Below are 142,043 nucleotides of genomic sequence, written 5' to 3'. Positions count from 1 at the left end.
TGTGTCCTTTGATACACAACTATTTTAAATTTTGATACAGTCCAATTTGTCTAGTTTTGCTTTTGTTGCCTGTGCTTTTGATGTCATACCCCAAAAAATCATTACCAAATCTAATGTCATGAAGCTTTTCCTCTCTGTTTTCTTCTAAGAGCTTTATTGTTTTAGCTATTAAGTTAAGGTTTTCAATCCATTTGGAGTTAATTCATGTATGTGGCATAAGGTAATGGTCCAACTTTATTCTTTTGCATGTGGATATCCAGTTATCCCAGCACCAATTGTTGAGAAGACTGTCCTTTCCCCATTGAATTGTTTTGGCACCCTTGTTGAAAATCCTTTGACCATATATGTGAGAGTTTATTGCTGAGCTCTCTAGTCTATTTCTTTGTCTGCATGTCTGTCAAATGCCAACACCACACTGTTTTGATTACTATAGCTTTGTAGTACGCTTTGAATCAGGAAGTGTGAGTCCTCCAGCTTTGTATTTCTTTTTCAAGATTATTTTGGCTATTCATGGTCCCTTGAGATTCCATATCAATTTTAGGATGAATCTTTCTGTTTCTTCAAAAACTACTATTGGGATTTTGATAGGGTTGGCATTCAATCTTAGATAGCTTTGGGTAGTGCTGACATCTTAAAAATATTAAGTCTTCCAATCCGTGAATATGGGATATCTCTCCTTTTATTTGCATCTTTTGAAATTTCTTTCAACATTTTCTAGTTTTCAGTGTACAAGTCTTTCACCTCCTTGGTTAAGTTTATTCTTAAGCATTTCATTCTTTTTGATGCTATTGTGAATGGAATTGTCTCCCTAATTTCTTTTTTGGGTTGCTTATTGTTAGTGTATAGAAATGCAATTGACTTGTGTGTGCTGATTTTGTATACTGAAACTTTTCTCAATTAATTTATTAATTTAACAGTTTTGTGTGTGTGTGTGTGTGTGTGTGTGTGCGTGTGTGTGTGTGTTATAAGTAATCTTTAAGGTTTTCTACATATAAGATCACATCATCTGTGAACAGAGATAATTTTACTTCTTCCTTTCCAATTTGGATGCCTTTATTTTTATTTTTCTTGCCTAGTTTCTCTGTCTAGGACTTCCAGTACTGTGTTAAATGGAAGTGGGGAAAGTGGGCGTCATTGTCTTCATCTTAAAGGAAAAGCTTTCAGTCTTTCACTATTGAGTATGAAGTTAGCTGTGGCCTTTTCATATATGACCTTTATTATGTTGAGGTAGTTTCCTTATATTCCCAGTTTGTTGAGTGTTTTTAACACAAGAAGGTGTTGAATTTTGTCAAATGCTTTTTTCTACATCAATTGTGATGATGGTGTGTTCTCCCCCCTTCATTCTGTTAATGTGGTATATTGATTGACTTTTGTATGTTGTACAGTTCTTGCATTCCAGGAATAAATTCCATTTGGTCATGGGGTATAATCCTTTAATGTGTTGTTTAATTCTGTTTGCTAGTGTTTTATTTAAAAACTGCCCCAATTTTTACAGATGAGGAAATTAAACTCTGAAGAGGTGAGACAATTTCTCTACAGTTACTCCTCTAGTAGGTGTTTGGAGCTGGGGTTCAAACCTGAGCCTGTTTGGTTCCAGAATTCATGCCATGTTCACTACACCAGGCTGCTTCTTCTTATTCCACAGCGGGGTCAAGAAAGGAAAATGTGGGCTACCAAACATGAGCTCTGTAACTTCATACACACAGAAAAAGATTTAACCATTTCTGAACCTCAGTTTGTGCATCTGTAGAATAGGGATGATGGTGCCCACATTCTAGAGGTGTTTGTAATGTTTAGATAAGATAAGAGATGTAACACTCCCAGAACATCCTGAGCTTTTCATTAATGGCAGCATGCATGGGCCTCTGTCCCCAACTTGGGCCTCCCATCTCAAACACAGCCTGCTCCCCAACCTTAGACAGAGGCTTCATGCGCAGCCTTTTGGCCAAATTACTGATTTTTTTTCTTTGCTATAAATATTCTAGAAGCATTAAGACCATCAGCGAGTCATCCTGTGACTTTATATTCTGGCCCACAAGGAATTTTCATTCCCCTATGACTTATTGATTCCTTTTTGCAGCTCCCTTCTAAATACCTCCGGCCATTGACATTTCAAATATCCTTGTCTTTTGGCTCCCCTCAGTGGCCTCAACCCGTTTCCTGAATTCTTTCTCTTCCTTTTCTTCTTTTTTGGCAAGTTCAGTGACCAGAGCATTGCTAGTGGAGATACCTAGCATTTTTAGGAGTGTTTTCCCCCATTTTTCACAATAGCTCCAGGCAGATCATTTCTGGACCCAGCATGCAGACAGAGTAACTAGATTCATAGTGGTGATGAAACAGAGGGAAGGGGGCAGGACACAACCTTTAAAAGAATGACATAGCCATAGTACATGACGAAAACTAGTGAGAACCAACTAGGTCCAAGATGGTGGAATATTCGACTTCCAGAAGACCCTGAGCCTCATTATACGCTCATTGTAATATACTAGCACACTAAGTGACACACCCACCAGGGCCATGACAGTTCTGAGGCCAACCATAAAAGGTCAAAAAGTGGGTGGTTGGCCCAATTCCTGGAAATCCTCACCCTTTCCTCAATATAGTTGGAATAATCCTCCCACTCATTAGCCTATGAAATTACCCAGCTCATAAAAACTAAGCACGCCGTATTTTGAGGCCTCTTGCTTCTCGCCTTCTGAGATGGCCCACACTCTGTCTGTGGAGTGTGCTTCCTCTCTAAATAAATCTGATTCTCACCTATCACTTCATGTCCGAATTCTTTCACGACGAAGAAGGAACCTTAAAATCACCAGCAACAGTGATAAAATTTTTCTTAAGGGAAAAAGGAAGAAGACAGTGGTAAATCCACAAATTCCACTCTTGGTTTTGGGCAACACACTCTTCCACTTAACAGGAATTTGTCCCTTTCCTTGGAAATAAGAAACACAAAGCATGAATCCTGAGAATGCCCTCACAGTGTGTCTTGGGGAAGGAGCTGTGTGCTGACCACAGAGAGCAAGTTATAACCTTTTCTGCAAGGGTTGCAGTCAGAACTGCTGTTAAACTGTACTTTTTATTCAGTAACCTCATAGAGAACTGAACTCCGAGAGCTGAAGTTTACTTGTGCTTTCCAACCAAAAGGCCCCAAACCATCACTAAAGCTATAAATACCAGAATCCCTCCATCTTTGAAATACAGCCAGTTCTAGGTCTTGCTGAAATAGCCCGAAGCTGGTACACACAATGCATGTGTATATGGTGAAAGAGGTCTTTATGAGTTTGCCTCTGCTGGAGGCCGGAGAGAAGGGTGAGCGGAATGTACTGGAATGTCTGGCAAACAGCAGAGGCAGATTTGGGGTTTAAGCTGCTTAGTGGGCCCCGCGGGGCTCTGCTCTAATCTCCGCCATGTGTGAGTCTGCAGGCTGCCTGGGTAACTCAGCCTCTGCACCATCTCCACAGCCGGGAAGCCCGACGTGGGGCAGGGGACCCATTTGCGGGTTCGGGAGGACACCGTGCCCCCCTGAAGGTTGGGCGCGTGCACAGCCCTGGTGCTTACCTGTATGAGGCTTTCCTTCCTCCCAGACCATGCCCCAGCCTCCCCCTTGTGTTCAAGAATGTAGATGACACACGTCCTGAGAAAGACCCCAGGGCCAGCACTTCATCCCACCTACTTATCTGTGGTAATGCCAGCCTCCGTCAATAACAAATGTCAAGGGGGAAGGGGGGCTGGGATGAATTGGGAGATGGGGATTGACATATACACACTACTGATACTGTGTGTAAAATAGATAACAAATGAGAACCTACTGTATAGCACAGGAAACTCCACTCAACTCTGCTCAGCTCTGTGGTGACCTAAATGGGAAGGAAATCCAAAAAAGAGAAGATATATGTATACGTATAGCCGATTCACTTTGCTGTACCACAGAAACTAACACAACGTTGTAAAGCAACTCTACCCCAACAAAAATTAATATAAATAAATAAATAAAATAACAAATGTCATTTAGGACCTACTATGTACCACACACTGTGCTAGGCTCTGTAGAGAGAACAGTAAACAAGGCAGGCGTGGTCTCTTCTCTCCAGACCGTACTTTCACCCAGGAAGCAAACCACAGAAAAGTCAATAAACAGAAAGCAAGAGAATTGCAGATTGTGAAAAGTTCTTTAACTAAAAACAAAACAAGGCAAGCCAAAAACCAAAAAAACAAACCCAGGATAAATAAAGTAGGGGCTGGTCAGAGAAGGCTCTCCAGGAGCAGGTGACAGTGGAGGAAATTCCCAGCAGGGGCTCCTCCTTGCAGGGCAGGAGGTAGGAAGGGCTTGCAGGGTCCTGGGAGCTACAAGGAGGCCAGTGGGGCAGGAGCCAGGGAGCGAAGAGGAGAAGGACAGGAGATGAAATGGGAGGCAATGGGGTCTCTGTCTTCACAGGGGTGAGGCCCTACTGGGAAGCTGAAATTTATCACAAGAGCAGGGGAGGCACCAGAAGTATTTCCAGCCGTGGTAAGGGTGCTACAGCGTGAGAGTGTGTGTGCTTTAAGTCACTATGGCTACTGAATAGTGATGGGAGGAAGGAGGCAAGAGTAAACTAAATGAGATCAGCTACGAAGGTACTGGAATAGTCCAGGGGAAAGACGATGGTGGCCTGAACTAGAGAAGGGAGGATGGAGCTGGGTGAGGCTGGGCTGACTGCGGATCAGTTTTACAAGTAGAACCAACAGGACTTGGTGGTGAACCGGGATGTGAGATAAATGTGAGGAATCCAAGGTGAGCGCTGGGTTTTTCCTTAGGCAACTGGGTGGCTGACGGTGCAACTTTCCTTTCCTTTTTTTTTTTTCTTTTTAATATTTATTTATTTATTTAGGCTGCCCCGGGTCTTAGCTGCGGCACACGGGATCTTTAGTTGCGGCATGGGAACTCTTAGTTGTGGCATGTGGACTTCTTAGTTGTGGCAGGCATGCGGGATCTAGTTCCCCGGCCAGGGATGGAACCCGGGCCCCCTGTACTGGGAGCACAGAGTCTTACCCACTGGACCACCAGGGAAGTCGCAGTGCAACTTTCTGATACAGAAAAGCTTGGGGGTAGGAATATATCTTAGCAAAGCAGTAACGGGGGACAGGACAGTTTGGGGGAGGAAAGATGAGATACAAGTCAGCAGTGGCTCTCTGGGGTGGGTGTCTCTACCCACCCCACCCCAAAGCTTCCCGTCCTCCTGGGCACCTGGCCTGAGCGGCTCCACCCCTGGGAAGCCTCTTCCCTCCCTCTTCACCACGCAATGCTCCTTCCCAGCAAGCCCTCTCTCCAGGGTGAGGAGGGGACCCGTGCATGTTCGTGTCACCTTTACTTGCTTCTTGACCCTCAGCTGTCAGCACACAGACAGACTAAACCATTCAGAGATCTGGCAGTGCGGGATGGAAAAGGAGGGAAACAAACAGGGCCAGGGGAGCTAATCCTGTAGAGGAAAGGCCTCCAAATGCACAGCGTCCAGCAGACTCCAACAAGCCTCAAGATGTATGGAAAAGCCCAGCCTTGGAACTGAGGGATCTAAACCAGAGATGGAGGAAGGTCAGGGTGCAGCTTCCTTGTGGTCCTGAGCAATGGTCTTACTGGAAGAAGAACATTGATATGCAGCCACAAGGACAAGGGACGGGGTCCAACCCCCAACGGGAGAGGAAAGGAGAAAAGCAAGAGTTGGGCAGGGAAGAAAGTGCCGATATGCAGACTGGGTCAACCCAGCAGAGGACAGGTATGTGGTCTCTCCCATCTCCAAAAGGCACCGCACCCCCAGGCCACCATAACACCAGGCCTCTCCATCAGGTGGATCCAAGCTCCCGTTCACGGAATGCCCACCACTTGCCAGGTGTTGAGGCAGACAGCAACTTCGTGTCATGCTCACCACCCCCTGAGCCCCATTCTGTAGATGTGGACACAGCCTCAGAGCAGTGGTGGCCTCTGCTGGGAGCTCAAAGCTGGGAAGCAGTGGAATCAGGAGGGGACCTCAGGTGAGTCTCCCTCCAGAATCCTTGGCCCTTCCACCGCAGTGCCTCACCTGGGCTGGCTCAGCTCAGGAATGGGCTGGGCTCGTTGTATGTGCCAAGGCCTTGGTGCTGGGGGGCCCTTGGGGGACAGTGGGCAGGCAGCAGCCGTAGCAGGCAGCTCACCATTCAACCTGCTCCCCAGTCTGCTCACAGGGCCTGTCCTGTTCCTTCCTCTGTGGTCTGCAGTCAGGAGCATATCGATAACCCTTGGTCCTCCAACGCCTAAATCCCAGATCTTTCTGCTGCCTTATAGCTTAGAAAAGATGTGCCAGCACTTCCGTGGGACTGAAGGACAGATCCCCACCCCAGAACCCTTCCTTATGCAACATGATTCTGTTCTGCCTAGGTCCTCTGTGTTCTTTCTCGCTTCTGCAGGAAGCTTGTCTTCTACCCCAGACCAGCTCTTCTCAAGCTTTTTTACCTGATAGCACATATTTTTTTTTAAATAAATTTATTTATTTATTTATTTTTGGCTGTGTTGGGTCTCCGTTTCTCTGCGAGGGCTTTCTCTAGTTGCGGCGAGCGGAGGCCGCTCTTCATCGCGGTGCGCAGGCCTCTCACTGTCACAGCCTCTCTTGTTGCGGAGCCCAGGCTCCAGGCACGCAGGCTCAGTAGCTGTGGCTCACGGGCCTAGTTGCTCCGCGGCATGTGGGATCTTCCCAGACCAGGGCTCGAACCCGTGTCCCCTGCATCGGCAGGCAGATTCTCAACCACTGCACCACCAGGGAAGCCCCTGATAGCACATTTTAAAAATGATGACATTGGTACAGCTTGCAGGGTAAACAGAGGAGACTACCCTGGCTTCCCCAACCCCTAAAATCCGTAATCCATTCAAGACCCTCCACTGGGAAGCTCTGTGCCCCAAGGCACCTAGATGGGGGCTACTTGTGGCTCTACCTCTATCAGCCCTTCATTCTGGTTCCCTTCTTCTCAGCCTTGTTGGGGACAGAATCCCAGAATGACCCAGCTTTGCATTCTGACATTTCCACTCTCTCAACTCTGATTGGAAATCGTGTCCATCTCCCCCTCCTCCTACCATTCCCTTTGAATCAGCAGCCCTTTGATGCTTTATTTATGTAAAATGTCTAGCATGTGTCTGGCATATGGTAGGCATTCAAAATATGTTAGCTTAGTCCCCCTCTGTCCTATCCTAACGTATGCAGCAGGAAAGTAACTACATCATATGGCAGCAATATGTACCAGATTTTCTGGGACAGTCCCAAATGTAAATCGTTTTATCATTTTCAAGAAGGTAACATTTTAAATGTATAATTACATGAAATTTAATTTTTAAAGAAAGAGTTATTCAGGTATTGTGGCAGGCAGAATTCTATGTTGGCCCCCAGGAATTCCTTAAACCAGGGATCTTATCCAGGTGCGCCTGCCCTTTTCACAAAGCCTTTTTTTTTTTTTTTAATATTTATTGATTTATCTATTTATTCTTGGCTGTGTCAGCTCGCGGGCTCACTAGTTGCAGCACGCGGGCTTCATTGCTCCGCAGCTTGTAGGATCTTAGTTCCCCGACCAGGGGTGGAACCTGCGTCCCCTGCATTGGAAGGCGGATTCTTAACCCCTGGACCAGCAGGGAAGTGCCCTCACATAAGCCTCTTAAAGTGGAGAGTTTTCTCTGGCTGGCGGCAGAGGAGGAAGTCAGAGGTCTGACCTGCCTCTGCTGGCTTTAAGATGGAGAGGCCACTGGCAAGGAGAACAGGTGGCCTCTAGGACCCGAGAGGTGACCTGCCTGACAGCCAGCAAGGAAATAGGGACCTTATTCCTACAGCTGCAAGGAATTAAATTCTGTCAATGACGAGAATGAGCTTGGAAACAGATTTTTCTCCAGAGTATCCAGACAAGAACTCGGCTGGCTGACTCCTTGGTTTCAGTCTTGTGTTATCCCGAACTTGGAACCCAGCCACAGCACGCCCGACTTCAACACACGGAGCTGTGAGCTCAGTGGGTGAGTTTATGGTGATTTGTTAGCAATAGAAAACTAACAGATATAACTCGCATAAAATAAATTCACTTTTAAGTGGTCAGCTCAGTGAGTTTTCATAAAGTTTTTGATGCACTTACCATCATAATCAACATACAGAACATTTCCATCACTCCAAAAGCTCCCTCTGCATTCAGTTCTCTGCCTCAGTCCCCAGTCCCTGAACTGTGTTTCTGTTCCTATCTTTTTTTTTTTTTTTCCTTTTCTGGAATGTCATATAAATGGAACATAAAGTAGATAGCATTTTGTGTTTGATTTATTTCACTTAATGCAATGTTTTTGAGATTCTTCTATGATGTTGCATGTATCAGGTCAGTCGTTTATTGCTGAGTAATATTCCCTTGTATGTATCATAATTTATCTCTTCACCTGTGATGTAGGTTTGGATTGTTTTCAGTTGTCGGCTATTATGAATAAAGCTTCTCTGAATATTTGCATGAAATATGTCTTTGTGCAGACAATGTATTTTTATTTCTCTTGGTAAATATCTGTGTGGACTCTGTGATATATTTGTGTTTTCCAAAGTGGCTGTTCCATTTCACATTGTTACCAGAGATGGATGCGGGTTTCAGCTATTCCACATCTTCATCAACGCTTCCCATTGTCAGACTTTTAAATGTTAACCATTCATGTGAGTATGCAGTAGTATCTCATGAGATTTTTTTTTTTAATTTATTTATTGGCTGCATTGGGTCTTCGTTGCTGCACACGGGCTTTCTCTAGTTGTGGCGAGCGGGGGCTACTCCTCATTGCAGTGCGAGGTCTTCTCATCACGATGGCTTCTCTTGTTGTGAAGCACGGGGCTCTAGGCGCACGGGCTTCAGTAGTTGTGGCACGCGGGCTCAGTAGCTGTGGCTCGCAGGCTCTAGAGCACAGGCTCAGTAGTTGTGGCACATGGGCTTAGTTGCTCTGCGACATGTGGGATCTTCCCAGACCAGGTATGGAACCCGTGTCCCCTGCATTGGCAGGTGGATTCTTAACCACTGCACCATCAGGGAAGGCCCATGAGATTTTAATTTGTATTTCCCTAATGACTAATGTTGTGAAGCTTCTTTTCATGTGCTTATTTGCCATCTGTGTATGTTCCTGGGTAAAGAGTCTGTGCAAATCATTCACCCATATATATATTTTTTTTATGTTCTGGATATAAGTCCTCTATCAGCTATGCATTTTGCAAATATTTTCTTCCAGTCTGTGGCTTGTTTTTTCATTTCCTTAACAGTGCCATTTGAAGGGCAGAAAATTTTAATTTCAAAGAAGCCCAATTTATCAACTTTTTAAATGGTTTGTGACTTTTCTGTCATATCTAAAAAGCTTTGCCTAAATAAAGGTCACAAAGCTTTTCTTCTAATAGTTTTATCACAGTAGCTCTTATATTTAAGTTTATGATCAATTTGAAATTAATGTATTGTATATGATGCATGGTAATGGTAAGGGCTTAGTTTTTGCTTATGAATATCCAGTTGTTCCAGAATCACTTAGTAAGAGTGTCCTTTCTCCATTGAACCGCCTTTGCATCTTTGTAAAAAAAATCAATTGACCATGTATGTGTGAATCTATTCTGTTCTATTTGCCCATATATATATATATATGTATATATATATATATATATATCTTTTTTTTTTTAAGCCATACTTATTGTCTTGGTTACCGTAGTATTATAGTAAGTCTTGAAATCACGTAGTGTGAGTCTTTCAACTGTTTTTTTGTTTGTTTGTTTTCTAAAATCCTTTTGGCTATGCTAGATCCTTTGCATTTCTATGTAAATTTCAGAGTCAGCTTGTCAATTTCTATGAAAAAATCCTTCACGGATTTTGATTGGAATTGCACTGAACCTATGGACTAATTTGGGAAGAAATGAAACCTTAACAATATTGAGTTTTCCAATCCATGAACACAGCATATCTCTCCATTTATTTAGGTCTTCCTTAATTCCTGATAACAACGTTTTATATGTTTCAGTGCCTAGGCCTTACACATATTTTGCTAATATTTTCCCTAAATATTTAATTTGTTGATGCTTATACAATGGTATTTAAATTTTTATGTCCAATTATTCATTGTTAGCATATATAAATACAACTAATTTTTGTAATCTTGACCTTTTCAACATTGTTAAACCCACTTATTAGTTCTAGTACCTTTTTGGTAAATTCTCTGGGATTTTCTATGCCGAAAATTATGTCGTATGCAAATATGGTTTTACTTTTTCCTTTCTAATATGTAGGACTTTAATTTCTTTTTCCTGACTTATTGCACTGACTGGGACCACAAGAAAAATATTTACTAGTAGTAGTAGAAGGCATTCCTTGCAGTGTTCTTGAGCTTAAGGGGAAAGCATTCAGTTTTTCACCATTAAGTATGCTGTTAGCTATAGGTTTTCAGTAAATGCTCTTTATCAGGTTAAGGAAGTTCCTGCTATTCTTAGTCTGTGCAGAGTTTTTAACAAAGAATCGATCTTAAATTTTGTCTCATGCTATTTCTTCATCTATTGACATGATCATATCATAGGTATTTTTTTTCTTTTTTAGTGTATCAATAGCCTGAATTATATTAATTAATTTTCTAATGCTAAAACAGACTTGCATTTTTGGGAAAAACCCCACTTGGTCATGAAGTACTATCCTTTTTATGTATTGAAGGATTTGAGTTGCTAAAATTTTGTTAAGGATTTTGGCTGCTGTGTTCATAAGGGACATCGGTCTGTAGCTTTCTTTTCTTGTAAGATCTTTGCCTTGTTTTGGCATCAGGGTAATGCTGGTAATACAAGTTGAAAAGTGTTGCCTTCTCATATTTTCTGGAAAAGCTTATGTAAAATAGCTATTTTTTTTAAAGGTCCATATCCCTATTTGAACTCTTTTTATTTTATTTTATTTTATTTTTGGCTGCACCACGCAGCTTGCAGGATCTTAGTTCCCTGACCAGGGATCGAACTCAGACCCGCAGCAGTGAAAGCGTGGAGTCCTCACCACTGGACCACCAGGGAATTCCCCAAAATTGCTATTATTTTTTAAATTTTTGGTAAAATTTCTTAAATTTTTGGTGGAATTTACCAGTGAAGCCACCTGGGCCTGGAGTAGTCTTTGTGAGAAGGTTTTTAACTATGAGTTCATTTTATTTAACAGATAAGGACTAATCAGCTTATCTATTTCTTCTTGAGTAGCTTCTGTCTTTTAAAGAATTAATCCATTTCATCTAAGTTATAAAATTTACTGGCATAAAATTGCTCATAATAATCTCTTATTATTTTTTATTTTTTAGTGACTAGGGCTCTATAGTAATGTCCCCTCTCTAATTCCGGATATTGGTAATTTGTTTCTTCTCTTTTTTTGCTGATTAGTTTTGCTAGGAGTTTATCAACTGTATTGATCTTTAAAGAACCAACTTTTCCATTTATTAACTTCCTCTGTCATTTTTCTGTTTTCTATTTCACTGATTTCTGCCCTGATCTTCATTATTTCCTTTCTTATGCTTACTTTGGTTATGCTTTGCTCTTTCATTGTGGTCAGAAGACATAGTTTTAATGATGAGAATCTTTTTAAATTTATTGAGGGTTTTTTGTTTTTGTTTGTTTGTAGCCCACAGTGTAGACTACTTTAGTAAATGTTTTATGTGCAATTGAAAAGACTGTGTATTCTGCTGATGTTGGATGGAATGTTCTATAACTGTCAATTAGATCAAGTTGGTTAGTGATGTTGTTCAAGTCTTATATAGCATCTCTGATTTTTTTGTCTATTTGCCTTAACCATTGGAGGGAAGTGTTGAAGCTTCCAACTATAATTATAGACTTGACTTTTTCTTTTTCAATGCTTTCCATTTTTTTCTTTATGTATTTCAAAGCTCTGTTAATACACTCTGCATACACATTTAGGATTGTTATGTTTTCTTAAATTTACCCCTTTCTGGGACTTCCCTGGTGGTCCAGTGGTTAAGACTCCATGCTCCCAATGCAGGGGGCACAGGTTCGATCCCTGGTCAAGGAACTAAGATCCCCCATGCCACAAGGTATGGCCAAAAAAAAAAAAAGTACCCCTTTCTAATTATATAATATTCCTCTTTATTTCTGCCAACATTTCTCATTTTGAATGTACTTTGAATGTATAGTCCCTCTAGCTTTCTTTTGATAAGTATTAACACAGAATATCTTTTTACATAATTTTACATTTTCACCTATTTGTGTGTCTTTAAATTTAAAGTAGATTTCTTGCTTTTTAAAATACAATCTGGGACTTTCCTGGTGGTGCAGTGGTTAAGAATCCACCTGCCAATACAGGGAACACGGGCTCGAGCCCTGGTCCAGGAAGATCCCACTTGCCGCGGAGCAACTAAGCCCGTGAGCCACAACTACTGAAGCCCACGTGCCTAGAGCTCACCGCAACTAGAGAAAGCCCAGGCACAGCAGTGAAGACCCAATGCAGCCAAAAATAAATAAATAAATTTTTAAAATAAATAAATAAAATCCAATCTGACAATCTTTGCTTTTTAACTGAAGTGATTAGAACATTGACATTTAATGTAATTGTTAATATGACTGGGGTTAAATCTACCATCCTTCTACTTGTTTTTTATTTATCACATCTGCTCTTTAATCCTTTTTCCTCTTTCAGTCTTCTTTTGAATTGAGAATTTTTAAATAATTCCATTGACCTCCACTATTGACTTAGTTATTCCACTTTATTTTATTTTTAATGATTGCCCTAGGTTTTACAATATATACCTTTAAGTTATCACACTCTGTCCTGTTCTCTCTCTCTCTTCCTCCCATAACTCAATTACCTGTATGTTAGATCATTTGAATTTATCCCACAGCTCTTAGGGCCACATCACCTGCTTCTAGACTCTCTGGCAAGCTCGTTCACATGAAGATGGAGTGGACGAGGATGAAAAGAGTAGTCCATCCATAGTAGCACCAGGATTTGACCCCTTTGGGCAGGTCAGAAGTTCAGAGTAGATGTTCAGCCAGACTGCAAAGCACATGTCCAAAGGACTCAAGTCTTTGATCAAACTCTTACCTCGAGTTGGAGAGAGAGAAGGGTGAGCATTTAGAAAACTCCAGAAGTTTTAGAGTCTCTCTGAGTGAATTCAGTTTTTATTTCAGCCACGGTTCTGCTGGCGATGGAAATTTGTTGTCTGTCTATTAGGTGTTCTCGCAGTCATTTCCAGGCAAACACCTTCCCCTGCCTCCTCTCCTCCCTGGGGTGAACTTGAGTCCTGGAGGGCTTTCCATCATGAGAGTGTGTGTCTGCACCGGGGCACTAAGCAACTAGTCTCACGTAACTGTCATCCTCACACACATTGACATCTGCTGAGACAGCAGATTTCCAGCTTGGCTTCTGGTCATACGGTTCTTGTTGATTCTGCCTACTAGGTCGCTTTAGCTTTGCCAGTGTTCTGGGGTGGACGTGAGTCGCAATAAGCCACACACGAATAAAACATTCTAGTGCCTCTGGAGCACTTGCGGGGAGTGCAGGACCCAGCTGGGCTGCCTTGGCCTGTCTGTCTAGACACATTTCAGCTCCACTGCCTTTTCACCCACCAGGCCCTCTGCGAAGCTTGCAGCGTTCTGTCTTCTCCCAGGAATCAACACGCTGACTCGCCCTGCTTTCAGGTCCCCTGACATGTATGAAGTGCCTGTGATCCCTTATCCCTTCCTGCAGGGCCAGTATGAGGGCAGGGATCTGTGGCGCCCTCCTGGTGACAAGCCAGTATCTCAGTTCTCCTTCTAACACTGTCCCCTCGTCCCCTAAGGGGTGCTTTCTTTGATTGGTTTTTGTTTTATCCTGAGGCGGGAAAAACTAACCGATCTTATAGTCTTCTAAAACTATTATTTATGACATAAAGTATGTGTCCCGCATTATTTAGAACTCAGAATTGTTTTTTATATTCAAAATCTGAAATTTAATTTGTTTCTCTTAAAATATCGTCTTTGCCCTGAGTTCAGAAACCTTATTTGGGAGTCACAGGCCAAGACCTGACTCTTCCTACTCTCTGGTTCTACTATGAGAATCATCCCTTGGCAGTGGGTACAGAGTTTCAAAAAGAGGACCTGGAGATAAAGAGAAATGACTGAAGAAAAAATTATTGAGACTATTTTGATGAGTGTCTTGAAATACTATCCAGTTACATGTATATGAAAGATGGACAAGTATAAAAGCTGGTCACAATTTCTTTATTTAGCATTGTTTCACTAAAAGTTTTAAAATCAACGTTCAACCCTTAACCTATGAATAGTGTAAGTACTTAAAAGTCTCTCCTTGTTTCTTTTGTATTTTAAAAAACCCTTGTTGTCTATTTTTAGCAAGCTTACTACTTCTGTGTTTTCTTTGCCCTGACTGTGACATCTGCCTCAGGTATTAGGCTCCTCTGGAGCAGAGGCTGTATTTTTCCCAGGAACTACACTCATTTCCTGATAGATTGGTTCTGACAGCTCTCCCGTCTCCTCCTCTAACTCCTGCAAGATATGCGGCTCCCTTTTCCCACTAACCCCAAATACAACCCTAGACTCCAGGCAAAATCGTCTACTTGCAGTTCATTTATTCATGAATATCTATTGGGAATCAACCATATGACATTTGTTGGGAGGCAGAAAAGTAGTAGAGTAGTAATATGTCATGTTTGTTGAGCACTAAGCATTGCCCACTTTTCTTAGTGTTTTATATGCATTTCATTAAGTTGTCCCAACTCTTTAAGGCATATACTGTTATTATTTCCATTCTACAGCTGAGGAGTACAAGTCTCTGAGAGGTTAGGCATCTTGCCAAAGTTACCCCGGCTACAGCCAAGATTCCAGCCCATCCAGTCAAGCTCCAAAACCCACACTCCTAATGTCCACACTGCCTCAGACCCCAGGAGGTTTGTCAAATTTCTACCGAAACTCGAGGGATTCTTAGGTAGAACTAAGTCAAATATGACTGATGTTAGGAAGCTACTGTCTGCTTAAGTGTGTAGTGACTTCCCTGACAAAAGTAATGCTTTGGGCGAGTGAGATGGACAGCAATATTGTTTTGGCTGGTCTTCAGCACTCCGCCATAGGGAAGCAGCCCTTCCTGGAGGCTTATGAGTTCCTTCTCCTTGGTGGTGTGTCCTTGCAGGGACGTTGGGTGAATAAAGCTATCAGAGTTTGAAATCACTTCCCCACAATATTCCACAACTTTTTCTGATCTCTCTTATTCCCACCAAGTAACCAACTTATTATTCCACGCACAGCACTTTACCATTTACCAACCTAAGGGTCTGCCCTGTGTCTCACTATGGGAGGCTATTGGACTTACAGGTACCACCAAGTACATTCTAACATCCCATTGATTTTCAGTCTGAGAATATCAAGTGGAGAGAGTAATAACATCACGGAGCCATGGCTCCTGTCATGGTCAGGGAGAGGAAGCTGGGGGACCCCCAAAGGGAAAGCAATGGCCCAGTACAGTGGTAATCAGGGTGAGGGCAAAGGGGGAGCGGAAGCTTAGCAGACTGGAAAGGTCAAGCTGTGGGAAGAAAACAGCATGCAGGAATGAAAAGAGCAAAACCAATGAAGAGTCGAGGCCAGAATCCAATAGAATGAGAGAGCAGAACAATTTCAACACCCAAAAAGAGGTGACTGAAGTATCCAATTAAACAAGGACATTACCTCAGTCCTTTGAATAGGCACATGGGTCAACCCAATCTTTTGTTTCTGAACTCCTTTCTGAACCCCTATCTTTTCTGAAAGTAAAATATAGTATCATAATATCATTAGGGTAGAGGGGTGTTTTATGGAACCCAGTAGCATGAGTATAGCTGGGTCTCAGAAGCATGCAAGGATGTGGGACCCTCAGAGGCCCTCTCTCTTTGCTGTCTCTGCATTTCTGCTTTATTCTTCACTCTCTGTTTCTATTGCTTTTTCTAGGACCACAACGCTCCTTAACTTGGGTGTTAGAGGCCCATCCAGACTCTCTCTCTGGAATTCAGTTTTACATTTCAGAAAGAAAAGATTCTCTGATTGGCCTAGTCTGGTCAGGTACTACCCTTGGACAAACAATTGTGCCTAGGTTTGGGGTCAAGTTGTAGTAGCATGGCTGGTGAGAACCTACTATGGGGGTTGGGCCCCTCCTTCAGTTTTACCATCTCCCAGGCCAGTCTGTGTTGCTGTAAGGATCAGATTAGAGAATATATATGAAAAGGTGCCATGAAAATGGAAAGTACTGTTACAATTTTCATGGCTGAAATGTGTAACCATAAGGAAATATTTGAAGCCCAAATTGCTTTTGTGGTAATAATATTAGTTTCCATGCATTATAAAGATTCCCTAGATATATAGAGTCCTGTAAATTGTAATCAATTTGCTTCTTCAGAGATTTTATTCTAAACCTTTTGCTTACAAAGGATGCAGTGAGAGAAGGGCAGGCTTTCCAAGAACAGGTCTCCTGATTTATAGAGAAGAAAAGTCTAGAATTGGAGGGGGCAGGGAGAGACACAGAGACAGTCATTATTTGGCATCCAAAAAGTTAACAGAGGAAACTGTTAAGCACCAGTCAAGGATGTCGGAAGGGGAAAGTGGCTGGATTTTAAGTTTCCTCTGTAGATCTACCTTCCAGAAAAGAAGCCAGTTGTACACCCTGGAGAGGATGCTTTGTGTTGCTAGTGATAATTGTTCCTCATTAACTTGGCCATAAAGAAGCGGTGTGCTATGCATAGAGGTAGATGTGGCTGCTTTCTTCTAGTTAAATGCTAATTATTTTAGACCATATGGTTCTTGGGCTGTAGATTTTTATTATTAAATTTCCTGACTCCTCTTCCATTGTAAAAAACAAACAAATAAACAAACAAAAGGTAACTCAAAAGAAAAATATCATAAGCTTTCATTTAAAAATGTGTTTCAGGGATTCTTACGCTTGAGATCACAGCATCTATTTTTAGCTGATAAAGCCTTAAATCCCACTCTATTTTACACTTAAAATTCAAAGGGCAAAGTAGATTGATTGTTTTACTTGTAACTTGCTGTGTTGCCCAGAGTAAATTGTTTAACTTCTTTGTGCTTTTTGAGGAGGAGAGGTAACATCTTATGTCTTGAGTGTTTCTGGGACTTTAAGCATAAAAACCATGCTAGAGCATAAAGTAACTCATGACACAGTGTTTTTCTCTGCCTTGATGACAGTGCATCACAAAATTTTAATTATTAATGTGTTGTTCAGATGTGTCCAAATGCTTCCCTTTTAAAAGAAAAATGGCCATGGAAAATGGAGTAACTGGGATGACACTAGAAATTAAATATAGGGCCACTTTTCTGAGATCTGTAAGTAGTTCAGAATAGAGATGGAGGTGATCAAGGAGCAAAGAACCAAGTAGGAATAATCAGGTTAAACAGTAAGAAGATCAAGAATAAATAAAAGGGACTTCCCTGGTGGCGCAGTGGATCAGAATCCGCCGGCCAATGCAGGGGACGTGGGTTCGATCCTTAGTCCGGGAAGATGTCACATGCCACGGAACAACTAAGCCCACAAGCCACAACTACTGAGCCCGTGTGCCACAACTACTGAAGCCCGCACAGCTAGAGCCCGTGCTCTGCAACAAGAGAAGCCACCATGATGAGAAGCCCACGCACCGCAATGAAGAGTAGCCCCAACTCACCGCAACTAGAGAAAGCCTGCGTGCAGCAAAAAAGACCCAACACAGCCAAAAATAAATAAAATTAAATCTGAAAAAAAAAAGAATAAATAAAGGATGTTAAGAGAAGACATGCAAGGGTGTGTGCGTGTGTGCACACACGCACACACCCCAAAGAACAAAAACTAAATAACGTATTTGAACCTCAGAATTAAACAGAGAAAACTTCCTTGTGGATCTGTTGACATCTTCTACAGGAAAAAAAAAAATTACTTCCACCAGAATTTTTCAAGGAAGTTTATGGGGATGGATATTCTTGAACTGACAACCAGTCAGTTGGTCCACAAAAATGGATAACTTAGTCAGAGCCAGACAATGGCAGAGGAAATACACCCAGGAAACAAGATAGACATGATCCCAATCCTTGAGGAGCTTCTTGTCTAAAGGAGAGAGATATATAAACAAAACTAGCAGTCAATGATTGATAGGGCTACAGAGGAATAACACAGGGTACTTCCAGGAGCTTATTAGAGGTGCACCTAACCTGGAGGGTGGGGGAGCCTGGGAAGGCAGAGAATTGCATGGTCAATGGCCCTGGGTGAGGAAATGTTACCGAATCCAAGCTCACTCTGCTCCCCGCATGACAGGCCAATAATCGGAGATGAGGTGTTGAGGCAAGGAATACGACTTTATTCGGAAAGCCAACAGACTGAGAAGATGGCAGACTAGTGTCTCCAAAGAACCATCTCATTGGGGTCTGGATGCCAGTTTCTTTTATAGAACAGAGAGGGGGAGGAAGTGAGGAAGTAAAGTAAAAAGGCCATTAGTCTTGCAAAATATCTCCTGGAATGGCCACCCTCGGGGAGGGGATATGTTAATTTCTTCTTTTCTGCAGGCATCCACAGGTGGACAGGGTCTGATTGTCTCCCTGTGAGCTGAACAGAGCCACTTTAGTAACATTCAGGTGAAGGGGTAGGGTTCCCTGAGGCAGGCCATTATGTATGCCAATAGCTATAGACAATATCCTTTTCATGATTATAGTAACAAAAAGCAATGAAGAGCAAAGGTTAAAGTAAAAGAAACAGATCCAAAATGGAGTCAGATTTTGTTCTTCCCTGTTACAGAAAGGGAGCATGGACTTCTGCATTCCTGAGCTCCCCTAGACTGTCCACCAGTAACTGTGAGGGAAGTCCTCATTAGCAACTGTGGTTTAGAGGAAAATGTTTTGAATTTGAAGTCAGACCAGTTCTAGATCCACCATTAAAAGTTGTAAGATCTTGAGCTTCCTCATCTCAGTTTCCTTGTCTGTAAATTGGAAATAATAAAATATTTCCATGATTCTAAGTGATTGGAAGCTGCATTATCAATTTAATAAGAAATTTTCAAGGTAAGCATGGGGAGAGAAGTATGTGTCAATTGTAGTACACGTCCTGATTTCAGCAACATTAAAATGCAAAAATACGTACATCATAAAATTAAGAAAATGTGGTGATCTTCCAGAGTTGTTGTGAGGATTAAATGAGATTATATACAAGAATATAATTTCACACTGTGCTGTGGACTGAATGTCTGCATCCCCCAAAATTCATATGTAGAAATCCTAACCACCACTGTAATATATTAGGAAGGGGGGCCTTTGGGAGGTCCTTAGGTCATGAGGGTGGCTCCCTTGTGAATGGGATTAGTGCCCTTGTAATGAGAGACAGGAGAGCTTGCTCTGCCCTCCCTCTCTCCATGTGAGGATACATAAAGAAGGCAGCTGTCTGGCATCGAGGAAGTGTGTTCTCACCAGACACCAGACCTGCCAGTGCCTTGATCATAGACTTCTCAGCCTCTAGAACTGTGAGAAGTAAATTCAGTTGTTTAAGCCACCCGGTCTATGACATTTTTGTTATAGCAGCCTGAACAGACAAGGACACACTGTCAAGTCCTACAATGGAAGTATTATTACTTGCCTCACCATCTGCATGAGGCCCAGACATTAATAAAATACTAATGACTTGGAAAAATGGATATGCCGTTCAATCTTGGGATCAAATTTCTTTGTGAGAGTCATTTTTATTAAGGAGGTTATATCATTCTTTTATTTATTTTTTTTATTTATTTATTTTTGGCTGTGTTCGGTCTTCGTATCTGTGTGAGGGCTTCCTCTAGTTGCGGCGAGTGGGGGCCACTCTTCATCGCGGTGCGCAGGCTTCTCACTATCGTGGCCTCTCTTGTTGTGGAGCACAGGCTCCAGACACGCAGGCTCAGTAGTTGTGGCTCACGGGCCTAGTTGCTCCGCGGCATGTGGGATCTTCCCAGACCAGGACTCGAACCCGTGTCCGCTGCACTGGCAGGCAGATTCTCAACCACTGCACCACCAGGGAAGCCCTATCATTCTTAACAACTACTAATATGCAGAGACTTTTAGAACTAAAAGGAAATTTAAAGTTCAATGAATTCTATCCTTAAATTTTATAATAGAAAAAAACTGAGGATCAGAGAAGTAAGATTGCTTTTCTGTATACATATGGTACATGACTCAGTTGGGACAGAAGGAGGACTTTTTATGGACGATGTTGACAACCATTTGTGATTAGGCTATGGTGAACTATTGGAATTGCTGTGTAACCTCAGCTCCTACACAGCAGCTGAAGGATGCCAATCCCCCCAGTGAGCAATGCCTTAGCAACAGTGCGGTACAAGGTTAAGCTGATTTAGGGGGATTGGGGATGATTTAGGGGGATGAGATTGGGGGGGATGGGATGGGGGCAGGTGGGAAAGGCATAGGTGGAGAATTCTGAAGTATTAGATTAGCTTCCTCCCCATGGGAAACAAAATCATGCTCAGCCTGAGCGACAGAGTTGCTGGAATTGTCAGTCCTTCTGTACAGGGGTATTTCCATCCCCCTCCAGGAGCCCTTCCCCACCCTCACCTCACCACCCCCCCCAAGCAGTCTGAAAATGACAAAGCAGAGGAAGTCTCTCAAGACACATGACCACTGGTTGGGGTGGGGAGTGAGGCATGTCTGTTCACAGTAGAACCATAAGAGGTTATTATTTTCTTTGGAGTCACCAGGAAGGCTGAGTTGGGCTGGGGTGAGTGACGACACTGCTAGCATCACAAGAAGTGCATTTGTGAATGATTCAATCACATACCTACCTACACCCATGTGTCCCCCCACACCCCCCCCCCAACCCCGGCCCTCCTCAGCAGTGTAGCAACGCTATAGCAGCTTTCTTGAAGGCTTATCAAAGCTCTGCAGGCAGGATGCAGCATATTGTGGCTTTATCTATAGAAAGCAGATTAGGACGGGGTTGTCACCATCCGCCATCTGGGGATACGCCTGGTTACAGCATTGTTCTAAGCTCCCTGCAGATGACGAGAAGTCCGGTCAGGTCTTTTAACTCTGTGTTGCTCTATCTGGCACGCGGTTGGCCTGCTCTTCAACTTCAAGACAAACTGGAAACAGGCTGCCCAACAGTGGGCAAAGCTGAACTGAACAGTCACAGGATTTTAGAGCAGGAAGCCGGGTCTGCAATCTGTGTTTACGACGGCTTCGTTGAGTTCTCAACCCAGAAGTATCATTGCAACCCTCGCTGACAGATGTAGGATCAGAGACTAGGAAAGCGCAGTCAGACCGCTCAGGGTGGGGGGACTGGTTCGTAAAGGAGCTGAGATTCCCACCCGGGATCCTGACTCGCAGAGTTCTGTCAGGGCCGCGTCAGCACGCCTCTCCCCCAGGGGTCCCCCTGCGCGCGGCCCCGTCCCCAGGGGCCCTGGGGCCTCCCCACGGCTGCGGCTCCGCGCCCGGCGCGGCGGCGCCTCCCCGGCCTTTGTTTGAGTGCCGGAGAGCCCGAGAACAGAGGGAGGCGTGACTTCAATATTCCTGTGGTTTTTAAGCAAGCGATTGCCTCACCTGTGTCTGTCTGACGCCGGCGTGAAGCGTCCGTAGGCAGAGCCGGCTGCGCTGCGAGCGCTTCCCTGGGCGCGCGCGGCCTCCCCACCCATCCTTCCCCGCACACCAAGCAGCCAGGGCCGCGGGTGGGAGGCTCTCCTCGTGGCTGGCGTGGCGGAATGTGGAGATCTTTTTCATTCATAAAACGAACATCCCCGCTCGGTGCCTTCCCGCCGGCCTCACGCCGCCCCATCCGCGGCCGGGCAGGCCTGGGTCCCGGGAATCCGCTCCGAGGGCCAACGGGCCTAAAGTGGCCCGTTTTCGCGTTCCGCCGGGAAGCCCCATTTTATAAACCCCGTGGCGTGTCCTCCCTCTGCAGAGACGACTGACATGGATCGCGGGGGGGCACCCTCGACTGAAGAGACGAGGTGGCTTGTGGTTCAACCCACAAATAAAACCTCACCCTTTGACTTCAGGCTGTCCGACATTTTGTGGCTTGCACTTTTTGGAGCGACGGCCAATTGTGCTACCTCTCCATTTGTAAACAACCGGCTTTCTAGGTCCCTGTTGTTCCCCTTTTATGGTGGTAGGTGGAAGCAGGGGAGTGGGCGGGAGAGATGCTGGCAGGGGCGGGGCGGGACAGGTCGCTGTGCTAATTCAGGATGCAGTCTCCATCCAAATAACAGCTTGCTTTTAACAGTGATCCTCTCTGCGAACCCTTAACATCGCCCCAGGACTCCCCTAGCAGCGAGAGGCGAGCCCTCATTCGCCGAGCGGGCCCCTCCTCGCTCCGCCTTCCCTCCGCCCCGCCACTACTCTCGGCCCTGGAAATTACAACTCCTCGGCGCGCGGCGCCGGGAGGAGGCGGCGGCGGCGGCACGGGGACCGGAGGGCATTCCCGAGCCAGCCGGGCGCTCGCCCTCCGCCCGCGGGCTGCCGCGTCGCGCGGCCAAGGTCAGAGGCGCCGCGGGAGCCGCAGCGGCGAACCGGAGCAGCGGGGCCGTCCTGGCCGCGGAAAGAAGGCCCCAGGGCGCGTTCGGCCCGCGTCGGCAGCGGCCGGAGAGGGAGGCGAGAGAAGGTCTCCGGGCCGGCGGGGCCCCCCGAGGTAGTCGCGGGCGCAGAGGCCCGGGCAGGTGAAGGCCCCCGGGCCCGCGAGAGCGGAGCTCGGGCTCCCGCTTCGGCTGCCAGGCGCTGTCCGCCGCCTCGTGGTGCTGAACGCAGCCCCACGGCCGAGAGGCCTGCTCGCCCGCCTTCTCACCTACAGATCGCCCGGACTGGGGGTGGCCACCGGCCAGGGCAAAAGGGGGCCCTGGGCAGCTGCCCACTGCAACCGAGGGGCTGAAAGAGAAGAGCCAGCGAACCTCAGCCCGGCAGCCGGTCCTGATGTGGAGGGGAGACGCGCGCAGCAGCCGGCGGCGGCGCTGGTGCTGATTCATCCCCTAAAGCATCTCGCAGGCCACCGCGAGGGCAGCCGACCAGCTCCGGACTCTGGCCGCCGGTTGAAGCCGCTGGTGCAGGAGCCTCGCGGGCAGGAGGTGAGGACCCGCCCTCCTTCCTCTTGCCCCCAGTCGTCTGTGGGCGGTGGCCCCGGGACAGAGAGAGGGGCGTGCCCCCGGCTTGGGAAGCAGTCATGCCCGTGTGATGCGCCCGCCTCCCCTCTCACTGGCGCTAAGCACGCTTGTTCGCCTCTGCCAGTCTCCGGAGCTTGGACCGTTCCACCCTCCGCCCCGAGCCGCTCTCTCCGCCGGCGCAGCGATGGAGGAGGAGCTGAAGTGCCCCGTGTGCGGCTCGCTGTTTCGGGAGCCCATCATCTTGCCGTGCTCCCACAACGTCTGCCTGCCTTGCGCCCGTACCATCGCGGTGCAGACCCCGGACGGTGAGCAGCACCTGCCCCCGCCGCTCCTGCACTCCCGGGGCTCAGGGCTGCCCGCAGGCGCCGCCGCCGCCGCCGCGCCCCCTCCGGACCACGAGACGCCGGCTGGCCCGGCCTGCGGCGGCGGCGGCGGCGGCGGCGGGAGCGCAGCCGGCGGCGACCACGCGGACAAGCTGAGCTTGTACAGTGAGACAGACAGCGGTTACGGCTCGTACACCCCGAGCCTCAAGTCCCCCAACGGGGTTCGCGTGCTGCCCATGGTGCCCGCGCCGCCCGGCTCCTCGGCCGCCGCAGCCCGGGGCGCCGCCTGCTCCTCGCTGTCCTCGGCCTCCTCGAGCTCCATCACGTGCCCGCAGTGCCACCGCAGCGCCTCCCTGGACCACCGCGGCCTGCGCGGCTTCCGGCGCAACCGACTGCTCGAGGCTATCGTGCAGCGGTATCAGCAGGGCCGCGGGGCCGTGCAGGGGGCGTCCGCAGCCGCTGCCGTGGCCGTGTGCCAGTTGTGCGACCGCACCCCGCCCGAGCCGGCCGTCACGCTCTGCGAGCAGTGCGACGTGCTCTACTGCGCTGCCTGCCAGCTCAAGTGCCATCCATCCCGGGGACCCTTCGCCAAGCACCGCCTGGTGCCGCCGCCGCAGCCGCCGCAGCCGCCGCGCGCGCCCGCCGAGGCCGCCTCTGCGTCTCCAGGCGCCGCCCAGGGCGCCCCCAGCGCCGGCGGAAGCTGCAAGAGCCCGGGTGCCAGCGGCGCCGGAGCGGCGGGGGGCGGCGCGGCCCGCAAGTACCCTACGTGCCCTGACCACGAAATGGAGACCTACAGCATGTACTGCGTGAGCTGCCGAGCCCCGGTGTGCTATCTGTGCCTGGAGGAGGGCCGGCACGGCAAGCACGAGGTGAAGCCGCTGGGGGCCATGTGGAAACAGCACAAGGTGAGCGCCCGCTGGGCAGGGCGTGGGGCGCGGACGCAAAGAAAAGGGCGCTCCCCTTCGTTAAATAAGCTCCAAGTACTCTGAGCTGAGCGTTGGAGATGGGAAGGGCATGGAAGGATGACACCCTAGGTCCCCTCCCGCCTGAGGCTTTATGATTCCACGCAAAAGTGGTCTAGAATGCAGAAGCAGGACTCTTGCACTCCCAAAATTGACTAATAAATTACCTTGAGGGCCCCTCTGGATTTATGACACCCAGGGCCCCCTTCCTCCCTCTAAAAAGTTCATATATTTTTTTTTCTTTTCTTTTTTCTTTTTTTATAAGTGCAAGTGTTACCACCTGCTTGCAGGAAAATGTCTGATGCCACCCATGCTTGGTTAATCTTCTCTGAAGGCAGGAAGGGTTCTATCCCAACCCTCAGTGAAGGGATACACTATCTCCATTAGAGCAGAATTCCCATCAGCTTCTAGAGCAGAAAGTTTCCTACTCTCTCAGCTAGTCTCTGGCACTTTCTAACCCCAGAATGCCTCTCAGCTTAAAGGGAAGATGTAATTCTTCATGCGCCTTATCTGAGACTTAAGGCATGTGCCCTGTTAAGAAGGGAACATCATTCCCCCTGAGAGACCTTCTCTTACTGGCACTCCGGGTGGCAGGAGTGTGGTGGAGTAAGCACTTAGTAAGGCAGCCAGGCGCACTCATCTGCAGGCTGCTGTGGGCCATCTTTCCAGGGACTTGCCTGGAGGTGCCACCTCCCAAGTGGGAAGGAACAGCTGCTACAGGCAACTCACACACACCTGTGGTTGCCAGTGTATCCTCATAGCTGACCCAGAAGGAGAGAAACCTTCAAAATCAGGTCAGGCCCTCTATCAGACCCCAAGGCAAGAGTGGGGTCAGCTTTTCTAACATTCACCTTGATTTCCTAATCAAAGGCCAGGCCGTGCAACTGGACTCACTACCGAGGTCAGTGATCCGGGTCCCTTGTTCAAGAACTCCAACTGCAAATTTGGACGCTTATCATTCAGTATCCTCTTTCCAGTAAACTCTTAACCCCACAAAGAGGCAGGAGATCTCCAAAGAGCCCAACAGGAAGTATGTATTCCGACTGAGGAGGAAAGACACGGGAAAGTAAGGCAACTTGCCATGGTCCTCTCATATCATCCAACTGGAAACGGACAAAAAGGGGAGCATAGATGGGAGGAGAAGAAGGGACCAACCATTCATACTATAGATTTATTACATACAGTTACTGTATAATTTCTGCTACAACATGCCTCTTGTTACTGTAACTCAACATTTTCAAACAAAAAAATTAGGAAAGAACAAATGAGGAAACACTTCAGAAATCCACCGTCGAGAGGGAAATTTGCATAGTAGGTCAGAAAAGGGCGATCTGGAGTCAAATCCCTAATTCTAGAACAGTGGTTCTCGTTTGGGAACAATTTCACTCCCCCTCCAGGACATTGCCAATGTCTGGAGACAACTTTGGTTATCCCACTTAGGAGTTGCTACTGGCATCTAGGGGTAGAGGCCAAGGAGGCTGCTACAGGGCACAGAAAACCTCCAGCAAAACAATAACCCAGAAAAATATCAACAGTGCCTCTGAGAGAAACCCTGTTGTAAGTTACACAGACCTGGATCCAAATCTCAGCATTCGTAATTTACTTGCTGTCAGCGTTGAGGCACAATTTTAAGCCCACTGAATAATATCTAACTCAGATAATTGTTGTTGGGCGTAAGTATAATGCTGTATGTTTAACCTCTAGCACAGTACCCAACTCACAGTAACCAATATATGTTATTTATCATTATTATTATTATAGTCCTAATACTTAACACCACCAAACTTGCAGAAAGCTGTAGGGCAGCAGCAAAGAGTACTTATTTGACCTCAGGGACTTGGTAACCTGGAGAACACAGGAGCTGGTAGTGTTTATGTTGAGTCCTAAAATAGCTTGGAGCTAAATGAGAATGTCTGCTGAGTGAGTTAACATTCATATGACATTTTGTTGCATATTGCTTCAGGGTAATTGTAGCTGCCTTGCTTATTTCATCTTTCAAGTGAAGAGAGTCATTTTACAAATAAAGAACTCTTTTGCAAAGAGGCTGTGATCAATTACCAAGACAAAGTTCACATTCAGATTTTCGGAGCTGGTAAATTTTCACAGTCTGGAAGGCTAGAACTAATTCTGGGTGTTGCCACCCAAACTTTTAGACTTAGTGAAGAGTGGAAACCAAAACGAGCTGAGATGAGTTTGCAGTCTTAAAAGAGATTAAGCCTCTTACCTGGAAAAGTGAGTTGGATAATGACCAAATGGTTTCAGGAACCAAGATCATGCAGGGAAAACATTGGTCATCCTTGATTTGGTGTCCACAGCAGTTTTATAACATTTCTATCTGAGGAAATATGGAAAGAATACGTGACATTTGCTCAGTAGATTGGGACAGTTATCTGTGGGAAACACAGCTATGCAGAATCTAAATGTCTCAATTTAATGCCACATCTTCAGGGAACTAAGACATCCTCCTAGGTCCAGAAGGAATTCTCTGAGATACTTTTGTGAAAAGCTGTTTTCAAGAATGAGAAGAAGTTCTGCTGTTCTCTTTCAGCAGGTGCTGTTTTTCTACAGAAAGGGAAATCATTCAGTGCTTCTTAATGAGCATCTCAACTAGGGGCTCAGATCAAAAGATAACAGAGGGAGCCTTGATGGACCGTTTGGTCTTGCTTTGTGGGCAGCCGTCTAGACCACCATTGTGAGCTGTGAAGGTGACTACTTTTGAAAGATAAACTAGAGCACTCAATTTCACACTCCCACCAGGGCAGTTTAAGTTCTTTAGTAAAACTTAAAAGTCTCTGGATTTTGTTGTTGTTGTTGTCATTGTCGTCGTCTAAAAATCCCAGGAGCCATGACAAAGCTTGGTACACTACCAGAACGAGAATCAGGACAGAAATATTTCCCTAACATCCCTATGACTGGAGAAGCCTTAAACAAAGCTTTAATTCCTCTCTAGCTGTGACTGGAGCTTGCCATCTAATTAGTGATTCTTAGGGAGAGAGACAGGTAAGTGACACTGAAATCTACTTTGAAACAAGATTGATTATCACTTTTCAAAAAAAGTGTAAACGTACTGCTATATTTAGAATGTGTAACCAACAAAGACCTACTGTACAGCACAGGGAACTCTGCTCAATGTTATGTGGCAGCCTGGATGGGAGGGGAGTTTGGGGGAGAATGGATACATGTATATGTATGGCTGAGTTCCTTTGCTGTGCACCTGAAACTATGACAACATTGTTAATTAGCTATACTCCAATATAAAATAAAAAGTTAAAAAAAAAAACCAGTGTTTACACTGTGTTTAGGTCTTGGCCGAACACATTTTTAGATGATTCTCCTGGAAGAGGATTAGTAATTTCAAAGAACTTCTGATGTGAAGAAACTATACGTTGTGAAAGATAGGACAGGGAAGGGAAGCTTTCCATGAGTGCTTTTGTCTTTTTGCCTATTGATTGTGGAATTCCAATTTTCCTGAAACCAGAAGGAGAGGGTCACTGTGGGATGTACCTCTTCCTAGTGTGACGTGTCACAGAATGACAGCAACCACTGTAATTCCTGCTGGGTGCAGGACTCTGAATTAAAAATGGTTAAAAGTTGATTCTTGAACTGAGGAAGGGACAGCTGGATAAGCCTTTCTTCAAAAGTCTTTTGAGAACAATGGACAATAGAATAGAATCAAAACAAAAATCTCATTGTACCCCAGGATTACTGTTCCCAATGAGTCAGCACTTCACAAGAGCAAAGGAGATAGTGAGGTCTGGAAATCACAGGAAATCCAGGACTTCAGGTTACTCCCATGCCCCAAGGATCTGCCAAAGGACACTTGGCTTCTCAGCAGCCTGGTCCTACCTTATTTTATCAAAGAGATAAAGAAAGGCTTTTAGCCTTTAAAGCCTCAGAGGAAAGACTTCCTCCATTAAAAGAGATAACACATAAATGCCCAAAGCAGAACGCGTAATCATAACTGTATACGATCATAAGTATACTTATTCGAATATTTGTAGTACATTATAACACAGGGAATAGATGCTCTTTGTGAAGAATTAGAATTACAGAGGTAGAGATGTAGAAATTAAATATCATCCCCAAATTCCAGTTTGCAGAGAAAAAACATTTCTAACATTTTGGAGTTTTTTCTTCTAGAATTCTATTGTATATTTATTTTGTAACTGTCTTTCTTTTTTTCCTTTAATAATACAGTACAAATATCTTTCATGTCAATTAATGAACATCATTTTGGATGGCTGCATGCCATTCCATTGTAAGGATTTTTTATTTTACTTGATCCACACCCTGATGCTGGACTTCATCTAGGTGTTTTCAGTCTTTTGCTGTTAGGAGCATTTTTCAAGTTAAATCCATGCCTTTATTCTTAATAATCTCCTCAGGTTAAGTTTCTAAATATGGAGTTGCTATATCAAAGGAGAACTGTCTTTCTGACAGTCTGATTAACGTTGCCAAATTGCCTCCCAAAACGTTTATACCTATTTTTTCTCCCAAGAGCAAAATTATATAAAAAATTAAAAATTCATGTAAACAGGGACCATTGGGGAAAACAATAAGGTGGGTTGCCTTGTTTCTAGTAATAACTGTTTGCTACTTTCATTACATTATTGTTAGAACTATTTTTAAAAAGAGGATCACAAGTATCTAGATTTTTATATTTTTAACTACCAGTTAGTGATCTGCCTTCCCTCAAAAATTGGTTTAATAGGCGTAACTAGTGCCTAAATAGCCCCTTTTGGATTTTAAGGCCCCTGAAAAGACCAAGCTTTCAGGGCCCATCTAAGACACTTTTTTAAAAAATTTTTTATTTCTTTATTTTTATTTTTGGCTGCATTGGATCTTCATTGCTGAGCACAGGCTGTCTCTAGTTGCGTCGAGCAGGGGTGGGCGGGCTTCTCATTGCGGTGGCTTCTCTTGTTGCAGAGCACGGGCTCTAGGTGCGCGGGCTCAGTAGTTGTGGCACGCGGGCTTAGTTGCTCCTTGGCATGTGGGATCTTCCCAGACCAGGGCTTGAACCCGTGTCCCCTGCATTGGCGGGGGGATTCGTAATCACTGCGCCACCAGGGAAGGCCCTAAGGCACTTTTGAGCGGGGTTTGGACAGGGAAAAAGAGGGTTGGGTAGAGAGAAATGTTTGGCAAAAATCTTCTGGAAGGTCTGAAGTCTCCATCTCTGCGGCTAATCGCTGCAAGCTGAGAGTTGCTAAACAAATCCATCAGGGCCCTCAGAGCATGCGGCATGGAAATATGCACAATCTGAGTGGAAGCCTGGATTTTTTTGAGATGTTGAATCCTTCACCAACTCTGAAGCTCTGGGCAATGAAGTGCATAGGCTGACTTCTGTTCCGTCTGCCCCAGACTGACTGAGAACCAATGGCAATTCTGCTTAGACCCCTAGAAACATGAGCTGACTCCAATAAGTAGAGGCTGCCACGTCTTCTGAAACCACCCTCTGTGTTAACATCACCACTGTCTTTAAAGCCACCCGGGCTGTAGCCTGCCTTGTGCTTGGATTTAATTCCAAGGAGCTCAGTAATTCAGGAACAACTATTGGAAAGAACCCCTATGTTATAAGCTTTGAAGTACATGCTTTCCTCATCATCCCACACATCTGGAAAACAAAAAGTGGGTTTGACAGAAGGCAAGAACCCATAACTTGAATTGCTTTTCTCTTCTCTTTGAAGATTATTTATGGAGTATCAGGGTTCAGAATTGAGGAGGACCTTAGAGGTTGTGAAAGGACAACCCCATGTTACTACTGAAGAATGTGTTTCCTAGTATACGCTCTGGTGGTCACTCCACGGCTAAGGTGTTCTATTTTTAGCCTGCAGTGGGAGGTCCTTTATTTGGGTCGAGATTCTTGGTGGATGGGACCTTACTTGTGGATGTCAATGAAATGGACTGTTCTAGAGGAGAGGGATCTCTCAATCTCTGAGACCGCGTAGAGGGGTCAGCAAGCTGGCACACCGCCTGTTTCTGTAAATAAAGTTTTACTGGAACACAGCCGTCCTCCTTTGTTTACATTTTGCCCATCGCTGCTTTTGGCTATGGTTGCTTTCGGTAGAGTTGAGTAGTTGTGATCAGAGATCGGCAGCCTGCAAAGCCGAAAATATTTACTCTCTGGTTCTTTACGGGGAAACAAAGAAAAATAAAAGTGCCGACTTCTAGACTAGGACCTCGTGACTCAAAGTGTGGTCCGAAGAACAACAGCGGCAGTGCCGGGAGCTCGCTGCAAATGCGGACTCTTGAGACCCGCCACAGTCCTACCGACTCACGATTTGAATTTAGCAAGATCCCTAGTTGATTCAGATGGACGTTAAAGTTTGAGAAACCTTGATGGGAATGCTTTGGGGGCTCCAGGGCGCTGGGCCCCACACTGTAACTGTGCAAGTCATCTACAGCAGTGTGAAGTGGACTCTAGGGGGTCCCGGAGGTTTGAACCAGAGTCTTAATTACTCTGGGAATCTTCGGGTTCACCAAATTCTGGGTGCTGGGAGGCAATATGGTGCTCAAAGACCGCCTGACCCAGAGATGGGCAGGAACCTCTGAGGGGTGGTGGTGCTGTCTGAGCCCTCCTGGGCCAGAGCGTAGGTGACTCATGAGAAGGGAATTCTGGACAGGTGCTCTTTGCTGCTTCCCTGGGTTTGAACAGAAACGTATAAACTGCTGTTTGTATCTCTGGGTTTCCTTTGGGTTTGTGTCTTCGTCTTTCTATAAAGAAGCAAAGCGGGTGCTCTGTCCACTCTTTAGGCAGTTTTAAAGGTCCTGGCCCGAAGGTGGAGGATATTGGAACTCTCAGAGCCATGAGACCTAAAGGAGCAGGAGAGAATCCAGGCAGATATTGTGGGGCTCTCATGAATTCACCCCTCCCTGCTTGGCACTTCCCCTTCCTAGAGTAGCCTGTTTCCTAACAGAGATCATGAATCCCAGCATCCTCCTTTTGCAGGCGAGGAACGTGAGGCCGAGGGGCTTGCTACGGTTGCACCGCAATTTGTGAAATGATTCCGTAAAAACATGATCGATTCTTCCCTTGTACATTTTTTTTTTTTTAAGAAGCCATCCATGCTTGACTTTTTTTTTTTTTTTTTTAATTTTTATTTATTTATTTATTTATTTATGGCTGTGTTGGGTCTTCGTTTCTGTGCGAGGGCCTTCTCCAGTTGTGGCAAGCGGGGGCCACTCTTCATCGCGGTGCGCGGGCCTCTCACTATCGCGGCCTCTCTTGTTGCGGAGCATAGGCTCCAGACGCACAGGCTCAGTAGTTGCGGCTCACGGGCCCAGCCGCTCCGCGGCATGTGGGATCTTCCCAGACCAGGGCTCGAACCCGTGTGCCCTGCATCGGCAGGCAGATTCTCAACCACTGCACCACCAGGGAAACCCCCCCTTGTACATTTTGATTAACTATAAAAATAACAGAATGCTCTGTGTATCTGAACAAAAACAGGTGTCTACAGCATTCCCGAAAGAGTAATTAGGAATGGAAAAAATATAGGGTTAGCGGACACCTAGTCTAGAAAGTGGGGACAGAGAGTGGGGCAACAACCTCTCCCTTATTCATCTGAGATGGGCAGCAGAAAAGGAGATAAAAGGCTGAGGAGGACACAATTCATCTTGTTTGGAGCAAATAGGATAAAAGAACTTGAGTGCTGGAGGGAATCTAAAAGATCAAATAGCTCTGTCTCTTCATTTTTCATGTGGCTGCAGAGGAAAGAAGTGGTTTGCAGGGAAAAGTAGGCAAGGATCCACAAGGGACAGAAACAGGTGAGGGAGCTGGAAGGGGTCTAAATGACAGATGTAACAGACGGGAATCTGGACCCCTCCAGCAGGAGGGTCTGGGCCTTGGTCACATGTCATCTGAAAAGTCTATCCAGACTGTGCATAGTTTAAAAAAAATAGGTCAAGGTTGTGTTAGGAAATTTCGGCAAATATTTGTACTTATCCAATCTCCCAGTTCTTCCTTATCGTTTGATTCTGGGTGATATCTATAAAACCAAGAAACCAATAAAATATGAATAATCATAAATGACAGTCCTCTTTAAAGCAGAGAACTGTGGCTTACATCACTCCATAAATAACGTGTTACCAAATGTCTGGCTACCTATCAGCTGAGCTGTGTACCCACATGACTAAAAGTCAGCTCTAGCACTCACTGAGGATAACTTAAAAACTGATGATTCCTCTTGACCTGTAAGTCATTTCCCTGAGCTTGTGCCGCTAATGAGTATTTATCCTTCAATCGACCTAATTCCTTATTCAGTCAACACTTAAATCTTCAATGCCGGTATCCTACCAGGCACCATTGTAAGCACGAAGGCCATGGAAGGGCATGTTCTTTTCCCTCAAAGAACAGAGATCTAGTCACAGGAGAGAGAAAACCAACACATGCATAAACAATAAATAAATTGGATAATTTCTGATAGTAATAAGTACTACGATGGAAGTAAAATAATGTGATAAAAAGCAGTTGGGCAGACTTCTTCAGAGGGAAGGTTGGAAAAGCAAGACTTGAAGATTGGCTGAGAAGTAACCAGCCCAGCACAGTTCTGAAGGCAGCTCGCTTCACAGGGAGAGCAAGAACCGAGAACGAGAGTTGGGGGACACCCACTGTGTTTGAAGGACAGAAACGTGCCTTTGGAGGACAATGAAAAAGGTGGATAAGGTGCAGGAGCAGAGACACAGGCAGGGTCCAGAGGACGCAGGGCCTGGCAGGCCACAGGGAACAGATGGGATTTTATGGTAAATGCAAAGAGAGGTGACTAGAGGACTTTAAGCTGGGGAGCGATGTTTATTTTTTTTTTATATATATATATTTTTTAAATTTATTTATTTGGTTGCACTGGGTCTTAGTTGTGGCACGTGGGCTCCTTAGTTGTGGCATGCAAACTCTTCGTTGCAGCACGTACGTGGGATCTAGTTCCCTGACCAGGGATCGAACCTGGGCCCCCAGCATTGGGAGCGTGGAGTCTTAACCACTGTGCAACCAGGGAAGTCCCCTGTTTTTTAAAAGATCTTTTTGACTGCAGTTGGAAAATGTGTGGTAGGGGGACAAGAGTAGGGGAAGGAAGACCACTTTCTAAGGTATGAGAGTCACTTGGGCTATAAATATGGGGACTTGAACTAGGAGGGAAGCAGCAGAAATGGAGAGAAGTGTATGCATTCACATGCTGCTTGGGGTTCTCTGAGCTTCTTGGACTCGTGGTCTGATGTCTTTTATTATTTTTGGAAACTTTTCATCTATTATCTCTTCCGATGATTCTTTTGCTCTGCCCTCTCTCTCATACTTCTGGGATTCCAATTACACGTATGTTACATTGTTTGATATTGTTCCACCGTTCTTGGATGCTCTGTTCTTTTTCCTGTAGTCATTCTTTTTGCCTCTGTTACAGTTTTATTCATTTCTATTGACCTCTCTTTAAGTTCACTGATTCTTTCCTAGGCTGTGTCAAGTCAACAGATTAGTCCCTTTCCATCTTCTCCGTTGTCCTGCCCCTTCCCCAGCAATAGGAAGCCTTGAATGGTCTGGACCCATGAGTGTTTCCTGCATCTTCTCCAGGAAGATTGGGTTTTTTCTTTTCCCTATCTCCAGCCACGTGGGGTCTTCACTTTGCTCGGCAGGGAGTGGGGGAGGGACAGGATTTGCTGCTTGTCCCCAGTGGCTTAAGGTTTTTGTTCTGGAGGGGATAAGGGTCCTGGTAGGGCTTTGTACTTTCCTGTGGTGACTGTCACATCTCTCCTTCAAGCCAGCTCTGGGGTGCAAATGTTTCCCTTTTTTAATCTCATAGACACTTTAGATTGTGCAAATGGTCAGGTTTCACTTTTCTCTTTGGCCGCTAAAATGCTTAGAGCCAAATATTTTGTGTGTGCACGATGGATGTAATTATGTTATAAATTCTGAGCCTCATTTCTGGCTCCATTTTATGCTCCCACCCTTGTTTTTCTTTCTTTTAAGTTATGCAATCTTGAATTCTATAGACCCTTGCAAGCTGCCTTAAATCCCTTTTGAACTAACTAGGTTAATAAATTGAGTCGCCTGCTTGAATAAAACCAGAGGGAACAAGAAACTTCTGGAAAACCTCATTAAAATAGTCCCCTACTGGGACTTCCATGTTGGTCCAGTGGGTAAGACTCTGCACTCCCAATGCAGGGGGCCAATCCCTGGTTGAGGAACTAGATCCCACACGCATGCCGCAACTAAGAGTCCGCATGCTGCAACGAAAATCCTGAGTGCCGCGGCTAAGACCCGGCGCAGCCAAAATAAATAAACAAATAATAATAATAAAAAGAAAGATAGTCCCCTACTTCTGAGCAGTGCCCGATCACTGTTACAAAAGCTAAATACTGTTTGAAATGTTCAGATCAAGAAACAGGGGCTTTCCCAGTCACTGGGACACATGACTGCTTCCTTCTCCCTTTTAGTCCCTTATAATAAAGAAACTCCAAAATGACTGTGTCTGGTCTTGACAGCAGGATCATGTGTCCTGGTTCACATCTTTCATGTGAATATCACCACATACCTCAGTTTGTTTTGAGGGTGTGATTATCACCCCTCAAACCGGCTTCCTGTACACGTATTTGCAGCTTATCACTGATTAATATTTGTCCTTCACACAGCCCGGCAGGGTTCCACCCCTGTAGCTTGTTGGGAATATGAACATGTTCAGAAGGGAAGTCAGGGCACGTTAAGGCCAGAAGACCCTGCTGAGGGGTGTCGGGAACCACAAGAGCTTTGAGATTTTTGCCTGTGTGCAAGCTAACACATGCTCTTGCCACAGTTCATGGATGTGGGCAGGAGACGTGAGACTCCTGGGTCAGAGTTGGAGGACGGTTTTATCACTCACAGCAGCAGCAGCAGTCAGAGAATCAGCACGTCTGTGCCATTTCCCCGAGCCCAGTTCCCCCAGGGTGATGTGAAGAGAGCCAGATGACACCCACACACACAGTAGGTTGCATTACGGAAGAGGAACCTGAGCTCAGGGAAGCTGAATCTTTTGTAAAATGCAGTAAGCACCGAGCTCTTTGCTCCAGAGGGAGACAGCAAGTCCAGTTTCCAAGGTCGTTTATGCAGACATCTTTGGAAAGATAGCCAGAACAAAGAGCAATCAGTGCCTCACTGACAACACTTGTAAAAACCCAAGAGACCAAAGTTATCTTCCAACAGGAAGATTAAATCCAAATGCAGGTAGTTCCTCAAGTGATTTCTGCTTGTATACATTATGGGTAACTTCTCCAAGCTCCTCTGGTTCTGCGAACTCCTTGCTTCGGTTGGGGTACACAGACCTCGGGGTTTTCCTGGATGGTGTGATGGTGATGGTGGTGAGGAAGGTGGTGGAATGTCTGTGGTGTGGGCCACAGGAAGTATGAGGACAGCTAAGGGGGCTTTCATTCCTGAGTCCATTTGTGTCTCCTCTAGCACGTGGAAGACAAACAGCATCTCATGACTCTGTATGATGCAACTGAAACATTCCACTGGACAAGCATGCCTTGGGCACCTACTGTAACCCACAGGCTGTGCCAAGGGCTGTGGATACACTTGAAACAGGCTGCAGGGAGCTCACAGACGACTGGAGGAGAGGATGATTTTACTCCAACCTAATGTTTGTACAAACAATATAAAAAAGTGGAATAAGTGCCATATTTGTCATGTGAATAAACTGATGAGGGACGAGAGAGGAGAAGGCAGTTAATTCCGCCTGGAGATTTGGAAGGGGAAGGGGAAAGGTTAGTGAGCGGGCGATTAAGGAGAAGATAGTGTTTATTAAGGAGAAGATAGTGTTTGAGCTGGGGTCGTGAATGATGGGTAGGAGTTTTATTAGTTGGGAAAGAAAGGAGAGACTTAAAGGTACAGCGTTGTGTGAGATGTTAAAAAAGATATTGAAAATCGAGTTCCTACTTTCAAACAGCTTATTATCTGCTGGTCGAGCACCAGGGATGAACGTATATTCACACAAAGCGGAGGGACCTTGAGAACTATGACACCACTTCTGATAAAAGTGAGGGAACTTGAATTACCCATCCTTTAGCATCTGAGACTCACAGAAAACATTCGGGATCTGGAGAGAGTGGTGAGAGAACGATGGGAGAAATGGATTCCAGAAGCCATCTTTAAAGGGACAGCTAGCTTGAGAGCCTAAGAAAGATTAAACGTTGGCTTCATTTAAATTTCAGTGAAGAACAGGGATAGCCTGGCTATAATCCTTTTGGAGGTTCTTGTAAATTTGCATTCTTTTCCCAGGTTGTTATATTTATCCTGTTTGCCAGTAAAACCTGGCAGCAAAACCCTTCTGAACATCTCGATTTGCTTTGCTAAGTTAAGAGGAGAAGGGGGCCAAAAAAGAAGTGAGGAAACTGTATGGGAAAAGAAGGAGCAAGGCAGCGGCGGAAGGAACTTGGGAAAAGGTTGATAAAGACGGCGGTTTTGCACTGGTCGTTAGCTCTAGCCTTTTAGATAGACAGGAGGGCCTGTCTCTCCATTTCCTCACAAGAAATAAAGAACAGTACCAGAGCGCAGATAACTGGGGCTAAACCCTAAGTGTAAATGGGCGCAGAGCAGAGTCAGATCGATGGCAGACTGCAGGGAAGGCTGCACGGAGGGCATTGGAGCTGAGTTGGGTTTCAAACTGCTGGGAGGATTTGGAGAGGTGAAAGGAAGGAGGTATCCAAACAAAAAGGAGAGTGTCCTTTTTTGTAATTTGACCATGGATAGAAAACTCTGAGACAAGTCCTCATCAGACATGATTGTCACAAAAACCATCCTATTATGGTTGCCAGTGACTGCGGTTGGCCTGATCCCAATGTAGAGGCAGTTTGGGTTACGGGTGATAAAAAACATCACGTGGCTTTGCCCCGTGAATGGCCTTTGTACAAGGACAAAGTCAGGATTCTGGTCTGGCGGGGGCTTTGTGCGCCCACCATCCTATCCCAGGCTGGTTTGCTACCACTGGAACATGATCTGAATGACTCTTTTTTTTTTTTTTTTTTTTTGCAAATACCTCTTTGAGATCCTGCTTTCAGTTTCTTTCTTTTTTTTTTTTTTTTTTTTTAATAAACTTATTTTATTTATTTATTTTTGGCTGCGTTGGGTCTTCGTTGCTGCGCGCAGGCTTTTCTCTAGTTGCGGTGAGCGGAGGATACTCTTCATTGCGGTGCGTGGGCTTTTCATTGTCGTGGCTTCTCTTGTTGCGGAGCACGGGCTCTAGGCGTGCAGGCTTCAGTAGTTGTGGCTCACGGGCTTAGTTGCTCCGCGGCATGTGGGATCCTCCCGGACCAGGGCTCCAACCCATGTCCCCTGCATTGGCAGGCGGATTCTTAACCACTGCGCCACCAGGGAAGCCTTTGTACTCCCAGTACCCAGCAGAGCAGCTGGCACCCAGTAAGCCACAAGAAGCATCTATTTAATAAGTGAATGGTGACAACACCAAAATGTATTCTAATATCAACACCGTAAATGACTATTCCGGTGGGGTCCCTTTTAGCTTCATGGAACAGAGTGATTCATGCAGGAGGGGGCACTCCAGGGAACAGTGTGGAAAATGAGGGCAGGAGGAATTATGCATTTTTCTGGGCCCCTTATTGAAGAGAGCCATTCACACTCATTAGCATGGCGCACCCCTCCCCCATTAGATGAGCTAACGGTTTTGGAAACAATCGGCTGATCTCGTGGGAAGACGGAAGCCAGCTGGAAATATTGGTGGGATTTTTCCCAGATGTTAGCTGTTGCATCTTGTCCAGAGAACAGACTGAGTCTCAGTTTACTAGACTGCCACTCCCGAACTCTTTAGTGCTCCAGAGGTAGCAGAATGCACCAAATAAGAAAGTTCGCTATAGAGACAACTCTCCTAAAACTCTACCACTTGCCAGGGAATGAGATCATACATTTTCAGAACTCATGACAGGGGACTTCCCTGGTGGCACAGTGGTTAAGACTCCGTGCTCCCAACGCAGGGGGCCCGGGTTCGATCCCTGGTCAGGGAACTAGATTCCACACGTATGCCGCAGCTAAGAGTTTGCGCGACTAAGGAGCCCGCGAGCTGCAGCTAAGGAGCCCAACTGCCACAACTAAGACCCAGCGCAACCAAATAAATAAATAAAAAGAACTCATGGCAGCGCACACCACATAGCAAGTGGTCGGTGAAAGAAAGCCAGAATCATAATCAGCCTCATCATCGTGATTATTATGAGTGCCAAGGCCAAGCACGGCGGGGAAGAAGAGGCGACTGTCTCAGGGTCTGAGGTTGTTCCCAAGAGCCCTCTTGTGGGAGGGCTGAGACACAGCCATCACCCTAATGATGCAGGTGTCCCCTTGGTGGGGCCTGTTCACCACACCACGTGAACAGGTGCTAGAGAGATCTATCCTAGGACTGCCCGCACCAATCTTCTGGTCATCACTGACTGATATCATGGGAAGGATTTGGATTGAAATCGAAAGGTCTGGGTTCAGTTTGGAGCTATGTCTTGAGATAGGTCTCTTAATGTCTCTCAGCCTCCGTTTCCACACTTGAAAGGTATGAGGACGAAGAGAGATGAAGTAAGGGTACGCATGGTAGCTGCAGGGCACTCAGTTTATTGTAACCCCCGACTTCTTTCCTGAAGGTACAAGCAGCTTGGCCGTGTCCCCTCTTCTCTAAAGAACCCAAAGCCCATTTTATAGTGTAGAGAAAGACTATGTGTAATATGATTACACTTAGTGAATATATATGAAAGAACATGTGTTAGAGTAGCAATAAAAACTGTGCATAGTGTACTAGTTTCCTGGGGCTGCTGTAACAAATTATCACAAACTGGGGTGGCTTAAAACAACCAAAATTTGTTGCCTCACAGCTCTGGAGGCTGGAAGTCAGAGATCAAGGTGTCACAGGGCCATGCTCCCTCTGAAGGCTCTGGGAAGCATTGATCCAGGCCTCTCCTGGCTTCAGGTGGTGCCTTGGCTTGTGGCTACATAACTCCAGTCTTCCCCCTGTGTGTGTGTCTGTGTCCAAATTTCCCTTTCTCTAAAAACATCAGTCATACTGGATGAGGGACCACTCTACCCCACTATGACCTCATCTTAGCTAACTACACCTGCAGTGACCCTATAAGTCACATTCGGAGGCACTGAGGATCAGGACAGTGAAAGACAATTGCAAGTTACCAACCAGGCAGAGGAAGCTGGTTGTCTCCTTGTACCCTGTGAAAATGTTTGGCTGGATTGAATTTGAATTGTTTTCGAGCAGAGGCTAGGCACACTAAGGCGAGTGGGAGTTCAGATTCCGGTCGTGGGTCGGGGAGAATGAAGGTTTTGAGGTGGGAGAGGGGCTGTGGTGTTGGGTGGGCAGCGAGGGCCCTGGAGACTCTGGGTGGAGAGCAGGAGAGGGGGTGGAGGAGAGAGGGGGCTCTCAAAGGGAGCCTTGTCATCCTTGCGACTTTTCCCTGAGCCCTCATGAAGATGACCACAATCAATTATGTTGAAAATATTAGCCATCCAGGGTTATAATAAGAAACAGTATTTTTGCATCAAGACATTGTTCTGAAGTTCACATGTCCTGAATCAGAGGGCATTTGGGGAAAGAGCATGTGACTGCTTTCAGTTGTAAAATTGCTTAGCTGCCCAGGGTAGAAATTTCAAATGAGATCTTAGTAACGTATGAATTTTTTTAATGAAAGTAACTTTATTGTTTTTTCTAATTATAAAAGAATAATATGCATTATTTTTAAACATTCAGACAATACAGAGGAGATGCAAAGAAAAATGTGAAAAATCACCTATACTCTTACAATTCTTACATGTGTGATACACACACACATTTATATAATTACCTTAATAGTGATCATATATATACCACATATATATATATATATATATATATATATATAATTTTTTAATAAATGAGCTCTTCTTACATGTGCTTTTGGTATAATGTTTTTCTTCCCATTGAACAATCTATTATGGAGATTGTTCTACATCAATAAAGAAACACGTTGCCATTTTAATGGATGCTGGGTATTCATTTATGTGGATAAAGCATCACTGATTTAATCATTATTCCTGAACATTTAAGATCATGTACAAATTTTTACTATTTTTAATAATGCGATGACCGCTCTTGTACATACATCTTTGGATGCTTATCCTATTATTCCCTTTAGGATAAAGTCCTACACAAACATCAAAACATTTTAGGGATTTATTTCTTACCTCTCCCTGAAATATGAAGCCAGGATCTTGTCTTTAAGAAGCAATTCTTGGGACTTCCCTGGTGGTCCAGTGGCTAGGACTCCACGCTCCCAATGCAGGGGCCTGGGTTCGATCCCTGGTCAGGGAACTAGATCCCACATGCTGCAACTAAGAGTTCACAAGTCGCAACTAAGAGTTCACATGCTGCAACTGAAGATCCCAAGTGCTGCAACTAAAGACCCAGCACAGCCAAATAAATACATAAATAAGAAGCAATTCTCAACTGCTCCATGTCTCCCCAAGTGCCATCTTCCTCTCCTGCCCCTCTCGCAAACACTCTCCTGCCAAACCTATCGCACTGGCGTCGGCAGCAGGACGGAGAGAGAAGGCAATGGTAGAAGGAGGGGTTGGGTGACCCAGGGGAAGGAAGAAAAAAGTCACGTGTTTTAATGTGTTATTTGATTTGAATTGTCACTACTAAGTAGGTCGTATAATCCCCAGCATGTAGATTCTAATAAGAGAGTAAGAACTCGCCCAAGAGCACATGACTAGTAAAGGAAAGCCAAAGTCTGCCTGACTCCAGAGACCGTTTTGCTAGATTTAATTATTTGTTCAAAATATTTTCTGCTCTCCTTGTGGGAGAGCTGTACTTCTTTCTCCATTGATATAAGGCTGGGCTGTGTAACTTGCTCGGGCAAATGAATGATAGAGGAAGTGATGTGTGCTACCTCCCAGGAGAAGCTTTAACAGCCAAGGTGTGTTTCTGCCATAGCTCCTTTTCCTCTGCTATGAGGCCAGGATGTCTCAAATATGGGATATGCTCCTTTAGCTTGGATCCTGAAGCAAAGAGGGCATGTGACCTGCAGTGGGCATCCAGTGTGAGCAAGAAGTAAACCTTCGTTGTTGGAAGCGTCTGAGTTGGTGGGGGATGTTTGTTACTGCAGCTTACCAAGCTGAGGCTGTCTAATACAACCACACTCTTTCCATTTCACTGTCTTGTGTCTCTTGCCCGAGCCATGCCCTGGTTATTGGTCAAAATATTTCTATCTTTTCCTTTGGTTGCAGAAGAATGAGGAAACAGGTTTTTTTTTTTAATTTATTTATCTTTGGCTGATTTAGGTCTTCGTTGCTACACGCGGGCTTTTGCTAGTTGCAGTGAGAGGGAGCTACTCTTTGTTGTGGTGCATGGGCTTCTCACTGTGGTGGCTTCTCTTGTTGCGGAGCCACAAGAGAAGGAGAGGAGGCTGCAAAGGCTTCTGGGGATGCCAACGTAGGGAGATTTCTGCAGACAGAGACAAGCAGAGGGAGCTGTGGGTCCCATGGCGCAGCCTTCTCCTTGTAAATATCCAGGAGAAAGCAACACCTAGAGAACAGCGATTTATAAGAAATAAAAGACCAGTGTGTCTTCTCTTTTTACAACCAGACCAACACTGCCGGCCTTGCTTTTATACAACTTCCAGGAACCAAATAAATAGCTTTTGCATTTTTGGCCTCTTCATGGAGATGAAGGCAGATTGTCCCAGCCCTGATAGAAGATGGAGGCCAGGGCTGTGAGCTGAAGGAAGTAGCCCATCTGTAGGCAGGGAGAGGAGTGTCTTCCTGGGGACTGGGTAGGGGATGGGCATGGGGTGCGGTGCTTGTGGGCTGTGTTGTGGAGCCAAAGAATACTGGTTGGGAAGGACACCAAGTTCGTTTAGGGGATGCTGAGGGTCTCTGGGTCTCTTGGTCCATGGAGCAGACTTTTGGGAGGAATGATTCAGAAGGTGCCTGGAGCAGCCATGCCTGACAGACAGAGGAGGACTAGCCCTCACCATAAGCGCACGGGCTTCAGTAGTTGCAGCATGCGGGCTCAGTAGTTGTGGCTCACTGGCTTAGTTGCTCCGCGGCATGTGGGATCTTCCCAGACCAGGGATCGAACCCGTGTCCCCTGCATTGGCAGGCGATTCTTAACCACTGCGCCACCAGGGAAGTCCCGAAACACTTTTTGAAATTTAGCAGTGTTCTCTACTAGACCCATACCTAGATTTCTTTCATACTTGATTTTTTTTTTTTAATTTGGGCTTTTTTCCATGATCCCTCAACCATAGAGAGACAGGCATTCCCTGTGACACATACAGCTCCTGGAATCGGGCATGCTGTCTGGAGGTGACTAAAGGATGCCTTTTTGATTACTTGGGTCTTCTCTGAACTCCTTGTCTTTACTCTGAACCTTTTTCTGGATAGTTTCATTTTGCTTGAAATCCATGTGTTCTCTTTTGAGAGAAACATAAATCTAGCACTTGCTGAGCAAGTTTGAAAGTGACAGTGTGAGACACGTAGTGTACCTCGCAAGCTTGTTTTCCTCCTAATATCTCTACATGGTTAGTGACAAATGAGGGCTATATAATCCTTTTTGATAGTAAGTTACCCCCAAAGTGTAAGAAGTGAAATTCCATGACCAGTCTAACATTACATTGCATGTCAGATACAAAGCAGAAATGGAGCTCTGGTCCTTGCTTCTGTTCCTTGGTTCATTTTATAAACTTCTCCGCCATATTGTCCAATAAAAAAATAACTAATTAATGCATCTGTTCAGCAAACACTTATTGACTATACACCGATAGCTCATACGGAGATGAAGCAGACCAGGGTACCCGTCCTGTAAGACCACACAACTGAGCAGAAGAAAGGGTAAATGCATGATGACGGTACACTATAATGAGGTGTGGGGTGGCACGGGAGCCCAGAAAAGGAACATCTCCATCAGCCTTGAGGGGGTGGCAGGGAGGGGAAGCAGCATGAGGGAGGGACGTCTGAGCTGAGTTTCGAATGATGACTTGTGGGTGCTGGCAAAGCAAGGGGGAGACCACATCAGGCAGGTGAACAGAGATGCAAGGGTGTCGAGGGATGGAGCCGCCTGGCAGGTCGTGCTGAGGTGGCTTGTGTCTTGAAGGTGGTACAGGCTGCTGCCCTTGCCTGTTCATTCCAACAGGAACTGACAAGCCCACGCCCTGGGGGGGACATGGAATTTCCAATTATTCTGGGTCTGGTTCCTGCACATGTGCGCTCTTGAGGGTCACTTGTAAATTAATTAATTAATTTGTTTGTTTGTTTGTTTGTTTGTGGCTGCGTTGGGTCTTCATTGCTGCACGCGGGCTTCTCGTTGACAGGCTCTAGGAGCGCAGGCTCAGTAGTTGTGGCACACAGGCTTAGTTGCTCCACGGCACGTGGGATCTTCCCAGACCAGGGCTCGAACCCGTGTCCCCTGCATTGGCAGGTGGATTCTTAACCACTGTGCCACCAGGGAAGTCCCTCTTGAGGGTCATTTGGCACTAACTGACCCTCTTATCAGAATGGGATGCAACCGTGTGCCCATGGGTACATGCAGTGATGTAGCCAGTTCCCTTCAGGCCTGCCTCTTCTTATTTTTGACCTCAGCGTTAAGTCCTAACCAAGGAAGTTTGGTTGGTGGCTCTGACAGATCAATACTGGCAGCTTAAAAGTCCCTGTTGACAAGCTGAACTGCTCCCCCTGCACACCTGGGGCAGGAGCTCACCGAGAACTCCTAAGCTGTCAGCATTTTGGGGAATCGGAGTCTGAAGCTGAGCTGTGGCCGGGGAGGAGGAGAGGCCTCTCGCCATCAACCGTCTCCAGAGGGACTGAGCTTATGCAGCTGCAGCATGAATCACTAATTACAACATAGATATCTTTGTGTTTGCTTAGCCTCCTAGCCAGTTAGAGCAAAAGAAACCAACTCTGGTTCACTTGAATTGAAGAAAATTTACTGGAAAAATAATACTTGTTTCTAAGCATTTACCGAATCCGAGGGAGCTTTGAGAGCCATGTTCAAAATTACAACAGGGATCACATACAGCCCTGCATGTTTGCTAGCCTCTGTTCTCAGCACCTCACATGTAGCAACTCACTTAATCCCACGATAACACCACAAGGTACCTCCTGCAGGAAGAGATTAAACAATTCACCCAAGGACACAGAGGATGTGAGTCGGGATCCAAACCTGGCATTCTGGTTCCAAAGGCTTTCTCGAGCCCTAAGAAGCAGGAGCTACAAGAATGGTCTACTCCCAGGAGTCTGGTCAGGGACCTATAGAACAACTGCCTGTATTTCTGCGTTTCTTTGCCCCTTTCTCAGTTTTGAGTTCCAGGGAGCTGGCATACTCCCAGCTAGAGCAGGGCATGTGCCTGCCCCTTGCTGGGTGACGACAGTGGTATTGGGGCCATGATCTCAGTCCTACCAGATGGTACCTAGAGGGAAAGAGGCAATTTCTCAAAGCAAAACAAAAGTACCGTTAGGAAGGATGATGGACGGCCAACAGCAGGGAAGCAGCAGTGGCTGCGATGGTCTGGAGAAGCCCCCTCTGGGATCTCGTTGTGCTCAGAACCCCCGTCACTAGAGTGCCAGCCCCTGAACCCAGGGCTCTCCACGCAGGCTCTCTCTTAAACCTTGCAATAGCCCTTGGGGTGCATAGCATTGCCCCCATCTCACAGCGAGGACACAAAGGCTCACAAAGAAACTTGGTCACATAGAATCAGGGTTTGAGTTCAGCCCTTGACTCCACAGTCCAGTCCGCACACGGCAAGGCTTCCGGGCACGTGGCTGGCAGGTCCAGGAGCTTAGTCCACTCTCCGGCCTGCTTAGTGCGAGGCTGAGCTGAGCTTCTGGGGAGCTTTGCCCCCGTCACCGCCTCCCATCCACCAAAGCCTGAGTGGCTGGCTCGGGGGTGGGAACGGGGGATGTCAAACCAGCCACCGTGTAGTCGCACCTCGTCCACTCCTGGCCCTCTTCCCCCGTTGTCAGGATTCACAACTCTGTGATCTCAAACCTCCATCCCCTGGACCACCCTGCATCCCTGGACCACCCTGCATCCCACCCACCACTTTGGAGGGACCGAGGGAGGAAAGTCAGAGGGTATCCAGCTCTATTTTTACTCAAGTGAAGTGAGGAAGGAGTGGTGCTCAGGAGATCCCACCAGGGCGGGGCCCCCAGGGAGAAGCCCCGGGAAGAGGCCCCAGGCCCAGCAGGATGGGCCGGACGGGCCAGGCGGTGAGGCGGGGTCGCCACAGGCGCCAGGTGTCGGACCCCCCAGAAGTCAAGCTAGATGCCTCCAGCTGCACCCCGGGACCCCGCCCGAGGGAGCCAAGACTCACCCCTGCTTCTCTGCTGCCCCAGAGCACACGGCACTAAACTCAGTCAATTCACAAGCCACTCGAGCCAGCGCCTGTTGTGTGCAGGCCCCGCGCTGGGCATGCGGATGAATTCACGTCTCACTGGGGGAGCCTCGCTCCAGCGAGGGCCAGTGGACAGGTAACTAGATGCCAGACGGACGGTGACAAGGACTAAAACTGGGGGTAAGCAAGAGGCCAAGGGGGAGCAGAGGAGAGGAGGGTCCCACAGTCTCATGGAGTCCGGGAAGACTTCACGGAAAAGGAGAAGTGCACCTGGCCTTGGGCAGGCTGATCCAGGTCTCCAGGTGGGCGTTGTGAGGGCAAGTGACAGCTGGGAGAAGGCTCACAATGCAGGGGGGGAAGCGAGGGGAGCGGATCTGCTGGAAGGCGGGGTCTGGGTTCAAAAGCCCCAGGGAGGGCGGAGGTGCTGACCCCCCCCCCCCCGGCACATCACTGGGCCTCTTCATCTGTAGGTGGCCAACAGGTGCCTGTTGACGAATCACCTAGTGACTGGGTGAAGGTCTTGACGGCCAGGCTGAAGGGTTCCCACCTTGTTCAGCAAGAGCCACAGGAGAGGAGACCTTGAGCCCCAAGGGCCAGGAGGAGGGAGATTCCAGCAAAGACAGAATTTCTTACTGAAGGAAGAGTGCATTTCCAGGCAGGACAGAACAGATCAGGGTCTATCCTGGTTTATGATTTAAGCAGGACAGCTGTGAACCTCCCACTTTAAACCCTTTTGTATTAGTGTGTGATATGAGTGTATCAAGGTACAGTTGCCCCGCTGTATCCGAGGATTCAACCAACTGTGGATCAAAATTAGTGAGGAAAAAAATTCCAGAAAGTTCCAAAAAGCAAAATTTGAATTAGCCACATGTTGGCAACTCTTTTCATAGCATTTACATGGTATTAGGTATTTTAAGTAATCTAGACATGATTTAAAGTATGTGAGAGGACGTGTGCGGGTTACATGCAAATACTACACCATTTTATGAGGGACAGTTCTGGAGGCCAAGTCTGAGATCAAGGTGTCACAGGGCCCTGAAGTCTCTAGGGAAGGATCTATTCCAGGCCTCTCTCCCAGCCTCTGGCAGTTCCTTGGTTTGTGGTAGCGTAACTCCAATGTCCACATGTCATTTTCCCTCTGTGGACATCTGTCTCTGTGTCCACATTTCCCCTTTTTATAAGGACACCAGCCACATTGGATTAGGACCCACCCTAATGACCAAATTTTAACTTGCGTACCTCTGTAAAGACACTGTCTCCAAATAAGGTCACATTCTGAGGTTCTAAGAGTTGGGACTCTGACACGTCTTTTTAGGTGGCCATAATTCAACCCATGACACCTCCCCTTGAGGCTGCCCAGGGTGCAGCCTTGAGTTGGGAAGGGCTGGATGATAGAGAGGTAGCGCTCTGGGCGCTTTGCTTCTCTCCTCCTGCCAGATGCCTGTACCTACACACGCCCATGACGTCCACGTCTGCTGAATCAGCAAGGCCAGTTGGGCTGCTTATCTTAACGGGCATATGAGTCTTAAACAGAAGATAAACCTAAGAGAGGAAAGCTCAGAAGCTCCCCGGGCACGTGACAAGGCCAGGAGGTCACCACTGGGTTAGCTGTTGGTGTCCCAGGGGCTGGGTCCTTGGGACCCCTTGGCAGGAGGGAGCATTTGAGAAGATGCAGGGAGAATATCTGCCTCCATCGATTCAGACTTCCCCAGCGGGGAGGGGGACTTATCATGGGAGGGTGCGGTGGCCACCTGCTTGGGTGGAAAGTGAGTGGTCATAGCGCTCAGGCCTCTCAGGAGGGTGCTTCAAAGGTAGCTTCTCTGCTTATCCAGGAGCCCCTGACTTTTTATTTTCTTAAACGAGTTCTCCACATCACTCTTTTATTCCTGCTGTTCTGTCAAAGGATTAGGACATTTTGAACTCATTTTAGGGATTATCATCAGCCACGAATTTAAAAAACCAACACCTATTAGTGAGTGGAGGAGGAAAAGGGGAGAGGAAATGACCCGTGGCCCCATTTCACAGCCTCTTCCTCTGTGCTGAGTGAGCGTGCCAGACACTCGGTGAAAATTCGGCTGTCCTTCACCGTGTGCCCCAGAAGCGCGGGAGCTGGGCGGCTAGCTCTCCCGGTGAGCGGATGCACAGAGGCTCCCAATCGCTCCCCCCGGAGCCCTGGGAAGGCAGTTAGGCTGAGGGACAGGGTATCTAGCTTTAGGGGCAGCAGAGAGAGTGAATCGCTGGGCGTACCCTCCGCAGATAAAAACAAACCCTCCTTTTATTCTCCCCCAGAGTGTAGCTGCTTACATGTTCCCCCGACCTCTCCATTCTTGCATTACACAGCCTCCCAGTGTAATAGTGTCATACTGTGATTTATAATAAAATATATATTTGGTCTTCATCTCGGTTCCTGGCACAGAGCTCCTAAACCTCTAGGAATTTCCTAAATGATGAGAGCGATATAATATCTTTTATAATGAGGTGATTGTTGGAAAGCCTCAGGTAACCTAAGGATGGACTCGTTGCCAGGGGAACGGCCATGTGAGTAGGGGCTGGAGCTTTCAGTCCCCCACTCACCCCTCCTCCCAACCTCTGGGGAGGAGAGAAGGGCTGGCAGCTCAATCAATCACCGATGACCAACGACTTAATCAATCATGCCTATGGAATGAAGCCTCCATAAAACCCCGAGAGGATGGGGTCCTGAGAGGTTCCGGGCTGGGAACACGCAGAGGTGTGGGGAGAGGGCAGGGAAGCTCTGTGCCCTTCCCCAGACCTTGCCCCCTGCATCTCCTCTGTCTGGTTGTTCCTAGTTGCATCCTTTTGTAACAAACTGGTGATCTAGTAAGTAAAGTGTTTCTGAGTTCTGGCAAAGTCATCAAACCCAAGGAGGAGATGTGGGAACATCCTATCTCTGGGCACTCGGTGGGAAGCACAGGTGACAACCTGGAGTTGCGATTGGCTGAAGGGGAGACAGACCTGTGGGCTGAGCCCTTAACCTGCGGGATCTGACGCTCTTTCCAGATAGAAAGTGTCCGAACTGAGTTGAATTGTAGGACGGCCAGCTGGCACTGGAGAATCGCCTGGTGTGGGGAAAAGAACCCACACGTTGAAACTGGCGTCAGACTCACAAAGAGAAACGTCTTTTTGAGCTCTGTGTCCTGTGGCTGTCCGCATAAACCCCTCCCACCCCTCAGCTGCATCAGGACTCGCCCTCTGGGTCCTGCCTGCCCCAGCTGGCTGCTTCCGCGCAGGGCTGCAGTGGGAGTCCTGACGGCACCCCCTCCTTGCGGGCAGGGGGCGGGAGGCTACGCCTCACTGCTGTACCACCACCTCACCCAGGCTGAAGGCGGCCTTGCTTTGACACTTCCGGAAGTTGCTCTGGTTCCCTAGGCTGCTGCACATTTGAAACTTTAATGGAGGGGAGATGCGGAAAGTCACTCGACAGACAGGCAGCCCCACCTGAACGGGAAGCATGTGAGGGACAGTAAAGATGCCGCCAGGAGAGGATGGACTGTCCCTCCCCATCAGCCCACCTGCGGAGGGTTTGGCTGGAAATCAGGGTTTCTCCTTCCTCTGTCTTCGTTGAGTATCTGAAAGGCAGCCCAGTGCTAGGAGCAATGGCTTTGGGTTCAGAGAAACCTTGGTCGGAGCCTTGGCTCCATCCACCAGCTTCTAGCTGTGTGACCTTGAGCCTCGTTCCCCTCTTCTGTAAAATGAGGAAAATACTAGCCCCCCCTCTGACAGGCTGTGAGAAACCAACAAAATTAGACACGTAATTTAGTGTCAGCATTTAGTGAATGCCGTCTGCCATCGTCACCGTAGCTATCGACCGGGGTCATCAGCATCAGAGAGCTGTACCGGGGCAAGAGAGGGGAGGCCACAGTGCCAGGTTGCAGCCGGGTCCAGGCAGCCTGCGTTTTACCTTGTGGCACAAGAAGCACCCTATTCTGGCCTTAGGGGAGGGTCTTTGTGGGGTAGATGTTAGTTCTATGGGTGGGTCCTATCCTGATACCTGTCCTGCATCCTCAGTGAGGAGTTGAGGATCCAGGTGGAGACAGACCTTCAATGGGGCATGGTTTCTGGTCCCTACCGTGTGCCTGGCACCTGGCCCGAGCTGGGAATACGGCACTGCGTACGTGCAATACGACTTCATCCAGCGCACAGGCCTCTGAAGTAGCAGACATTGAACAGTTCATCCGTCACCTGTGAAATGAGACTAGAAAAGATCAGTTCAGTTGCCAGGTATGGCAGGCTGAATAAAGGCCCCCAAGGATGTGCATGTCCCAACCTCCAGAATTTGTGACCATGTCACCTTACATGGCAAAATGGACTTTGCAGGTGTGATTATATTAAGGATCTTGAGGTGAGGAGCTTATCCTGAATTGCTCAGCTGGTTTAAGGTCGCAAGGGCCCTTGTAAGAGGGAGGCAGGAAGGCCATAGTCGTAGGAGATACGAGGACAGAAGTGAGAGGCTGAGTGATGCAAGGAAGGGGCCACGAGCCAAGGGATGTAGGTAACCTCTAGAAGATGGAAAAGACAAGAAAAGGGGTCTCTCGGGGCTTCCCTGGTGGTCCAGTGTGTAAGACTCCACACTTCCAATGCAGGGGGCCTGGGTTCAATCCCTGTTCGGGGAACTAGGATCCCCGCATGCAAGCCACAACTGGGAAGCCCACCTGCCGCAACAAAGATCCCACGTGCCGCACCTAAGACCCGGTGGAGCCGAAATAAATAAATATTTTAAAAATAAATAAAGCCAAGAGCGTGTTTTTTAAAAAAAAGGAAAAGAAAAGGGGTCCATCCTTAGAGGCTCCAGAAGGAAGCAGGCCTGCTGACAGCTTGATTTTGGCCTGTAAGACTCACTTTGGACTTCTGGCCTCCAGGACTATAAAAGAATAAACCAGTGTTGCTTTAGGTTACTGAGTTTATGGTAATTCTTGATAGCAGCAACAAGAAGCTAATATACCATGAGAACCCACAATGCGGGGGGCTGAATGAGTCTGGGGAGTCAAGGGAAGGTAGACCCTCTCGGAGTATCAGTCCTGGGGGGGGGACTCAGGGGCCATGGAGTCTTCATAGACAACACGTCTCAGTGCTGGCAGTCATGGTAGCGGCCTCCATATGGAGGTTCTGGGGGTTGGAGGTGGCTTCAGTGCACAGAACAGAGCACTGGATTAGCGTCTGGAGACCCCCATTCAAACCCCCCGTCTCCTTACTGGCTCAGTGGCCAGAGACACAGGGAGCCAGTGGGACAGGAGCTGATCCTCTGAGCTGTTTTGCCTCAGGGCACCCCCCACCCCCCGCCAAATCCGGGTCACATCCACTGAAGAGAGACGCTGCTTGCATCGCCCCTGGATCCTAGTTCTCCTGCCAACAACCCTTTCTGCTTCTGGGGGGCCCTCAGCCTGGGACCCACAGTCTGCCATGGAAGGGGCCTGCCACCCGGCAAATACTCATCTGATCGCTCTCTAGGTAGACTTCTTTTTTTTTTTTTTTTTTTTAATAATTTATTTATTTATTTATGGCTGTGTTGGGTCTTTGTTTCTGTGCGAGGGCTTTCTCTAGTTGCGGCGAGCGGGGGCCACTCTTCATCGCGGTGCGCGGGCCTCTCACTATCGCGGCCTCTCTTGTTGCGGAGCACAGGCTCCAGACGCGCAGGCTCAGTAGTTGTGGCTCACGGGCCCAGCTGCTCCGCGGCACGTGGGATCTTCCCAGACCAGGGCTCGAACCCGTGTCCCCTGCATTGGCAGGCGGATTCTCAACCACTGCGCCACCAGGGAAGCCCATCTAGGTAGACTTCTACCCAAGGCCCACCCTGCTCCGCTGGAGCCCTAGCATCAGTGCTTCACACCCTGTGTGACACGTCCTTTACAACCTGGACCCTTGGATGGGGGCGGACTGGGCAGGGGGATCCTGTAGGGCTGGGGTCTCGTGCACCCGGTATGGGTCCTCCCCTTACCCCCTCCATGCGCCCGTCTCACCCACCTTCTCCTGTCCCCAGGTGTGGTCCCTGTGGGTGGGACAGTACTCTCTCACGCAGTCTCCAGCTTTGTCACTGCATCTGCTTCAGTAGTAAGGGCACCCAAGGCCCCCTGCCGTGTCGCTGAACCTCACTTTAGGCTGACCACCAGGGCAGTCATATTTATCTTGGTGGCTGGCCTCTCGGCGAAGGGCTTTTCCAGCGCTTCAGCGGGGCTTTTGCAGCCGTTGGCAGGTGGATCGGGAAAGGGGAAGCAGGCCTAGGTGGAGGAACCCTCTGGTCTTCCAGCAGAGGCAGGGGGAGGGAGGGCGTCGGAGGTTCTGTCGAGTAGGACTAAACTGGGGCAGAATCCGTGCCAGCGGTTAACTAGAAACAGTTAATACCCAGAAGTCGTGAAAAGAGTTTTGATCCGCAGGGTAGGGTTGGACTGCCAGTGCCCCGGACCAGATGGGGCTTCATGCCCTAGAAATGGCGGGTCCAGAGTGGCCACATGGCCGTTTTAATTAAGCCCAGCGTGTAAGAGGATTGAGACGTGACTAGCTCGGGGCAGCTAGTCAGCCAAAATCTAGAACAGAATCCATCCACTGACTGGATCTCTGCGGAGCACATTCTAGGTGTGAGGCCCGCGCTGCCTGCACAGAGGTGCACAGGACAGGCTTGCAGGGCGGCCGACGGGACAGGGGAGCGGACGCATTTCCCCCGGGCTGCCCGTCTCAAGGAGAGTGAGACACGCCCTGGAAGGAGTGCCAAGGGCACGTTCCATCTGGGGAAGGGAGCAAAGCATCAAGAGGAGGTGGCATTTGGCAGCCATGTCTAGATCCTTGGTGCCTAACTTCTGCACTTCTACTGGGTAATCCTGATGTCAGAGAACAAAGACCAAGTTTAAAAGGAGGCAACTTGGGACTTCCCTGGTGACGCAGTGGTTAAGAATCCGCCTGCCAATGCAGGGGACGTGGGTTCGATCCCTGGTCTGGGAAGATCCCACATGCCGCGGAGCAACTAAGCCCGCGAGCCGCAACTACTGAGCCCACATGCCACACCTACTGAAGCCCACGCGCCTAGAGCCCCTGCTCCGCAACAAGATAAGCCACCGCAGTGAAAAGCCCACACACCGCAACGAAGAGTAGCCCCCGCTCGCCGCAACTAGAGAAAGCCTGCGCGCAGCAATGAAGACCCAACGCAGCCACAAATTAATTAATTAATTAATTTTTAAAGATAAATAAGAGGAGACAACTTAGGGGCTTCTCCACAGAGTCTGTGGCAAACATGAGAATTATCTCTGAAAGGTCCTAGCTGGGTAATTTAGATAATTCATGTCTTAGTCTGTTTGGGCTGCTATAAGCAAATCCCATAAAACAACAGAGATTTCTTTCTCACAGTTCTGAAAGCTGGACATCCCAGATCCGGCTGCCGGCCAGCTTAGCTCCTGGTGAGGCTCTCTTCGGGCCTTGCGGACAGTCACCTTGTCACCGTGTCCTCACACGGCCTTTCCTCAGTGCAGTGGGAGGAGAGAGGGAAAGAGCTCTCCCATGTCTTTTCTTTAAGGGCACTGATCCCATCATGGGGGCTCCACCTACGTGACCTAATTGCCTCCCAAAGGTCCCATCTCCTAATACCATCATACTGCAGGTTAAGGCTTCAACATATGGATTTGGGGAGGACACATTCAGTCTGTAACAACCCACATATGATAGACCCAGACTGAACAATTAACAGGATTTCGGGAGAGCTTGGGCTATATTTCTAAGCATAATAGTAAGAACTCGTATGAGGTAAGGGTTGTTATTCCCACCTATAGAACAAAGAGATGAAGAATCTTCCCAAGATGCACAGCTAATGAATGACAGAGCCAAGATTTGACTGTACTGGCCCAGAGCTCTCTTGCTTAATGCAGTATGAGGCCCTATAACGCCATCCAGAATGGGAGGGAAAAGGCAGAAAGCTACCCCATGTACCCAGAAGCTACTCTTTCGGGATGCAGGCAAAGATGTGATGCTAGGTCAGGAAGCAGGTGGTTTGGCCCACTTGGAAATACATTTTTAAGCTGTCCGTCTAAACTTAGAGACTCTGCAGCAATGTAGTTCTAACCTTAGAGGAATAAAAAGGCATAAAATACAATGTTTGATTCAAGTTAAAATCCATTCAGTCATTTAAAAAAATTTATCTTCAGTCTGGATATTTCCTTTCTTTCCAAGAGGATAGTATAACCAACATCCACAGAGACAGAACAATCCATTCTCATTTCTCAGACGGCAGGCTCTTCTCTCAGACCAGAAAGACACAATTTTCAGTGTCCCCTGCTGGCCCCTAGGTAGTCCCTGTGGAAAAGAGGAAGAGCATATTTCAAAAAACTGAAGCCAAATACAATATGCCGTGAACCCATAACATGTTGCCAATAAGTGAACCACTTGTCCCTTGAGAAATGGTTTCCACCTTCGCCGCCGAAACCCTGACTCCTTTGCCACTAGAATAACCAGGTCCAGTTTCCACAGTGTTGTCACCTGGGCAAGGAGAGGTGTCTCGTGGCCACATCACACAGGAAGGAACTGGGGTCAAGAAAGGTTCAAGTGTGTGCTTGTTGGGACATCCCTCGATGGCGACCGGACCTCACATGGGTGCCCGGGCTCTTCCCGGCGACCAGCAGACCGGGCACAGGTCTTTGTGCAGGCGAGCACCCTGCTGCGCCAGGGCCAGACGGCGTCAAGAGAAAGCAGAGGGCAAGATCAAGGGCAAGTCTGGTGGGCCCGGAGCCGTGTCTACTGAGCTGTGAGATCATTCCCCTTTCAGCTGGACGTTTGCCTAAGGTCCCTGGAGGCCTTCAAAGATCACTGTGTTCTGGGCTCCTTGCCAAGGTCCTGGGTCTACTTGCCAAGCAGGAAGCAGGTCCACAGGCCCTGGGGTGGGACGGGCCGCGGGGAGGCCGGGGCTGGCGGGGACAGAGCCCCGCTGGCTCCAGTTCCCCGGGTGGAGGGAAGGGGACTCTCACTAATGCAGCCTCTCGCCGGAAAAGGTGGTCGCCGTGGGGATGGATCTACAGGGACCCATCTTAGCTTAGCATCCGCTTCTAGTGGAGCAATTGCTTTGCTTTTTATTCAGCCAGTGAGCAGTTTTTGAGCCCCTGCTTTGTGCCAGTGCCTGGCTAGAAAGGCAAAGACAAAAAAACAAAGTTCCCGCCATGAAGGATTGTATAGGTTCCTGGGAATCGGTCCCTCCTTGGGGAGGGAAGGGGTGCAGCCTCAGTGGGCCCTCTGCTCTGGGTGACTGTGGTGGGGAGGGAGGTGCCACTCTTTTCTGGGCGCCGATGACGGGCCCGAGTCATGCTGACCTCTCCGGCTCCTCCTGAGCACAGCCATCAGGGACAGGCTGAGCTTCCCGAGGACCTGGACCCCTCTAAGGATGGGTGCAAAGATCTGTGCTACCCAGGGACTTCCCTGGTGGTCCAGTGGTTAAGAATCTGCCTCCCGGTGCAGGGGACGGGGGTTCGATCCCTGGTCGGGGAACTAAGATCCCACATGCCGCGGGGCAACTGAGCCCACGCGCCGCAACTAAGACCCAACGCGGCCAAATAAATCAATAAATATTAAAAATAAAAATTAAAAAAAGATCTGTGCTTTCCAGAACAGCAGCCGCTGGCCAAACGTGGTGGCCGAAAACTTTAAATAAAATTTAAATCCAGTCCCTCAGTTACATTAGCCACCTTTCAAGTGCTCAGAGCCGCCCAGGCTGGTGGCAGCTGTATTAGAGCAGACACAGAACGCTCTGCTGTTCCTGTAAGGTCTACTGGATATTCTTCCTGCGTGGATAATTGCAACAGAAAGTGGTCCACGCCGGGTGCCTGTGGAGGGGGGTGCCTACACCAGCTGAGGTGGGGGGCATGGGGAAGCCAGTGGAAGAAGGAAGAGCTTCTCTGGAAGCCGCCTCTGCTGAGCCACACCTCAGGCTCCCAGCCGTCTCCCAGCAGGACAGAGCCCAGACCTCACCTTGACCTCACCTTGAACGTCGGTGACCCTGGTCTGAGGCCCCCTTCCTTCTCCCTGTGTCTCCTCCTCCACTCCGTGGCTATGTTTGTACCATCCAGTGGATCGCAAACTGCATCGGAACCCCCTGGAGAGCTTGTTATAAGACAGATTCCTGGGCTTCACCCCCAGTTTCTGATCAGTAAGACTGGGGTGAGGCCAGAGAATTTGTGTTTCTAACAAATTCCTGGACGATGCTGATGCCATCAGTCCAAGAACCACACTTTGAAAGCCATGGATATGGTCCAGAGAATCACATTCATTGATGCATTCATTCAACAAATATTTCTTTCATGCTGCCATGGGCATGGTGCTTTCTCTGCATGTGAGCAACCAGGCAAGGTCCCTGTTCTGCGGAGCCTGCATTTTCGGGAGGAGAGGCAGACAGGAAACAAACCTGTGTTGGGTGGTGATGAACATTATGAAGAAGAATAAAGCAGGACAAAGGAAGAGGCCTCACTGACAGATCATATCTGAGCAGAGACCTAATGGAATATTACTCAGCCATAAAAAGGAACGAAATGGGGTCATTTGTAGAGATGTCGATGGACCTAGAGTCTGTCATACAAAGTGAGGTAAGTCAGAAAGAGAAAAACAAATATTGTATATTAACGCATATATGTGGAATCTAGAAAAAACGGTACAGATGATCCTATTTGCAGGGCAGGAATAGAGATGCAGACGTAGCGAACAGATGTGTGGACACAGCGGGGGAAGGGGAGGGTGGGACGAAGTGGGAGATTAGGTTTGACATAAATACACTACCATGTGTGAAATAGATAGCTAGTGAGAACCTGCTGTATAGCACGGGAAGCTCAGCTCGGTGCTCTGTGATGACCTAGATGGGTGGGATGCGGGGTGGGAGGGAGGGAGGTCCCTGAGGGGGGGGATATATGTATACATATAGCTGATTCACTTCATTGTACGGCAGAAACAACACTGTAAAGCTATTATACTCCAATTAAAAAAAAAAAAAAAAGGAAAGTGGAGAGCAGGTATGACCCAGCCTTTCTGGCCCCGTTTTTGCTCTGCCCTCAGCTTTTTACTCTGAAACATGAGAGTCGTGTTAAAAATCAAGGGCACCAGGGCTTCCCCGGTGGCGCAGTGGTTGAGAATCTGCCTGCTAATGCAGGGGACACGGGTTCGAGCCCTGGTCTGGGAAGATCCCACATGCCGCGGAGCAACTGGGTCCGTGAGCCACAACTACTGAGCCTGCGCGTCTGGAGCCTGTGCTCCGCAACAAGAGAGGCCGCGATAGTGAGAGGCCTGCGCACTGCGATGAAGAGGGGCCCCCGCTTGCCACAGCTGGAGGAGGCCCTCGCACAGAAACGAAGACCCAACATAGCCAAAAATAAATAAATTAATTAATTAAAAAAAAAAAAATCAAGGGCACCAGTCTATTCAATAGCAAGATTTTGAAGACAAATTCGACGGTGTGTGTATGTGTTTCATTCAAAAGAAGCCTGAGGCTAAAGGCCGTAGATTTGACCCCAGCCTGCAGCTCTGCCTTTGGGTCCCAGCAACTGGGCAGGGTGAGGAATCCCTAGTGCTAAGGAGGAGGCCACCATCATCCCCTTCCGCATGATGCCTTGGGACCCCCGGTCCACATGGCTCAGGCTCACTTCCAGGTCCCTTTCCCGCCCATCCCACTCAGGCCAAAAGGCGCCTGTGCAGGGGTGGGGTGGGCAGAGCGTGGCCTGGCACCTGGGATTCCCTCGCACAAGTGTCTGAGTGTCCTACTGATGGGGGGTACAACTGCTACGGTGGGGAGGGGGCCAGACCCGGCCAAGGCTCTACTTGCCTTCTTGTCCTGGGTCCTGTCAGCCTGAACCAATTAGCTGAATGCTCCTTACTTCTACCCAGCTTTGGGGTCCAGACAGAAGAGTGTTGGTCAACCAACACTTTATCAACCATTGCTGGAAAAATAAGCACATGCAATAGAGTCCGGGAGTCAATAGCGGTCCCTTCATAAGTGAGGACGGTTCCTGGGTTCTACCCTCTTATAAACACAAGCCTTTATGATGAAGTGCAGACCAAGTGCCTTTAACACCTAATTTTCCTTTTCAACCTGTGATATCTTTTAGGCCCAACTGTCTCAGGCCTTAAATGGAGTTTCCGATAAGGCAAAAGAAGCCAAGGAGTTTCTAGTTCAGCTGAAGCACATTCTGCAGCAGATCCAGGTGAGCATAGCTCCCGCTGGGAGGGGAGTCCGTGCGGGAGGTACGTGAAGCTTAGCAGAGGAAAGGAAAGGCCCCGTGGCAGGTGCTTTTCAGTGCTGAACGTGAGAAGGCCCAATTGTCCCACTGCACTGCCTCAGATGTTGCGGACACCACCCACTCAATCCACTGACACCCCTGTGACATCTGATAGGAAAGGGATTTTGCATGAACTCAGAGAGAATCCTAGAAAGAGAGCTGGGCAGAAATAATGCAGCACTCTGCGTGGCCACGTAGCCCTAGGCAGTATCTGTATACGGTGCTTTTGTACCAACACATCAAAATATAAAAGCATCATTTACTAAACAAATGTATTTACTGAGCACCCATGCTGTGTCACATACAAGCCCGACGCAGATCAATAAGGCACAGCCTCTGTCCCCAGGAGCTCTGTCTGTCGGGGAGAGAGCGTATAAATACATGCACGCGCGGAGGAACTTTCACACAGATCACGAACCGTAGAGCATTCCGGTGTCTGGATGGGAAAGAGGACTCAGGGCACTGAATTCTTAACCAGCCAATAAAAACCATCCTTCCTAATAAGTGAAAGCACAGGATTCAGCCGCCAGGCATTTCCTGTCCTGGTTCTGATGTTTCAGGGACACCGGAGGTATCCGTTTGATGGGGCTGCTGTAACAAGGTACCATCGACTGAGTGGCTTCCACAACAGTAACTTATTTTCTCATAGTTCTGGAGGCTGGAAGTCCAAGATCAAGGTGTTGGCAGAGGTGGTTTCTCCTGAGGTCTCTCTCCTTGGCGTGTAGACGGCCATCTTCTCCCTGTGTCCTCACACTGTCCTCCCTCTGTGTGTGTCTGTGTCCTCTTGTAAGGACACCAGTCAGATTGGATCAGGGCCCAGCCTGAGGACCTCATTTAACTGACTTCTTTCAAGGCCCTGTCTCCAAACACAGTCCCATTCTGAGGTCATGGGGGGGTAGGACTTCAAATAGGAACTTGGGGCAGGGGTGGGAGGGCTGAACACCATCAGCCCATGACACGAGGTCTGAACACCATCAGCCCATGACACGAGGTCTGAATCCAGGCTGACCTGAGTTACATTGAAAGACTTTTTTTTTTTTTTTTTTAGAACTGAGAGAGACAGATCCTACAGCAAGAACAGTGGGTTTTGTTTGTTTTACTGTTTTCTGATTAGAGAAAGCAAAAGTATGTTACAGAAATTTTGAAAGGTAGAGAATACCAGACTGAAGTAGGAAAGGTTCACCAATATCTCAGCCCCTGAGGTGACCCCCTCATCACTTTGACATGTTGTTCCACTACTCTACACACACACATGCACGTACAGTGTGCGATTACGCTGCACACACTTGCAGCCGCTCTTCTTCTTCTTAGGTCTCTCTCATGAGCTTTTCCCATGACATTGAAAACCCTCACAAACCCTCATGGTTTGGATGACTCTGAATATTCACTCCATCCTATAGATGTGCTGAGACTCACGTGTGCACTGTTTCCAGTCTAATAACGGGACAGCTCACGCTGGGGCGAGCTTGCTGGTGGGCCCCCGTGTGTCTGGTGCTGGCCGCGTTTCCGAGCGTCTTATCGCTAAAGCTCTCTGCGTCCCGCAGGAGAACGGCCTGGACTACGAGGCCTGCCTGGTGGCCCAGTGCGACGCACTGGTGGACGCGCTAACCCGGCAGAAGGCCAAGCTGCTCACCAAGGTCACCAAAGAGAGGGAACACAAGCTGAAGGTGGGTCCCCGCGGCCGACGCCCTCGGTCCCATCGCGGCCTCCGAGCCGAGCCTGGGGGAGCACGCAGCGTGGGCTCTGGGTCAGTGTTAGCTGAGTGAGCGAACGAATGAATGAACGAATGAATGAACGAACGAACGAACGAATGAACGAACGAATGAATGAAAGAAAGAATGAACGAATGAACGAATGAATGAACGAACGAACGAATGAACGAACAAATGAGTGAACAAACGAACGAATGAATGAACGAACGAACGAATGAACGAACGAACGAATGAATGAATGAACGAACGAATGAACGAACAAATGAATGAACGAACGAACAAATGAACGAACGAATGAATGAACGAAAGAACGAATGAATGAACGAAAGAACGAATGAATGAACGAATGAATGAATAAACGAATGAATGAACGAACAAATGAATGAACGAACGAATGAATGAACGAACGAACGAATGAATGAACGAATGAACGAATGAATGAATGAACGAACGAACGAATGAACGAACAAATGAATGAACGAACGAACAAATGAACGAACGAATGAATGAACGAACGAACGAATGAACAAACGAACGAACGAATGAATGAACGAATGAATGAATGAATGAATGGGGAGAGGAAAGGCTGAGCAAGTTGGCCCGGGACCTACTTACACTCGTGTTACTTTCCCTGAAGCAATCAGCACCCCTGCTCCCCCTCCAAAGCTGGAGGGAGATGCCTGAATCCTGCTGCTTTCAGTCAGAAGGCCACCCTCTCCCATCTTCTCCCGGCCCCTGTTTTCTGTCGAAGGGACACTGCCTGTTCTCATCTTGCAGAGCAGAGGTGGCCACGGCGGGAGGGGGAGGGTTCCCCTCACTCGGCACTGGGTCCCCGGGCCAGGCAGGTGCCCCGTGAACACCCCGCCTTGACAGAAACCACTCACCTCATTGTCTGGGCTCGATCTGTTCTACAGACATTTCCCAGCTGAATCAGAAAATGTGACTTTCAAGGAAAGAAGGAGTGAGTGTTGGGGATGATCCTTGGTTTACACGCAAAGCAGCCGAGCCCCCTGAGTTTCCACCCAACGAGCGAGGCTGGGGCACGGACCGGTCACTAGGAGGGCTTCAGAGGGTGCACGTTCTCTGCTTTTCTATCCAGAGTTCAGGAAGTTTGCCCTGTTGGGTGTGGCGACCCTGCTTGTTGGGAAGTGGGTCCATTTACCGCCCCCGTAAGGAGGGCGCGTGGAGGGGCGCGTGGAGCTCAGGAACAGAGCAGCAGCAGGGGAGGGGGCAAGGCAGCCGGGACCGATGCCGCTTGCCGCTGCAGCCGGCTGCTGTTCCTCGATGAGACGGTTACTAGGGATACTTCTCGTGGCAGATGGTTTGGGACCAGATCAACCACTGCACGCTGAAGCTGCGGCAGTCCACGGGGCTGATGGAGTACTGCCTGGAGGTCATCAAGGAGAACGACCCCTCCGGGTTTCTGCAGGTGAGCGGGCTGGGCATTGTTCCTCCCAATCCACTGCCATGCCCCAGACTAGCCGAGGTTCTAGGAAGGTGCCTCCCAGCGGCTTGGAGTTGAGCAGAATCTCCTGTGCTCAGCGATTCCAGAAGACCTAGGTTCTCATCTTGGCTCCGCGTCTCACTAGCCGTGACCCTGGCTCTGTGTCATCCTTAAAGGAGGAGATCAAACATCATAATCTCTAGGGCTGAAATGCCGTGCTTTCGTGCCTCGACTTGAAACCCCAATTCAACATATTCTCCCCAGATGAGAAAAGACAGTCTTTGCCAATCAAGCTGGAAAGATGGCACAGGGAGAAGTGAGTCAGCAGAATCCACATGACCCGTTCCCTCAGGGTGCGGAGTCCTGCAGGTCTGGACACATGACCGCTGCCTGCCAAGCCAGTGCAGCCTTGCTGGGCATCCTTCCAGCAGCCAGTCTGACTCGGGGTCACGAGCACCTCTTGGGATCATGTCTGTGATTCGGATGGAAGCTGTGTCCTCCGTCTCTGGGGGACATGATGAATCTCCTGGATCGGTCCCCAGGAAGGGTGCATGGGGTCATGGCTCTACAGGGACACGTGCAAATGTCTGAATGAGCAGGGCTGTCCAGCAGAGGAGAACAGAGCTGTGGGTTTGATGCGGTGAGAGTTTGGAGCAGAAACTGCAGAACACCGTGGAGGAAACACAGTGGGAGGGAGGGAGCTTCACGCTCCTGCGGATGAAGGAGATGCTTTCAGACCCTGGGACAAGCCACTCGTATGTTTCACTTTGCAAAGTGCTAGATCTAGCAAAAGAGGTAGAGTGAAGACTGTCTTTGTATATTTTAAAAGTACTGGACTTCCCTAGTGGTCCGGTGGTTAGGACTCCGCGCTTCCACTGCAGGGGGCGTGGTTTTGACCCCTGGTCGGGGAAGATCCCGCGTGACGCGCAGTGCGGCCAAAATAAATAAATAAAATTTAAAAAAAAATTTTTTAAGTATCATTTGCTTCACAACAGGGTTTAGCCTAAAACAGCAAGTGCTTCTTTACATTTAACATGACTAAGCTGTTAAAAGATGATCTCTGCCAGGGCTTGAGTGGGCGTGCTTAGCCACCGCAGCCCCCTGAGCCCACAGAGAAGTCCCTGCCCCTTCCTTACCCTCTGCTACGTTATTTTCCCTTTGCACGTGGAAACCCTAAACTCTGTGCTTCCTTTAAGATCTCGGACGCCCTGATCAAGCGTGTCCAGGTGTCTCAAGAGCAGTGGGTCAAAGGTGCCCTGGAGCCCAAGGTGTCTGCAGAGTTTGAACTGACCTTGGACAGCGAGCCCCTGCTGCAGGCCATTCACCAGCTGGACTTCGTCCAGATGAAATGTAGGGGTGAGCCGTGGTCGGCCCAGTTCAGTTGATGCTTCTTCTGGAAGAGGCATCCACTCTGCGGCGCAGCTTAGGGCCATCAGAAGACCTGTGACACTGGTGTGACGCAGAGTGGGAGGGAGGGACTCCTGAGTCACAGACCTGGGTTCAGGTCCCAGCTCAGCCACCCTCGAGCTGGGTGACCCCTGTGGGTAGCCCCCAGGCTGAGCCAGACTTTTCCCCTTTGTGAAAGAGGAACATTTGTTCATTCAGAGACACCTATTGAGTGTCTACCACGTGCCAGGCACCATCCTACGTGCTCAGGACACAGCCGTGAGCAAGTCTACAGACTCCCTCACTAGACTGAGCTGATATTTAGAGAAGGAAATAGATAACACATCGATAATACAATACAACAGAGAGTATAATGTAAACTGATAGTGGCAGTTGGGACAAACAAGGTGCCTTTTGAGAAGGGGGCATTAGTAGACATGGGTTGGGGGGGGGGTATTTTGAGGTGAGGAGGAAAGAGATGTAATGTAAGGGAAGAACATTCCAGAAGGCCGAGGGGTGGTGAGTGCAAAGGCCCCAAGGCAGGTATAAGTGTTCTATGTTCCAAGAAGAGCGAGAAGGTCAGAGATGAGAGCAGACGGGAGAAGGTGGTGGATCGTAGCGGTGAGTGCAGAGACCCACGGGGGACACGAGCTAAGGGTTAAGCAAAGTTTGCATAACTTTCCCCAGGTTGCAAAATTAGCAAGTGACGTCACCCTGTCTCTCCAGAGACATTAAGGGTACGTTCAGGAGAGGGAATGAAGCTCTTTAGTTTTTTTAGACCGATATATCCAAGGGCTGAGTGCCACACCTACAGAATCTGTGAACTCAGGAAAATCCTTACTTGCAAAATACGTGGCCATTTTTAAACCAGAGACACCCAGTCTCTTGTGCATCTCTGTGCTTTCTCCCATACTCAGTTTGCACCTTCCAATCTCACCTTAATAGAACTTATGATACACTTGACTCAAATCCCTAATTCCACGGACTGACTGCCCGATACTGTAAGATCGCCTCTCCTTCCGGCATCTAGTTCCCTGGGCCTTTAACATGCTTCCAGACAAAGGTTTCAGTGGGTCTTTGCATTTTGCCCTTCCCCACCCCCGAGAGCACCTTCCCATTTGCACCTCAGGTGAGGTTTAGAAATGCCACCTGCCCCAGGTGTGAATGAGGCGTGGTGCTGGGAGCGGGAGGAGCCTAGCAGAGGTGGAGGCCTCTGGAAAGTCGGCGGCTTGGAGCTGCTCCCGAAGGGACGGGGTGGTGGAATTCACAGAGGAAGCGGGAGAGCAAGCAGCAGAGCCCAGGGATGGAGAGAGGGCTCCTCCACGCTCATCACCCGAGGTCCCCCCGGGAACCAGGCTGCACCGAGCCAGCCCTCCGGGACAAAGGCAGGGGTGACACCCAACTAAACTGTCAACCGAATGTGGAAGATGGTGACCTAACATTTGGGCCCAAACTGAAATCTGTAGTTTTTCCAAAAACTAACGTTGCAGTTTTCCCTTTGGAAAATGTCAGCACGGACTATTTCTAAAACCTCTTGAGCCTGAACATAACTAGAGAATAAAAACATTCTCCCAATCTCACCTTAATAGAACTTATGATACACTTGACTCCAATCCCTAATTCCACGGACTGACTGCCCGATACTGTAAGATCGCCTCTCCTTCCGGCATCTAGTTCCCTGGGCCTTTAACATGCTTCCAGACAAAGGTTTCAGTGGGTCTTTGCATTTTGCCCTTCCCCACCCCCAAGAGCACCTTCCAGGCCCCATGTGCGAGCTGCTTGCTGCCCTGTGCGGAGGGTCCGCAGAGGCCGGGCTGCAAGTCCTCCCCAGCTGCTTGTGGGGCCGAGTCAAAACCAGTGATTCTCAGTGGGCAGGTGGGCAGGGGGCAGCTCTTCCTCAGGGCTCCGGACCCAGAGGGGTGGAATGACGCAGGGTGGCCACCTTTCCTCCTGGGGTGCGGCCGGGTCCACGCGGCTGCCCTGTGCCCTGCAGGGGTCTGTGCACTAAAGCTGACCTGTCCCCGCCACAGTGCCGCCCGTGCCCCTGCTGCAGCTGGAGAAGTGCTGCACCCGGAACAACAGCGTCACGCTGGCCTGGAGGACGCCGCCCTTCACCCACAGCACCGTGGACGGCTACATCCTGGAGCTGGACGACGGAGACGGGGGCCAGTTCCGGGTGAGGCCCCGCTGCTTGCTGGGGGGAACTCGCGCTGTCCCAGCCTCTGCCCCAGCCCGGGGGTGCTGCCCTTAGGTCTGATGCCACCAGCGAGGGCATTGGCCCCCAGGACGCAGAGCCAGTGGGCCTGGGCTCACGGGACGTGGGGCTTCCCTACCGAGGGCTGGGTCTGGGCAGGCAGAGGCGGCGGCCACAGAAAGTTCTGGATGGTTTTTCTGTGAAGACTGACACAGGTCGGAGGCCGAGGTAGAGCTCCGAAAAGGTGTCCCCCGCAGTACCCACTTCCCAGTCAGCCCAACAGCGCAGTGGTATCTGGTCAGCACCCTCCCACCCAGCACCCCGAAGCCACTCCCCACCCCCTCAAGGTTCCTTCACACCTGCCTTGCCCGGTTCAGTGCTTAGTTCACCTGGCAAGGTGGGAAGACACCTGAGAAATGTTTGTTGGGTTGGGGTGACCGTCTACATTCATGTCCCCAGTGATGAAGTCTGTGCGGACAGTAAATATCCTTAGTGAGTCACAAGTGCATCTTCTAGTCTCGGCCCGTGGTAGCAAACCTGGATGGCTCCCCACCCCAAGCCAGCCCCCTAACACATCTCTACCGTGAGACGTCACACAGTGAAGTTCAGGCTCCCGTCCAGCTGTTGTGTTGACAGGAACACCAGGGAGCACAAACTCTGGGTCTGCTGAGAGCGCCACCTTTCTGTCCCCGAGAGACCAAATAAAGACTCGTTCTAACAAACCAGCACAGTCATAACAACTCTCATACTTCTTCTCCTGGGAAGTGGCACCCATTCAACGTCTCTTGCCAACGGTCAATATTCTCTTTGCTTCCCTCAACTGGATTGATGCCTATGTCTTTTCTTTTCTTTGTTTCAAGAATTTCGGAGTTGGGGAAATCACTGCAGTACTCCCTTGGGAATAATTGAGTCCCTAGGGATATGGGCTCTTTAGTGAGAAGCTGAGGTTGCTTTGGCCAGGAATAGTGGGTCATTCACCGGGTCCAGAACCTCAGCCGTTCTGGTCGTGCAAATGAGCTAGGAACTGACAGAGCTCCCTGACTAACCAGAAACCAGGAGGAGAGCTTATGGTTTTGAAATGGGAAGAAAGAGGAGACTTTGAGATATTAAAAGAAGCAGCCAGTACTTCCCTGGTGGCGCAGTGGTTAAGAATCTGCCTGCCAATGCAGGGGACACAGGTTCGAGCCCTGATCCGGGAAGATCCCACATGCTGTGGAGCAACTAAGCCCTCTAGAGCCTGCGAGCCACAACTGCTGAGCCCACGTGCCACAGCTACTGAAGCCCACGTGCCGCAACTACTGAAGCCGCACGCCTAGAGCCCGTGCTCCGCAACAAGAGAAGCCACGGCAATGAGAAGCCCGCGCACCGCAACAAAGAGTAGCCCCACTCGCCGCAACTAGAGAAAGCCCACACGCAGCAACGAAGACCCAACGCAGCCAAAAATAAATACAAAATAAATAAATAAATAAATAAATCTTTAAAAAATAAAAATAAAAGAAGCAGCCACAGGGCTCAACTGAAGATGGCTTCTCCCCTTTGAAGCATGACCACTAACAAAAGCTCCACCCAAGGGCTAGAATTTATGAGGAACCATGTGTTATAGTGGGAAAAGCGTGGACGCTGAATGCAGACAGACCTGGATTTGAACGCTGGCTTCTAAATGGATTAACTGTGATCTTGGGCAAGTTACCTACCTTCTCTGAGTATCCTTGTGAATAAAATAACGAAAATAATAGCAATGTCCCAGGGTTGTATGAGGATTAAGATGTCTTATACAGGGACTTTCCTGGCAGTCCAGTGGGTAAGACTCTGTGCTCCCAGTGCAGGGGTCCCGGGTTCAATCCCTAGATCCTGCATGCATGCTGCAACTAAGAAGTCCGCAGGCTGCAACGAAGATCCTGCATGCTGCAACTAAGACCCTGGCGCAGCCAAAATAATAATAACATAAATAAATAAACATTTTTTAAAAAGATGCCTTATAGAATGCCTGGCACACAGCTATTATTATCAATAACTTGGAAAAACAAATGAAGAGAAACACCCCTGAGTAATCAAGCAGGAAAGATGTTTTAGACAAACTAAGCTGAATGTAATGACATAGGTGAGGTGTAAGGCTATGCATTTGGGGGAAGTTAATAGGACAGAGTAAGTTTGAAGTAAACGGGAAACAAAGTAAATGTTCTAGAAGAGGATCTTTGGGGTCCGATGCAGAAATGTCCCACCCTCTGGGGAGGCCAGGAAAAAAGCAGCTCCAGGAGTCCCAAGGAGTAGGAAGATGGCAGCCTCAGCGGTGGGAGAAGCGGGGAAGGAGGTGGAGTGCCCATCTTACTCCAGAAATGGCCAAATCAACTTGAACCACCTGCGCCTGGCCACGCCCTTCCTCCATCTGCTTTCTCCCATCATGTGTGATGACCCTTCCCTTTCAAATATCTTTTGTTTTGTTTATTTAGATGCTTAGTCCATGTTTTCTAACTTAATTTCCCACTGGAAACCAATAATCTCCTCTTGCTCCAACCGAGAAGGACGTGGGGTTTTCTGCAGCCCCACTCCCGGACTCCAGAGTCCCGTCCATCCGGCCTCTCCTCTGCGGAGGCAGGACGGTCTCGGGCAGCATCCCGGCTACTGCACCTCATACCTTCACAGGAGAGGGCCCATCAGCCAGTAGGAAGGGTTTGTGTCCAACTTGGACGTGGCCTGAGGCTCGGCCCCCACGTGTCCAAAATCTCCTTATTAACAACTCCATTGGGATGCTAGCACTCTTGCCCTCACCGTGTGGCTAAGAGAAATTTTCCACATAACGGAGGCGCCTGACGAGCCGTCTGGGTCTCTTCCAGGAGGTATACGTCGGCAAGGAGACCCTGTGCACCATCGACGGCCTTCACTTCAACAGCACCTACAATGCCAGGGTCAAGGCTTTCAACTCCTCTGGCGTCGGGCCCTACAGTAAGACCGTCGTCCTGCAGACGTCCGACGGTGAGCCCTGGGGTGTCTCGGGGGAAACAGATTCAGGCCCAACCCACATTTCATCCCACAGATGGGCAGACAGACAAGGGAAATCTGTGAGCTGCTCCTGAGGGAGCGTGAGGGAGTGGAGGAAAGAGGTGAGTCTGTGTCTTCCAGCCCCGCCCCTGCTCCGCTCACCTGGCTCCATGCCTCACCTCCCTGCCCCCCCAGCCACGAAGGAAAGAGACACTCCTTCTCCCCATTTGCTGGAGCTGGGAAGGGAGGCTAGGAGTTGAGAGGCACAGGGAGGCTAAACTCCCACTTCCGAGGGGCCGAGAGCGGGTAGGACGGTCCCAGAGAAGAGAAGGCACGTGGCTGCCAGGGAGGAACCTATCCCTCGAATACCCAGCGCGAGGGCTCAGATCTGAGGCGTGCCCACCGCGCTTCAGCCTTTCAGGTTTCAGGCCACAAGAGCACGTCGACATTCCGCGGGATTTTGATCATCTGAGTCCTTAGCGTTGAGGGATGATGTAGGGGTCCCAGGACAGTGCCAGCCCTGTGTTTAGCGTCACTGTTTATCCCAGCACATCCTCTGACCTCCCTGAGGAACACATGACAGCCTGGGCTGTCTCCCAGGGAAGGGAGCAGATGATGCTTTTCGCCCCGGGATGGGCTCACCAGCTGGGTGCCCACGGGGGGCCCTCACCTGCCAGCGGGCTGTGAAGCGCAGCCTGGAGCTCTGGACCTTTGGTGACCTCGCTTCACCCCTCTGCGTCTCAAATCCCCCTCCCACGAGGTGGGGTCTGGATATCTACTCCCCCTCACTCTTAACAGTGCCCGAAGCGTGCAGGAGGGGCTTAGAAACCAAGATTCCACGAAAGCATGTAGACTGGGGGCCTGAATGTCTGTGTTCCTTGGCGAGGTTGGGTTCATGGGATTGGGACCTTGGATGAACACAGAGGAGGGAACGTGAGTGTGAGTGTGTGTCTGTGTGTGTGTGTGTGAATCGCACAGGGGAGGACACTCGACACCGGGTGCCCACTTCCTGAGAGATGCCGGTGAGTCTGTGTCTCCGAGCCCAGGTCACAGGCTGCCACTCACCCTGCCCCTCTCGCCCCTTCCTTTCCAGTGGCCTGGTTCACGTTTGACCCCAACTCTGGGCACCGGGACATCATTTTATCCAATGACAACCAGACGGCCACCTGCAGCAGCTACGATGACCGGGTGGTGCTGGGCACGGCGGCCTTCTCCAAGGGCGTGCACTACTGGGAACTGCACGTGGACCGCTATGACAACCACCCGGACCCCGCCTTCGGGGTGGCACGGGCCAGCGTGGTCAAGGACACGATGCTGGGCAAGGACGACAAGGCCTGGGCCATGTACGTGGACAGCAAGCGCAGCTGGTTCATGCACTGCAGCTCCCACACCAACAGGTGCGCGAGCCCCCCCCCCGGCCTCCCCGTCGCGGCGCTTAGGGCTGAGGGAGGAGCGCCCGCACCAACAGGTGCGCGAGCCCCCGGCCTCCCCGACGCGGGGCTTAGGGCTGAGGGTCCTCCTGCTGTTCCCACGTGCCGGGGTCGGGATGGCGGGCAGTGTCTTCGGCCACTTTGGCGTCCAGCTTCCAGGGAGAAGCGAGCGCTGGCCCGCAGCGCAGAGGGGGGAATTGGACAGAGTCTAGAGCAGAGCAGAGCCAGCGGGTGTGCAGGCCTCCCCTCGGCTCTGGTTCTCCTCCGGCCTCGGCTCTGCTTTCCTCCACACCCGTCAGCCCAGCAGGGCTGTGAATCAGCCTGGCGGGAGGTGCGGCACCCTTGGGGCACTCCTTGCTGGTGGCTCTGTCCCGGGCACCCCCAGCACTGCCTCACCCTGAGCCCCGCCCTGGCAGTGGTGTCACCAGGCTGGACACGGGAAACTCCCATGCTGGGGGGACGGGCCCTCTGGGGCTGCCCTGGCCAAGGAACCCACAAGTGGAGGGCTGTGACCCTCGGAGCTGCCTCCCTGCTGTGGGGTTTCCTTCCCAGTCTGCTGAGGGCCTTCTCCCCAGCGGGGAGAGGCGAAGGGCCCCGAGAGGCCGACCTCCCTGCACGCCAGCGCTGGGCAAGGTCAGCTCTGGGGGCTCTCGGTGCTCTGGGCCCATCTGCAGCTCCTGCAAATGGCACCAGGGGTCCTGGTCTGGGGCAGGGACTTGCCTGAGGATCCTCGGCGTGGGGGGGGGGGGGGGCGATGGAGGCCGATCGGACCCCTCCCATCTGCCTTTTCACTGGCAGTGGCCGTCTCTCCAGAGGCAGCTCTGCGCGGGCGCTGCGGGCTGCCTGCTCACGGACCGCGCAGGGGCCGAGGCCAGGCCCACCAGCTCCGCCTCTACTTGCTTAGGCCACGCAGGCGCCCAGATACACTGGGACGGGCGTAACAAGAGGGGGCAGGTGCGGAGCTTTCTCTTCGTGCCCCATGCTGTGGGAAGCCCCCGGGTCCTACGATTCCATCTGGGCCCCGGGAAAGTGCGAGTGTGATCGCCATTTTGCACATTACGAGATTGCGGCTTAAGGCTGATGCCCAAGTCACAGGGCTCATTAGAGGCGGTGTCAGGGTTTAACTCAGGATGCCGGCTCCAGTTCCGGGGGGCAGGGGCGAGGCGGAGCGGACGGGGGTGGGCCGGGGGACCCCGGGGGAGGCTGCCGCTTGGGCGGGACTCACGCCGGTGCCTCAGGCGGGTCACTACCGCCACCTGGTGGTCAGCATCTGAACAGCACCAACAGGCCCTCTGCCAGTTCCCTTCCCCACCGGCGGGCTCCTGCCCTGGGCCCCGGCTCATCCTCCGGGAAACCCGCCCTCTGAAAACACCCAGCGAGCGCTCCTCGCCGTTTCGCGTGCTCCCAGCCCACCATCAGCCTCCCGCTGACCAGCTCATGCCCAGGCAGGAAAGGACAAGGATGGTTTGGTGATCCGAGCAGAGCAGCCAGTGTCAAGGCCGGCCGACCTCAGCCCCAGCCACGGGACGGGACGGGACGGGACGGGACGGGACGGTCCGTCGGCCGCCTGGTGCTGCCCGCCTAAGGACCGGCCCCGCCCGGTGGAGGCGAATCCCAGCCACCACGAAACGGAGCCTCGCAGCAGGTGCCAGGAGCGTCACGACGCACGCCCTGTGCCCCGCCGCGGGTCACCGTGGGGCGGCCAGCGCCCTGCCCCGCCGCGGGGGCTGTGTTTCTAGGCGAGGGTATCCCCAGCATCCTTTCGGTGATCTCCCGTCCTCACCTACGTGCCGGGCTCCTCTTCCCAGGACGGAAGGCGGCGTGTGCAAGGGGGCCACCGTGGGCGTGCTGCTGGACCTGAACGAGCACACCCTGACCTTCTTCATCAACGGGCAGCAGCAGGGCCCTACGGCCTTCAGCCACGTGGACGGGGTCTTCATGCCGGCCCTCAGCCTCAACCGCAACGTGCAGGTACCACGCGCCCTCCGGGCCGGGGCCCGTCTGCCGCCCCCCGGCCCCGGCCCCGCTGCCCGTGGGCCTCCAAAGTGCGCCGGGCAAAGGGGGCTCTAAAGGAGACGCCCGCGGTGCCGCCCAGGCAGGGAGCTTACCTACCGGCCCACCTGGGCATCCCCTGGAGACGCTCCTCTCCGGCACGATGTTTACTTGCTTGTCCGCTTGAAACGAGCAGAGGCTCTAGGTGGCGGCTTCGGGGCGGGGTGCGAAGGGGGCGGGTGACAAGCAGGGTGGAGAGGGCCAGGGAGGGAGAAGGAGGGAGGCACGTCCTGCTTCCACGTTCTGGGAGAGAGGAAGGTCGGTGCCCCTGCCCGGCGTGGGCCCCCATGGCCCGGGGTGTGCTGGGCCTCCACGTGGCTTTCCCCCGAGAGGAGAGACTGAACTGAGGCGGGACCTCTCCTAAGGGTTCCCTCTCACCCTCCCTGCCCCTCTGGCTCCTGCGTGAAGCAGGCAGCCCCTCAGGGCCGGGCCCAGTCCTGGGCGCCGGGGAGGTACCGCCGGCCCAGGAGGCCCGACACACACAGAGGCGAAATGGGAGCCCGGTGAGGGTGTGAGGGAAGCTTGGAGGGCAGCGTGGAACAGGGTGCCAGCCTTTGTTTCTGGCACGCTGCTCCTCCCCCCGGGAGGTATATGGGGTGGGGGGCAGAGGCCTGCTTCGTGGTGCCCAGTCACCCTGAATACTGTCACTTATTGATTGATTTGTACGTCCAGTCCTTGCAAAAGGGCTTTGGGGCAGCCTGAAATATGGGCTGCTCTTCCACAGGGTTAATAGAACAGATGCAGGAAAGGCAAGAGGGCCATGGAAAGAAAGCAGAAACGAGTATAAACCCGGAGCCCCAGTCCCCCGACTGTAAAAGAGCGTCAGCCTCGCCGGGGCTCCTGGCAGCTGGGGCAGTGTGAGGAAAGAGGCAAAGACTCGGGGCAGACTCCTGGGCCGGATGTTAGTGAGGCCGAGCATGATAAACAGCAGACTCGACAGCGCGGAGAAGGCGGGCTGCTGCCTGTGGGGATCCCGGAGCAGAGGCCGGCGCAGCTGCTGAGCTCTCGGCGCTCAGGGTTCACGGGCGGCAGCTCCTGCCCTCGCTCACCGCACCTTCTCTTCCAGGTCACCCTGCACACGGGATTGGAAGTGCCAACCAACCTGGGGCGGCCAAAGCTGTCGGGCAACTAGCCTCCCAGGCCCTGCTCTGCACGGCTGTCCCTCACTGCACTCACATGACCCCGAGGGCAGCACAGCCACAACTTGGGTGCAACCCAGCAGCCATTGAGCATCTTAGAGGCCCGCTTTCTTTGGGGGACGGAGAATGATCTGCAGGCTGTGCTCACTGCGGCCCCTGTCGGTGGTGAACACGGGTGTGTGTTTCCCCTCATTCCACCCGCCGTCGCAAATACGAAGAGGAACCTTTCTCAAGGGAGCAAGGAAGTGTTCGGGGTTTCATTTTGTTTCCTGCCTTCCGATTTCAAAGCTTGTCTTTTGGGGGGCAAGAGGAGAGCAGGCTCTGAGCCGTGAATCCTGAGAGCAGGCGGCAGGGGGACGCTCGGGAATCTCGTGGCCTCAGCGTCAAGTCTTTGCTGGACTCCGCTCCTTCGAGAACCAAGGGTGCAGGTTCCCATCTTTGCCAGGAAACGTTGTTATCCTTTAGCTTTTCGGTTCTGGAGCCTTCAGTACGTTATGCCACTTGCAGACCTAATCCAGGATGGATAGAGAGGGATGTTAATCATTCATCATGATCTTTGCCGCTCTCGTTGAACTGTTGAGAACTTTTTAAAATAGTTTCCTTAGGTCCTTCATTAATCCACCAACCTCTCTGTCTCTGTCTCTCTCTCTCTCTTTCACACACACACACACACACACACACACACACACCAGTCTGCTACAATTCATTCACTCGGTTCTTAAACACAAAAGAAAACACTGCAATCTGAATCAGTATGTGCTGAGTCTCCACGTGGTGATGGCTTTTTTCGGGAGCTGACTCCCCACGAAGTTAGCTGCGAACCTGAGTTACTCTTCCGAGCTCGGAGGCTCTCAGACTCACGAGCGTATGAGATGGGAGACCCTGGGGAATTCTCTCATACTCAGTCCACCTTCACCTTGAGACCAGCTACTGTCAACGTGAAAGCATCATGAGAGCAAGAAGTGGCCCCGATGGCAGGGGAGGCTCTGCCCTGACGGGGCGGGCAGGACTCTGCAGAAGGCAGGAAACAGATGACAACATCATGTTCCTGGTCTCCCTGCTTGCCCGCCAGCCTGGGTGTGCAGAGCCCATGTGGCCAGGGCGGGGCTCTGGGGTGAGCTCTCCCCTGCCTGCCGGGAACGCTAACCTTCTGCCTTGAGTCCGCGTCTCAGAAAGAGCCCGCCGCAGGGTCTGAGCCCGGAGCCGGCCACCGTCCTGGCCCCGGAGCCCCTCCCCCTCCTCCCCCGTCTCTTCTTCCTCGTCCTCCACCGCCTCCATCTCCAACTCGTAGTACGCCTTTCTCTCTCCTTTTTAAAAGAATATATTTTATCAAGCATTATTTTTGAGGTCGAGGGGTAACTTGTCTATTTGCTGGGTTGGATTTTTATAAAACTTAGCCCGGAAACCGGCACCAACTGTGTTTACTCAGTTCTACCTGCTTGTTTAGACACTGCACTTGCTTTCCGAGTCAGCCCGGCCAGTGCTGTGCAAATCCTACCCTCTATTCAGCAGATCCGACAATCCTACCTCAAGCCCCCGCTCCCGGACGGAAGGCTGCCTGTCCGGCCGCGCCCGCAGGGCTGGCCTGCGAGGCCGGCTGCCCCGCGTCTGCAGGAGCCGCCTGGTGCTGTGTTCAAGCCCCGGCCGCCCAGCTCCTGCCAACCACCTGCTCGGTGCAGTCGAGGTCTTGCCCCGTCCTCCTCGTCCGGCGGGTGGTTCCCAGGGCACCCCGAGGTGCTCCGCATCCCGACCCGAAGCCCCGGCAGGAGCCCAGCAGGTGATGCGCACGGCCTGGCACCCCGGCTGCCAGGTCCCCATCCGCGCAGCCGCCTGTCCCGTCTCCGCTGCCACTGCCCTTCCGTCTCACTCCTGGGCCACGGCCCCGGTGGCCTCGGCTTGGAGGGTGCGGAAGGTTCCTGAAGGTTGGAGGAACCAGAGGAGGCACAGCCTTCCCGGAGCTGAGGGAGCCGTGGCCGGCAGGGCCAGATGCGTCGGCTTTGGGAAATGTCTTTTGGGAAAGATGAGCTTGTGGGACCGGCCGGCGGAAGTGGCTCTTTTGGGTGGAGTCTGGGTGAAAGGCTGGGGAGCTCCCAGAATCACGGAAGCCGGGTGACCATGCGGCCCTGGCCCTGCATCTTTGGGGAGGAGCTCCTGGACATCAGCCTGGACTTGGTACCGGCCTTCGGAGAGCCAGCACCTGGGTCAGAGGGAGATGGGAAAGGGAGACGGGAGGCCTCTTTAGGGAGAACATGACCTGCGGCTCAGAGAGAAGCCGCCGGGACTCTCTCCCCACGGCCGCGGCGGCCCAGAGGGGCTGTGAGTGCGGAACCGGTGAGCACGTGCCTTTCCCAGCTCCTCCAGGGGCCCAGAAGCAATACGGCTGATACTGGGGACCGCGTCAGGCTGTCCTACAGCCACCTCTCCTGTCCTCAGCACAAAACACCTTCTAGAAACCAGAACGGACCTCAGGGAGAAGGCAGGTCCGTGCTGCACACTTGTGTTCTCGAGGAACCAGCAGACTGAAGAAGGGACTCGTCAACAACTCGTGGCCTTGGGTCACCCTCTCGAGAAGCCTGGGATTCAGAGTAGAAGCGACAGGTCACGGGCTTCTCATCTGCCATCGAATTCCCCGTTCCTTTACAATGCGGTGACATGTTTGTACATAAAAATGATATCAAGATGATGCTTTGGTCGGGCTGGCTGACGGATACCTTGGTATTCGTCTATCAAGCGGTCTCGGTGAGAAAGGAATTCAAAGTAATTTAAAGTGTCAAGTTCCATTACATTGTAAATAACGCACCCCCCGGCAACGTAGTTCTGCAGTTTGTTCTTTGCTAGTGAGCCAGTCTGGTCCAAGTGTATGCCTTTCCTTTTAGAATTAATCTCTTTAAAAATTATCCAATAGCATTTCACTGCATAACATCCTAGCTCCTAATTCAAAGCAAGGTAAGACATTACACACAGCCCGGCTTCCCCCTGTCCTGTTTGGGAAAACAACAATTCCAATTAAAGCGGGCATCAGTCATCCTGACCCACAAAGTGACTCACCTAAAAACTATAAAACTGTAGATAGTTATAGGCTGAGCCTTCAGCCCTATACGTACGTATCTGTAGTTTCGACAGCAACCTCAGGCGCCCTGTGGCCCACCGACACTGGGCAGGGTCATGCTTACGGCGCGAGCCTGGGCAGAACAGGGGTTCAGAGAGCGATGGGGACACGTCCATCCTCCTCGCTCTTAGCGCCCAGGACTGCCCCACGTCTCTGGTTCCCCTGCCCTCTGCCTACCAGAGCACTCAGGAAACGACCAGGACGCAGGATCTATGTGTGCTTCTTCCAGGGATATTTGCTTTTAAGCCTTAATTCTAGTTGCAACTGAAAGGCTTGGTCCCCTGAGAAGGCGGGTTTCAGAGCAGGCGAGTAGGCCGCTCGTACAGGAAGCTGCCGCTGGTCCCAGGGCGCCTGCTGGCTGTGAGGTCGGGAGCGTGGATACAGCCCCAGGGGACTCAGCCTGCGAATGCTGAAAAACACCATCCCAAGACCATGGGCGATGCCAGGAGTTCTCAGCCTCAGCACTATTGACATTTGGCACGGTGGGCGAGGGTGACAGGGATATTTCTCTGTTGTGGGCTCCTGCCCTGTGCACTACAGGATGTTGAGAAGCGGCCCTGACTCACTAGATGCCAGTAACGCCCCAAATTAGCCGTGACAGGTAAAAGTGTCTGCAGACTCCCTGGCTGGGAACCACCGGGTTATGCTGGCAGTCTGTCACGCGCCCATACGTAGAGTGACGCGTGAGGCGTCCACACTGGGGTCCCCGGAAAGCCTGTACCGCGAGGCTGGGGGCTTCATCTCGACACCCACGAGCAGGCTTTCCCAGGTCTGCAGTGTCCTGCCAGGTGGGGCAGGTCGGTAAAATGAGGGGAGCCTCTCACAGAAGCCAATCCGTCAGGTCCCACTCTGTATTCCCCAAATGTCCCCAACCCACCCTCATTCCTAGAAAGCAAAACTCCTTACCTGTGTTTTTGCCTGCCCGCTTTTTGCCTTCCACTTTTGACTGGAAGGAACTTCGGAGGGGTGTGGCCTTCAGCTGGTCAAAAAAAATCTAATCAGGTATCATCAAAAAGCTATTCAAGGCGTATAACTGATTCACTTTGTTATAAAGCAGAAACTAACACACCATTGTAAAGCAATTATACTCCAATAAAGATGTTAAAAAAAAAAAAAAAAAAAGCTATTCAAGGCCTATGCAGGTCCTGGGAAATCTCGGCTTTTCTTCTGCAAGTGAGCCAGGAGCTATTCATTGGTCACATTCCTTGATCCACAGCTTTAACTTTAAACGGACTCTAAGACAGTGAAGAGTCAGTTTGGGGCAGGAGACCAGGCTCAGCCCTCAGAAACGCCTCTCCTTTAACCTGGTACCGGTGCGGCCAAATCTCTTCAGTGTTTCTGTGCCTCAGTCTCCCCGCCTGAACGTGGGAGCGGCCACACTAACCTACCTCGTCTGGTGTGCTGTGAGGAACACAGGAGAACGCTCCTTACAGAAGAAAGTGGCGCATTTCATCTATGGAGTCCAGGCTAAGAGTTCACATTCAGAGGACGTGCGGTGACCTTCCCGAGCATTCTCTGACCAGTGTCTTCCACCCAAGCCTCTTGTGACCAGGAGCACGTGTTGATTACACAGCTGCCTGGCCACGAGGGGGTAAAACCGGCTTCACGTGAGCACAGAGAGAGCAACACAGCAGCTGTTCCCACTGTCAGAGCAGAGGAGCCGTCAGCAGGCTACGCGGCAGTGTCCCCAAAGGCGTCTGCAGGCAGAGACCCCCTTGAAACATGCAAGGAGAGTGACCGCCTTCCTGCCTCCTTGGTTACCTTAGTTCTAGTATCTGAGGGGTCCCCCAGCCGATGGTGTGTCTCCTCTGTTTCCAAAGATCTCAGCAGAGGGAGCGGCTTTGAAAACCAGCGTCTAAGCGTGGAAGGCCGGTTAGGCGGCGGGGCTGCTCTCATCACAGGCTGGGACTCACTTGCGCTACCCGGTAAGGGGGGCTCCTGGCTTTCGCGATGAACCATGACGCCTCGAGTCAGGAGGTGGGAGCTGAGAGTCCAGGCAAATCTCTAAGCCGCGGGAGGCATCGCCTTCTCTCAAAGGGCGCGGCTCCCACAGGGCGGGGGCTGCCTGGCCGGGTCCCGGGAGACCCAGGGGACTCTCGGGCCAGCAAGGTGGGCACTGGTCCCCAGGCCAGGCCCTCAGGAAGCCTCCAAGGAGAGTCCAAGACAGGCTTCAGGTGCGGAAAAGTGACTGCTTGCGGCTGTGGACGCAGGAGCGTGGCGGATGCTTCCTGGGGGAGGCTGCGGCCTGGGGAGGGCCTTTTCGACTCCTCACCTGGTGGCCGGACGGCCCAGACCCCGGGGTTGCTCAGCACCAAGAGGAAGTGCAGAGCGAGCAAAGCAGAAAACGTGAAATGCATGATGTAGAATCGCTGCTTTCGCACTAAACTGTTGTATCAAGCATGAGAGATGTGTGTTTAACGTTGGCAAAGGAATTTTAAGAGTAACAAAAAGCTTTGTGTCCTTGTTTCGGCTGTCGACAGAACCTCCATCCTCCTGTCTTTCTTTCCCCCGCCCTCTCCCTTCCCCCATCCCTCCCCCACCGCATCCACTTTCTGTTGGGAGCTGTTGGCATTTGGTGGCAGCTCCTGGTCCCATCGGTGTTCACGTTCAACTGGAAACACGGAGGAGGGAAGTGGGGGGAAGGTATGCAACCTTTTTCTAATTTTTGTATTGGTATCCCAAGCATTTGTATTTTTTGAATTGCAGACACTGTGTTTTCTGGTCCTTGGGGGTTGGTTGAACTTCGTGTATTGCCTTTTGGAAAACCTGAGTTTTACCACAGTCTTAAGGAGATTTGAAATAAATTCTTTTGACACTGCCAACAGCTGAAAGACAGGGTATGGTCTGTGATTACTGCTCAGCGGCAAGATCTGCCTCTCTCCAAAGCGGCCTAAGTGCCAGCTGGATGGGGCAGAGACTGTGGGGCAGGGTGGAGGGACCCCAAGGTCAATGTGCTTCTGCAGCGTGCACCCAGGAAATCGTGAAGTGATTACATTTGACTCTCTTTTATAAGGTACCATCTCAAGCAGTCCATGGAATTCATTTTTGCAAGAGGTAATAAGGCTGGAAATTGATAAGTTAACATATGGTTAAAGATAAATTCACATATGAAAAGTCGATCATGGGTTACAGTGGAAGCAAAGATTTGGGGGAAACGTCCTAAGTGACCTGGGAGCATGAAGGAGACTGACCAGCCCCTTCACCCACAGACCAAGCCTGGTGTCTGACTGAAAACTCTGTCCCTTCTTAACTTTCCTCAATTTATGCTCCCCAAGAGCAGCCATCTCCCGTGCCCCACCCCAGCCCAGGACCTGGCCTCAGCCATCAGCCGCCTGCCAGACCACCGAGTGGTTCAGCAGGGTCGGGGGCAGTTGCAGACTCTGAGAGCAGAGGGCAGGACGTCCCTTGGAGAGAGCTCTTGGCATCAACACAAAGAGAAGGAAGCGGAATCAGGCCAAGGGAGACTCAGCGAGGGCCTCACACCTCAACTGGAGTCGTCCAGAGTTGGGATGACAAGCCTGGGCTTGAACACCCTCACATCAGGACTTCCCTGGTGGTCCAGTGGCTAGGGCTCCGCGCTCCCAATGCAGGGGAGCCCGGTTCAATCCCTGGTCGGGGAACTAGATCCCGCATGCGTGCCGCAACTAAGAGTCTGCATGCTGCAACTAAGACCCCGTGCAGCCAAATAAATTTAAAATAAATAAATATTTAAAAATAAGAAAAATAATACCCTCAGGTCAATCATCGCTGCCCGTGGCCACCACGGGAAGGGGGCGGGCAGTCCCTGAAGAGCGCTGGCCGCCGAAGGCTGTGTGCTCAGCACTCAGGGCAGCAGAGGGACCGAGTCCGTACTTCCGACGGGGGGGTCTGCGGGGGACATCGCAGGGCCCACCGGCCCACCCCCCCGTGCCACCCATCTGCGCCTCCCTGAAGCCTGGGCAGAAGCTCCTCCAGAGCCCCAGCAAGGGGAGCTGCGCCGAGGAAGGCTCGCCGGGCCTGGCGCTGCCCAGACACTCACCGTCAGCGCCCTCTCCTCCTCATCCTAGACCCCCTCCGCCCTCGCCCAGCACCTGCTTCAGACCCTCATCTCCTGTGGGCGGGCGGGGAGGACCTGAGCCTCAGCTCTCCGGGCCCTTCGCAGTCCAGGGTTCCGGCACTTGTCTGTTCACCACCGACACTGGGGACAGGGAGTACTAGAGATGCCTGGGTGACCACCTGGGCGCAGACTGACTCCTCCCTGGCCCCTGGGCGCCGGCAGCCCCACCTACTCTCGCTGGTCAGGCCCAATCACCCCCGCGAGGTGGTGTCTCTTCTCGCGCAGGCAACAGCCTCAGTTCAGGGGGACACAGCTGTGCTCTCTGCTTCCCTCTTTGCAAAGTAGGGGCTCTAGGTCCACAAGGCCAAGGGTTCTGGGGACGGGAACCTCGAGTTCCCCAAGCGGGCCACCGGGAGCAAGGGCAGGCGGGAGTGTCGCGTGGCACCAGGACCGATCCATGCGATGTGTCCACGACCGGGGAGACGCTCTGCGAAGGGGGGAGGGCGGTGAGTATGGAAGAGACCACGACGAGGCTCTTACCCAGCGCACCCAGGCCAGGGCTCCTCCCTCTGTGGCTGCAGCCGGACGCCCCTTGTCTTCCACGAAGAACCTTTTCCCTTGTCACTTCTCTCCGCTTCTATCCTGGCTGAAGGAGCCTCATCAAGAGGCAGATAAAAGAACAGTCTTATGCGTGATCATCAGTCCTTACCGTGCAGGTTGCTTGTAGCCTCTAGACCTCTGGGTGGTTCCAGAGCACCCAGTGGTCACAAAACTGCTCTGTAAGTATTTAAAAGGTGAAACAAAAACAAGGTAAGCAATTTATACTAGGAATTTGCATGCTTTTCCAGAATTGACTAGCCTGGGGCTCTGGTCCAGAGCCGGGCCAAGTGCTCAGTTATCTGAGCCACTGAAGCTCATGGGAGGTGGGGTGAGGTGGAGCCGCTAGGTTTCCCGGCTCCCTGCAGATAAAGAAAGGGAGTTAAACGGGTCCGGTGTCCACTCCAGTAGGTTATTTCCAGCTCCTGAGATTTTTCCTAGGGCTTTTGCCATATTTGGGATCTTCTACACCTTCTTAAAAAGTCCCTCTTAAAAACTGCCAAAATATACACCCTAACGAATACTGCCTTTCAAAATGAACCTGAAAAGTAAAACAATTACAGTGTTTTAATTTAATAAAACATTTCCAATTTTGCTTCAATTCAAAGCATATTTTGAACAATGGCAATGCCTTCAGAGTCAATGTATGAGTCACTTAAGAAAGTCAGCCAGCAGTGAGAAGTACCCCTCTGTTTTCACCAAAACTTTATTATTTGTTAGGCTTGGATCTGAATTTTTTGGCAATGAAAAACAAAACAAAACAAAATTGAAGACCTTTTTTTTTTTAAAGTTCCACAAGCTTTGAGAAGTTCCAGACACTTTCAACATGGGCAATATTATTTAAAAATATATGTATGATTACCCCAGGTGACGACTTAGAAGGAGATAACATTTGCTTAACTCATCTGTTGCGTTATTTAATAGTCATGGTCATTTTTACCACAAAAGTTGTATTTTATTTATACACATTCTTACAAAGTAGATTTTATACACTTTGGCTGAAAATCGAAAATGCTTTTCCCACAAAACTGACAAATGATCACATTCTTAGTTCTTTCATGATATAGTAACATTCAATCATTTTTAGAAAATTAAAAAACAATTTTAAGCTAATTATTAGCATCTACAAATCCATAAAATTATGAAATATCTACAAGCAAATGCACAGAACACCAGTGAAAGTGAAACTCGAGTGAACCTTGATGGAGAATATTAAAACATCCTTCTCAATAGTTTTGAAACAGGAGGGAAGGGGGCAGGGCACAACCTCTGAAAGAATGACACAGCCGGAGGACACGACATAAACGGATTAAAACCAAATGGGTCCAAGATGGCATACGAGTCGACTTCCACTAGACCTTGAGCCTCAGCATACACTCACAGTAACACATCAGCAAGCTAAATGACACACCCACAGGTGCCAGGACAGTTCCAAGAGCGACCACAAGGGTCAAAAAGAGGGCGGCGGCCCAATTCCTGGAAATCCCCGCCCCTTCCTCAAAACAGCTGGAATACCCCTCCCACTCCTTAGCCTGTGAAATTACCCACCCCTATAAGAACGGACAACCCCAAACCCTGGTGCCACTTCCGCCTTCTGAGATGGCCCGCACTCTGTCTGTGGAGTGTATTTCTCTCTAAATAAACCTATCGCTTTGTCTCTCGCTGAATTCTTTCTGTGATGAGACATCCAGAACCTGAGCTTCACTAAGTCCTAAGACCAGGTGTGTGATCTCAGTTAAAAGACCATGGGTTCAAGTCCCAATCTGAGTGAGTTACACGGTTTCAGTTTTACTTCAGATTCACATCAGAGTTGGCCCAACACGGTTATCACCAAAAAGAAAAAAAAATCAGACACTTCAGCAGATAGAAATTTTATTATTTCAATTTGATTTTGTTCCCTAAAAGAGCAGTCCATGAGATATGAAATAAATAAGAATAATCTGGAAGTCTTGTAGGGGTCCAGTTTCAGTACGTTGGCACTTTCCCACTTCTCTCTTTATTTTATAAAGTACTTCATTTAGCCACTCTGGAAGAATTTATTTTTTTGATATCAACTTGGCTCAGAATCAGTGTCCCATTTTTGAATTTTCCAACCTGTCCAATCCGTCTACTTGACAAAATACTGGGAGCCGATTTCTTCTTTTTGGATTTCCTACATTTAAAGTGAGAGGAAGGTATTATAATTAAGCTTATACAAAAGGATTTCAGCACCACCAACCAGGCCACCGAGGTCTGGCCCTGCAACCTCCCGGCCCCTCCCATGCAAGGCCCCCGCCCCACTGCAGCACCACTAGCTTCCTGCATCCCTGAACATGCCAACTGCCTCCTGCCCCAGGGCCTTTGCACTGGTTTCTTCCACGTTGAATATTCTGCTACCAGATCTGTCTGGATCTTCCCCACTCAGTTCTCGACTCAGATGTGGCCTCCTTAGAACGACACACCAGCCCACCCTCAGTGACGTTCTCTCACGATGCACTGTTTCAACCTCCTCACGAAACCTGCCAGGACCTGACATGCCCTTACTTATCTGTTTAGATGTTTTGGTGTGTTTCCCTCCCTAAAATGTAAGCTCCTCCAGGGCGGGGACCCTCAGTGTGATCATGGCTGTAAGCCCAACACCTAGACACCTACGTGCCCAGCGCACAGTGGGCCCTTGACAGACCACACAACCAGAACAGATGACCACCTTCCAGCATGCGCAAGCTCACTAGGGCTCCAAGAAAAAGCTCAAGACAAAAGTAGATTTTGAAACAGTAATTTGAGGAGAGAGAAAAAGGTACTTGAACAAAAGCTAAGAAACAAGCAGAAAGGCACAAAATCAACGCTCCATTACTCAAACCACGGTGCTCTCCCTCATGTGGTCATGGAAGTGCAGGCAGCACAGGCTCTCTTAGGAGGGGACAGAGGTCTTGCTGGAAATGTCAATCTCAGCTTTTCCACTAGTCACTGCGCATGTCTGGTCTTTGAAAATGGGAGACTGGAGAAGGTTCCTAGTTCAATTCTGAGGGAGTTGTCTGATCTTGGACAATTTACTGAATCCTGTCTCCCCCCTCAAGGGCTTGATTTAGGTTCAGGAGAGACAGTGCAGCACTGTAACAGGCTAGAAACACCACATCAATTCAAGGTACTATGTTCAGAACTAACTAATAGGTTTATCCAAATCATTCCACCCGAGTACCTGATGGTATCACTCACCTGTCTTCCTGTCCTTTCCTCTTTTTTTTCTTGAAAATATCTGTGTCCTGGGCCTGATTTCACAATTAAAGAAAACATATGTATCAGTAATGGATAATGGAGATTCAAAAAAAGGCAAGAGGTTTGTGACCAAAAGCCAGAGATACCATTTATTTTTAATATTTTTTTCAAGTAGGCATGTTAATTATACAAAGTTTCATCCTAAAACCCTTTCAAGACTGTGAAAGGCCATTCAGAGAAAACGGACAGTAGAAATGTCAAATCTTCCATTTTAGGCGAAAGGGAGGGAGTGTAACATCTATTCCCCTTGTGGTTTTTCAGAAGCCCGTGTGTTCTCTACAATGTAAAAGGCAAAAAAAAAAAAAATGACTGCATATAGGGAAAAGGTCAAAGTAGCTCACAGTACCTGAACAGGAGTTTGCTATCTCAAAGCAAACCTTTCAGGTAAATAAGTCAGATTACGTGGCTGGTATCACAAAATGTAGCTGACTTGAACAGAGGGGAAGAACATTCACCTAACTCTAGATTTGTTGCTGTCTAGACTGCTTTCCAAGCAGCGGGGTCCAGCAAATTGCAACCACCTTTCTGTTCTAGTTTAAGAAAAGGCTATCACACCTACCGTTCTCTTTTCTTTTTCCTTTGCTGACTTTTTTTCTTTGATTTGCTCCTGCAAAACCTTGTAATTCACATAACTATTTTTGGGAGGCTGAAATGAGAAAGAACACTCAGCATCATTTTTGACTTTGCCTTTGCCCCCGCCCTGCCTTGCCCGGGCCGCCCCCCTTTGCTGTACCCCGTCTGGGGGTGGGAGGCAGAAGCAGCCCTCACCTTAGCGCCCAACATAATGGCGCGTCCCTGCTCCAGGACTCTCTCCTTTCCTTTTCCATAACCTGTGATCCCAAACCGGTGCACTTCCAAACGAGCCTGCAGACACAAAGCACAGTCAGGCCCAAGTGCCTTCCAGAAACTCCACAGAGGAAACACAGCCCTAGGAGTGCTGCCTGCCAGACGCGATGGGCTACATGCCCAGCACTTTTATGGAGGACCTGCAGGGGCTACAGCTCGCAAGAGTGCTGTCACGGTGTGGTTTAAGCAGCTTTGTGGAGTCTCTCACAAAGGTCCATAACCTCCCCACGCCATTCTCCCACATTGAATGCGGGCAGTCGAAGCAAAGACACAAATGAGTGACAAAACGAGGGTGACCCGCAGAGCTCTGCCGTACTTTAGGATGTGCCCTAAAACAAGCTACTATCCATAAAGGCAACAACTAAAAGTACCTTCCCAAACACATCTACTCACACGTGGAAACCCTTTATCACAGCAGCTTCAAACACAGGTCCATGTTCTTTCTTTAAAAACATATTGTAGAAGAGAAAAAGTCACCAATACCCACTCTTGGCAGCTGAATTACTTCCTTTTTTCTCACACATTTTTTTAAATTTTTTTTTTAATTATTTATTTATTTATGTATTATTTTGGCTGCGCCAGCAGGTCTTAGTTGCGGCACGTGGGACCTTCGCTGCAGCACGTGGACTCTTAGTTGCGGCATACACGTGGGATCTAGTTCCCCGACCAGGGATCGAACCCGGGCCCCCTGCATTGGGAGGGTGGAGTCTTAACCACTGCACCACCAGGGAAGTCTCTCTCGCACATTTTTAAAACCTAGTTACAACCACAGGACACACACATCCCTGCTTCTCCTACTTACCATTGTATCGCTGACACTGTAGTCACAAAACCGACATGTTTTAAACGACTGCACAATGTTCAATCAAGTAAATGTAGTGTGATCTGCTTCACCATTTCCCCAACCATTGGACAACATGTAAACATATTCATTTTTGGTATTACAAAGCTGAAAAAATTAATAATTTCAAAGCACATACCTTTTCTAAGTTAAACTCTTGTATATCCACATCTTTCTTGAGGATACTAGTTTTGGTCTGAAAAGGAAAAGAAAACATTCTTTATTAAGGTCATCTGTTCCTTATAGTATCCATCACACCAAGAGCACACTCGTGTTTTTAAAAGCCTTGAAACTGGCCCAGATGCCTAAATAACAAACAATAATACATGCTTGTTGCACAGAAGCCTAATTAACAGCTAATGGAAGAAAAATGGAGAAAATAAATTTAAGGTTTCAAAGTTTAAGAAAAGACTGACGAGAAACTAAGAAAAAAGAAAAGAGAGTAAGAGAGAGACCAATGTCTGTATCTCACACACCGAATGTGGGAAACTCTGTATGGTGGGGGGTTTAGAAAAGGATAACTGAGCAGAATTTTAGAGGGTAAAAAGGTCATATTTAAATAATTCTCGGGAATTCCCTGGCGGTCCAGTGGTTAGGACTTGGCGCTTTCACTGCCATGGCCCAGGGTTCAATCCCTGGTCGCGGAACTAAGATCCCACAAGCTGCGAGGGGAAGGAAGGGAGGGAGGGAGAGAGAGAGAAAGAATTCCCTCTTTTCTTCCCTCCTATCCAGCCACTGGAATAACGGCTAACTCTCTTAAACTCTCTTGAGTCGAAAATTTCTTTCAGGAACATCAGATTTCTAGAAATGATGGAGACTGGGTTTATAATTCCCCACAGAAAATAATGATACTGGAAATGCCATCAAAATATGTGACTCTTTACATCAACAGATCCCCTGGCTGTGGTTACCAATCCATAGAATTGACCAGAAGTTTGAGACTTCAAGGAAACTATTGTCAAATCTGGCCAAGGACAGCGGTCTCTACTCAACCTCGGGCCATCCCAGCCATGCAGCATCTAGAAAAGCAGTCCGGGCCTCCGGCTCAGCAGGGCAGAGTCTGTGCGGAGAGCAACGGACAGGGGAATGGCTTGTTAAAACCCTTCTGCTTGTAACCTGCCTTCACTGATGAAGCTCGCTTTAGTTATTTTTTTCTTTCCTTTCCCCTCTTTTTAACTGCATACCTACCCAACTTCTCGTAGCCCAGGTGTTTTGCAGGAATTTGGAGTCAGCTCCTGCCCCATGCGAGCTGGCTAAGGCTGGCGGGTCATCAGCCCTAAAGCTGGGCCTGCGCGGGTGTCCGAGGAAGGGCCTTCTGAGGTCAGGGGCCAGGAAGCTCCAATCGTGCTGAGCACCACCTCATTGTGAACACAGATGCCTGTAACCCAGATACGCCTGCGCAGAACACCGATTACCTCACCTCTTCCCCTTCCTCCCATCACCCTTCCCCACGCCTAAGACCACCGTGCTCATCCCGTAAAGACCCCAGCCCCCTCGCTGTTGGGAGGTGATCTCAGACTTGTTCTCCCATCTCCTCACTTGGCTGCCTCGTGAATAAACTGTAAACCTCGGCATCTCGGCGTCTGGCTTGCTGCACGTCAGGCAAATGGACCTGGTTCGGTAACAGATCCTTCTTTATAATAAAAGCAAACATTTGGAAAAAAATTCTTGCCTAATTATCATGATGCTGAGTCTATTAGCATGACCCCCACCACTACCTTAACTTTAATTTCTACTTTTAGCTTTAAAACCACTTTAGTATATATTCACAATGCAGCACCTGCATTTAGAAATAATCAGCGGTCTCCCCTGTTTTCTTTCCCCTGCCCTCACTGTGGGAGGGGGGCACTACTGCCCACAGGCAATACCGGGTCCTCCTCCACCTCTAGGCTCCCAGGAGAACTGGGCTCTGCTGCCGACCTGAAGTTAGGCATGGCTACATCACTTGTTTTGGCCAAAGTGTGAGCAGAGGGAAGCGTGCCCCTTCCACGTGAAACCTCTAAGAGCCTTCACGGGGGCTTCCCTGGTGGCGCAGTGGTTAAGAATCAGCCTGCCAATGCAGGGGACACGGGCTCGAGCCCTGGTCCGGGAAGACCCCACATGCCGCGGAGCAACGAAGCCCGGGCGCCACAGCTACTGAGCCTGCGCTCTAGAGCCCGCGAGCCACAACTACTGAGCCCGCGAGCGACAACTACTGAAGCCTGCGCACCTAGAGCACATGCTCCACAACAAGAGAAGCCACCGCCATGAGAAGCCCACGCACCACAACAAAGAGTAGCCCCTACTCACTGCAACTAGAGAAAGCCCGCACGCAGCAACGAAGACCCAACACAGCCAAAAAACAAAAAAATTAAAAAGTAATAAAAAAAATCTTAAAAGGCTTCATCAACTCCCCTTCTCCACCAAATGGTGGAGCCCCTATCACCCTGGGTCCCTAGATTAGGATGGTGTGAATCACAGCCGTCTGCCCTGACAATCCTGATGAACATGTAACACGAGAACAAGATTAACTTTTGCCTTTAAACCACTGAGATGTAGGGACTACTTGTTATGGCACCCTGTCTCCCCTCTCTTGACTGATAAAGCCTCACTGTCCCACACACGGGAGAGAGAAACGTTTGGAGATTGTGAGAACCTGTCTGTTAGGTAGTGAAGAAGAAAGCAAGCTATAAGAAGCAGACTCAGACTGAGTACCAGACTCAGGGAACTTTCTCATGGGCTGACTTGCTGACTAAAAGTATTTTCTCCTGCACTGGTAAGATTTTTCTTCTATTAGTTACACTGTCCAAACTTTGTCCAATTAGAGAAGAGTTGGGTAAATAAACACTCTCTTTTTAATTATGCCAGCAGTTCTGGGAATATTGAGAAATTTTTTCATATCTTCTTGAGCGTAAATTATTTCAACTAGATTACTTTCTTCTTAATACCTATCTGACACTGGATGTACTAAAGAGTAGGGGACATCGTACAGCTAAAGGGTGATGGACTTCCGGGCAGCCCTGGGATACTGCAGAGATTATGAGGGCAGTAAGAACCTGGGGCACGGACTTCCCTGACAGTCCAGCGGTTAACACTCCGTGCTTCCAATGCAGAGGGCGCAGGCTGGATCCCTGGTCGGGGAACTAAGATCCCATGTGCCATGGGGCGTGGCCAAAAATAAATAAATAAATAATAAAAAATAAAATAAACATTAAAAAAAAAAAGAACCTGGGGCAATAACTTGACAGAATGTCTTTATGTCTAGTGAAGCTTCTGGTGCGGTACACTTGTGTTCCTCAAGAGACAAACAGCCTAACTAACCTACATTCCCTCTCGCTTGTGTAGTAGTTGGGCACACAGCTTTTAAGCCCGAAAGCCTGGGGTCTGAACCCGAGCTCTAGCACTTATTTCACATCCACAATCCTTTATCTGGAATCCTGAGACAATTCAGATGGTAATGCTGTGAATATACTGACTACTGTCCAAGACAGCAACCCGTAATTAAGCACATTCACGTTTCTGCAGCAATGCCTATGAATATTCACGCCCAATGGAACCAACAGAAATAACTCTTAAGCCTCACTTCAGTTCAGGTTGGGGTTTTACTGCTAAATAAATTTGCGTCAAACTTAAAAAAACAACCTAACTTGTGGTTTCCAAAGCTCTGGGGTTTTGGAACTGCAGATATGGGATGGTGGGGTACCTGCTTAAATGCAGGCAAATAGTTCAACCTCTCTAGGCATCAACCTCTTCTGGGAAATGAAGACAGGTCACGCTGTGAAGACCTAATGAGATACTGAACTAGTTAATGAATGTAAATAATCACGGTTAGTACACAGTAAGCACTCAGGAAATACTGGTAAATCTTTGCTCAGCAATTCCTTACACGTTCAGAAGCAGTGTATGTGTACCTCAGTCCAGGCCACAGGATCCAGGCGTCGCTTCTGACCTACAGTACACTGTTCTATTATTTCTACTGTATCTTTCTTGTCTCTTTTCTGTGGAGGCCATAAGGTTCATGAGATGGACCAGTGTTAGAGGTGGAAAAATCACATTGATCAGACACACCTCTGAAGGCCAGACAATACTTGAATCATTTTAAGCTACACTTGACCCTTTCATTTCTTAAGAGCATAGGAATTTTCTTCCTTATAGGCAGCCTTGCACTCATTAAAGAGTGAGTTCATCCACTCAATCCTCAAATCACAAGTCCAGGCCACCCTGTTTTGAACCTGGACCCCTGCAGTAAACTCCTCACTCGGTCCCCTCATGCCTCTGGCTACTGCTCACCTATAATCCATTTACCATGCAGGGGCCAGAGCCATCTTTTTAAAATATAAATCAGATCACTTCGTGCCCTTGCTTAAAATCTTTGGTGGCTTTCCATGTGCTTTAAACTAACTCCAAAGGCTCTATGTCTCCGGGGCCTGGTGCGGGCCGGCCTCAGCCTGTCTCTCCAACAGCCCACACCTTCCCCCCTCCGTCCCCCTCCCCTTCGTCTTCCAGCAGCTCCTGGAACCCAGCAGGCCTCTCTACAGCTCAGAGCATTTACAAGGCAGCTTCCCTCCGCCTGCATTACTCTGCTCCCTCCTTTCCCAGCACCCTGCAACAGAGCATCAGCCTAAAGTCACCTCCTCGGACACCTCTGACCACTGGCTCTAAAGGAAGTTCTCCCTGTTACTCTCAGGACCCTGTATCTTTCCTTCAGAGGGTTTATAGCTCTTTTTAAGTATATTATTTTTTTTTTAAATAAATTTATTTATTTATTTTTGGCTGCGTTGGGTCTTCGTTGCTGCTGACGGGCTCTCTCTAGTTGCGGTGAGCGGGGGCTACTCTTCGTTGCGGTATGCGGGCTTCTCATTGCGGTGGCTTCTCTTGTTGCAGAGCATGGGCTCTAGGTGCGTGGGCTCAGTAGTTGTGGCACACGGGCTTAGCTGCTCTGCAGCATGTGGGATCTTCCCGGACCAGGGCTCGAACCCATGTGCCCTGCATTGGCGTACGGATTCTCAACCACTGTGCCACCAGGGAAGTCCTTAAGTATATTATTGGTATTAATTTATCCAGGGTTTGCCTAACCCACCAGTAAACCATATACTCCATGAGAGCAGAGGACTGTACCTTGTTTACTGTGGGATCTCCTGGGCCTGGCAGAGTAGGCACCCAGTTATTTGTGGAATAAATGAATGAATAAGATTTCTGGGCAGACTACATCTATAGAGCTTTACAAATGGGACATGATCAGGAAGTTCATTTATGGGTCAGCTATCTGGAATGGGTAAAATATTAAACAAATGTTGACCAAGTTCCCAGATAAGTCCATTAAAAGGGGTTCTGGTCACCAACTCTGATGCAGGGGGGAGAGTTTCCCACACATGGGAGCAACGGTCCCACACAGCCAGGTGTTCCACAGTTCAGTGCTATTCTGACACTATCTACCAGAGACGGCACAGGTTCCGCAGGTGAAGGGGCTCAGTCCTACAATACCGTCCCCACTTCAGAGACCAAATGCAAGCCCAGGTTACCTGTAGTACTTCTGACAGACTGCCTACAGACTGGAAGTTCTCATGACCCCCTCCTTGGGTTCAACTAATTTGCTAGAGCGGATCATAGAACTCAAGAAACCCGTTTACTTCCTAGATCACCAGCTTATTCTAAAAGGAGTTAACTCAGGGACAGCCAGATGGAGGAGATGCAGAGGGCAAGCCTCATGGAAAGGGGCGAGGAACTTCCACACCCTCTCCAGGCTCCACTCTCCCAACCTGGAAGCTCTCCAAACCAAACCCCGTCCTTCTGGAGTTTCAGAGGTTTCATCACACAGGCATAATTAAGTAAATCATTGGCCACTGGCAACTGATTTAACCTCTAGCCCCTTTGCCCTCCCCAGAAGTCAGGGCATAGGTTCTCTAATCACAAGGTTGGTTCTCCTGGCAACCAGTCCCCATTCAAGGACGCTTTCCAAGTCACTTCACTAACACAACAAAAGACGCCTTTACTGCTCTCATCTCTTAAGAAATTCCAAGGGTTTTAGGAGCTCTGTGCTAGAAACAGGGACAAATATTTAATATTTCTTATTATAAATCATCATATCACACCCATGAAAATCTGTTTCAATACACTACGTAGTTTAATCATTATTTATTGCACAAGCCTAAATTCTGGGAAAAGAAGGTCATTTACTTGCCAGTACCTCTTGTGTTCGCAAGAATACTTCAGACAACAGAGGGCAACAGGAACTCACATGGAGACTCGACTAGTGGGGGGAGCCACATAAATGGAAAAATAAAAGGAAAACAGAAATAAAAAGAGAACTTCAAAGATGGCCAGCTGATTGCACGACTGTCAATGGAGGCTATCATTATCTGATCATGTATTTTTGCGGACCCCATGTCTGTCTGCACTGTCCTGCAGTGACTTGTAAGTCTTCAGAGAGCAGGGGCCACATGTACATGCTCCCATGTTGCACAAACTCTTAGCATAGCACTATGTGTCTTAATTACTCCAATGGTCTATCCTTTGCCTGGCATGCCCTATACCCAGGATATGCCACAAAAACTAGCTCTATATTAATTTGCAGTTATTTATATGTTGCAATGTCAACATTCTGAAGTCTTTTTATGGGCGTATGTGTTTTTACTGTGTTCACATATACTGTCTCCTTAGCCACACACATTCACATGTTCAGAAGATAAACTTTAAAAAGGAGAAAAGGGTCAAGATGGTGGACTAGGAGGACGCGGAGTTTGTGTCTCCGCACAACTAGGGCACCTACCGGGCCCCGGTGGGGGACCACGGACACCTAAGGGGATGGGAGGAACCCCCAGTGAGTGGGTAGGACGTGGGGCACGCGGGGAAGTGAAGGAGGAGAAGTGGAGGCAGGACGGGGAGGGGCGGCTGGGGGAGGGGAAGGGATCCCACGCCCGGAGAGGGAAAGGGGAGGGACCGTTGGGAGGGCAGAGGGTCAGAAGGGCGTGTGGCCAGCGTTTCCCCTGCCCACTTGGGCCCCGGGGAGCCTGCTGAGATCCCGGGCCTGATCCTCTGCCCACCGAGGCCCCCTCCAGCCGCGCGGGTCCTGGGGGTGGGGTGGGGAAAGGGGGAGCAGAAGTAAAGGTCGGACCTCCGGGACCGGCACCCCTGAGGGGTGGCTGGGGGAGGGGAGGAGTTCTCATACCTTCTCCCCTCCTCCCCTCCACGGAGCCCACCCACGGTTAGGGGTTCAGCGGTGACAGGGGAGACCCTCAGGGGAGTGGAGGCACGGAAGGGAGCACGGCCAGTGCTCTCCCTGCCCACTCGGGTGCCAGGGAGCCTGTTGCGCTCCGGGGCCTAATCCCCCACCCTCCGAGGCTCCCTCAGCAGCGCAGAGCCCAAGCCCCGCCCCTGCCCCCCACCCGGGGCCCCACCTCTACACCCACTCCAAGACCCCCTCCAGCTACACTGGGCCTAAGCCCACCCACACACCCTCACCGAGGGCCCAACCTCCAAACCCCGGAACCGCACACTCCGGAGGCCCCCTCGGGCCACGCTGCCTCTCCCCCAGCAGCGCGCAGGTGCAGGTGCGAAGCCGAGGCCCCGCCCCACCCTAAACCCCTCCCCCGCCTAAGCGCTGCCCCCCACAGCCAAGGCCCTTCCCGGCCTTTCTTTTTTTCCTCTTTGTTTTTTCTTTTTTCTCTTGCGGTTCTGTTTTACCTTGTTGTAGCTGTTTCAATTCTACTTTTATTTTTCCTAATGTATTTTTTATCTTTCTAATTTTATTTTATTTTTTATTCTTTGTTATTGTACCGCTCCTTTTTTTTTCTTTTCTTTTGCCGTGCCACACAGTTTGCAGGATCTTGGTTCCCAGGCTGGGGGTCAGGCCTGAGTTCCTGTGGTGGGAGGGCCGAGCCCAAACCGCTGGACTAACAGAGAACCTCAGACGCCAGGGAATATTAACTGGAGTGAAGCCTCCCGGAGACGGAGGTCCTCGTCTCGGCTCCAAGACCCAGCTCTACCCAACTACCTGCAAACTCCAGTGCTGGACGCCTCAGGCCAAACAACCAGTAAGACGGGAACACAGCCCCACCCATCAATAAAAATGAGACAACAAAAAATATGTTACAGATGAAGGCGCAAGTAAAAACCTACAAAACCAAATAAATGAAGAGGAAATAGGCAACCTACCTGAAAAACAATACAGAGTAACGACAGTAAAGATGATCCAAAATCTCAGAAACAGAATGGAGAAAATACAAGAAACGTTTAACAAGAACCCAGAAGAACTAAAGAGCAAACAAACAGTGATGAACAACAAAATAACTGAAATTAAAAATACTCTAGAAGGAATCAAGAGCAGAATAACTGAGTCAGAAGAACAGTTAAGTGAGCTGGAAGATAAAATGGTGGAAATAACTGCCATGGAGCAGAACAAAGAAAAAAGAATGAAAAGAATTGAGGACAGTGTCGGAGACCTCTGGGACAACATTAAACGCACCTAACATTCGAATTATAGGGGTACCAGAAGAAGAAGAGAAAGAGAAAGGGTCTGAGAAAATATTTGAAGAGATTATAGTCAAAAACTTCCCTAACATGGGAAACGAAATAGTCACCCAAGTCCAGGAAGCACAGAGAGTTGCATACAGGATAAACCCTAGGAGAAACACACCAAGACACACATTAAGCAAACGAACAAAAATTAAATTCAAAGAAAAAATATTAAAGCAGCAAGGAAAAGCAACAAATAACATACAAGGGAATCCCCATAAGGTTATCAGCTGATTTCACAGCATAAACTCTGCAGGCCAGAAGGGAGTGGCAGGATATATTTACGGTGATGAAAAGGAAAAACCTACAACCAAGATTACTCTACCCAGCAAGGATCTCATTCAGATTCCACGGAGAACTCAAAAGCTTTACAAATGAGCAAAAGCTATGAGAATTCAACACCAAACCAGCTTTACAACAAATGCTAAAGGGACTTCTCTAAGCAGGAAACACAAGAGAAGAAAAAGACCCACAAAAACAAACCCAAATCAGTTAAGAAAACGGTAATAGGAACATACATATCGATAATCACCTTGAATGTAAATGGATTAAATGCTCCAACCAAAAGACACAGACTGGCTGAATGGATACAAAAACAAGACCCACATATATGCTGTCTACAAGAGACCCACTTCAGACCTAGGGACACATACAGACTGAAAGTGAGGGGATGGAAAAAGATATTCCATGCAAATGGAAATCACAAGAAAGCTGCAGTAGCAATACTCATATCAGATAAAATAGACTTTAAAATAAAGACTGTTGCAAGAGATAAGGAAGGACACTACATAATGATCAAGAGATCAATACAAGAAGAAAACATGACAATTATATATATTTATGCACCGAACATAGGAGCACTTCAATACATAAGGCAAATGCTAACAGCCATAATAGGGGAAATCAACAGTAACAAAGTAATAGTGAGGGGACTTTAACACCCCACTTACACCAATAGACAGATCATCCAGACAGAAAATAAATAAGGAAACACAAGCTTTAAGTGACACAATAGACCAGATAGACTTAATTGACACTTATAGGATACTCCACCCAAAAGCCGAAGAATACACTTTCTTCTCAAGTGCACACCGAACGTTCTCCAGAATAGATCACATCTTGGGTCACAAATCAAGCCTTGGAAAATTTAAGAAAATTGAAATCGTACCAACCATCTTTTCCGACGAACTCTATGAGATTAGAAATCAGTTACAGGAAAAAAACTGTAAAAAACACAAACACATGGAAGCTAAACAGTGCGCTGCTAAATAACCAAGAGATCACAGAAGAAATCAAAGGAGAAATTAAAAAATACCTAGAAACAAATGACAACGAAAACACGACGATCCAAAACCTATGGGAGGCAGCAAAAGCAGTTCTAAGAGGGAAGCTTATAGCAATTCAAGCTCACCTCAAGAAACAGGAAAAATCTCAAATAAACAATCTAACCTTACATCTAAAGCAACTAGAAAAAAAAGAACAAAGAAAACCCAAAGTTAGTAGAAGGAAAGAAATCATAAAGATCAGAGCAGAAATAAATGAAACAGAAACGAAGAAAACAATAGCAAAGATCAATAAAACTAAAAGCTGGTTCTTTGAGAAGATAAACAAAATTGATAAGCCTTTAGCCAGACTCATCAAGAAAAAAAAGGGAGAAGACTCAAATCAACAGAATTTGAAATGAAAAAGGAGAAGTAACAACTGACACTGCAAAAATACAAAGGATCATAAGAGACTACTACAAGCAACTCTATGCCAATAAAATGGACAACCTGGAAGAGATGGACAAATTCTTGGAAGGTACAACTTTCCAAGACTGAACCAGGAATAATTAGAAAATATAAACAGACCAATGAACAGGTAATGAAATTGAAACTGTAATTAAAAATCTTCCAACAAACAAAAAGTCAGGACCAGATGGTTTCACAGGTGAATTCTATCAAACATTTAGAGAAGAGTTAACACCTGTCCTTCTCAATCTCTTCCAAAAAATTGCAGAGGGAGGAACATTCCCAAACTCGTTCTACAAGGCCACCATCACCCTGATACCAAAACCAGGCAAAGATACCACAAAAAAGAAAATTACAGACCAATATCACTGATGAACATAGATGCAAAAATCCTCAACAAAGTACTAGCAAACAGAATCCAACAACACATTAAAAGGATCATACACCACGATCAAGTGGGATTTATCCCAGGGACGCAAGGATTCTTCAATATACGCAAATCAATCAATGTGATACACCATATTAACAAACTGAAGAATAGAAACCATATGATCATCTCCATAGATGCAAAAAAAGCTTTTGAAAAAACTCAACACCCATTTATGATAAAAACTCTCCAGAAAATGGGCACAGAGGGAACCTACCTCAACATAATAAAGGCCATATATGACAAACCCACAGCAAACATCATTCTCAATGGTGAAAAACTGAAAGCATTTCCTCTAAGATCAGGAACAAGACAAGGATGTCCACTCTCGCCACTATTATTCAAGATGGTATTGGAAGTCCTAGCCATGGCAATCAGAGAAGAAAAAGAAATAAAAGGAATCCAAATTGGAAAAGAAGAAGTAAAACTGTCACTGTTTGCAGATGACATGATACTATACATAGAGAATCCTAAAGATGCCACCAAAAAACTACTAGAACTAATCAATGAATCTCGTAAGGTTGCAGGATACAAAATTAATGTACAGAAATCTCTTGCATTCCTATACAGTAACAACGAAATATGAGAAAGAGAAATTAAGGAAACAATCCCATTTATCATCACAACAAAAAGAATGAAATACCTAGGAATAAACTTACCTAAGGAGGCAAAAGACCTGTACTCAGAAAACTATAAAACAATGATGAAAGAAATAAAAGATGACACAAATAGATGGAGAGATATGCCATGCCCCTGGATTGGAAGAATTGAGACTGTGAAAACGACTATACTACCCAAAGCAGTCTACAGGTTCAATGCAATCCCTATCAAATTACCAATGGCATTTTTCACAGAATTAGAACAAAAAGTTATACAATTTGTGTGGCAACACAAAAGACCCCGAACAGCCAAAGCAACCTTGAGAAAGAAAAACAGAGCTGGAGGAATCAAGCTCCCCAACTTCAGACTATACTACAAAGCTACAGTAATCAAGACAGTATGGTACTGGCACAAAAACAGAAATATAGATCAATGGTACAGGACAGAAGGCCCAGAGATAAACCCACACACCTATGGTCACCTAATCTATGACAAAGGAATATACAATGGAGACAAGACAGCCTCTTCAATAAATGGTGCTGGGAAAACTGGACAGCTACATGTAAAAAAATGAAATTAGAACACTCCCTAACACCATACACAAAAATAAACTCAAAATGGATTAAAGACCTAAATGTAAGACTGGACACTATAAAACTCTTAGAGGAAAACATAGGAAAAACACTCTTTGATATAAATCACAGCAAGATCTTTTATGACCCACCTCCTAGAGTACTGAAAATAAAAACAAAAATAAGCAAATGGGACCTAATTAAACTTAAAAGCTTTTGCACAGCAAAGGAAACCATAAACAAGATGAAAAGACAACCCAAGGAATGGGAGAAAATATTTGCAAATGAAGCAACAGACAAAGGATTAATCTCCAAAATATACAAACAGCTCATGCAGCTCAATATCAAAAAAACAAAGAACCCAATGAAAAAATGGGCGGAAGACCTAAATAGACATTTCAGCAAAGAAGACATACAGATGGTCAAGAGGCACATGAAAAGATGCTCAACATCCCTAATTATTAGAGAAATGCAAATCAAAACTACAATAAGGTATCACCTCACACCGGTCAGAATGACCATCATCAAAAAATCTACAAGCAACAAATGCTGGAGAGGGTGTGGAGAAAAGAGAACCCTCTAAAAAAAAAAAAAAAAAAAAAAGAAAAGAGAACCCTCTTGCACTGTTGGGAATGTAAATTGATACAGCCACTGTGGAGAACAGTATGGAGGTTCCTTAAGAAACTAAACATAGAACTAGCATATGACCTAGCAATCCCACTACTGAGAAAACCGTAATTCAAAAAGACACAGGTACCCCCATGTTCACTGCAGCACTATTTACAATAGCCAGGACATGGAAACAACCTAAATGTGCATCGACAGATGAATGGATAAAGAAGATGTGGCACATGTATACAATGGAATATTACTCAGCCATAAAAAGAAATGAAATTGGGTCATTTGTAGTGATGTGGATGGACCTAGTGTCTGTCATACAGAGTGAAGTAAGTCAGAAAGAGAAAAACAAATATTGTATATTAATGCATATATGTGGAATCTAGAAAAATGGTACAGATGAACCTATTTGCAGGGCAGGAATAGAAAGGGAGATGTAGAGAATGGACGTGTGGACATATGGGGGGAAGGAGAGGGTGGGAAGAACTGGGAGATTAGGTTTGACATAAATACACTACCATGTGTAAAATAGCTAGCTAGTGGGAACCTGCTGTAATGCACTGGGAGCTCAGACCAGTGCTCTGTGATGGCCTAGTGGGATGGGATGGCTGCAGGGAGGAGGTCCAAGAGGCAGGGGATGTGTGTATGGGTATGGCTGTTTCACTTGGCTGTGCAGCAGAAACTAACACAACACTGTAAAGCAATTATACTCCAGTTAAAAAAAAAAAAAAGAAAGAAAGAAAGAAAGAAAAGGGGAGAACCACCAAGGAAGCTAAAAGTTTCATCAAGTTGAGGAAGTCCAAAATGTAAAACGAGCTGAGGTTCCTGAGAAAAGCCAACTACAAGGAAAAGGGACTCTTTGGAGCAGAAAGAAGAAGAAGAACAGCCTGCTACACATGTTCCATTATTAGGAGACAGGGAGATGCAGACTCATTCAATGCCAACTTTTTTGTCCTTTCTATTAGAAAGAAAACTCTCTATTCCAGAAAGATGAACACGAGTGAGTGTAAGAAGAAACTGAAGACCGAGACCTTTGAGGAAACAAGGGAGGGTGCCTAGATGCTTTATGTCAGTTAAATTCTCCAAACACGTAATTGTATTGCACAATCGTGCTTTCCAACCTTCTTCACATCGTGGCACACAGAGAAAATACTAATATACGTCTGGCTCACTGCGGTACACTGTGGTAACACCAGTCTTTTGGAAGCTCCCTGGCTGGCCGGCTTGGGGGCTCTGGCTGCAAGGGCCAAAGGAGTCCATTTCTTGGTCTGCCTGTAACAGTTCCCGTTGCCCCAGTATTTGGATACTATAAGAATTGGAAAGCTGACCTAGAATCCTAAAATAAAGGTAGATATGGTTACAGAATGCATTAATAATCTTTGAGGAAGAGATGCTGGTGAGCTTGACATAAAGTACTACCTAAATTCTAGAAAAGATGTGGTAAACACCAGTCACTAGCACGTGTTCACATGTTCATCAAGAATACGCGAGCCCAACTGTCTTTGTAGTGGGTTGAATCGTGGTCTCCAAAAAGATATGTCCATGCACTAATCCCCGGGAATCTGCGAATGTGACCTGATTTGGAAAAAGCATCTTTGGAGTGTAATTAAGTTAAGGATCTCACGATAAGATCCATCCTAGATCTAGGGTGGCCCTAAATCCAATGACGGGTGTCCTTCTAAGAGAAAGGCAGGAGATTTGAGACTCAGACACTAGGAAGAAGTCCCTGTGAAGACAGAGGAAGAGCCCAGAGCTCTGCAGCCGCCAGAAGCTGGAAGCAGCAAGGAAGGACCCTCCCCCTGCAGAGGGAGCGTGGCCCAGCTAACAACATGATTTGGACTTCTGGCCTCCAGAAATGTGAAAGAATACATTTCTGTACATCAGCCCCAGGAAACTAAGACAATCCTCTTTCTTTTTATGACAGACAAAAGTGTACAGGACATGGGGAAAGTAACAGAAATGTAATGTCTGGATTTTTGCAATGAATTGGACAAAAACTTGTGAAAAAAGTTTGGATAAGCACCCATGCCTCTCTCATAGACTGAATTCTGAGTCAGCCTGAGATTGCTGTTCAGCAAAGTCACACTGCTTTCCATCAGAATGTAAGGTCCTTGAAAGAAAGCAGTTTTTGCCTTTTGTTCAATGCCTTTTGAACAAAAAGCAGTTTTTGCCTTTTGTTCCCAGGGCCCAGAACGGTGGCAGGACAACATCGGTGTTTTCACCACATAAACCAGTTCATTACCTTTGTGTTCTCGTCTTGATTGGGCTTCTGTTTTCTTTTTCTACTTCTGCTGTGAAATTCCACCACTTCTACTGGTTCCCTGTCACTCCTCAGGGGAGAGGGGGCTACCGCAGCACTAGAGACTACAGGTCCTGAAGGGAAACCACCAGGGGTCACGGCAGGAACACCCTGCAGCTCCTCCTGGAGTTCCTGGAAGAAGCCGGAAGCACTCTTCCTCTGGCCTCTGACAAGAGATCCAGGTTGGAGAGCCGGCTCTGCTACCAAGGCCGCTGGGGTCCCCATCTCTCTTTTCTTCTCTCTTTTCTTTCTGATCCTCTTCTGCTCTGCTTCATCTTCCGTCTCTCCTGTTTGTTCAAACACAAAAGGAAAAATCAATATTTTCTGTTTTAGCTATCACCAGTACCAAATCATGCGAATGCACGTGTACGTGTGTCACAGCTACAAACACGCAGAAGTACACACAAAGACAAAAACTGTTTTTCTTCCAAGAGGGTCGTATTTGCACAATTTATAGAATCCAAAGTGCACAGTCATCTTTCCCCAGGTAACTATATTTACGTCTTTGACTCTTACTAGCACAATTACTTTAGTCCTCACCTTGGTCCTGACTTTAAGTGTCATCATCGCAATACCCCAGAAACTGGTAATCCCCGTTGGCTCACACTTCGTAGTGAAAATGTCAGTACATCTGCCACTGCAGCCGGTGTTTCTTTTTAACACTTTCTAGGGTTACAGGTGGGGACCGTGGTCTTCCTATTTCCTTTCGCGGTTATGAATTAAGATGAACCTAAGACAACTGGCTTAATTTGAATGCCTTTATTTTCAACTAAATCTCCATACCTCCCCTCTGTTTCAGCTGTTCAAACGCCGACCAGTCACCTGAAGGTTCTGATGAGAACTCTAGGCCTAACGATTCATCGACAGTATGACTATCACAGAGCTCTCCAAACATCAGCTATTTATGTTTGCTTCTATTTTCTCAGTCTTCGATTCAGTAAATACGTATTAAGAGTCGACTAACCTTTGGCATTAGGCATATACAAATGAGTAGATACAGCCCATGCCTTCAGAGCTCCAAGCATAATTTCCAGGCTGTGTTAACACGAACTGTATTTAGGATTTTGCAGAATAGTCCTTTCCTCTAGGACTTCTCAAGGTCAGAGGCTAAGTCTTCTCTGTCTTCCGACATTCCCAAGGGCACAGAGATGCTCTGTCCACAGTTCAAGTCGATAACAAGTGCAGGGGTTGGAGCCAGAGAGTGTAGGGCTTGGAACCCAAGCTCTGCAAATTACTAACTGGGTGAACTTCAAGTTTTTTAACCTTTAGTGCTTGTTTCTACAATAATGGGATTTGTCTTGTAATAATGGTATTAATGACAACATCTATTTCATAGGATTGTTGTGAAAATTAAACGAGTATATACCTGTAAAGCATGGAGTGTATGGTAAATTCTCAATACGATTTTAGCTATTATTATTATTTTTTTTAGCTATTATTTTTACTGTGTAATGAGCTTAGAATTTTGAGCAATGGCTCCAAAATAAAATGGCAACATCACGCTATAAATTTAAGAAATGCGTTTGGCCTTTAAAGGCACTAATGCCTAACGATTACCTTTGGTGCATGAACAAAGGATGTCACCTTCCCTGGGGCAAGTTCTTCAGAGTGCATGGAACGGTCTCCCTACTGAAGTGCCAGGAGTTGCCAATCTTTAGCGGTAAGCTCTTTTATCTTCCTCTTCCCCAGTCAAGTTAAAGGAAGCAGAGCATAAGTCAGCCAACTTAGGGATGACAGGTCATGAAAAGCTTCCTGTGAAACCGCCCTCCGAAGTCCTTGGCAGGGGACACACTGAAGGATGAGATCCCCACGTGACAAGGTGGCACCAATGCCCGAGGGTCAGGCGGGTCTGGGGGGTGCGTGGGGAAAGGGGGCTGCCCGGCGAAAAGCGATTCGGGAACAAGGGGTGCTATTTCGAGAGCCCGAGGTCCTGCGAACACCTCCCCGGTAAGTCTGAAAGCCTTGGTGCTTCCGACACGCAAGCCGGTCCCCACCGAGGGACGAGCTGGGAGGTTTAATTCATAAAAAACGCTCAACAGACTCCGGTCACCGGGGAGGGGGGGGAGGGTGATCTCCGACGGAAGCGAGTGGGGGACCCACTGTCAGAACCGGGTCGGACGAGCCGAGAGGTGCTCGACGTTCAAGAACCTTTAGCCTGAAAGCGGAGGCCGGCCCAGTTCCGGGCTGCTCAAGTCCGCTCTCCACGTGGGCTCCGAAGGCCCGTACTCACCAAAGTCGTAGAGGTTCTGGAGCACAACGTCCAGAAGGGCCTGAGAACCGGGAGGTGCGGAGGCGGCTAACCCGGGCTCCTGCGCCATCGTGGGGCCCGGCCGGGCGCGGCGGGACAGCGCGGAGCGCGCGGGACTCGGTCCGCGCGGCGCCCGCTTCCGGGTTCCGATGTGCTGCGCACGCGCGCGCTGCAGGTCCCCGCGCGGCTTCCGTCCTGGTTAAGATGGCGGCGCCCGGGGTCCTCCGGAGGGGCCGTAGAGGGTGCTGCCGCCCTAGGCGAGGTCGGGCCGCCCCGTGCGGAAGAACCGCCCCCAACAGCACCCCAACCACCGCTTAGCTAAGAATCCCAGGCCACGCCCGGGACAGCGGCCGCAGCATGGATTCTTCCAGGTCGTCCAGCTCTTGCTTCTCCGTCGGCTCCACCAGTCCCGGCGCTGTCGTGCTCCTCTACTCGGTATGCGCCCGGGGGAGCGAGGCCGGGGCGGGGCCGCGGGAGAGGACCTCCTTCTCCTGGTCCCGGGTTCCTCCGGGCTGCGACCCAGGGCCCAGAAGAGTGGGTCCGAGCCTCCCCGCCCCCCCCCCCCCCCGCGCCCAGGAGAGATTGGGTGGTTGATTTGGTTTCTAGGGCAACGTTGTATCGCTGCGTGTGGGCATGTCCGTGTGCTTTTAGAAGTTTCTCCTGGTGATGGTTCCGCTGGTTCCTTCCCGCTCGTTCCTTCCCTTTCCCTCCACCAGGCGTTGGGCCTTCAGAACGCCCCCGACACGGGAACGAGGCGGGGAGAATTGGAGTCTCTCTATCTCTTGCGAGGCGTGTCGGGCTACCTTTCGGTCGAACCCGAGGAACCTGCGGGTCTGACTCAGCCGGAGGTAGCCCGTGGCTCCCCACCCACCCCGCTCTTTCGCAGCTGTGGTATTCCCGGGAGAAAAAGTATTTGGCTTGTCTGTGAGCATTGAGTTTCTAAGACTTTCCGTTTCTCATCTAAGCAGATTTGGAGTTTCCGGAAATTTGTATTGTGTTTCTGTCTTCTGCCCATCATTGTACTCTTTCCACAAGTCATTTTGGAAGAGAACTAATGCCCCCCGGCCTCTCTCCAGTTGGCCCTTTCACCCCACAACCCCCTCTTCTAATTTGAACTGGTCTTTTTGGCCGACGGAATGTTGGTCACTCAGAATTGTCATGAAGAAATTATCAGGTGGAAGTATTTCACAACCCTGGAGCAACTGACTTTTTTTTTTTTAACCAAATTAATTTTTATCTACCTTAGGAGGAAATAAAAGAATGCAGTTTAAAGTCATGTTACCAATGTTCTGGCTTAAATATAATGTTAATTTATGTAGGAAGGTCATAACAGGGAAAACACGAAAGAGCAAGATAAAAAACTCAGTTTCAGAAAAGAATGTATATACCTATGGCTACCTTCAAATTGGGAGACCAGTGGAACATGGGGAAACTTCTGTTCCCTTGCTGTCAAGAGCTCTGGGCTTATGATTGCTGCTAAATTGTCCACTTTCCCAAGATTTATCACTTGGACCTCTCTCTTCGTTGACCTCACCGCACAGCGCAGTGGTGAAATAGTTCAACCTCGAAATGTAGGGAAGGAGGGTTGCTGTGTAGCTCTGACTTCCCATGGGTAGTTTTTTTCAGCCCTAAACTGGTTTGTGAATTACAGCAATTTTCCACATGTGTATTGAAGGAAAGAGTTGGTTTTTTATTTCCCCATTCACCAATGATAAGACTTTGGTCACCTTTTTCACGTGAAAAACTAAAGCAGTTAATTGCATGTAAGCCGTTACTGCTTCTGAAGCTGGACAGCCGCCCTCACTCCTCTTGTGACGGCAGTCTTAACTTTCATGTTAACCTGAACTTCTTCTTAACTGTTTCAGACTGCCCTTGTTTCTTTCCTGGGCCACACTCTTATTGTGCAATACTCTAATCTAGTCTTAGAGATATTTAAGATACTGCTGATTGCAGCAGACATTGCAGCTGTAGGTACTTAACAGTGTCCTAGTCAGTATTCTCAATGTGCAAGATATGGAAGTTAAAGATCCAGCCCTTGCCTTTAAGGACTCCAAAGGATGTCCTGAGAATAAAGGAGTAATCGCAGTTAAGTGAGAGAAGCCCAATGATTGAAGCGTGCACAGTATATTGTGGGAGGGCTGGAAAGGAGCACCTGGCCTGTCTGGGGACTTGGAGAAGGCTTCTAAGAGAATGTGACACCTGAGCTGAGATTTTGAGGTATGAACGGGAGGTGAGGGAGAGGAAGGCTGTCCTAGGCATCAGTGTAAGAAGACCACTCCTTGGCATGTTTGGGGGAACCAAGATAGGTAAGGGTAGAATAAAGGGGACGTGAGAAACAAAACTAAGGAAGTAGGCAGAGGATATTTCCTAAAGGAATTTTATGTTTTTAAACGCCCTTCAGGATAAAATCTTCATTCTGTGGGACACCATTTAAGGATGATCGGATTTGTATTTTTGAAAGTCTGAGAAGACTACTAGGTTTCTGGCATGATTATGTGGGTAACCTCTTTTATCGATGCGTAAGCAGAGGCTGTAGAAAGAGAATTCGTTGCAGAAGGAATCTGATACCGGAAGCGTGGAGGTCAGTTAGGACGCTGTCGCAGTAATCCAGGGAGGTGACGAAAGCCTGCAGTGAGGCAGTGGCCGTGAGTCTGGCGAGGAGGGAGGCGGGTGAGTTTGTGTGGTATTCAGGACAGTTGAATGTGGTAGCTAGGGAAGAGGCCGCAGTCTGAAGTTGACTCCCCATTTCTGCGATCTGGTAACTGGGCAGACGACGATGCCTTTCACTGATGAGAAAGAGGAAGAGGAGCAGATTTAGTCGGGGTAATAGAACAGTCATTTCAACTTAGGATGTGTTGAGTTTGAGGTGGAAGAGGCAAAATTAATGATTTTTAACTTGTGGATTATCCTGTTACGGACCAGATACATCACAAAGTGTTGGGGAGGCCTCCAAAGAGCGTTAGAAGTGCGGTACCAGAGTAGAAGAGGAGGGTCTGGCCTAAATATATAGATATGGCAGCCTCCGCCAGTAGGTGGTGTCCGAAGCCATACGTCTGCTTGAAATCTTCCAATGAGACCACAGATGAAAAGCAGACCGGGATTGCATAATCACCGGTGTACCCATAACCCAAATGATGGCTTCCTGTTGGAGTCTGAATGAGAAGTCTAGACTCTTTACCGTGTCCTACAAGACTCTACGTAATTAGGTAATTGCTCCGTCTCTGGTTTGACCAGTCCTGCTCGCTGGTCCAGCCGCACTGGCCTTCTGTTTCTCAGAAGTAAGCATGCTTCCTTCTCGGAGTGCTTGTAGCCCTCTCTGTGTGGTATGCTCTGTTCTCCCAGAACCTTGCATTGCTGGCTGATTTTTTTTTTATTATTGAGGTCCCAGCTCAAAGAGGCCCTTCCCCACCACTCAATCGAAAGTAGCTCTCCAATCACTCTTCCTCATTAGTTCCTCTATTTTGTTTATATTCTCTTGTCAGTGTTGTGCTACAGCAGTCTTATACTGGCTCTCAAAGCTGACTGTTAAATTTGTATGAAGCTTGCGAGCCTATTGTTAAAACACTGCCATTATTAAAAATTAAAGGTTGTTATATACATTTACAATTAAACAAATTCCGTTAAAAATAGTTAATACTCAGAACTCAGCACTTCCTAATTATTTTACTAAGTTTTCCTGTTATCCACGCTCTTGAAGTTATTTCCATCTGTCACACTGTAAGGTGGAAATCCTGGAGAACGGTGGCTCTTTGCATCTCCTCCCAACTCCACATTCAGTGAGGTCGTATTGGTAGCTTGAAATCTGCCACGGTGGGAGCGTGTGTACCCCAGAAACTGGCAGGTGCTATAAACCAGGGCTCTCCCGTAGTTGCACATTTACCAGCATGCTACTGGTGGCATCCCTGAGTGAACTTACCTTGTTTATTTGTTGTCTGTCTTTCCTTCAGCTCCCTCAGGGCACGCTCCTAGTCTGCCATGTTCATGCCGTGTTCTTAGCCTGTAGAACGGTGCCTGGTACGTTTGGGGCTGTCAGTAACTGTTGAATGGATGGATCCACCAGAGCAGTTGAAAGGGAGGTACAAGGAGAGGCCTGTTTAACTAGCAATCAGGAGAGGCCCACTCTGCAAAGTAAGATAGGGAAGACGAACAATGGGGGGAAAATCGTTCACCTCATTCTTCTCACTTGGCCTCCTCATTGTATCTTGCTCCTGGGTGAGTATTTATTTTATGATGGTAAATACTTCTCCAGCATGGCGTAGGGAAGGCCAGTTAATGAGCAGTAACACTCAACCCTGGCTGCATGTAGGGATCACTTAGAGTACTTTCAAAAATGCTTTTGATAACCCAGGTACCCCTCCCAGACCAAATTAATCAAGAATCTTTAGGGGGGCCTTGGCATCAATATTTTAAGTTCCCCAAGTTATTTTAATGTGCAGCCTGGGTTAAAAACCACTGGATTAGACATTGAGTTAGACCAGATTGGGAGAAGTTTGAGCTTTAGACTGTGAATGTTGGAGAGCTGTCATCAACAGGGCTCAAGAAGTGGCTTCATTTAGTAATTTATTTCTTCATTCCACAAACAATGATTGAAGGACTGGGAATACAAAAATGTATAAGACCCGTGACAGGAAGTTCACAATCTTGTAGGGGAGACACCAAAGACAAGTTTATTGAAGTATTCTAGATGAAAATGTAATGAGGATTCCCTAAAGACTCAACGGAGAAGATGACCATTTTGGTCCTGCGTTAAAGGGAGAATCTGGAAGTGGTACACAGAGGAGGTGTACAGAAGCTGTGTCTGATAGCTGAGTGTTTTCCAGGTGAACGGTGGTGAATGGCCATTTGTAAGTGCCCTGTCTCAACAACTGGTACCACCATGCACAGGGTTACTGACAAAAGAGGCTGTGTCCGTCTTGGTTAGACAAGGCATATCCCCAACACATACCACAATAGCACGCATATAACAGATGCTAGGTGTTTGATAGGAATGCCATTCTTAGAGGTGACTTGAACAAAGCTGCGGGAGCCATGAGATGTCATAGCTTGTTTAGGCAACTAGGTCTTTGTATAGCTGGCTCGTGTGTTGAGAAGTGTGAGCTTGATCCTGCAGTTAACAGAACCGTGGAAGGATTGCAGATGATCACAGCTGGCAAGGTTACATACCTGCTGGGTACATACGTGCTGCTCTGCCTTGCAGGTTCTTGTTCTGAGGACGCCCTCCCTCCCCTCTCCCCCTTTCCTCTCTCCTCCCCTTCCGCTCTCTCTTTCTCTTCCCCCCCCCCACCTCCTCCACCCCACACACACCTCCCCAACTGATTGTGATCCTTTTCTGTTCCCACACCCAGGACCGCTAAATGGGAAGTCTCTAAGATCTTTTTTGTCCCTAAAATTATATCATTTATAATGGTAATTTGTGGCATTCTACCAAGTCTGAGCCTGTATAACTTATGCCATTACTTCATTAATGAGAACTGTGAAATTTGAGGTTCTTCAGCCTTATAAGCAGGAGTATGCGATATGTTACAGCGACTGCAGTTTTACACCAGAATTCCAAGCTCGAATATTTTCCCCTCATATATTCTCTATAGTTATATATGTAGGCATAAAAATGTTCATGTTTGTGTATTTCACATGTTTTACATGCTATCCTTTTATACTTAAACTCCATATAAATGCTCTTTGCTTCTATTTGTATTCTCGTTGTGCCCAATGGTGGTCTCAGTTTTTCTGTTTGTTTTTTTTTTATTACCTTAACATTTAGTCGGTCAGTTATTAATCAATTGTGCTATATTCCAAACACAGCTAGATGATGGAAATACAAAGAGGACACAAAGTGTCCTGCCCTCAAGGTAATTGCATTTTAGTAGGGAGACAGACATGCAAACGATTACATGTTATGGGATACATACCACAATAGACGTATGTAGAAGGTAAAGAAGTCCTAATGAGGAAGGCAGAGTAATTCCATCAGGGGAACTCAAGGAGAGTTGTCACAGAAGAGTGATGCCAAAGCAAGGATGACAGGAACAGAAGGGCATTCCAGGCAGAGATGGCCACGTGCAAAGGCCCCAAGGCATGTCAGCGATGGACTTGTTGGGGAACTCAAATCACTCACTGTTGAGTGGGCCATGAGTGTGGTGAGAAGGAAAAGCCAGGTCATAGAGGTTCTCATGTGACGCCAGCAGTGGCTTAGGTCTTATTCTGAAGGAGGTGAGGGGTGTCATGTAAATATTTTAAGCCAGAATTGTGTTTTGAAAAGGGCGCATGGTGGCATGGAAGACTGATTCAAAGGGACAAAACATAGGCAAGGAGACCAGTGAGGAAGCCGCCGTGATAAAGAGCACAGGCTGGGCATGTGAATGAGGAGTAGACGTGATGGATCCTTAAAGGCCGTGTTAGCAGGATGGAACGGATTGGATGTGAAGGGTGAGGGAGGAAAGGTCTAGAGTGATGTAGACAGAGGGATGTAGATGGTGTGGGGTTATTGATTGAGATTTCAGGAAAATAATCAGCTTGTAGGATTGTGCAGAGGAGAAATGAGTTCAGTTTTGGAAAAGCCAGATGGGAGAAGAGGACAGGGCAAGGGATTCAGAAGCATAAATATTTGAAACCAGTTGAGTAGGTGAGAGTACTCAGCACCGTGTGGCGTGAAGAAAAGAGGGATGGAGATGTTAACATACATTAAAGGAAGTGGGAGGAAAGAAGACATATTTGTAACCGGGGGAGGAAAATTTCCCCCAGGTTGAGAATCTCTGGATTAGAGAGATGAGGTGGGTTTTCTGCTGTGACAGAGTCATGAATTAAAGAAACCACAGTAGGAACATTTCAGAATAGTTGTAGGTAATGAAAGGAGGGAGGGCTTGAGAATGGTGTCCCACGGTGGGGAGGTCTAGCAGGACGAAGACTTGAAAGAGGCCAGGGTCTAATGATTAGATTTGAAAGAAATATTACTGTTTGTTATGCTTTTTATAGTAGCAATGAATGAAAAAAAGAGTCCAAACATCCAACATTAAAAGTAATATCGTGGGAGAAACTTAAATGACACGGAGGAGCGTTAATAACATTAAGTAAAAAAAAAATCAGGAGACAAATCAAAATGTACGTGTGGTGAGGGAGGGACTTTTCACCGGCAAAGAAAAAAGCATTCACTGAAATGGTCTCTGGCTCATTGGGTGACAGTTGATTTTAATTTTCTTCTTTGGGCTTTTCTGTACCTCCTCAATTTTTATAATGAACATGTATCACTTTGGTAATTAAAAAATTATATTAAGAAATTAGGGAATATAAAGGTGACGGTGCAGCCACTAAAATATTTTAAAACAATATTTAATATAGGGAAGTATTCAGAATACAGTTGATAAGGCAAGATAAACTATATTTGGTAGGGTCCATGTTTTAAATTTAAAAATATGTATTTTTGTATCTATGAATGAAAAAAATAAGGGAACTAGTAAGTGTTAAGAGTAGTTATTCCCAGGGTGTAACATTGTGGGCAGTTTATCTTTGCTTGTATGTCTCCACGTTTCCAAATCTTCCATAATTAGCATGCTGAGTAGTCTAGGGTAGTGGTTAGGAACAAGGTCTGTGAAGCGATAAGGCTTCAGCTTGAATCATGTCTCTGCCCTCTGAGAGCTGTGGGACCTTGGCTGAGTTATTTCGCTTCTCTGTGCCTTGGTCTCCCCATTGTGAACCGTGGTGGTGGTGACAACCACCTCATAGGTTTGTTGTGAGGATTGATTGCCCCTTCATACAGGTAACGTTCTCAGGATAGTGCCTGACACCTAGGAAGCAGCGACGTGTGTTAGCTGTACTTATTATTACTGCTATTACTTTCATCGTCAGGAAAACAAACTTTTAAGAATTAACAATTCAGCAGTCGTTGGTAGCCCAATAACGAGCAGTTTCAGGGGCTGGTTGGATAGAAGCTGAATTGCAGTGGGTTGAAAGGAGAAAAGAAAGTAACACAGCAAAATACAGACTGCTCCACAGTAGCTTATATGGGAGCACTTTTGTCTTGGGTTTGCACCCTTGTAGTTTTATTTGATTTGACATAATCTTGACTCTCTGATGTACGCTTTAATTTTTAAAACTAAATGAGAGAGGCAGACAAAACAGGTTTATTGGTGTGCTTGATGAAATCTGTAAAGTTGATCAGATTACTCTAGAGCCTAATGTCCCACCTTTGCTATGTTTGTTAACTTTCATAGCGGGGCACTGGCTTTATAAAGGTAGCAGTCAGAAATATGATAATAAAATATTATAGTTCAATGTCAATTCATTGATCCTAATAATAGCTACATTTCTTTTTCTTTTTGGTAATTTTATTCTTTTTTTCATTTTTATTTTTGGCTGCGTCGGGTCTTCGTTGCCGTGCACGGGCTTTCTCTAGTTGCGGCAAGTGGCGGGCTCCTCTTCGTGGCAGTGCGCGGGCTTCTCATTGCAGTGGCTTCTCTTGTTGCGGAGCACGGGCTCTAGGCACACAGGCTTCAGTAGTTGTGGCACATGGGCTCAGTAGTTGTGGCTCGCGGGCTCTAGAGCGCAGGCTCAGTAGCTGTGGCACGTGGGCTTAGCTGCTCCGCGGCATGTGGGATCCTCCTGGACCGGGGCTCGAACCCGTGTCCCCTGCACTGGCAGGTGGGTTCGCAACCACCGGGGAAGTCCAATAGCTACATTTCTTTTTCTTACTGTATGAAAACCTAACATCAGAACACTCTGCTCTGACTCTGTGTCACAGAATAAGAATTTGGGCTAAGATGAAACCTTACCAACGCAGTTTTACAGCATGTGCATCACTTTCTTTCATTTGCCTTACCCACAGAAGGAGCTCAAAAAGTGGGATGAGTTTGAAGATGTTTTGGAGGAGAGGAGGCATGTCAGCGACCTGAAATTTGCCATGAAATGCTACACACCTCTTGTCTACAAGGGAATTACTCCTTGCAAGCCAAGTGAGATTAAATGTAGCGTTCTCAATTCTGAAGAGATTCATTATGTCATTAAACAGGTAAGTGATTCCCTCTTCAGCCATAGCCAGATTTGTTCATTGTCAGCAAGTTCTAGCTCTTCTTGATTCTGTGAATTTATTTTGCTATTTTTAATGTATCTTTTTAGATTTTGCTGTATTCAACACATTCATCAAATGTTTATTGTACCCATAATGCGTCTTAGCCTCTTTGCTAGACATTGTGTCTAATAGCTAGTTGAGCAGCGTTCTTGACCTCTTAAGTGTATAGTCTAATAGGGAATGATGACAGTTGTGCAGTCATTTACAGTGAAATATGATACAAGACATGCTACTGGGAGGCCAGTGTACAGGGGCATTAATTAATTATAAGAGCAACTAATTTTGTATAGGGAGTTAGAGAAGTGATTTTGTAAATGAGGCCTGAAAGATGTTTGGGGGTTTTCCAGGTGAAGTGGGTGAGGAAGAGTGTTCCTAGCAGACCAAATAACCTTTTCCCTGTGGTTTTCAAACCTCATGGCACATTAAAATTATTCAGGGAGGGGCTTCCCTGGTGGCACAGTGGTTAAGAATCCGCCTGCCAATGCAGGGGACACGGGTTCGAGCCCTGGTCCGGGAAGATCCCACATGCCGCAGAGCAGCTAAGCCCGTGCGCCACAGCTAGTGAGCCTGCGCTCTAGAGCCTGCGAGCCACAAATACTGAGCCTGCGTGCCACAACTACTGAGCCCGCATTTCACAACTACTGAAGCCCACGCGCCTAGAGCCCGTGCTCCGCAACGAGAGAAGCCACCGCAATGAGAAGCCCGTGCACCGCAGCAAAGAGTAGCCCCCGCTCGCCGCAACTAGAGAAAGCCCGTGCACAGCAACGAAGACCCAATGCAGCCAAAAATAAATAAATAAAATAAATAAATTTTTTTTAAAAAAAGAATGTTTAAAAAAAAAATTATTCGGGGAGCTTTTAAAAATCCCTGTGCCTCGGGCTTCCCTGGTGGCGCAGTGGTTGAGAATCTGCCTGCCAGTGCAGGGGACACGGGTTCGAGCCCTGGTCTGGGAAGATCCCACATGCCGCGGAGCAACTAGGCCCGTGAGCCACAACTACTGAGCCTGCGTGTCTGGAGCTTGTTCTCCACAACAAGAGAGGCCGTGACAGTGAGAGGCCTGCGCACCGCGATGAAGAGTGGCCCCCACGCGCTGCAGCTAGAGAAAGCCCTCGCACAGAAATGAAGACCCAACGCAGCCAAAAAATTAATTAATTAATTAATAAAAATCCCTGTGCCTACGTCTCACCCTCACACCAGTTAAATCAGAATGTCAGGAGTGAGGAACCAGGCATCTGAAGTTTTTTAAAAGCCCAGTCAATTCCCAAGTATAGTGAAGTTTGGGAACCACCAGCTTATTTTAAGGAGTAGAGCACGTGTATGTTCATGGTGTTGAGAGGTGTTCGATGGAACCAGACTGAAGAGAGCAAAGGAGGGGCAATGACAAGAGTTGGACTGGAGGGGGAAGCCGGGGCCGCCTCGTGAAGGGCTTTGTGAACCGTCCAAAGGAATTAGATTTATCCTACATACAGTGCGAAGCCGTGGAAGGGTTTCCGGTTGCAGTGCGGCACGATCAGTTTATGTTTTAGCGGCGCCGTGCTGCTGAGAAAGGAGACGGGAAGGCTGTGTGTGCTGCTCCTGCAGTAATCCCTTGGTAGGATCGTAGCTGCCTGGACTGGCAAGTGGTTATAGAAACAGAGAAGTGGACAGACTTAAGAAGTGACCAGTTGGGTGAATGAAGTGAAGGAAAGAAGAATCAAGGCTGTTAGAGCCATTCTCTGAGATAGGGACTTAGAAGAGGGCTTCGGAGAGAAGCTGTGCTTTGTTTTGCACGTGTCATTTGAGGACATCCAGATAGAGGTCCTTGGCGGGCATGATCGGAGCTCCCCGATGGTGGGCTCTCGTATCGTATCGTGCTCCTGCGCCTTGAGGTTCACGGAGGGATCCTGCTTCTTTGACTTTTAACTGGAGGTTAGTCAGGTTTGTGGCCTTGGGAAAATTCTTCATTTTGCGGCGGCAGTGGGGTTGGGGGCTGCATCACACGGCTTGCAGGATATTAGTTCCCCGACCAGGGGTGGAACCCGGGCCCAGACACTGACAGCGCAGAGCCCTAGCCACTGGAGCAGGGATGGAACCCGGGCCCAGACACAGCGCGGAGCCCTAGCCACTGGACCAGGGATGGAAACTGGGCCCAGACACAGCGCGGAGCCCTAGCCACTGGACCAGACATGGAACCCGGGCCCAGACACAGCGCGGAGCCCTAGCCACTGGACCAGGGATGGAACCCGGGCCCAGACACTGACAGCGCGGAGCCCTAGCCACTGGACCAGGGATGGAACCCGGGCCCAGACACTGACAGCGCGGAGCCCTAGCCACTGGACCAGGGATGGAACCCGGGCCCAGACACTGACAGCGCGGAGCCCTAGCCACTGGACCAGGGATGGAACCCGGGCCCAGACACAGCGCGGAGCCCTAGCCGCTGGACCAGGGATGGAAACCGGGCCCAGACACAGCGCGGAGCCCTAGCCGCTGGACCAGGGATGGAACCCGGGCCCAGACACAGCGCGGAGCCCTAGCCGCTGGACCAGGGATGGAACCCGGGCCCAGACACTGACAGCACGGTGTCCTAGCCACTGGACCGCCGGGGAGCTCCCAGGAAAATTATTTATTGTCTTTATTATTTGCTGTCTCTTTTATTCTGATTCAGACATATGACCTATGCTCTTAATCATATTGTTGTGATCTATCTTGGGGAATCTGTCAATCTTGTCTGACTGAACTTATTTCATAAGTAAGTCAAGTTCTCTCTCTCTCTCTCTCTTTTTTAAATTGCTGTATTCCTGGTGCCTAGCACGTAGTACACATTCAATAAATATTTCTTGAATTAATGAATGAAAAAAAAAATACTTTGGTCCTATCCACAGAGATTCTGGTTTAATTGGTCTAGGTTAGGACCCAGGCATTTCTCTTTTCTTCTTCTTCTTTTTTTTTTTTTTTTAAGTTTCCCCATGCAATTCTAATGCACAGCCAGGTTAAGTGTGACTGATTTAAGCCAGTGTTTTTCAGACTTGAGTGTACTGCTGAGAAGAATCATATAATCGAGGTAGATTGGAATTATTGTAAATTCTCGGTTACGCAGCACCCTTGGGCCCTCTGTGTTACCCAGTCATTGATTGTCTCCCTAGTAAACGCTCTCCCTGTCTCCAAAACGGCAGTTTCAGTTGCCCCATTCTCCTTGAACCTCCCACCCTACCTTCTCCGCTTACTCTGGACAGATGACTTCTCTTCCTACTTCACAAAGAAAATGTAAGCCATTATATAAGTGAGGGCTGTTTCAGCTCCCTGAGGTCAGGCTCCTAACTTACCTGCATCTAACACCCATCATTTTCTTCCTCCCTCCTACTAGAATGGAACAGGGGTCCCCTTCTGTTCGAGTTTAATCCCCACCCTGCTCCTTTGCTCCGAATTCCACCTCCCCCTCCTCCTCGGGGACTCTGCTCTGTCCTCTGTCCCCTCAGTTGTCTGAACTTCTTCCTTGTTACCGGCTCTTTACCATCAGCATTTAACATGCTCACTTCTCTTCCAACTTAATTAGACTTCCTTTGACCACATTCCTTCTCTACTTACTACCCACCTCTTCCTTTCCCACTTCTGCTCTGCCCTTTGAAGAAGTTGGCTGTGTTTTCTATGCTCGTTGCCCTACTTTCTCACCCTTCGTGTACCACTCAACTCACTGGAATCTGATTTCCAGCGCCCTGTAGGAGCTCTTCCCAAGATGGTGAATGACCTCCTTCCTCGTGGCTAAAATCAACCTCATTCAAATCCTGGATAGCTTTTGGTACACGCTCTCTCCTTTCCCTGACACCATACTCTCCCGCTTGCCCACCACATCTTTTTGATTATTTCCCAGTTGTCTTTATGGGCTTCTCTTCCTTTGCCTGTCTCTTTAAATGCTGCTGTTCCTCAAGATTTTGTTCTAGCCTCTTATCTACCCACTCGCTGGGCAGTTTTATTTATTGCCAGAATTTTAAGTACCTTCCTTATGCTAATGTCTCCATATTATAATATTACTATACAAAAATAATATATTATTGTAAGTAATATAGATAATTAGTATCTGTTGCTTCAGCCCAGATCTCTTTTGAGTTTCATACATATATTTTTATAGTTTATTGGGTATCCACTTGGAAATTCCAAAAGCACTCCAAAAGCATTCAAGATGTCTAAATCAAAGTCTTGGATCCACCCCACCCCTGTACTGTGTATATTCCCCCCTCCCACCCAGATTGTCCTGTCTCTAAGAATGCCCCCCCCCCCATATGCTAGTTGCTCAAACCAAAAATCTGGATGCCATCTTCAGCTTCTTACTCTCCTCTCACATGCTCTCAGGCACTAAGAGCTGCTGATGTGCTCTGCTAAAAGTGATGTACCCTCCTAAAAATAGCACTTGTCTACCTCTTTCCATCCCTGCTGCCGCTTCTCTAGCTCAGGCTGCCTTTATCTTGCACAGTGCAGTAGCAGCCATTGAAGGGGCTTTAGCCAAGGAAGGATGTGATGACTTCTGCGTTGAAGAGACTGCTCAGGTTTGTGACGTGGAGAAGAGACTGAAGAGGGACATCACTGGGGACAAGGACTTGTAAGACTGTTGCTTCTCTCAGGTTTCCAGGGAGAGGGATCTGGAGGGACAGCATATCAGTTGGGCAGATGAGAAGCCCAGGTGCACAGGATAAGAGGCCAGGTCATTCTCTTCTTCTCTGCTTTCCTCCAGTGCCTTCCGAACAAACCGGCCTTTTCACCTGTGTTCTTCACCTATCCAGGTCCTTCCTGTCCCCAGGGGTCTTGTCTTTCCTACTCCCCGGCCTTCTCAACTGGCTCAGACGGGCATGAGCATTTTCTGTCTCGAGGAAGGTCCTCTCCTGGCAATGTATTCTTTCTTTTTAATGCTCCAGTTCTCTCTTTCCCTTCTGATCCTGATTCCTCAGATGTGTAGGCTGTGGGACTTCCCTGGTGGTGCAGTGGTGAAGAATCTGCCTGCTAATGCAGGGGACACAGGTTTGATCCCTACTCAGGGGAGATCCCACATGCCACGGAGCAACTAAGCCTGTGCGCCACAACTACTGAGCCTGCACTGTAGAGCCCGCGGCCACAACTACTGAGCCCGCGTGCCTAGAGCCCATGCTCCGCAACAAGAGAAGCCACCGCAGTGAGAAGCCCGTGCACCGCAAGAAAGAGCAGACTCCACTCGCCGCAACTAGAGAAAGCCTGTGCGCAGCAACAAAGACCCAACACAGCCAAAAATAAATCAATAAAATAAATTTTTAAAAAAATCAGCTGCAACAATCTACTGAAAGTAACTACTAAGTGTATGCTCTCGGACACTAGATCTTGAGCAACAACTTATTTTAGAGAATTTGGATGTAAGCTTAAATTATATCAATTTAAATTAAGAAGAAAACATACCATTTTGAGTTATAGAATAACATTGGTCCATTTGGAACTGGTCCTACTGATTTGAGCAAAAAGAATTTTGACTTCTTTTTTTTTTCCAGAAATTTATCCCTGCTTTCCCTTTTCTTGTAGCTTTCCAGGGAATCCCTTCAATCTGCCGAGGTCCTGCGAGAGGAAGCCTGTGAGATCCTGGATGAAATGAACCACAAACTGCGTCTGGGAGCCATTCGGTTCTGTGCCTTTGCCCTGAGCAAAGTATTTAAACAGATTTTCTCGAAAGTGTGTGTAAATGAAGAAGGTATTCAGAAAGTGAGTATTGCTTGTAAAAAAGCAATCTCTTCTTCAATCCCTCACAATTTATTCAACTCAAAGGCATCCCGCTTTGCACTAGATGAGCAGGCCCTGGTTAGCAGGTGGCATCCAGCCTGAGCAGACAAGACTCCGCCTCTCTGCAGGGTGTTTTCTCCTCTTACCTTCAGATCTACAGGCTTCAGACAGACTAACTTAGTCACTTAGTTACAGACTTTACAGACTAACCTAATGTCAGATGTTCACAGAGTTACAGAAGTAGTACAAAGAAGTTCTGTATATGCTTCACCAAGATTCCCCTACAACATGTTCTTTTTCCTTTCCTCACACACGTTTCTGGTGTGTTTTCCCTATAAACAAGGACATTCTCTTACGGTGTAATTATCAAAATAAGCAAATTAACATTGACACAGTGCTGGTAGTACAGACCTTATTCATGTTTCACCAGCTGTCCCAGCTGTGTCCTGTCTAGGCAAAAGAAAGTCCTGCGTCGTGTGTTACAGTCAGCTTCCGTATCTCTTTAGACTCTTTTAATCTAGAACAATTACTGAGTCTTTGTTTGTGTTTCATGATACTACTTTTGAAGACATCAGGCCAGTTATATTCTAGTGTCCCTAGATTTGGGTTTGGGATGTCTTCTCGATTAGGCTCAGGCCGTGTCCTTCTCAGTGTATCAGCCCAGAAGCACGTGGCCTCTGTCTGCCTGTTCCTGGTGATGTTCACGTTCATCAGTTGGCTGCAGTGCTCTTTGCCACTGTAGAGTTACCCTTTGTCCCCCTGTAATTAATAAGTATCTTGGGACAAGAGACTTTAAGGATGCTTCAGTGTCCTGGTTTTCATCATACTTTCCTCCACTCGTTTTTACAGCCACTGATGTTTTTTGCTTGAATCAGTTATTATTACTCTTATGATTGCCAAATGGTGATTTTTCTAATTCTATCACTCCTGTCATTTAATTGTTTACTTTTTTCTGAAAGTAAGAGCTCTCCCTATGAAGATTATTTCTATGCATTTGTTTTTAGTACCTTTTTTCTCTTACTAGGAAGCACTTACCTTCACCGGCCTTCCTCCTCATGCCTTTTAATGCTTTGTTTTTATTCAGTCATTTACTTTGCTTCCAAGTATTTCTTCCTGCCGTGACTGGTTTCTAGATTGCTGACTTACCGTCTGCATCTCTGTCGGAGAACGTTTGCTACAGTGTTGGGAGCGGGGGATATTGCTGGCTACGTCTTAACTGATCACAGACTACCTTGCCTCAGTGGGTTACGTATTTAGATTTCAGGAAGACAGACACACCTTGACACAGTGGGTATTTTTGGGATTGACAGCCGGAGGAGTGGATCGGGGAGCTCGGATGCATTCCCTCCCTGCTACGAGGCACCCACTCTCCCTGGCAGTGAGCCCAGTGCATAGATAGAGAAATACCAGTCCTTTCCTTGGTCCTAACAATTGGTAATTGTTTTTAATCTCCCTGAGAGGAGTTTTGTTTTCTCTTCCTACAAACTAGCAGTCAGTCTAGCGCAGTGGCTGACAGTTGACTTTTTAATTCAGACTGACAGATCCAGTCCTAGCTCCACCATGTATTGGAGGCATGGCCATGTCACAGATGAGGAAGCTGAGGCTTAGGCCTTATGTACAAATACGTGGCATTAAACAGTGCCTGTAAAGTGCTTAGTCTGCTTCTCAACTAGTACGTGTTAGTGATCATCACCATTATTGTTATGATCCGTAAAATTTATCTTTTTGCTGTTCTTGCGTTATGGGAGATTATTTAACTAGAACTCTGAAATAAGTTCTGCGTACGTGGTAGGGAGACAGAAAAACATTACTCGTATTCCCTCTGTACATACGCACGTTCTTCCATTTTCTGATTTAAGATACGATTTTAATAATATGAAAGCTGAAATTACTCAAAGTGTAACATTTGTTTTAAAGCTACAGCGAGCCATCCAGGAGCATCCTGTTGTTCTGTTGCCCAGTCATCGAAGTTACATTGACTTTCTGATGCTGTCTTTTCTTTTATACAACTACGACTTACCTGTGCCGGTCATAGCAGCAGGAATGGGTATGCATTGGTTTTCTCCCTTTTTTTAATTATAAAAATTAAGGCATTCACGGGAATGATTTTAACAGTACCGAGGTTATTTGAAGAAAATGATGAAAATAACCTCTCTCTTTTTTTTTTTTTTTTAATTGGTTTATTTATTTTTGGCTGCGTTGGGTCTTCATTGCTGTGCGTGGGCTTTCTCTAGTTGCGGCGAGCAGGGGCTACTCTTTGTTGCGGTGCACGGGCTTCTCATGGCGGTGGCTCCTCTTGTTGCGGGGCACGGGCTCTAGGCACGCGAGCTTCAGTAGTTGTGGCTCACGGGCTCTAGAACTCAGGCTCAGTAGTCGTGGCGCACGGGCTTAGTTGCTCCACGGCACGTGGGATCTTCCCAGACCGGGCTCCAACCCATGTCCCCTGCATTGGCAGGCGGATTCTCAACCACTGTGCCACCAGGGAAACCCTCTCCCTTCTTTCTACCAGTCCCAGTGTTTAATAGTTTGGATTCTGTCCTCTGCACTGTGCTTTACTGCACCTACCCAGACATCAGCAAGCATATATGCACATAGGGTTTTTGGTTCAGGTTGAAAAATGAGATTATATGACCTGGATGTATTACTTGCTGTTGTTATTTTTATTTGATAATATATCAGTGGCTATCTCTGTAGGTCAATAAATAGATCTAAATTCTTTTACCATGTTTTTCAATTGTGGTAAAATGCACAAAACATAAAATTTACCATCTTCAGCATTTTTAAGTGCACATTCAGTAGCATTAAGTTCACATTGTTGTCCTGTCATCCATCCACAGAAGTCTTTTCACCTTGCACAACTGAAATTCTGTCTCCACTAAACACTTAACCCCCCATTCTGTTCTCCCTCCAGCCCCTGGCACCCAGCATTCGCCTTTCTATTTCTATGAATCTGTCGGCTCCAGATACCTCCTGTAAATGGAGTCAAACAGGATTTGTCCTTCTGTTGCTGTCCTGTTTCACTCAGCATAACGTCCTCAGGGTTCATCCGTATTGTAGTGTCTGTCAGAATTCTCCTTTTTTAAGGCTGCATAATATTCCACTCTATGTATATACCATATTTTGTTTATGCATTGATCCGTCCCTGGACACTTGGGTTGCTTCCACTTTTTGGCTCTTGTGATTAGTGCTGCAGTGAGCATAGGTGAACAAATACCTGTTTGAGTCTCTGCTTTCAATTCTTCCAGGTATACACCCAGAAGTAGAATTGCTGGGTTAGATGGTAATTTTATTTTTAATTTTTTGAGGAACTGCCCTACTGTTTTCCACAGTCACTGCACCATGTTACAATCACACCAACAGTGCACAAGGGTTCAGTTTCTCCACAACCTCACCAACACTTGTTATTTTCTGTTTTTTTTAGGGTTTTTTTTTGTTTTTGTTTTTAATAATAGCCATCCTAATGGGTGTGAAGTAGTATCTCATCATGAGTTTGATTTGCATTTCCCTGGTGATTAGTGATGTTGAGCATCTTTTCATGTTCTTGTTGGCCAATTCTATATCTTCTTCAGACGAGTATTCAAGTCCTTTTGGTTGTTTGTTTTCTTTGTTGTTTAATTGAAGGAGTTCTTTATATGTTCTGGATATTAACCCCTTATCAGATATGTGATTTGTAAATATTTTCTCCCATTTCACTCTGTTGATTGTATCGTTTGATGAGCAGAAGTTTTTAATTTTGGTGTACAGTCGGCCCTCTGTATCCACGGGTTCCGCATCCATGGATTCAACCAACCATTGATCAAAAATATTCAGGAAAAAAAGCTCCAGAAAGTTCCAAAAAGCAATACTTGAATTTGCCATTCACAGGAGACTATTTACATAGCAGTTACATGGTATTTACAACTGTTTACATAGCAATTGTATTAGGAATTATAAGTAATCTGGAGATGATTTAAAATGTATGAGGACGTGCTAGGTGATATACAAATACTCTGCCCTTTTATATAAAGGACTTGAACATCCAAGTGTTTTGGTATCCATGGAGAGTCCTGGAATTAATGCCCCACAGACTCCCCCCAACCCCAGGGACAGCTGTAGTCCAGTTTATCTGTTGTTTATCTTCTGTGCTTTTGGTGTCATATCCAAGAAATCATTGCAAAGTCCAATGTCATGAAGCTTTTCCCCTATATTTTCTTCTAAGAGTTTTATCGTCTTGGGTATTATATTTAGGTCCTTGATCCATTTTGAGTTAATCTTTGTATGTGGTGTGATTTTTTTTGGTAAGGCTCCAACTTCATGTCTAACATTTTCATTGCTATATAATATTCAGCAGTGTATATGTATCATAATGTGGTAGTTTTGCTGTTACAAACAAGTTTTCAATATATTTTCATATTAGTGCTTTTATTTCTGTAGGATTGATTCCAAAAAGTAGGATTGCTAAGGCAAATAAATTGTTTATCATCTCCCTTATAAGCTAGCCAGGAAACCTGGGGTTCAAGCCTACACCTTTGCTAATAAACACAGTAAACAGTAAGGTAAAAACTGCCAGGACCTTAAGCACTTTGAAAGCATTTCCATCTATATAGACACGTGAGGAAGTTATTTGAAAATTAGGGAAAAATGAAAAGAACTGTTTTAAAACTGGTGGTAGAACTCTTTCTCTCATTCTGGACTTGCTTTTCTTTTTTAATCTGTGCCACTAAAAGAAGATTGATATTTTCACCTGATGGTTAAACAGGAAAGGTGAGAGCTAGTTTGGCCTGACTGTCCAGAGCATGGAGGATATATGTTGGTCTGTCACTGAGGTCAGCAGCAGTGCTGACTAAGGAAATTGGCATGAAGGCGTAGTTAAGCCTGTCCCATTGCCTGCTGTTCCCCCATCTCTAGCTGGTCTGGTTGTAAATGCAGAGGTGCATGGGGAGTGGGGTGCACAAGGTAACCTCCCAGCCAGCACCCGCTGACAGAGTCCCTTCTTTCCTTAATTCCATTAGATGTTTCTTCTTAAGATTAGGGGTGTCTTACATACGTGAAATCTATCTTAATAGCATCTGAGTTGAGATATTTATAGAAAGCTTCAAGGTCTGCAAATAAACATTAACCATTGTTTCTTTCATAGACTTCCTAGGAATGAAGATGGTTGGTGAGCTGCTGCGAATGTCGGGGGCATTTTTCATGCGGCGGACCTTTGGTGGCAATAAACTCTACTGGGCGGTGTTCTCCCAATATGTGAAAACTATGTTACGGGTAGGTGCAAATAATTACCGAGTACTTTCAAGCTGTATTTTCTTTTCACTGAAGTTTGCTCTAAGGTCTTACTTAAATTCGTGACTTCTTCTTTTTTTTGTTGTTTTTGTTTTAATAGACTTTTTTATATAAATTTATTTATTTAGTTATTTATTTTTGGCTGCATTGGGTCTTCGTTGCTGCACACAGGCTTTCTTTTTAGTTGCAGCGAGCGGGGGCTACTCTTTGTTGTGGTGCGGTGGCTTCTCTCATTGCGGAACACGGGGCTCTAGGCGCGCGGGCTTCAGTAGTTGTGGCTCACGGGCTGTGGCGCGCGGGCTTCAGTAGTTGTGGCTCACGGGCTGTAGAGCGCAGGCTCAGTAGTTAACGGCACACGGGCTTAGTTGCTGCGCGGCATGTGGGATCTTCTCAGACCAGGGCTCGAACCTGTGTCCCCTGCATTGGCAGGCAGATTCTTATCCACTGTGCCACCAGGGAAGCCCTAAATTCGTAACTTCTGAATGGACTGCTTAGCTGGTTTTTCCCCCTCAAGGAATGCGCATAACCTGCGCAATCTGTTTACTCTGTGTGAGTCTCTTGTTTAAGTTTCACTGTGAGCAGTGTTTGCTCAGAGGGCTGGGGAGGGAACTCGGGAAAAGGAATCAAAAGAAGCATTTATCACTTGGAGAGTAGGCAATGGGTTTTGTGTTTTGTCGTGTTTGTTTGTGTTTTCTCTTTAAAGAATGGTTATGCTCCTGTTGAATTTTTCCTCGAAGGGACCAGAAGCCGCTCCGCCAAGACACTGACTCCAAAATTTGGTAGGTTCCTTACAGACTGAAGGGAAAACACAAACCCAGAGGCTTCAGGCGTGGTGTCATCGTAGCTGCTAAATAGAACTTGACACTTTTTTTGCAAGATGTTCTTTACTTCATAAGTATAACTGTTTCTTTAAGTTCAACTGTTTCTATTTATGGGCTTGGTATATACTGTATACTTTTAGTATGTTCCTGCGGCCTTGTTTGCTCTCCTTTTCAATATGTTTGAACAATCATTTCTCCCTACATTTACAGGTCTTCTGAATATTGTGATGGAACCGTTTTTTAAAAGAGAAGTTTTTGATACCTACCTTGTTCCAATCAGCATCAGTTACGACAGGATATTGGAAGAAACTCTGTATGCTTATGAGCTCCTAGGGGTTCCTAAGCCGAAAGAATCTACAACTGTACGTAAAGGGTAGCCAAGCTTGATTGTACTGGCATTTAAAGAAATTCTTAAATTTCTTTCAATTTATATTTATTTATGATGTACTTTATACACCAACTGATTTCTGAATGTATTCCTGTTTTCTTTTCCCCTGTTGTGGTACTCTCAGGGATTGTTGAAAGCCAGGAAGATTCTCTCTGAAAAGTTTGGAAACATTCATGTGTACTTCGGAGACCCTGTGTCGCTTCGATCTCTGGCAGCTGGGAGGATGCGTCAGAGCCCATATAACTTGGTTCCAAGGTGCAAGGCCTGTGTTTTCATAACTGACATAGAAACAAGGATGAAAATCTGAAAGTGTAAACTGCGATTCTTGAGTTGACCACTTCTGGCACTGAAACTTGGTTATCTGAGATCACACCCCGGAGAAGCAGAAAGCTTCAATTAGTATGTTCGCCAGACACTTAACTGCAGGATATATACATTAAGCATGCAAAGCCAGACAATGCTCAAACAAACAAAACAAAACACAAAACCCATTGCCTACTCTCAAAGTAATAGATGCTTCTTTTGATTCCTTCTCCCCAAGCTCCCTCCCTAGTACCCTACTGACTTAAAAGTGTGAAGAAATAAGCTGGTGTTAACAAGTGCATGTATGGGAATTGTGGAGCACAATTCCTATTGGTAGGCCAGCCGAAGTGTGTACTAAGTATTGTTTTTGATCCTAGAAAGCATTGTTTGATAATAATGAATGGGAGTGAGTCCCTGTTCTCAAGAAGGTTATAGTTTTGTGGGCAAGGAAATGTGTTAGCTTCTTTCAGGGTGCAGGTACAGATACACATTTGGGTTTTCTTAATGTAGAGAAATACACCCGCAGGAGTAAAGGGGACAAACCGCCTGCCCAGCCAGGCTTCCATGACTGCAGCATCATAATTTATCTGTAGCGCCAGTGGCCCCACAGCGGCCGGCAGCCGCGCTCGCAGCTTTGTCAGCTCTCAGAAGCAGATGTTCGCTTTCTGCAGCCACGAGCTTTCACTTTGTCCATCTCAAATTGGCCAGTTGTATCCATTACCGGGGAGTCCCCATTGGCTACAGCTTTCACATTAAGCCACCTTATCATGTGGCTGCTGTTAGGTCCTATGCGTATATCCTCGCTCCAGCCAGCTCTGGGTAGGTTCCGGATATCATCTGACTCAACGCCGGGTGATCCACGCATGAGGAATCTGTCAGGCAAGGACCGAGGCGGTGCTTAGCAGGTGCCCTGAAGCTGCTCGGAAGGGCGGTGTAGCAGTAGTCAGGCCAGCGGTGCAGCCTGTCAGTACAGGCACGAGCAGTTGCCATACATATCATGTCATCGCCTGTTAGGTGTGTTCTGCAAGAGACGTGTTCAAAGTAGTGTGGATTCTCGGGAGACAAAGCAGTTCAGTACACGGGAGGAGGCATCGGTTTTCACAGGAGAAGTGATACAACCACTTACAAAGCAGCAGCAAGTGTTTTTTGTCTGTTTATTTGTCTGTTTGTTTTGGCCTGGAACCAGGGATAATAGAACCAACCCTCTTACCCTGAGTATTCTTAATCACCTCTCAAGAGCATAGTCCAGAGATGAATGGACAGATCCCACTCTAGTAAAGTGAAAGTATATTTTTGCAGCGTGACCTGAGAGAATTCAGTCAGCAGAAAGTATGAGAAACCTTCTAAAGGGTCTGTCTTCTCCCATTCCCTTCTCCACTCACATTGTCTAAGTAGCAGAACTGTAATTGGTTGTTCTGTCTTCTTCCTTTTAGATATATTCCTCAGAAACAGTCAGAGGACATGCATGCCTTTGTCACTGAAGTTGCCTACAGAATGCAGCTCCTGCAAATTCAAAACCTGGTTCTGAGTCCGTGGCCACTAATAGTTGCTGTTCTGCTTCAGAACCGGCCATCCATGGACTTTGATGCCCTGTTGGAAAAGACTTTATGGCTGAAAGGCTTAGCCCAGGCCTTCGGGGGTTTTCTCACTTGGCCTGGTATGTATGTGGGACATATGTGGTGAGAATGCTTGTTTTTTTTATCTCTTAATTTGGAAACGTTGTAGCCTAGACGTGAAAAAAACCCATATAGGACTTTAAGCAAAGCATTGCTCAGAGAAAGAAAGCCTAATCTGTTTTTATCACTCTAGGACATTGAACGTAGCATATCAATTATTTGAGAATAACGGTTTACGTTTCATTTCTCCCTATGAGACTCTGAGTAGATAGAGGACCAGAATACCCGCCCTTGCTACCTGGCAGAGTGGAGACTAAACAATGACTCTGTACTCCACATATTCTTCCCTCTACACCCGCCTCTTTCTTTTTTCTCTTTTAAACTTTTTTTTTTTAATTTTATTTATTTTTTTTAAATTTTTGGCTGCACTGGGTCTTCGTTTCTGCGTGCGGGCTTTCTCTAGTTGAGGCGAGCGGGGGCTACTCTTCATTGCAGTGTGCGGGCTTCTCACTGCAGTGGCTTCTCTTGTTGCGGAGCACGGGCTCTAGGCACGCGGGCTTCAGTAGTTGTGGCACACGGGCTCAGTAGTTGTGGCTCATGGGCTCTAGAGTGCAGGCTCAGTAGTTGTGGCGCACGGGCTTAGTCTCTCCGCAGCATGTGGGATCTTCCCGGACCACGGCTTGACCCCGTGTCCCCTGCATTGGCAGGTGGATTCTTAACCACTGCGCCACCAGGGAAACCCCTACACCCACCTCTTTCTACCACATTATATTTGCAACCCATTTGCCTCACTGGGTTGTAAGGATTAAAGGGCTGGTCTTGGAGAACTGTATACAATTCTCTGATAATAACAACTTCGTAAAAACCTCATTGGAGTTATGAAGACTATGCTGGGAGTTTGGGATGTATATGACAATAGTTAGCTTAAGTTGTTTTCAATCTCTTTGACTACAATTGGAAATGCAGTCTTTTTAAGACCGGATAATTATTTATAGTCAAGTATTTACTGTCCACTCATTAAACCTATACTGAGTACCTAGTGCGTGCTGGGAACTACCAGGGGTACAAAGATGAACTAGATGCAACCCCTGTTCTGGAGGTTCTGCTGGTGTGTAGAAGACAGGGTGGGTAGTAATGTGTAAACTAGTAGAGAGGGCTGGGTGCCATAAAGACAGAGAGCTATGGACACATTGCTGGGGCTTACTGAGACTGCTGTGTAGGAAAGGGCCCACGCGCAGGGAAGATTTCATAGAAGTTAACTGAGCGCATCTTGGTGGGACGGTAGGAGCGCTTCAGGAAGACAGATGGCGAGGAGCGCTGTTAATGTAGGGATCAGGAAGCATGCGACGGCGGGTGTGACAGCACCGGGCATCCCTTGCCCTGCTGGCGGTTGGTAACATTAGAACATTGGCTCTGGGAAGGGAGTGATGGAGACGGAGATGTGGACAGAGGCTGGATCATAGAGGCCCGCTGCCTGGGGATCTGGACTGGAGTCTGTAGGTCACAGGACGCGGGCGTGGGTTTTAGGCAGGGAAGTGTGACGGATTGGCCTTTAGCAAGCAGCCTGGTGTCAGGTTTTGTGTTTTTTTTTTATAAGGAGGTATGTTTTTGTTTTTTTAATTTATTTTGGCTGCACTGGGTCTTAGTTGCAGCACACAGGCTCTTAGTTGCAGCTCCCGTGCTCGGTAGTTGTGGCGCACGGGCTTAGTTGCCGCGTGGCATGCGGGATCTGGTTCCCCGACCGGGGATCAGACCCGGGGCCCCTGCATTGGGAGCGCGGAGTCTTACCCACTGGACCACCAGGGAGGTCCCCTGATGTCAGTTTTAAAGACGGACCACAGTGGGGAGAAACTGGAGGCAGGGAGACAAGCGAGAAGGTTGCCGTGCGTAGATAAGAACTCAGGAAGCCGAGCCAGGCAGCGGCAGAGGGCGGTGTGGCTGAGAGAGGCCGGGAAGAATTGCCAACAGGAGTGCCGGCCAGCTGAGTGTTGGTCACCGGGAGGGAAGTAAAGATGAATCCGAATCCCAGTATTGTTAACAGTCTGATGGGGAGCAAAGGACATGTCGGCTGTAATATAAGGCAGAAAGCCGTGAAAGAAGAATGTTCGGCCCAGAAACGTGTGAAAGCAGAGGCACCTGTCTTTCTGAGGTGTTGGTTTTTCAAGAGGGGATAAATATGTGGCCAGTCCACAGCGAAAAGTACCTGTGCAGCTGCCACGACAACTCCAGTTGTTACAAAGTGAGAGCCCCTTGGTATCCAAGTACCGGAAATCATGTAGTTATCAAACACTATTCCTAATTTAGAACATGTTATGTGTATTCGGTTCCTTTTTGCTTTTTTACCCAGATTACCCCATATATTCTTAACCATTCTATCTAGGCCTTTTTATGATATACATAGCATTATACGGTATGTGTAAGATAAATCATCTTGTATTATGTATATGATATCATGTGCTGCACCCTTACCTTGAGCGGGCTGAGACAAGGCAGATTAGTCCAAGCGAATGTGATCGAGTCCGAAAGGAAAACCACACCTCCCACTTGTCCCTTGCGTGACGCAGCAGCAGAGCCTGTCGCCCAGCTCCAGAAGTGTGCCTGCCTAGCACACCTGTCAGCCAGCTCTTTGGCTCAGGGGAACAATAAAAGTATTTCCCTTACCAAGAATGTTGTTAAGGGCTTCCCTGGTGGCGCAGTGGTTGAGAATCTGCCTGCCAATGCAGGGGACACGGGTTCGATTCCTGGTCTGGGAAGATCCCACATGCCGCGGAGCAACTAGGCCCGTGAGCCACAACTACTGAGCCTGCGCGTCTGGAGCCTGTGCTCCGCAACAAGAGAGGCCGCGATAGTGAGAGGCCCGCGCAACGCGATGAAGAGTGGCCCCCGCTTGCCGCAACTGGAGAAAGCCCTCGCACAGAAACGAAGACCCAACACAGCCAAAAATAAATTAATTAATTAATTAATTTAAAAAAAAAAAAAGAATGTTGTTAAATATCACCATCCCTTTATTATACTTATAATTCTAACTCCTTGGCTATCTCTAGGCCAGTGTAGTGTCAGGTGATGGCTTACCAGGAACTGTTATGAGCCTGCCTCTTTAGTTATCTTTGATGTAGGAAAACCAGAAAAATCTCCTTGGCATCCCTCTGTGCTCAGAGAGACCTGAAGCTAGGAGAGTGCCTCCCTGGGCTGCCCTTGGGTTTACGTGCAAAGTTGTAAAGCGATATTCTTGCCATCTCGGAATTGGTCTAAGCGAGGTGTGTGTATGTGTGTATGAAGCATGTCTTCTTGTGTTAGTATTCTTACACTCCCATATATGTGATTTTCTTGTCATGTAACTTGCAATTACAAAACCTTGGTTCCTGAGGAAGCGTTGGTTTTCAGAGTGGGAATTGATGTGCATTTCAGAATGGCTGACAGATTTGGGGTAGATAAGAAAGCACGTTACATGTCCTCAGAGAGAGTTGACTTATGAAATAGTGCTTTTACAATATCCTTCACATATGGTATCATTACCTCAATTGGTGGAGCGTAAAACCCGTACCCGGCACTTGAGAATAAACGCGTCGGGTCACTAGCGTTGATTCATACTGGGCCTGAGACTCCCAGCAGTGACCATCCCGTTTCTTCGCCATTTGCCTGAATGGATTGTCTGTGTGCATGTAGACAGTGAACTTGCTGAAGAAGTGGTCCAGTCCAGCCTTCTTCTGCATTCCAACGTCGTCAGCCTCGCCAAAGACCGGGTGACTCTGAAAGTGGACTCTGGAGACGCAGAAGTGGTCGACGGGCTTGTTTTCCAGCACGTCACTCTCCTCATGTGCTCGGCTTACAGGAACCAGCTGCTCAACACTTTTGTCCGTCCTTCCTTAGTAGCTGTGGCATTGCAGATGACGCCTGGGTTCAGGAAAGGTAACTTGCGGGAAGGTGGTCTTGAATTTTGGAAGAGACCTGGCCGTTGAGTTCCATACAGAGAGCAACGTTTGAAGCCTTGTATTATAATGCTCTGCCACATGCCTGCAGCCCACACACCAGCAAGGGATGGGTCCTCTACTCAGAGCTCATTAGGATTTTTTCCCCTACATACCTGGCCGTAGAATTTGGGAATTGCAAGGGACCTAAGAAATCATCTCATCTCAACCTCTCCTTTTGTAAATAAGGAAAATGAGGCCCAGAGATTCCTGATCCCTTAAGGATCTGGGACTAGAGCCCAGCTCCCCATTTGCTGGTCTGATGCTCTTTTTCTGACGTCACTTCCCTCATCTGACAGAAGCAGGCAGGGCGGGTAAACAGTCCAGCTCAGCACACGGTAGCATTCTGGTCGCACCGAGGAGTATAATAATGAGTATAACTGGTTTTTTCACAGAAACCTGTAGTCAAGGCCAGGGGTTTTCTACCCGGGCTGCACCTTAGAATTTTTGGAGGCTGAGTCCCATCCCCAAAGGTTTCTGATGCAACTGGTCTGGGGTGTGGGCCAGAAATCGATGTTTTTGTTTTTTGCTTTTCAAAGCTCTGTCGATAATTACAAGGAAAAGCCAGAGTTGAGAAACACTGGGCTCAGCCACAGACCTTTAGCCTTGGAAGGAACCTCAGAGGTCCAGCATTCATCCTCATTTTGTGAATGAGGAAACTGGGTCCCAGAGAGGTCAGACAACTTAGTTCAGGACACAGAAAGCTCAAAGCTTGATCTTAGTTCTGTCTGAGGCTTCTTAACGTTGGGATTTGTCCACAACCGAGGGGCACATACATGGTCTTCTAGAGTGTTTCAGTGTGAACACCCTGAAATTGGAGGCAACCGTTTGTGTCCATATGGATGTATATTTTTCTAATGAGAAAATTCACGTCAGAAAGATGGTCTATAGCCGACGGGCAGGGCAGACCTACACACCCGAGGGTTAAGACAGTAGTCTCTATGATTTTGTGCCAGTGTGTCCTAGCACTAAGGGTACAGTAGAGACATCAGCAGATACGAGTGTGGAAGGGAATGAAGGAAGCCATTCCTTTCCTTCTCTGCTAGGGAACCACGTACGGGGGAAATGAAGTACCCTGGCTTCTGCGGAATGCGGCCTCTTGCTCGTTACCAGACTGACTGGTTAGAGACCTGGTTGTAATTCAGTCTCAACCATTGAAACTATGCTAGCCTGTAGTTTCTCTGTAGGTAAAATTTGGATTGGTTATAGCTTCCTTTGGGGGCCTGAATTCTTGTCCCTGGTATATGAATAATATGCCTTTAAAATACTGCATTTTGGAGTATCATGGACTTCTTGGTACTCCCTGAATGTTTAAAAAGCAGAGTTGTAATTTTATGTAATGAATTTATTTCCAGAGGATGTCTACAGTTGCTTTCGCTTCCTATGCAATGTTTTTTCAGATGAGTTCATCTTTCTTCCAGGAAATGCACTAAAGGTAAATCCTTACTGCCAAAGAGCAAGTGTGTTTGCGGTGTGAGTTCTGGAAATGTTAGGCTTGGATTCACGGGTGTGTCTTCCCTTCCTTCAAGGCTACGTGCAGCAGAACAAAAGAGAAACATGGACACTCACAGTTCAACAAACTGTTTTAATTCTTGGTCAGGTTTAATCAGTAATTTAGGGATTATTTGGTGAGAGGAACCAAATCTTTGAGCCATTAGTGCAGCCACTGTAAATAAACCAACTCTGTTTTGTTAGAAAATTTAGCAACCAGCACACGTTTTCCAGCACCACTTGTTAGAATGAGTAGGGCCTTTTGCTTTGCGATTAGACAACACTGGTCCTGCCTGGTGGTGTAGACAGCAGGTGAAGGATCGGGCTCCCAGAGCTGGACTTCTGGCTTGCTGGGCTGGGGGCAGTGTGCCAGCATCGACAACTGGGTTAAGTGTCTGTCGGTTATGCTGAGGGCCACAGGTTTGATTCAGTAGGAAATGAGGACAGCCGTTCTCAGCATAACATGATATCATCTCAGTACTTTTTGGACTTGCTGCATGCACTTCTATTCAAGTGCAAGGAGTATAGCTCGTCAGTGCAAAGCGAAGGAAAATCTATGGCCCAGGTGACGATTTCTGAGGCTCGTCAGGTTTTCGGTGTTTGCTGTCTTTGAGGTTCAGCATTGTGAGTGCTGGAACAGTGCTGCCCTGGCTCCTGTCTGACAGCCACAACAGTCCGGGAAGGCTTGCAGAATTAGCTGGTGTCTCCCTTGTTCGGAGGACACAGGGCTGCACATGCTGAGCCCAGCAGTGGATCGCTGACCTGAGTTACAAATTAGAGGATGCATTCTGTCTTCTCCCCTCCCCTTGCAGGACTTTGAAGAAGGCTGTTACCTGCTTTGTAAAAGTGAGGCCACGCAAGTAACGACAAGGGACATCCTAGTTACAGAAAAAGGAAATACTGTGTTAGAGTTTTTAATAGGACTCTTTAAACCTTTTGTGGAATCTTACCAGGTGTGTAAATCTTTCGCAAGTTCTCCTTCATCCTCCCATAGCAAATATAACTAAGACTTTCCTACCCTGTGCTTGTTTCTGGTCTGAAGAGCAAGTGTCTTCCCCAGGTGAAAGGTAGAACTTTTTTTGGCGGGGTTCGGGGGGAGGTCTTTATTCTGCTCTAATATAATGTATCATTCTGTTAAGAGGGGCAGTGTAAAATTATTTACTCTTCTCCTGTATTTAGCTGCTCTTTTTCACTTTCTGTTCCTCTCATCCTCCCTCTTAAAACTCAGATAATTTGCAAATACCTCTTGAACGAAGAAGAAGACTACTTCACTGAGAAACAGTACTTGGTGAAAGTTAGAAAATTCACAGGTCAGCTTCTCGATCAAGGTGAGTCACACCTCTGTGGGGGGTAACTTCTGTTAGTTGAGCACAGAAAGTAAGCCACTAACTCTCCCTTTCCCTCTCTCTTAGGTGCCTCACAGTGTTACGATGTATTATCCTCTGATGTACAAAAAAATGCCTTAGCAGCTTTTGTGAGGCTCGGTGTGGTGGAGAAGAAGAAAGTGTAAGTAACTGTGCACGACGCCCAGCGTGAGCTCAGGGGGCAGCGACAGCTCAGAACAGTTGAGCACCAAGTCGAGAGAGAGATGTGGAAATGCAGGATCTAGGAAACATTACATCATGCTTCACTTATCCATGTCCTGATTAGCTAAGTCACTCTGAGTTACCATGCGAATTTTATTGTGGGTGTGAATAAAAACCATATTGAGGGCTTCCCTGGTGGCGCAGTGGTTGAGAATCTGCCTGCCAATGCAGGGGACACGGGTTCGAGCCCTGGTCTGGGAAGATCCCACACGCCGCGGAGCAACTAGGCCCGTGAGCCACAACTACTGAGCCTGCGCGTCTGGAGCCTGTGCTCCGCAACAAGAGAGGCCACGATAGTGAGAGGCCCGCGCACCGCGATGAAGAGTGGCCCCCACTTGCCGCAACTAGAGAAAGCCCTAGCACAGAAACGAAGACCCAACGTAACAATCAATCAATCAATCAATCAATCAATCTTTAAAAAAAAAAAAAAAACCATATTGAAGCAAAGAAAGAAAGTGCTTTAGGCCAGCGTTTTAGCTTCGACCTAATATGGAAATTTATAGGTTAATTATAAGAAAAATTGGGGGCGGGGCATGTAATGTTTGTGTGTGTGTGTGTGTGTATGTATGTATAATCTTACATATATATACACACAACTTTGAACTATTTAAAACTAGCCCTGAGGAAGACTGTTTAAAAGTAGTCTTACTATATAAATAATGAATGTTGTCTTTTCCTCCTAGTTTATTCAGTAAGAAAGCTTGTTACTTTTTCTCCTAGAAATAATGATTATATATTTACTGTGAATGAACCTGCCACAACAAAGTTAGAAGAAATGCTTGGTAAGTGCTGTTTAATAAAAATATGATGGGTTTGCACATTGCATTTATCAACATATAGGAAAACAAGAAAGTATGGCACTAAATACTTGATCAAAATGAACAGCAGTAGAGTTTTAGTATATGCAGAGAACTATTTCTATCATCTAGAACTTTCTCAAGGAAACTAAGGAGAAAACTAACAGAAGACACAACAGGCATAAAATAGGCGGTCTTATACAGCATAAAAATGATCAGCTCCTAACATAACTAATCAGGGTCCAAGATCTAGACCCTTTACATCTAGTCCTGGTGAACATCAAGAAAATTCCTCTCGTTTTGGTCCTTGGATTCATTTGCTCCCTCTCCACCCTCAGATCTCTTCTTTCCCGTGGGAGGGGTCGGGGTCAATGTCCACATCATATATAGACTCTGAACTTGAAATTGGGGGCTGATAGCACATCCTTGGGAGAATAATCCAATCCAGACTCTTCTGCAGATCCTATCAGCTTATAAAGAAATAGTCCAGCCCCAAAAGATGAGGCCATTTGTTTATGGTATACAGTAAGAGTCAAGACTTTTGATATAAACAGATTTGAAAGGTCAGAGGAGGTAGAGAACACTTCTCATAGTTATGATGGGGCGACTTTAGAAGGGGAGGGTGTTAGCTTTTGAAAAAAATAACTGTCTGCTGATTATATTGAAAAAGCACTAGCTCACTGAGTGGATGTTCTTACAAGTAGTATTTTTGTACCTAATCGTAACTCAGTACACTTGTCAAACCTGTATAGAAGAGCTTTAGATAGATGTCTGTTGGGATTAGGGGAAGACCAGGGCAGGCATATGGTTAAAGGATAGTCATTGAAGAAAAAAGTATAGAGGGCAAAGGTATAGTTGACAGAGATAGGGAAGGTGAAAATACTAATTTCTTGTTGAAGAAAATACGTAGGTTGAAATCCCAGTCTTTTTTCTTTTTTTGGCCGCTCCGCGACTTGCGAGATCTTAGCTCCTTGACCAGGGAATGAACCTGGGCCCTCGGCAGTGAAAGCGCGGAGTCCTAACCACTGGACCGCCAGGGAATTTCCCCCCAGTCTTCTATTTATAGTATGTCTGTACTTTCAGAATACGTAACCTTGAAACTCGATTTTGAATTTGGTGAGAGGGGCGTAAAGCTAAAACAAACCCCGAAGCCCTCATCATGAGGACGACGGGATTGAGTTCTTCCTCTCGGAAGGCAGATATGTGAGTGTGAATGTACTAGACCACGCTAGACGTGAAGTTCAGGAAACATGGCTGTGGGGCTGGCCATGCCCATCGCCTCTGAGACACCGCTGCTTCTCCTGTGAAGGGCGCTGCTGTCTCCATTGGTGCTTTGTCAGTCTGTAAAACTCTGCACAAGTGTCATGTGTTTCTCTTTTGCCAGTGCCTAAACAGTTGTACAAGGAAGGGCAAACTCAATATCATTTCATGAGCCGTCTCTGTCTTTCTCCCTTAGGTGGTAAGACACCGGTAGGAAAACTGGCAACTGCAAAGCTTTAGTGATCGCCAAATGGTTACGGAAAAATTGGTCGTATAATTACCGTCATCCAAGGACTCGTATTACAACAAAGAGGGAAGCAAAGGAAGAGACCCATCTTCTCGTCCGTCATAAGGCGTCAAGAACGGCAGGCTCAGTAGAGAGGAAGAGTGACCAATTTAAGCAATCCGTGAAATCTCCTCCATGATGGTTAAAAAGGCATTTGTGTCCAACTCCGTGTGTGTTTTAAAATAAAACAGGCTTTCAGAAACCTGTTTGGAAAAACAAAACGCAGCTCCTATTTCACTAACACTTTTTAACTTATTACATGTATTAAACTGTTAGGCTGACTTCTGAATTAAAGTGCAGCATCGAGTCTAAAGGCTCTGGCTAGCAAAAGAAAACTACTAGAAAGGGCATATCTTAGACTTCTCCTGGCTTTCTTTAATTAAAGTTGCCTCAAACAAGTGCATGTTTGACAGAGATCTGTAATATGGTAGCTAGCTTACAGTAAATTTTGCCACCCAAGGGCCTTAATCCATAAAACTGAATTAGAGAAAGTACATGGAACAAAGAGAAGTTAGGAGAAGTATCATAAATAGGCTTAACAATTCAAGGGAAGAAAAGTTTGAAATAAGGTGGGTGAACAGCAAAAGACTTGACAGCTAGCCACTACCGGAAGTGACATTTAAGCTGAGAATTAGGGTGAGAGGAGCCAGTCCTCGAAGTGTGGGGTTGAGGTGACAGGAGGTACGGGGGGGTGGGTGTGCAGAAAGAATAGTGATCAGAATGTCCTGGGATTGGTTCCAAAGGACCTGAAATGTGGCTGAAACAAGAGTCATGGGAAGTGAAATTAAAAAGAAAGGCAGGTGTATTCATCTGCTTGGGCTGCCATATGAAATACTACAGAGTGGGCGGCTTAAACAGCAGAAATTTGTTTTCTCACAGTTCTGGAGGCCGGAAGTCCAAGACCAAGGTGCCAGCAAGGTAGGTTTCATTATGAAGCCTCTGTTCTGGGCTTGTAGGAGGCCACCGTCTTGCTGTGTGTTCACATTACCTCTTTGTGCACCCGGAGACAGAACAGTCTTCTCTGGTGTCTATTCTTAGAAGGGCACTAACCCCGTCAATGAGGGCCCCACCCCCATTGACCCCATCTAGCCCTAATTACTTCCCAAAGACTCATCTCCAGATACTGTCACACTGGGGATTAGGGCTTCAATATCTGATTTTGGGGGCCACCATTGAGTCCATAGCAGCAGGGCTCAACATCTATAGTGGCTTAGAGACTCTTGTAAAACATTTGAACAGGAATATAAGTGCCATGGGAAATGCTGAAAAGTTTCTCAACATGTGGTTGTAGGACTATCTGTATGCAAATTCCTGGAATGTGCGTTTGTTCCCCAGAGGCCAAACTGTTCCTGCTGCACATTCGGATTGGAGAGCCATTGCTCTAGTCCGTGTGTGGGGGGCAGAGGGGCCCTCCGTGTGGCTCTGCTTGTTTGGGAAGCCAGAGAAAACTGGCGTGTGTTGAGGCTGCCTAAGAGCTGAGGAGTCAATTGGGCTGTTCCTGGCTGAGGGATGTATGGCATGCCAGCCAAACGGCACTGAGCTGCTGCCCTCCAGGGAGACTAGAGCAGTGGGGAGGCAGGGTCCTGGCCAATTCTAGCTGTGTAGGCATGCCTTACAAAGAATCCCTGTACACCCAGTTTGGTTACTTGTTTTCTTCTCATGCCATGAATATATGTGTTGAAGACTAAGGTGACTTTTATCTACTTTGAGACCTGTTTGTAATGCGTTTCAGGTTTGGGGACAAAGACCTTGGAGTTTTGGGTGCACGTGGCTATAGACTTGTCTCCTGGCCAACTCTGGCGTCAGAACCACACAAGTAAGCAGACAGAGGAGAGGCAGGAAAACGGGGTGCAGCCCAAACCAAATGAGGCCTTGCAGCAGAGGGAGATGGCTGTGGGAGGTGGCAGGGGGCGCTTTTCCCCTCAGTCTCCTCAAACCCTCCCAAGTCACCCAAGTCAACCTAAAGTCTTAGTCAAAGAACAGCACGCTTCGTATGCCGACAGAGCTTCAAAGCGTGTATCCTGTACCCTGCCGCACACAAGCTCCTGCACACACCGCAATTATAAGCCACACTGCTGTTCCTAAGGCCTTCCCCTCCACACCCCCGCCCAATCTATAAATTCTGGAGCTGCCCCTGCTTTGAAGTAAGTAAAGAGAAAGACCCTTAGCATCTGGTTTTCCAGGACAGTCTCCCATCCAAACAGTATAATGTAGCAGCTAAGAATGCAAGGTCCAAAGCCCAACCGGCTATGAACTCCAACTCTGCCGTACAGTAGCCCTGTGTTCACGTGTGATTTGCTTAAACTCTCAGAGCCTCAGTTTCCTTATCCATAAAATGGGGATGATGCTAATACCTCTTGAGTTGTGAGAAACGTGTGTCAGTGAAATGTTTGAAACAGTCCTTGGCAGTAAGTGTAACCTGTTATTACTGCTACTCCTGACGGGGACAAACCCTCCTTGGCTTCTCAGAGTAAATGAGATTGGGTGCTTCTGGAGTGGTCAGTATGGCCCTAGGCACTCGCATCCCTGACTTAGAGCAGGTCTCAGCCCAGCTGTTCAGCCCAACAGCATTACGGGGTGGTGCGTTGCTCCATCTCTACCTCCTTCCCTCCCTCCCTCCCTCCCTCCCTCTCTCTCTCTCTCTCTCTCTCTTTCTCTCTCGCAGACACCTGCCGTCTTCCAAGGTCAGCTGGGCCTTGGTGGAAATCACAGCTTTTCCCGACATCCCTTCTTCCTCCCACCAATAGAATGGAATCCTTCAACGTGGGGTAGAAAACAGATTTTGATGCCTTCTTTGACTTGTTCGTATCTTTACTTCTTTTTTTTCCAGATTAAAGTTATCAACTCTGACAGAAGTGTGAATCCCGCTCAGTAGGTTCACACACATCATTTTTCTAGAGCCCACCCTGGCTGGGCTGGTTGCTTTCGAGGCCTGCTGTATAGCTGTCAACCTGGGGTTTCCCGTCACTGTGACCTTAACAGTTCCCTTCACTTTTCTGCATGGGATTCCCCTCCCTCTTGGATCCCATGTCTTTCTTTTTGTTCATTTGTTTATTAATGTCAGTGAAGCCCATGTTCCAGGGGTATGAGGGATTAATATTTTAGACTTCACCTGTTTAAAAATATCTTTTTTTCCACTCTCATCCGTTGTCTGATGGCTTAGCTGGGTATAGAATTCTAGGTTAGAAGACTTCCTGGTGGTGCAGTGGTTAAGAATCCGCCTGCCAATGCAGGGGACACGCGTTTGAGCCCTGGTCCGGGAAGACCCCACATGCTGCAGAGCAACTAAGCCTGTGCACCACAACTACTGAGCCTGCGCTCTAGAGCCTGCGAGCCACAACTACGGAAGCCCGCACACCTAGAGCCTGTGCTCTGCAACAAGAGAAGCCACCGCAATGAGAAGCCCATGCACCGCAACGAAGAGTAGCCCCCGCTCGCCGCAACTAGAGAAAGCCCGCGCGCAGCAACGAAGACCCAATGCAGCCAAAAAATAGATAAAATCTTTTAAAGAAAGAAAGAAAGAAAGAAAATAGCATAGAATTCTAGGTTAGGAATAATTTTCCTTTAGAATTTTGAAAAGCATTTCTCCCTTGTCTTCTGGTTTCTAAAGTTGACTAGAACATTCTGATTCCTGAATGTAAACTGTTTGCTTTCTTAGAAAGTCTTTAGAATCTCAGTTCTGAAGTTGCAGATGACGTGCTTTGTTCTCAGGGAGTTTTTGTGGCTTAAACAAATGTATTATTGTACTGTTTAGGAGGTCAGAAGTCTGGAAGGAATCTCAGCGGGCTGAAATCCAGGGGTCAGCAGGGCCGCGCTCCTTCTGGGGGCTCTAGTGGGAATCTGTTCCCTCACCTTCCCAGCTTCCAGAGGCGGCCCACATTCACTGGCTCCTGCTCCCTCAAAGCTGTGGTGTCAGGCTGTGTCCTCACACCGCGTCCTCCTGGTCCTCTCTTCTGTCTCCCTCTTCTCCACGTTTTTAAAAACTGGAGATATAATTGATGTAACATTATATTAGTTTCAGGTGTAAATATAATAATTTGGTATTTGTATACATTGAAAAATGATTGCCACAATAAGTCCAGTTATTACTCATCACCAAATATAGTTACAGAATTCTTTTTTTCCTGTGATGGGAACTTTTAAGACCTACTGTCTTAACAACTGTCAAATATGCAATACTGTATTACTAAGTAGCGTCACCAGCCTACACATGACACCCCCAGCACTTGTTCGGTTTATAACTGGAAGTTTGTGCCTTTTGACCCCAGACCCATGTCATCCACCTCCAAACCCCTGCCTCGGGCAGCCATCAGTCTGTTCTCTATATCCATGACCTCAGTTTTTTTCTTTTTTTTCTTTAGAGTAAGTGAGATCTTATGGTATTTATCTTTTCTCATCTGACTTATTTCACTTAGCATAATGCCCTCAAGGTCCAACCATGCTGTCACAAATAGCAAGATTTCCTTCCTTTTCATGGCTGAGTAGTATTCCACTGTATATGTATACCACAATTTCTCTATCCATTCATTTATCAATGGACACATAGGTTGCTTTTATGTCTCGGCTATTAAGACCTGCTCTCTAGGGTCTACAGCGCAAACTGTTTGGCTTCATCTCCTGCAGGTTAAGGCTCAGATCTCCTACTCAGTTACCACCAAACTGTTGGCTTTCGGTTTGCAAGCATTCAACCTGCAATCTTTCAGCCAGATTTCTCTTAGCTGCCTACTTCGGGAAAAAAAATGTTTGTGCATACATATTGAAAGCATACATATTACCTCTTTGTAAAAGAATGGCCCTTCTGAACTTCTTGTCATTTTAATTGTGACTTTTATTAGGTAATCTTCTGTAAAACCAGTTTGCCCTGTGGGGGGAAAGTTTCCATCACAGGCTACACCAGAAGGATCGGAGCCAGTCCAGAAGGGCCCTGGGCCACCAAGTACCTATTTATATTGATCTGCAAAGAGCTAGTGAACAGGTGTATCCCTGAGACCAAACCTTGCTGGCTTGGGAGGTTCACGAAGCTTGAAGTAGCATCTTCTGCTGCTTTGTGTGGACCAAACCAGATAGAGAGCTGCTCCCGGTAATCAGGAAACAAGAAACCTATTAGAAGTTATTGACTATGAAATAAGAGGGAGCTGAGAGGAAAGATTACAATTACCTCAGGGAAAAATATGGATTTCGGGTCCAGTAAAGTCTTAGCTGCTTCTATGTAGACTCAGGGCTTGAAACCTATGTTTTCTTTGGGAATTGAGCCCTTAAATACTGAGAAGAAAAAGGAAACAATTCCACAAATAGCTAACATAAAAATGAACTTTTCTTAGAAAGTGTGATCCTGCCTCAGCTGCGTTAACTGGACGTGAAAAATGAGATTTTCTGGCTGCTTCAGTTTGACAAAGCAGAGACAAAGCGACTTGTCCAGCTTCCTCTTCCCATGGGAAACTCTCATAGGTAGGACGATTTATCAGTTTCTTCAGGCAAGCTTGGGGGTTAAAGCAGACCACATCCGTATGGTCGTAATTAGCAGTATTTATGTGTTAGTTGCCTAAGAATCACCTGGAGAGCTGGCTTAACATACAGACTCTCAGGCCGCCCACCAGGGCGGGTTTGGCGTTCCAACCACAGCACGTACATCTGACGGCTCTAAGGAGGCACGCGTCTCGGGGACACTGGGCGGAAGCCAGTCGAGGTTCCCCAGGTGGCCAGTTCTCGGGTCATGATGAGCTTCCCCACACAAAGAGGGGCAGGGCCAGGACTCACGATGCCTTAGCCAAACCAGGAAGGTAGCACCCTGCCAGCAGGCAGGGACAGCAACAGACGCGAATTTCCTATAAATAAAAATGATACTCTGGGGCTGCCCTCGTGGCGCAGCAGTTAAGAATCCGCCTGCCAATGCAGGGGACACGCGTTCGAGCCCTGGTCTGGGAAGATCCCACATGCCGCGGAACAGCTAAGCCCGTGCACCACAACGACTGAGGCTGCGCTCTAGAGCCCGCGAGCCACAACTACTGAGCCCACGTGCTACAACTGCCGAAGCCCATGCGCCTAGAGCCCATGCTCCACAACAAGAGAAGCCACCACAATGAGAAGCCCATGCACCGCAACGAAGACCCAAGGCAGCCAAAAATAATTAAATAAATAAATAAAAATTATACTCTGAAACAGGAGCACTTGTTAATTTAATTTCACTGGCCAAAGCAGTATCAATGTCTACATTTTTTCAATGACATTGTTTTTCTTTCTTATCTGTTCATGATGCTTCTTTTGTGAGTTGGAACTAGACTCCTTCGGAAGTGCATTAAAGAGTGTGAAATTAGAAGAACTCAGTCCCGTTTCAGGGCAGGAGAGCTGTACCATGTACGTTCCTCTGCAGGTTTCCAGCCGCCTGCACCAGTGCTGCACCCAGAGAAACCCTGGCGTGTGCTCTGCCGACTCGGTGGGGACAGGACCCGTCCACGCTGGACCGCTCAGTGCCCGGTCTCCCCTTGCCTCCCATCGGGGGTGTTCTGGGCACCCATTCAGGCTGCCGCCGCCTGCCCCTTAAAGACCAACGGTGATCGTAGCAGCTAACGTATATTAATCCCCTGCTGTGTGCCAGGCACCGTGCTAAATCCCTTACGTGTGTTGTGTCCGTTACTCCTGCAGACGGTATGCTGCTATCACTCCGCTGCGTGGCTGACCAGACTGAGGTTAAATCACTCACCCCAGTTCACACAGTGAGAAGCTCAAGGAACCAGATGTCAGTCAGGCGTTGTACCGTGGAGCTGGCCCTGAGAACCGGCTGTGTACAAAAGCAGTGACGACTGCGAGGGGTCGGGGTGGGGGAGAGGCTCCACGTGCGAGGAGAAAGCAGGGGAAAGAGCTCCCTCCTGGGGCAAAGGACCGCGTGGGCGCCGGGAAGGGAGCAGACGAGGAAGGGCAGGCAGGGCTGGAGCTGGGCTAAGGGCCCACGGAGTCCTCCGGCCTCTTCCCCCAGGACCTGGAGAGGGTGGGGGGGGGGGGCAGCGGGGCCACAGCCCGCCCCCGGCCCCTGCTTCTTGGGGCCCAGAGGGCTGCGGGACAGAGCGCGCTCCAGGCGGCCCTGCCGGCTGCGCTCCTCCTGTCCGCGTGCCCGTGGGGCAGCCGTGCGGCCCGTTCCCAGCTGGACCGGGCGCCAACCCAGGCCCAAGCCTGCTGCTCGGGAGCCCTGCCACCCTGTACCCACCCCCCGATGCCTCAGCTTCCTCCTCTGTTCCGTGAGGATGACAGGGTACCCATTTCACTCGGGGCGCATTAACCCACGGGGAGCCTCCAGTAAGGGTCAGATACGTGACCCCAGCAGGTCGTTGCTGGCCCTCGTCTGTGCTCACACGTGGGTGCTGCCCAGGCCGGGAGCCCCCCTCGTCCCCAGCTTGTCCTGTGGGCAGTGACCCTCGCGACCAGCAGAGCGCTCCCCAGGGATGCGGGTTACCCGGGATCCCTGTTGGTGGGACGCTCGTGGGATCTCCACTGGCTCATGCTGCCCTTGGCCTCAGAGGAGGAGATTACGCTCTTTAAGTGTCAAGTTCATGAATTGAAATCGAAGGTAATGTTCTGCTC

At 48.1% G+C, this 142,043-nt stretch overlaps 3 protein-coding genes across 7 annotated transcripts; 2 read left to right on the top strand and 1 right to left on the bottom strand.

The window, feature by feature from the left end:
- Positions 1-23,246: 23,246 nt before the first annotated feature.
- Positions 23,247-72,239, top strand: TRIM67 (tripartite motif containing 67). Of its 3 annotated transcripts, XM_068548850.1 has the most exons (12): positions 23,247-23,368; positions 23,471-23,987; positions 24,063-24,290; positions 57,740-57,835; positions 59,455-59,577; positions 60,941-61,051; positions 62,263-62,422; positions 64,483-64,628; positions 67,481-67,619; positions 68,719-69,022; positions 70,864-71,026; positions 72,174-72,239. In XM_068548850.1, the coding sequence occupies exons 1-12, from the start codon at positions 23,247-23,249 to the stop codon at positions 72,237-72,239; spliced, it is 2,175 nt and encodes a 724-aa protein (XP_068404951.1). The 3 variants fall into 3 exon arrangements, with proteins under 3 accessions (XP_068404951.1, XP_068404950.1, XP_068404949.1); XM_068548849.1 differs by having other exon boundaries at positions 23,247-24,290; positions 62,263-62,416; XM_068548848.1 differs by having other exon boundaries at positions 23,247-24,290.
- A 9,604-nt stretch (positions 72,240-81,843) lies between these two features.
- On the bottom strand, positions 81,844-102,074 carry C7H1orf131 (chromosome 7 C1orf131 homolog). The gene is made up of 7 exons (XM_068547619.1): positions 101,900-102,074; positions 99,613-99,956; positions 85,070-85,126; positions 84,012-84,107; positions 83,803-83,889; positions 83,184-83,236; positions 81,844-82,140 (listed from the first exon to the last, which is right to left on the bottom strand). The coding sequence occupies exons 1-7, from the start codon at positions 101,985-101,987 to the stop codon at positions 82,002-82,004; spliced, it is 864 nt and encodes a 287-aa protein (XP_068403720.1). The 5' UTR covers positions 101,988-102,074; the 3' UTR covers positions 81,844-82,001.
- Positions 101,537-134,689, top strand: GNPAT (glyceronephosphate O-acyltransferase). 3 transcript variants are annotated; one of them, XM_068547618.1, is made up of 16 exons: positions 101,537-101,616; positions 110,736-110,918; positions 116,496-116,672; positions 118,608-118,737; positions 121,807-121,934; positions 122,656-122,731; positions 122,984-123,135; positions 123,286-123,416; positions 124,898-125,121; positions 128,747-128,989; positions 130,404-130,483; positions 131,352-131,492; positions 131,768-131,867; positions 131,952-132,045; positions 132,846-132,907; positions 134,379-134,689. In XM_068547618.1, exons 2-16 carry the CDS (start codon positions 110,811-110,813, stop codon positions 134,420-134,422), a joined length of 1,890 nt encoding a protein of 629 aa, XP_068403719.1. In that variant the 5' UTR covers positions 101,537-101,616; positions 110,736-110,810; the 3' UTR covers positions 134,423-134,689. The 3 variants fall into 3 exon arrangements, with proteins under 3 accessions (XP_068403719.1, XP_068403717.1, XP_068403718.1); XM_068547616.1 differs by lacking the exon at positions 101,537-101,616 and adding an exon at positions 102,110-102,352; XM_068547617.1 differs by lacking the exons at positions 101,537-101,616; positions 132,846-132,907 and adding an exon at positions 102,110-102,352.
- Positions 134,690-142,043: the final 7,354 nt, after the last annotated feature.

The sequence above is a fragment of the Eschrichtius robustus genome, chromosome 7 (assembly GCF_028021215.1).
Source record: "Eschrichtius robustus isolate mEscRob2 chromosome 7, mEscRob2.pri, whole genome shotgun sequence".
In the NCBI taxonomy this organism is placed as follows: Eukaryota; Metazoa; Chordata; class Mammalia; order Artiodactyla; family Eschrichtiidae; genus Eschrichtius; species Eschrichtius robustus.
Note: the sequence above shows the minus strand (reverse complement) of the source record. Positions and strands in the feature narration are given on the sequence as shown.

Excerpts from the sequence above, each read along its gene's own strand:
- C7H1orf131 (XM_068547619.1), bottom strand. The coding sequence starts at position 101,987 with ATGGCGCAGGAGCCCGGGTTAGCCGCCTCCGCACCTCCCGGTTCTCAG. Across the intron at positions 83,890-84,011 it reads CCATTATGTTGGGCGCTAAG|CCTCCCAAAAATAGTTATGT; the intron begins GTGAGGGCTGCT and ends TTCTCATTTCAG. Across the intron at positions 82,141-83,183 it reads AGGAAAGGACAGGAAGACAG|GAAATCCAAAAAGAAGAAAT; the intron begins GTGAGTGATACC and ends CTTTAAATGTAG.
- TRIM67 (XM_068548848.1), top strand. The coding sequence starts at position 23,247 with ATGGAGGAGGAGCTGAAGTGCCCCGTGTGCGGCTCGCTGTTTCGGGAG. Across the intron at positions 69,023-70,863 it reads TGCAGCTCCCACACCAACAG|GACGGAAGGCGGCGTGTGCA; the intron begins GTGCGCGAGCCC and ends TCCTCTTCCCAG. Across the intron at positions 71,027-72,173 it reads GCCTCAACCGCAACGTGCAG|GTCACCCTGCACACGGGATT; the intron begins GTACCACGCGCC and ends CTTCTCTTCCAG.
- GNPAT (XM_068547616.1), top strand. The coding sequence starts at position 102,275 with ATGGATTCTTCCAGGTCGTCCAGCTCTTGCTTCTCCGTCGGCTCCACC. Across the intron at positions 123,136-123,285 it reads AGCCGAAAGAATCTACAACT|GGATTGTTGAAAGCCAGGAA; the intron begins GTACGTAAAGGG and ends TGGTACTCTCAG. Across the intron at positions 131,493-131,767 it reads CTTTTGTGGAATCTTACCAG|ATAATTTGCAAATACCTCTT; the intron begins GTGTGTAAATCT and ends CTTAAAACTCAG.